The sequence below is a fragment of the Aythya ferina genome (assembly GCF_964211825.1).
Source record: "Aythya ferina genome assembly, chromosome: 1".
Classification (NCBI taxonomy): domain Eukaryota; kingdom Metazoa; phylum Chordata; class Aves; order Anseriformes; family Anatidae; genus Aythya; species Aythya ferina.
The window spans coordinates 54,476,609-54,580,088 of NC_140296.1; the positions used below are offsets into that span (position 1 = coordinate 54,476,609).

The window sequence follows — 103,480 nt, forward strand, 5'->3', positions numbered from 1 at the left end:
GTTGGCTCAGTTTTTCATAATGGGAAGTCAAAAGCAGCAGAACGTCTCCCAGGTGGTTCTTGGCTGTGCAAGAACGAAGCCGCATTTCCTCCCCAGGAAGCAACGTGCTATTAATTGGTGCTTTGAATGCAACTCGCTTCAGAAGTGGTGGTGAGGGACAGCTTTATGGGACCTTACGAGAGGTGGGCAGATGGCCATTTCATGATGTTAGCAGCACGCTTGTTCCTGTGCTCCTCCCTCTCATCAAAATGTGAATGAATCACCACGTCCAGAAAACTCTCGCAGTCGTTTTACAATTATAATGCAGCTGAGACAGACGAATCCTCAAGAGTAGCAGATCATTCTCCTTGAAATACAAGGTGCGCTGTTATAAAGGAAATATAATTTTCCACGTAACATCCAAAACTCTTCAACGCAACACGCAGACAGCTGAGGCATGTGAAAGACAAATAAATTAAAAAAAAAAAAAAATGAAAAGAAAAAGTAGATGAGGAAAAGTTGAACAAGTCACTACAGAGGAAATGAGTGATCTTGGCCAAGGGCTGTGAAATGTGAAAAATAAATACACAAGAAAAAAAAAGGTGACAGCAAAGACTTGGTAAAAAGGCCCACTCACACGGCAGCATTTGCAGCAGCAGATCTTACTTGGGGAAAGCAGTATTTTTAAGACAAAACCATTCATGCTGGAGCTTCCCTGCCATCCCACTGAATGCCAAAGAACAGAAAAACTAGGCAGACATTTCCTTGCTTTGCACAGGATAGATTTGTCTCGAAACCTCTGACAAACTCCTCCCACTCCACACCAAAACATGGAGCAGTGTTAACAAATGGCGAGAAGGGGTCCAAACCTACTCCCAGTAGGTTTGGCACCGTAAGGGAATCTGCAAATCAGCCCCAATTCTGCAAGCACTGAGTGGAAATGGCCTCCTCCACCTCCTCCCTCTCCACTTATGGAGCACCAGGAGAAGGCAGAGCACCAGAGCCCCGAGCAGCAGCACCTGTCAGGTTTTCCTCCCAAAGGCAGCAGGTGACTGGCTGAACAAGATCTGCACCAGCAGCTATCTGAGCAGACGGCAGCAATTCAGCTGAAGGCAGTAAGAGGAAATGCCAAGGTAAACACATTCCACATGACTTGCAACACAGTGTGAAATTTCACCCTATCATAAATAACGCCATAAATGCAAATGTTGGATTTCCCAAGGGACCGGTCGGACACAACCTTTTCCCGAAGGAGCAGATGGGGAGCTAACGTCGTATCGCTGCTCTTCGCCCTGGCAGGCGTATCTGAGGGGTTTCTTCTGCGAGGATGGCCGTGTTGCCCACTGCTCCCACCTGCTGCCTGCCTGGGTAAAGAAGGATGCTTCACGAGCTGCGTGCTTGGGCATACAGAGCCAGCAAATTAGATAAATGCCAGCAGCTCCTGGGAAGACAATGAACAAAGGTTAATTCCTTCCCCTTTCCCAGCGTGACATTTTCACTGCGTTCAAGTGCAGTATGATACCTAGTTTCTGCCATAATTTGAGGCCATGCCCTTCCACGTGCATAAAAGCCAACCCACTTCTTGTCCTGAAAGTGGATTTTTTTTGGTTGTATCTAGTTTTAACACTCAAAAACCAGGCTCATCCAACTACAGCTTCAGCAGATACCGTCTAGGAGGAGAGAAATCCTTCCAAAGTGTGACTGTCCACAGGCAGGAGACGACACAGACTGGAGCCATGTCCAGTTTATCACTGGCCTGGAAAGTTGCTCTTCCAGAGGAGCACAGACAGTCCCTGATTTCAACAGCCCCACCTCTGGAGTGAAGTAGTGCCGAGGAGATGGGACTGGCCCCACTCATTTTAGCAGTCCAAAAGGTGTGTCTGAGGCGACTGCTCCTGCAAGAAGTGAAGACAGACACATCTCCAGAAGGCAATCCATATGAGATTGATGGGATAGACCATCTTTTGGAAGTATCTGTCCTTCTCTAGTGACTAGATGGGGTGCTTAGAGTCAGTGCCTTAGGCTAGTTTCTTAAACCTCAGACAGCCAAGTTAGGAGAGGCAAATCCCATGTGAAATGAGTAGGCAGCTCAGACATGCTGCTCAGAGGGATACCATGGCTCATGTATTAGGGACTCCTCAAGGATCCCTCCATGTACAAAGCCCTATCACATGGAGAGGAAGTCTTGCTTACAAAATGACCACACGTCTCATTTTGCTGCATCCCCCTAGCACTGTACTGAGATGTAAGTGCTGAGAGGGTCTTCCTCAGGGCTTGCTCCTGCTTATCATGCCTGTGTTTCCTCTGCCTACCTCCAGCATATTCCAATGTGCCACACACTTCCTTGTCTTCTGGGGTTACATAAGTATTTCTTCTGCTTTCTCTTTTTTTTTTTTTTTTTTTCACCATCCACTCTTATGATAGCCTCTCTGATTGATAGCTGAAATTACCGTTCTCCCAAGATCCAACCATTTCTTTTGCTTGCATTATCCATCTGCCACATTTCAGCTTGTTCAGGGAGATGAGTTTTGTGATGTAGCCCTGAAAAGTGACATTTCTTCTTACAAATTAAATAATAGCTTCTGTTTGCTTTTCTGTGGCTGCATATAGGATCTGATCATGCACTCAGAGCTGCATAAATCTTAATCCCAGTGATGCTAACTGAGTGATGCTGCTGCAAAACTGCCATAGCGGAGATCATATCCTGATTTGTCAGGTCATTTTTTTCTCCAAATTTTCCAGGTGAACAGATACCAATGGACTATTTTATATATATTTATCTTTGCCTTCACTGTGCTTCAGCAGATTCACTTCAAAGTCATACTTGAGAGAGATCACAGTTCGATTATTAACCTCATCAGCAGATAAATTCACAATTCAGTAGCCATCTGTTCCAGGACTTGTAAGTGATCTGAAGTCAAGGAGCAGTCAATTTCTAACAAGTTGTTCAATGTGCCAGGTCTGTCCTAGGAAAATGAAAAGAGGACTTCATTGTATAGAGGTCTTTTTTTTTTTTTTTTTTTTTTTTTAAAAAAACTATGTCAATTTGCCAAGCATTTTCTCCAGAAGAGGGCGCAAAATTCGTATCGACCAATACAAAAGAAATACGTTTGCTGGCCAGCCAATCTTTATGCATATCAAAAGCTTTTCAGGCTCTTTCTATCCGCATTTGTAAATATGGGATTCGAAATTCAACATAGTAATAACTCCCACCCCGTGACATTTATAATATAGATGACTATGCATGAATTAGTCGGTCTTGGTTCCCTTTACAGTCTGTAAAAAGGAGCAGGCACTTCATGCACACAGCTCATCCAGCTCACCTTATAGTTAGGTATTCATCCAAGTAGCTCTCCAGCCTCCTTGGACTATATTGCCTGGAGCTTCATTCACCTGTGTGGGGCCTGGACATCTATCTAATGTGTAGGCAAGTTCGAGAGAATCCCACCTCTTGTGTTGGCCAGGTAATGCTCTGCAGTGGCAGCCTGGGAGAGGATTACCCTTACTGTCCTTATTGCCAAACGCCAATTATCGTATTACATCATATTCTTTGTGAATTTAATTGAACTTATGGAAAGCTCTGATTACTTCATTTGTGGGGCTGTTATCATTGCCGCAATAAGTGACCAAGATTCAAGGGTGCCTTGCAGAGGTGCGAGGGAAGTTTTGATGAAATCGTCTGGCAGAGGAAGAGAAGCGTCACTGTGGTTAGACCGCAGCGTTACTTAAGCCTTCTATCACACAGATCAATAGCTGCATTTATTTATGTAATATCAATCCCTGTTACCACTTCGCTTGGCCTTTGCCAGTGCTCTTTAAACTCCACAGCCCAGCAGATCTTGAGGAGGGGTTGAAAAGCTTGAAGTAAGCCCTTACTGTCAAGCCTTCCTCGTAACAGCTCACACAAAAAAACGAACAAGCATGGGTCGTCATTCAAAATAATGACTCATTTCGGAGATGTATACGCTGTGTAGATTGTATCACTACAACTGGAGATGATACAATCATCAAACACGGCAGTTCTGTGATTTATGTATTCGCAAAGAGTTGCTTTCAGCTGGAAGATGTAACCCTACCCCTTAAGCATATACACAGCAGTCATCACACAAAAACATTTCTGTGAAGGTGTCTGCACACTCAGGTGCAAAACAAGCGTCATGTTTCGAGCCATGGTCCAGCCAAATGGGGAGGTTACACAGTGTGCCCTCCTTCTGTCCCAGCCTACAAAGGTGAGGAATATTTTGCATTTCTCTGGGATTTCCCATCTGAAGCTTGTTTCCCGGACGCAAGCTCATTTTAACGTCACCACTGCTCTGAGCAAACAGGGATAGCTAATAATTATTTAGTGGTATTGTCTTAGTTTAAGAAACAACAAAAGAAAGTCTAAGAGAAATTCATGAGCATGCTAGTACATAAGACAAGGTCAACCCTTACTATCACAATTTAGAGATTTTTACTGAAATGGGTGTCAGAAAAAGGGTTTGGGAGCCGAAGAAACAGCATTCACAGTTGCTTTGCACCTACATTAACATACATAAAATATGTTGATATTAATATGTTAAACTAAATCTCTCACTGACATACTTCTTATGGTGTTCATCCTTCAATACTTCAAAAATAGTAATAAAACCCATCAGGATTCAGAGTCGTAATGGAGGAAGAATCATTGGCAACTGGTTTTGGGAGTGAACTGTTTTGTGAGTTGGTCATGAGCAGAAATCGTTCAAATGAAACCTAAATCAATGGATGCACAGTGCAGAAATAATTGTGCAAACCAACAGCTGCCTCTCCTGAAGGAAGACTCTGGGCAGTGAAGGACTATAGCAAATTTACATAAATTAGCAACTTCATCCTTTTAATACAAAATCTGGCAAGCTGTACTGATGAGTAAACATTATCCCCAATTCATGCATGATGGACATGAGATTATACAGAACTACAATCAAATCCCTGGGTACCCCCAAGCTTACAAACATATTGAGGCAGTAGAGCTAAGGTCATTGAAAGTGACGGGACTGTAAGTGAAAAATACTGCATTGCAACGCTACAGAACATGCCCACAGAAATGCTGAACACTATCCTTATTGCTTATTGCCCATCTGAATATCAGGAAGGGCTTGAGATATCTTATCTAGCCAGGCGTGACTGCTGCCATAAAAAAAAGAAGGAAAAAAAAAAAAAAAAAAAAAAAAAAAGTGAAATCGGCATCAAATGCTGGAAACCAAACAGAAAAGAACCTCAGAAACACCTCCTCAGTTCAAGGCTACTACAGCATTATTGAAAATAAATAGAGATTACTCAAGAAGCTTACTTCCCCGTTAAAAAAAATCCCATCTGTTACACAAACAAATCAAGTCAGAATGTCAAACCTCTCTATAACCTAGTGTTTGAGTGGAGCTGCTGAAAGACAACGACCCACGATTCACAAATTTGGGAAATCTCTGCTAAAACATTAAACACAGTATAGTGAGTTCTTGCTAACAAGAACACCAGTAGTGTAGAAGAAAAAGCATTTTTAGTTCAGTGTATTTTAAGGTGAAACTAAGAAGGAAATACCTCTCTGGCTTGACAGTAAATCTAGATAATTCCTGATAAGGCTAATTAATTGCTGTAATTATTGCATGCCCATCCTACTTGGCCATGTAATAAAAAAATCCTAGGGACATACAGGTGGTAGATAGAGGTATGTAGGAATGTCTAATGCAGAAAAAAATTCTGTGGATAAGGGGAAGCCCTATAATTGGATGCCATTTGTGGTCCCCAGTTGTGGATTTCTGTAAGGAGAAGGAAAATATTTTTTATTTTTACCAAGGGTGAGGCTGTATTATTCTTATCTCCAATACCTGTCCTAAATTCTTCCTTTTCTCTCTCTCTCTTGCTATTTTATGAGTTGCCCTTAAGAGTCTGTAGTGCTAATACTTACTTATTGAACTGTATATGCATACAACATTGTTAAGAAAAGTTGAAACAGTAATTGGTGGGGTTGTTGGTTAATAATTTTGATCCTATATCAAGGAAATTGCAGTTTTGATAAGTCCCCAATCTCTCTTTATGATTCTGAGGTATTTGATATAGGTCAAGGATGTAAAAAGGTGTATCACACTTTCAATATATACAAAAACACATATATATGTGCATGCGTTTTGTTTTATGATGTGACAGACTTTATTTGGTAAAGATCAGTGATTTGTATTTCAGTCTGCTTGGTAATCTGCAGGGCAAATTCTGCTCTCAGGGACACGCATCCTAGTCTAATGACTTTATTATATTTACTCATATATATTAATACATACTGCAGTTGGACTAGATGATCTTTGAAGGTCCCTTCCAACTAAAATATTCTATTCTATTCTACTTTATTCTAATATATTCAATGATGCGTGTGCCACACAAAGGACTAACGACTTGACGTCGTTAGCATGTGGCACGAATTGTTGCTCAAAGCAACGCTACAGGTTTTGATCTACTTGAGAGGGCTTCCTCCAGTAAGTTTAAAGTTCAGAAGTTCAAAGGCATGTCTCATTAGAAATTAACCATGGCACTTCAAAAATGAGAAGGGAATGACTTACTCCACGCCTGAAAAACTTGGCAGAGGCCTCCTCACAAGCCAACAGACAATGGCATGCAGAGACGCCTATTGGAGAAGAGGGCTTGACTTGAGGGACAGCACAAACAGCAGAGACCTCTTGCAGAGCCTCTCGGAAAACGTGGCCGATTGGCTTCTCCAAGCTCTGTTTGGAGGGCAAGGTCTGCAGCATGAGCTGTAATGTGCTTTATTTTACAGCTGCCCACCTTGTACTGACCACTGGGTAGATAACTAGCTGAATATCCAAATGGGGGTCTATTCATACACAACTGAGGGCTGCCCGTGCAGCAGCAACTAGTCATATACCTCTGGCCTTTCCTCACACTCGTACAGATGACTGATACTGTCCTGTTGTGGCTTTCAAATGACCCAAAACCCCAGAGCTGGCAGCTGTGGAGAGAAGTCCCTCCAGCTTTTTCTCCCAACCTTTCCCTTCCAGTTGCTGCAACGCCCAACCCCAGGGCGTGAGCACCCTTGGGGCATCATACAGCCCCATAGAGTCTAAGCAAATTGTTAAATGAGAAAAGCGACTGTCAGCCGCAAGGAGCAAGTCCAAAGATGCCACTGGTCCTTGCAAAAATCCATGAAACACACCAGCACCCATGCATCCCACCAGGCAAATAGGTTTCTGCCTGCACGAGGCCTGGTGTGGCCGTGGGCCATGGATCCCATGGCTGGAGGGGGGCAGAGGGTGAGGGCTCATAGTGCCTGCAGGCTGAGCTGCTGCTGCTATAACTCGACATGTGCAGTTAGGGGGGAGGCCTGGAAGGGCCATCCGAGCCCAGGACAAAATTTGGCTGGTGGCAGGGGTGAGCAGAGACCGCTAAGTCAGCACCCTGGTGCAGCCCCAGGAGTGAGGCCTGGGAAGGATTGCACTTTCCCTTTCTTTTAAGCACGGCTTTTTCTTGCTATATGTCAAACTCGATCCTCAGAAGGCTTTTTTTCTTTCATTTCTCAGGCCCCTGTGTGTAGATCTGGGGCATAATGTCCATGGCAGGTGGCTTTGGCCAGTGTCCCCCAGAAGCTTCAGCCAGAGCCGCTGCCTGGCTGTGCGAGGGAGCAGGAGGGTGCCTTGGGCTGTGGTTGCAAAACCTCAGCCTGGGGAGGTGTTTGCAGCCCTGCCAGGGCTGGAAAACAGCTGTGACAGGCATGAGTAAAAACCTCTGCAAAACACAGGCAGCAAAAGGGCTTGGAGCAACATCCACGGCACTACAGCAGTTTGACAGTGATCCCAGCCTCAGGTTGGATCCTATTCTTGACGGGAAGAAACCTGAAACAGGTTCAGGAAAGAGATCCCAAAATCAATATTGTCACAGCCCGGGACACGTGATTTGTCACTTGGGGCACAATGGCTGGCACAGGGCGGCAGCTTAATGAGGCTTCAGTGCATGCTGCCGCTCTCCAGCCTGCACGCAGACACCCGTACGCTGATGCCTATGCCTAAACCAGTCACTGTAGGTTTTACTTATGGTCAAGAAAGTGCATTAACTGTATATCAAGCAAAAACAAACAAACAAACAAACAAACACGTTATGCATTTTAATTGTAACATTTATGTCAGGTTCTTTAATGGGTCCAGCAAACCTGTAGCTTCTGTGTGCCAGGTTATATCCTACCCTTCTTTTACAGAATCAGGTTTTTCCCGTACTTCCCAGAATACCGCGTGAAAAATGCTCTGGGCCATCTTTCCAAATAAACTCTTAATCCTCAGACATCGCTGAAAGTAACTTTTGACAATAGTGCACTATCCTGCTGGAGAAAAAAAAAAAAAGTCACTGCAATAAGCATTGATGTCTCCATTCTCACTGTCTGACAACTGCTAGCATTTTTATTTCACTGACATTTTTCAAACTATTTACAACCAAAATCAACCTGAGACTTCCGAAATCTATTAATTTGTTGTTGGAAGGTTTTCTGATTCATACTTGGCCATAACACACAAAATAACCACACCAGACAATGGGAAACATACAAACAAACAAAAAAAAATCCCTAATTTTTCACAGAGCTGACACAAAGTAAACAGACTGCTTCATTGCCCTATTTTCTCCCATTGTATATCCTTGCTTACTGAAAATAAAAAAGAAAAAAAAAAGAAAAGAAAAGAAAAAAGAGTGCAGTGCAATATTTAAATTCAAATAGAAGAGCACCAAAATCAGAAAGAATGACCATATATATGAGGCATCATACAGTGCTGTAAACATCATTTACAAGCTGGACATAAGTCAAAACTATTGAAAAAAAATCTCCTTTTCTAAATGTTGAACTTAATTTTTGACATGAAAAAAAAGACTAATTAATTGTAATGCTAAATCTCTCAAAAGTGATTCTGCCCTAGTTCAGCTGGTTTGAAGTTAAAATGAATGAAAAAGCTGAAACAAGCAACTAAATGATCCATTCAAAGAAAGAGTCAGCTGTTAAGAGACACCTGAAGAAAGCAAAAAACAGAGAAACACAGCGCATATCTTTTATCATATACCCTATCAGTAGAAAAAGGTTTATTTCTTTACAAGCGCAATGGCAAGGTAGGACTACGGCAGTATAATAAAAGTAAAATATCTTCGCCGTGGGAGCATGAAAGCATTAACAGAACAGGCAGGGTACATTGTGTGCTGTCCTTGGCAAATGTGTGGTTGGCTACTCTGGACCATGATCCAGAGAAAATAAGAAATCCAAGTGAACTCTCTCCTAAATAACAGAGCTGCTTCGTTTGCTACGTGTGGTAGGCTCTGGCAGACCGTCTCCCAAGAGTCATCAGGAGGGCACCACGTGGAGGAATAGGGAGACCCCTTGCTGCAAACAACCTGTGCACGTGCTCCCTACCCAGTGAGTCTCCATTTATTTTGCAGGCAGTCTTCACTGAGGACCTAAGCAATACCTCCAGCTTTAGAAAAACACGGTGCTATGATAGAAGTCGTGTGACTTCACTAAGCATAACAAGTTAAAATGATCAAGAGCACAAGGATTTTATAACCTTCTGGGTTCTCAGAAAAACAACAGGCAGAGCTGATAAGCACGTGCTTCAGCTCAAGGGGGATGGTAGCAACCGGAGGCAGCGGTGGAGGCGATGACAGCACGTGATGTGAGAGCAGGGCATGGCAAAGGCCATGGGAGGAGGTAAAAAAAAGAGCCACCGGGGAGCAGAGGCAAGGGGTGACAAGTGACACCGTGGTCTTTGTACCCAGCCCTGCTGAGCCTCAGCCCAAATTTGCCCTGGTTTCCAGTTGGCAGGAAGGGGAGACATGAAGGTGAGGGGTTGCTTCCCACCTTCCCACCATAATCTCTATGTGAAAGGAAACTCATCCCATACCCTCTCCAGCTCCTCGCCCCGATTCCCACAGTGGCCCCGTATTTACTCAGAAACGGGCTGTGTCACAAGGAGGGAGTTGTGGTTTACTTTCTCTGGCCCCACTGTTTATTAGACACCAGTCCTCCCTGCCAGTGGCCGCAAGTGGTTTCATTTAACCGAGAGCTCAAAAACCACAACCTGGAAGGAAAGCAGCTTCTGTAGCGTGACTTAATCTGAGAGCAAACTGGCCGGGATCAAAAAAGGTCATGGTGACAAAGCGGAGTTAAAAGTTGACTTAAATCAACATGCTCAAGCAGCTCTGAAACAAAGGGAATAAGGAAATAATGTGACTTTTTGCGATCAATACAGACTTTAAAAAATTGATAAACTGAGGCTCAAATTAATGCGTATTTGACCTATCAGCGATACTGCTTCCTTTGATCCCACTGGTTCGACTTCATTGCTGAACTGGTGTGTGCATGTGAAATATAAACGCTGGACAGGCTTCACTCGACTGAAGCAGGTAAAATCCTCTGGTGAGAAGGGGGCTGACCTTCCAGAACCACAAGTAAAGCTGACAGCACTGAGATCTGAGATATAAAAAAGAAACAGGGGAAACCAGGCTTTAAAATACAGATGGAAATGAGAGCATGTGTGCCAGACAGTGCCTCCTCTCACTTTGTGTGCAAGGGGTCTTCGTGTTCATCTGCACTTTGTGGTGCCCCCAAGTCTTGAGACCTGGGAGGCATACGACGAAGGCACAGCTAAGGTTTTTGGTACCATGCTCCCCGCTTTGGGTTTCCTTCAGCCTGTCCAACACACCTTCAAAAGCAGTGACCACTGCAAAAAATTTCACCGTGTAAACAGCTGGGAAAGTAGTCCGATGTACCGCCGTTGTGAACTGAGATGCATATACCCGTGAAAAGAAATTTCAGCACGTGGGCTAAATAACAGGGCGGCAGGGTCCAGAAGCAATCACGTTCTGTGCACAACATGCAATGTGTAATCACTAGTGCACCGCTGCCCCACTCACAACAGCTACAGTAAGCCCAATTAGGGCTCCCCGTGCTACCCTATTTGCTTGTTACGACACAGTCGTAGGGTAACAGAGTAATTGGGGTTGGAAGGGACCTCCGGAGGTCACCTGGTCCAACCCCCAGCTCCAAACACAAGCACGTTCTTGTTCTGTAGTCATCTGTACTCGAAGCTTTCCGCGTGGGTGCCTGTGAAAGACGAGGGACTGCTCGTGCCCAGGTCTGCCAAGCATTAGGAAAAGGGCAGAGACCAGCCCCGCTGTACGAGGGCAGGGCACGGGCCGGGTGGCAAAGTGTTCCCACTGCGGGAACACCAAGGGCTCCAGCCTGGGCTGCAGCTCAGCCCCACTGGTCAGGACTCGGCCCCTGCGTCTTTGTGGCTCACTGCAGGGATCGCTTCTGAAAACGGGCTGCTTTGGAAAGGCGTTGATTTACCCCCCTCCCTGATTAAACCCTTGTGAATTGCATTAGACGCAGCAGCCCTTCATTTCACAAATCCTTTCTAAATCCCATTGCACGGGACCACGCTCCAAAAATCAGTCGGGAAGTTGGGAAGTTTCCCCCCTTTTATGATCAGCCCCCATTTAGCAAAACCTTATTTGACGTGGAGGCGGCTTCTGCACTACCGAGCACTGCAGCCTGTGCTGCTTGCCAGGAGGAATGCACCTCAAGTGAAGTAGGAGATGCATTTCTTCAAATTTCCTGCTCAGTTTGTTAAACAGGTTATATCTATTTTTAAAAGCATTGTATTACAAACTTTCAGGGAACAACGCAAGGTGTTTCTTTTTTTTTTTCTTTTCCCAACAAAATTAAGAAAAGGTGAAAAAAAAAAAAAAAAAGAAATGCTGCATTAATCTTGGTGTCAAGAAACAAAGTCTCTAATGTCCAAACACACTGCACAGAATGGGAGAGGGGAAAGTTTATTGGCTCTTGGAATGCAATTTTTCACTCCTTTAAAATGCTCTGGCTTGTCACTTCCTATTAATTTTTACTTTTACTTACATAAGAGACGAACCGCGGAACTTACAGTCCCTCTTGCCCTGACGGTTTACAAACCTGGGCGGTAATTTCATTTAATTTCTCATAGCTCAACAAAAGCGACGGTGGTGATCCAACATGAGCGAGGGCTGGTGCTTATTACCCGATGTTCCTGCCCTGATGGGCTTTGTAGGGTGACACCGAAGAGGAAACCAAGAAGCGTTCCTTTGTTTATTCTCCTCCGGAGCAGAGGAGCTATCTGCTCTTTGTTTGAGGCGGCGCTTTTGTTCTGTGCCACACAGAGCACTGCCAGTCTCCTCATTTCACAGTCACCTTCACCTCCTCGAACACGTATGCCAATGTGAGGTGCATTCCCCAAATCCACCACCGCCAGCAGGGCTGACCTTGCCAAGGTGTGACTCTCACGCAAGCCTGGCTGTGCTCCCTGCGAGGCTGCCTTGCCTTTTTGATATTCAAATCCCCAGGAAAATCCTAGCAAACAAGGAAGTTGTCCTTCAGCCTTAGAAAAATAAAGTGGGTTGATTTTCTTTCTTCTATTTTTTTTTTCCTCCTGCACAAGTGCTCTAGGCACCTTGAAAGCCATAACACAGCAGAGCCAGGAAACGGTCTCAAGTTGCCCAACCTGTGCGTGGTAAAATTACAAGAAAAATTACTCCAGGACAAAGGCATGACGACCCTAGTCTGCTTATCCTGGCTAGAGAACAAATGGCGTTGTCATCTGGTGTTTGACTTATGAGGCAATCATGACTGCTTGTGATTTTGATCCTGCAAAAGCTAAAATAATATCCTGTAGTTCAGCCCTACCGTTTCGGACAGACCCTTCTGCGCATAGCAAAACAACTTCTGTGCACTGTAGAAATCCAAGCGTTGACTTCTGATTGTAAAAAGATGTAGTTTGCACTTAGTAATAATGATTAAAAATAGCAACACCAACAACACGTTTTTATGCCTGAGATGCAGCGAGACAAAACCTGAACCCCAAGGGATGGTTTTCTTAGGAAAAGTTGTGAGCACCTTTCTTCCCAAGTCCGAAGGGATAAATATACACTCAGGCAAATGAATGAGCATGAAACTGTGTTAGTGCAATGCTCTGCTCAATTTAATGCAGAAAAGAAGAGGAATCAGTCATGGGGTGCCCTGCAGAGCTTATCCCACAGTCAGGGCTTGTCCCAAAGCACGGGTGGAAGAAACAAGGCAAAGGCTGAGTCTGTCACCCTACCACACAAGTTGAAAGTCAGAAAGCCAGAACTAGGTGGCAAAAAAACAGAGGCAGAGGTTGAGGGGTCTGACAGGCATATGTGTACCTGCCTACCATGTTCTTGGCCAGCAGTGAGGAGAAAAGGGGACGTGGTTGCTGGAAAACCCCAAGCTGAAGGTGTTTGAGCTACGAGCGTGACCGAGGAGCTTGCTGCTGCACAGGGGAGAGGAGCTGATGTAAGAAGGGCACAAACGCAACCCCGGAGAGGAAAGTTTTCCACCTCCTAATCCCCGCAGGTAGCAGCCAACGCCAGGAAAATGCCACGGGGGAAGAGTGGTTGTGGCTCCTGCTCACCCTCAGCCCAGAGCGAGCGCCCAGCCCCGCCTGATGTCAGCTGGGGTTTGCACCACCGCAGATGGGATCAGGAGCCCGAGATCTTGCGTTGATTTTGGAGGAGAGAGACGGTCAGGGCCGGATTAGTAACACAAATAGCCCCGGAGACGTTTCGGGAGCAGCCGTGGCAGGATAGCCAGGAGAAAGCCCCGGGGCCAAACCGGGCGCTCAGGTACACTGAGGGCACTTCATGCTTCTTAGGGTAAAAAGGGGTCTGCAGGGGCATGAAGGTCCAAAACCGGGTCTGAAAGGGCAAATTAGCCCTGCTCAAAGGGTCCCTGCTCACAGGGAAGAGGGTTTGCAGTGGGATTAATGCATTTAACCCTTCAGGGGATGCAGCTAACCCTACAGGGGTGCACCTGACCCTACAAGGGGTGCACCTGACCCTTCAGAGTGTGCACCTGACCCTACAGGGGTGCTCCTAACCCTTCAGTGGGTGCCCTTAAACTTTCAGTGGGTGCCCCTAACCCTACACGGGTGCACCTAACCCTGCAGGGGGTGCACCTAATGCTTCAGGGAGTGCACATAACCCTTCAGTGGGTGCACCTAACCCTACAAGGGGGTGCCCCTGACCCTATGTGGGTTCACCTGACCCTACAGGGCTGCACCTAACCCTGCAGGGGGTGCACCTAATGCTTCAGGGGTTGCACCTAATGCTTCAGGGGGTGCACATAACCCTTCAGTGGGTGTACCTAAACTTTCAGTGGGTGCCCCTAACCCTACACGGGTGCCCCTAACCCTACAGGGGGTGCACCTAACCCTACAGGGGGTGCCCTTAAACTTTCAGTGGGTGCCCCTAAACCCACAGGGGTGCACCTAACCCTACAGGGGTTGCCCTTAAACTTTCAGTGGGTGCCCCTAAACCCACAGGGGTGCCCCTAACCCTATAGGGGGTGCACCTAACCCTACAGGGGGTGCCCTTAAACTTTCAGTGGGTGCCCCTAAACCCACAGGGGTGCCCCTAACCCTATAGGGGGTGCACCTAACCCTACAGGGGGTGCCCTTAAACTTTCAGTGGGTGCCCCTAAACCCACAGGGGTGCACCTAACCCTACAGGGGCGGCACCTAACCCTATGGGAGTACACCTAACCCTACAGAGGTGCACGTAAGCCCACAGGGCACACCTGACCTTACAAAGGGTGCACCTAACCCTTCAGGGGGTGCCCCTAACCCTACAACGGGGTGCCCCTAACCCTACATGGGTGCACCTGACCCTTCAGTGGGTGCCCCTAACCCTACAGGGGGCACATCAGCCCCTACAGGAGGTGCACATAACCCCACATGGGTACCCCCAACCCTACAAACAGGGAGATGCGGAGCCCCCCCCATGCCTCCCCCTCCACCTCCCCTGACACAAGCCCCGCCCCTCCCTCCGAGGAGGCGTGTCCAGGGCTCAGGGCGGGCCGGCGGCTGCCCAATCAGCGCCTCCCTCGGCCGCCCCGCCCCGCCCCGCCCGGCGCGCCCCCGCCGCGGCTCCGCGCCCCCCCGCCCCCGCCGGCGGGTGTGCGCCCCGGCGGGCCCGATGGCGAGCACGGCGGCGGAGATCGTCGCCTTCCTGCTGACCGTGTGCGGCTGGGTGCTGGTCTCCTCCACGCTGCCCACCGACTACTGGAAGGTGTCCACCATCGACGGCACGGTCATCACCACCGCCACCTTCTGGGCCAACCTCTGGAAGACCTGCGTGACCGACTCCACCGGCGTCTCCAACTGCAAGGACTTCCCCTCCATGCTGGCGCTGGACGGTCAGGGCCGCCCGAGCACCCCCCCAAAAAAAAAAAGAAAAACCCCCCAAAATTAAAAATCGACCCCTGGCAGAGCGGGGAGGGGGGAGCCGGGCCGGGAGGGACCCCCCCGGGGCCGCCCCACATTATGGGAGCAGCCCCGGGGGGTGGGGGGCTCGGTGCTGCGCGACCCCATAGCATCCAGGGGAAATTTTGGGGTCCTGTGCAGGTTTCTGTGCGGGTGTCACCACCTGGCACCCTCACCCGCACTGCTTGCGGCTCCTCTAAGAGAGCTGCGGGGTGCAGCAGGGCTCACCTGGCTGTAAGTAAGGGTTTTGGGAGTAAATGGTTTTTTTTTGGGGTGATAAATGAATAAACAGCGCGGTGCGGGTCGAAACGCAAGTCGGACCTACAGCACTGTCCGGGCACGGGAGGCTGAGGGCGGATTTGGGAGTGAAAGGTCTGCTTGGAAGAGGAAAGTGCGAAGCCAATCAGTGGCAGAGATTAATGTTATCGCCGCGGGGATAAATGTTATCGGTAAGCAAATTAATGCCATTAAGCCTTTAAGCCGCCGGCAGGATGCAGGAGAGGTCCGCACTCCGAGGGCAGGCGTTGCCGTGTGGCAGCGCTGACCCCAGGAGCATCTTTCTCCCCAGCCCCTTGGTGGCAGGGGGTGTGGGGGCTCTGCCGGTGTCCCCGAGGGGTGGCAGGGCTGTCCCGGCACTGCTGGGGTCCCTCGGAGGCACCGAGCCTCTTGTTCGGCTGCTGCTCTACTGGAGGGTGAAGTCCCCAAGACTCAGATCTGGAATAAAGCCCCCCAGACTCGGATCTGGAAGATCTGTGGGGTTGTGCTGCCCCAGGAGGTGAGTTGCTGCTGCGGAAGGAAGCACCTGGAGGCTCCTGAACCCTGAAGACACAACTGGAGAGGACCTCGTCCCGCCCTCCCGGCTGGGCTGTGTGACAGCAGAGGGAGGAAGCCTGGCATCAGCCTTCCTCAGCGGTGTCTCCGAGTGCTGCGGGGCCAAATCCTGGCCCCCAGGCACGGTGCAGGCAGGGGGGCGAATGATGCACCCCCAAACCCTCCCCAGCACAGTCCGGCCAGCCCCCATTAAGGGCTCGCCCCTGTGATCTGTATGCGAGCAAAAATGATGCTGCAGTCCGTGGGACTTGAAACCATTTGGGGTTTACCTTTGTGCGCTCCTGGCCATGGATGGGAACTTGGTGATGGAAACGCCTCCCCAGGGCAGGACGTGCACGTGACCGTATTTCCAGCAGTGGATCCAGTGACCTTGCGACAGAGCTCAGCTGAACACAAATTTACTTAGGGGATGGAAGAGGGTGTTAGAGCTTAGAAAAACATACAACAGCAATGGGCGTGTGCTTTCGGAAGGAATCCGTGCTCTATCTGTAAGGTAACCTTTTACACTTGGTGCAGACTGCAGGATGCCACTGCAGGTATTTGTTGTGAAAGTGATGATCCCCATAACAGCATGCAGGTGTCTTTTTTCTGAGTGTTGTATATACTGTATAAATACACACGTTCCCCAGAGCTCTTTGAGAGCGTGAGAGGTGAGCATGAGAGGCAAGCGTGAGAGCAGTGAGGCAGGCAAGATGATAGCAAGATGAATTTGAATGCAGGACAAAACACATTTGTTTTAAAAAAAATACTTGAGATAGGTTTCTCGTGGAATGCTGCTAAACATGACTTCATGCGTAATACATGTTTGTCTACCTGTCTGTTTAAAACATGGCTTTTTGTTGCTTTGGAGCTTCCTTTGGGTGGTCGGCGGCTACACGACGAGGTACGAGCTTCTTACAGACCCTGATGCAAACACACATAATGCATTTTTGGGTCTTCAGTGGAAGAGGGGGAAGAAGTTGGCAGCCTCCCCATACACTTCCCTGCACTGTGAGTCTCAGTCAGCAAGATAACGTCCTTGCTTTCCAGGAAGCAAAGCAAAGGTTTGATTAATGTTGCAGCCAAACGCTCTCCAGGTCAGTCCTAACCTAGGTTCAAGTGACTGGGGGTTTGGTGCTAAGGCTGATTTCACCCTTTTATGTTTCCTGGTGCTCCAGTCAGCCTGGTAGAGCTGAGTCTTCTGCTCTCCCACCTTATGAGTGCAGGTTGTGGTTATTTTTTTTCAGATATCTGTGTTAAAAGTGGGTGCCTGTTGGGTAATGGCTGTGGTGAGCTGCAACGAGTCCCGCCTTGGCTGGCCTGCAGAATTTGGTGAAATATTGAGCGGGGAAGGTTACTTATTCAGCAGAGCTGAGCAGTGCTCCAGCTCGTGCTATTATAAAGGAAAATGATTTCTGGGTGAGGGAGTTAATCATTTCTTGCTGTCTCACTACCCTCAGCCTATTTTGAAGCTGCGCATTGACCTTCAGCAACAATTGCATTTCAGCCACGTCGTACCTAGCATCTACGGCTTGTGTTGGTTGGGGTGAATATTTACTGTTTCTCCTGGGAGGTTCAGGCATAAAGAAAAGTTTAGAGGACCTCTGGGTAAATATGTTCATGGTTCAGCACCTTAATGTGCCAATTAACTCCTAACAGCGTCGATAAATTGGGCCTGTCAAAAATAACAGCTTCCTCGCCAGTTTGCATCTCCTGCCTTACCTGGCTGCTATGGGAAATACATTATGTGGAAAAGTAGTAAGAGAAAACTTTTCCAGGCCTACTAGCAAAAAATAATGAGAGAGAACAAGGCTGCTGTCTTCAGATTTGTGTCTTGTGAGCTAAAAGCCACGTTTTGAAATCTTACTGAACGCCGCTTCCTACTGACGTACTTTGGGTCTCGCCTGAGGGCATTAGGGGGGGACAGAGTGAAAATACAGGATTTTACTCGAAAGCAGAAGTTTTAGCTATTGCTGGAATTTCAGCCGAGCTGTTGGGGAGTATAGTTTTATTTCGCCGTTGAGGAAATTGTGCCCTGGCCGGTTTGGCTAGAAGGGTGGTCGCCTCACCTGATCTGAGGTAACCACAATATGGCCGTCTGGTGTGAGCTCCCCAGGCTCACTTCATAACCCCTGCAGAAGATAAATAACTAACTAAATAAGAGAGGTGCAATTAATGTGATCTATTGTAAGTTCCTCTGTTGGGATAGGGTGAATGATGCCTTAGAAATGCCAGGTTTTCTCAGCTGATGGTACAGTCCAGTGAACACCAGAGGTGAAGAAGCTTCTTACAATGTATGACTGCGTGCTCTGCAGAGTGGTTCACTCTTTAGGGTGTCCATACCTTTTGTTTTCTTGCAGGTCCCCCCAAAAAGGTTTTTTACAGGACCTAGGAGAGCTTAGGCAGATGGTGGTCTTCGGTTTGGCTCTGTAAATCTTCAGTCTGTAGTTCTTCTGCTGGGTTTGTCTCATATCTGGTCCGAGTTAGCCCCTGTAGCATGGACGTGGTGCTGCTTCTCCATTCTGTCGAGCCGTGTTTCAGGTGAAGGCATCTCCTCTGGGGTGCCATGGGATGATGTGTGGGATGCTGCTCGTGTGTTTAGGGGTCTGAGAGGGACCTACCTGGAGCTGCTTTTCGTGGCTGCTGGCTCAGGGCTGGAGGCTCTTCGGTGTTGAGTGGAGAAGACCACAGACAGCAGCCTTTCCTATCTAAACTGTGCTCCTGGGAGAGCAGGAGAGAAGGGTTGGCTGTCTCCTTTTTGCTACAACATTGGGAAGCATTGCTTTTTACGTGGATTCAAAAGGTTTTGAGGTACAGCAGCCTGCCACTAAACATTTCCACAAGAGGCGTTACATCCTAGGTTATCTGACCATTGCTGAAGACAAATATCAGCCATGCCTATCAAAATATTCTGCATTAAAGTCACAGTAGATACTCTCAGCACAGCAGAAATTCAAAGATAAAAGATAAAAAAATGTATCCAAAGAGCTGGCTAATTTTTGAGCTCAAACAAGATTTAAACATGGCAATAATGCTGAAGTAACACTTCAAGGGAACATGTCTGAGGCATGTGTCTGTAAGAACTGAAGGGTTCCTCATGATCCTCTTTCAAAAATAGAAAAATACACAAATTTATGTGTATTATATAAATTTGTATAAAAAATACAAACTGTGACATATTATTGGATATAGAAGATAAGTAAAATTGTAAATTGTAATTATAACATTGTGATTGTAAGTACCTAAAAATCAGAAGTCTAGACTTAGGTGTAATGAGACCCGATTCTGAACTTGCCAGCCTGTGCTTCATTTATCATCCATGGCAAAGGGAGGTGTCTCCAGTGGGCAGCTCATCCAGCTACCATAGGAGTTCAACTTATTATAATAATTTAAATTATAGTGTTAGACACGTCAGCAGACCCAAATGATGCTTATATTCCAACATGAGAGTCCTATGGCTATTGCAGTTATGTCATTGTGTATTCTTCCTTCAGCAGGGGGACTACAGGAGCATGTTGTACATGAAACATGTCCATGGGGTGTTAAGTCCTACAAATTGCTTCTTGTGTGCTGTGTATTACACAAAGCTGTGAATCAGTTATTTTGTTTGTGTATTTTTTTTAAGTGTTCTTAAACACAGATTGCTCATCCTGGAGCTGGTATTCCTCCAGCAGCGGCCAAAGTGGGTGCCAAAAAAGAGTGCAGAAGAAGGCCAAACGTCTGCGATGGCCATCTGCAGCTCAGGGGCCTGCCAGCCAGGCAGAGATTTCTCTTCAATGGTTTTATCCCATTTTTGCACCTGTGCAAGAACTTTTGCATCCACGTAGCCTGTGGAAAGCAGCTCCACAACTTTATTGTGTGAAAAAAAAAAAAAAACACAATTTTTGTTTTGAATCTATTGCTTGCTTTTTTTCCATTAGATATCCCCTAGTTCCTGTTTTAATAAATTAATTTTCCACATTTTAAGGGCTTTTATGCAGGGCTTTTTTGTTTATTTGGTATTCTGGAAAAGCGGGTGTAATAAGCAATGGAAACCTGGGTTAGCTCTCGACATTTCCACCCACCAGAGATCACAGAGAAAAGACTGCAGGCACGAATAATGGAAATGCATTTCCATTTTAAATGAGATGTAATTGGTTATGGAGAGAAACTTCTTGCTATAAAACGGTTATTTGGCTGTGTGAGATGGCACTGTTCCGCCCTGTGAACGGTGCCACGTGGTTATCACTGTGTTTTAATCCCAGGAGGAAAGGAGAAGAGGCCAAGCAGTCGGGTATCCTGTGGAAAGGCCCTGCATCGGGTGCCTCGGTTCAGAGCAGCCTGGCAAAACCGCGTGTGGCCAAATTCAGCTGTGAGGCACTGGTCCGGCGTGGCAGCAGCTCGCTTTATCTCCAAGGGTTTCTGCTCTCTGTGAAGCTGAGCATGTATTTGGCTTCCTTGCAGAGCGAGGGCCTGCTGGGCTGATCCACAAGAGATGAGGCCTTGCCAACCTGCTGCCATTGCGGCATCTGCACAGCGAGATGTTGTGTGCCTCTGCAGCCTGTGGCAGATGCTGCATGTCCCACACAGAGCTGCTCTTCAAAACCCATGGGTGCAGCCTCCTGGGGACACTGTGCCCAATGCCACAATTGTTTTTGCAGCCCCAAGTGACACAGAGAGTTTTGTAGGGACTAGGTTCACACGGCATCATCACGCCATCACCTGGAAGTATATACTCTGGGATAAGTTGGCATTACACAAGCCAAGGTCTAATTTGGTTTGCAATAATTAATTCATGCCAGATGCTTTTAAGGTTAGGGGAGCTACAGTGAAACCCGTTGTGTTCCCTGCCCTCACGTTAGCCTTGCCCTTTCTCGTTGCAGGTTACATCCAAGCCTGCAGAGGACTGATGATCTCCGCCGTCTGCCTGGGGTTCTTCGGTTCCGTGTTTGGGCTGATTGGGATGAAGTGTACAAAAGTCGGCGGTTCTGATCAGACCAAAGCGAAAATAGCTTGTTTAGCTGGACTGATTTTCATACTGTCTGGTAAATATACCTTATTTCTCTAAGTTTGTGTATTCAGGAGTCATGCCAGAGCTGCTGCTTTGCGGCAGAAATCCACACGTGACTGCGTCAGGGTCAGGCCCAAAGCTCCTCTGCTGCTTCCACTGAACGGTTTGTCTTCTGCTTTTCAGGGCTGTGCTCTATGACTGGTTGTTCCCTGTATGCAAACAGGATTACGTCTGAGTTCTTTGATCCTTCTTATATTGCACAAAAGTAAGTACTTTCCTATAGCCCTTCATCTTTCAAGAGTAGACCTTAAGTTTCATGCTGCGTGCCAGAACTCATGTATCCAGAAAGCAGATGCTTCTCCTGTTGGGTAGAAATGGAAAGTGGGCTTTATTTATTCATATTTCATCATGTTTTCCATCTGTAGTAATTGTGTGCTGAGTTTTCATGAGTAAGACCTCCCTGTAGAGTGATGGGTCTGTGGTCTCTGTGCCCAGGCTTATCGCGGCTTGGCAGGACTCTACAGCACTCGTCCCAGGGTAGGCTGGGTTGATCAGGAGTTATGTTTATGTCAAAGATGCAGAGGAGGCATTTCACAAGACAGGTGCTCATTAGGCACATAATTCAATAGGAAGAAAATTATTCCTCTAAGCTATCGATAGCCAGTGGTTTCCATAAAGGTGTTGAACACTGTGCAGTCTTTAGTCCATTTGAAGAGACATTTCTGCAGATTCTGTGGACTGTTTTTGCTGACAGATTTTGTAATCTTGATGACTATAATTTGGATCATAAATATTTTTCATAACCCACAATCATAAAGCACTAATGTCAATGCTTCAGCTGTACGTGCAATTAAATACAAGGGAGTGTGTGTTCATAGAATTGCAGGACCAAACCAGAAATAATGAGCATCCCTAAAGACTCCCCTGAAAGCTGTGTGAGTGCTCAGGACCTTCCAAGGCAGCAATTCATGAACCCATCCTCGGATTCTAGATTTGCATTGTGGCCACCAAGTTTGAAAACACTGGCTGTAATGTAAGCTTTCTTTGTGGTGATCCCCGAAGACGTCAAGCACTGGGTATATATAAAACTGTCAGCCTGAATAAATAACACCAGTTGGATCCACATTTGCGGTAGGACTGACACAGTTTCTCTTTTCTTGAAAACAAGTTCATATGAGTTTCCTTTGTAAGGAGGAGAGGACAGGATCCAAAGGCCACCAAAAGCAACAAGGATGTGAGCTACTGTGGAGAAAATGGGGACTGGCTATACAGCCAGAAGTTAATTATTCATCAGGCTTAATGTTCCCAATGAAAAATAGCTTCATCATTGCCAAAATTCCCTTTCCTTCGTTGTGTTCCTACACTTGTTTTGTTGCAAAAAGGGCAGGCAGACCTCACGGCAGAATTTTACCGCAAGCAAATGAGAAAACCAGTTTAAAAAATGAAAGGTCTAATATTAAAACATTTCGTCTGCGGAAATTACCTTTTTCCTGAACAACCAGAATAGCACAACTGCTGGCACGAGAAATATTTGCTGCAAAGATAAAGGTGGAGAGCAATACTAGAAGTTGTGATTGGAGTTTCACATGGTGGACATGTGATGCAGCTCATGCAGTGATCTTGTGTCAGGTTAAGATAAAGGTGTTATTTGACTACTTTCTCTCTGAAACAATATAAAATACATTGGAGCAATTAATTTTGTTGCCTTCTGGGAACTCTTACTTTGATATACATTGCAGAAGCAGTTAATGAGCCTTGCTGGTATGCTATAGAAATTTGGCACTGGCTCAACTGAGAGAGGACGCTGCTTTGGTTCCTCAACTGTTTGCAGTTTGGTGCATGTTTTCTCCTGAAGTTATCTGGGTGGTGTCAAAGAGAGGTTTGAGATACTGTTAGTGGAAAATTAATGACACGGGATGTTTGGCATCCCTTTGGCTATCAGAATTTCCCTCTGGTCTTCTGCATGGGGAAGAGGTGCCTTGAATTTATACAGATGCAGGGGGAGTCAGAGATCTGCCTGAGGCTGGTGCCCGAGAGACTTCTGCTTTTCAATTTACATGTAGCTTAGCGAGGAATGATAGTCACCTCTGGGACACTCTAAAGCCAGCCTTGCTTAGAAATCTTAGGCTGGATGTTATGTTCCCACACAAGAGGTTGCATTAGGGGTTTAAAACAGCTCCATGAGTGCTGGTCCACCTCACGGAGCAACACGCGCAGAGGCTCGGTGACAGCATGGGATGCCCCGGTACTCACAGCCAAGCTGACTGCATTTTTCTTCAGACACTTCTAAGGGAAGAAAATCCGTGCTTCTCTCTGTTCTGCTGTCTTGCCAGCTTCTCTTAGGAAACTATTTTGTCCCTTTACTACTTCTAATAAAAGCTTTTATAGTTTTCATCCTTTTTGTCCCTTGCCGCAGTCTGAACTCAATAATCATCATTCTTCCTGATGAATGGAGCTAGTTTATCCAAATTACCTGACTAACTTCCATTTTTATAGAGAATTGTTTCCCCTCAGCCTTTCTTTCCCAGAATCTGTTGTGCCCGGTTCATCCACACAGGCCCTCTTTGCGCTGTCCTGCTGTCACGTGGCTTTGAACCCAGTTCTCATTTTCCCTCACTCTTAAGAATTAGATGTTCAAAATACAGATTTCCACTGGGGAGGTGTATTGATTCGCTGAGAAGTTAGGTATGATCATTACCAGTGTCCTGGAGTTCATCTAGCTGGCTAACGAAATTTCAGCTAGTTTGCATGAAAATTTGCTTCGTGGTCCTGACCTGTGTAACAGCCGGGATATTTTCCTTCTATACTGATGTTACACCTTCTGTCTCCCTGAATTCTGCCTCCTGGGATTGTTTAGAGTGAAATACCTGCTCTTAGCCTCGGTGCTTGTTCCCCTGACCTCCTGGAGATTTCCCAGTGATCCTGCAGCAGCAGACTGGGTGCACTGGTGGGAGTCCAGGGGTGTGCAGCCCCACGCCCGGAGAGTCGCTGCTCTCCTTCTTACAAGCAAGGATGATAAGAACAGGAGACTGCATTTCCTGTAAGGGTTTTAATGATAAAAAATGAAAGGGAAAAACAGCAAATAGAGAAATTTCTTCTAAAAAAGCCTATCTCCATTTATTAGTCTTTTTTTTTTTCAAGAGTCGTCAAGGTGCAGGATGTTTTTAATATGGCATATCGTGGATTTTGGATGGTGGGGTAGGCTTGGCTTCTTAACTGCAAAAAAAACCCTGGATTGGATAAAATCCAGGGAGCCATACACAGGTTGATACGCGACTGAAAATTGCTGATAAGCACCAGTGTAAATCACAAAGGCTTTTGTGTGTGTGTAGGTGGGGAGGAAAGACCAATTAGGCCAGCCCTGCAGCTCCTTAGGGTAGCAGGATGGCAGGCACCAGGAAGGGTCCTCACGCCCCTTCATTTTGGAGTTCAGTGCTTTGGTTCGCCTCTGCAGCTTGCTAAAAGGTCACCTTAGGGCTGTAATTCAGCATGAGTGTTTTATAAATCCCAGGTCTCGAACAGACAGAAATCTGCTCAGTCTTGTGAAACTTGTAGCACCTGGACGGAAACGTTAGCATCATTAGAAATAAAACTACCTGTGGTAGGTTTTGAAGTCAGACAAGGGGCTGGAGGCAGGGTTTTCTGGGTGAAAGGCAGTTGAGCTGTGGCTTCCAGCATCTTAATTTGCAGGTTGGGTCCCTAAATCCCACATCAGGTGAGGAGGATATCTGGGGGAATCTGATCCTTTTTTTTTAGCAAGGGATGGCAAATAAAACCTCTGCTTAGGATGGTGTGAATGGGACAGGAGAAGGAGGTCTCGATGTTAGAGCACTCGCAGGGCTGTTATGACTCAGGTGCAAGCCCCCACCAAGTAGCTTATCTCTGAGCTCTGAAGTCCCCATCTCTTTTTGGAGGTCCCTGAGTCAGAAATAACTTGAACTGGGGGTGTTATCAGCTTCTAGAGACTGATATTCTTTCTACATGTGGCTTTTTCTTGCAGTATGTCTCTTTTAAAAAAACTCCGTGCTTTACCTCTGGGCAAAAACATGGAAAAGTGACTTTTTGTTCTCCAGCCAGTGTTCACCCTACAATTCCCTATATCATTTTCTGGGTGTCTGGACCCCCCCTCAGGGAATTTTTCCATTTCCACAGCATCACCTTCATAAAGACAGAGGTTTTGCAGAACAGCTTACTGGTATTCAGGTTGTGTATTCCAACTGATGTCAAAACAGGAGCTGTTCGTGGTCAGAATTAGCTCCAAAGTACGCAGCTGCAAGCTCCTTCTGAGGCACAGGAAGGCTGTCGAGCCGAGGATTTTGTTAGACTGACCTCAGCAGAGCTCACAATAAACTTATTAACAAAAGTTGGAACTAATATAGAGTACATCCACTTGAATGAGAACTGGGGCTGCACAGATGATCTTGGAGGGCTTTTCCAGCCTTAATGATTTTAGTCTGTGGTTCCGTGTGGATGCATATCTTGACGTTTATATATTGCATATTATATATATATATATGTATAATAACCTCATGTTGTGCTCAGGCTGAGAGCCAGAGGGGAGAACTAAGGACAAGGAGAGCTGTAGGCAGCAGCTCAGGTCCCCAGCCTCAGTAGCCTCGGAGGAGGACTCACAGCGAGCCACGGAGCAGCTCGGGAGACAATGGGAACAAATCTGAAATGGTCTGGGGGGACGGGAGCCATGTGGGGTAGAAGGGCCGAGGAATCGCAGATTTCTTCAGCCCTCCGACTGGGAAGAGACGTGGAGAAGCTGCAGAAGTGTGCCTCGGGGACAGGGCTGCCTCTCGCGTGCCAGGGGAATAATGAAAAGAGCCTGGGAGAACAACTGAGCTGCTGGCTTTGCAATGCAAAATGTGTGTGTCAATGGAAAAAAAAAAAAAAAAAAAAAGAGGAACAAAAAATGTAGTGCTTCTGTTCTGAAAACAAAATGTTAAATTCGTTCTGTCTTTGTTAAACGCATTTATTGACTTCCTGTAGGTATGAATTAGGAGCAGCTTTATTCATTGGATGGGCTGGAGCTTCACTCTGCATAATTGGTGGCAGTATATTCTGCTTCTCAATAGCTGAAAACAGTAAATCTCCAAGGTAAAACCCGAGTTGCACTTCCTGACAGAAATCAATCCTAGGGCATTGGTACCTGCTATGTTCTGCAGCTTGATTGCTTTTCCGAAACACTTTGCAGTGAGGTCAGAAAAGGGTTGTGTGCATGACAGAAATTAATGGGGTTTTAGGGTAATTCTCTTCCCACCTTTAGTAATTAAGAAAAGCCAATGTGTTGGTAACAATACTTGTGTTATAAATACTTTATAAACTTGCTACAGCGGGAAAAAATGCATTCACAGATGGAGGAAGAGCAGTCAGGTCACCTTAGAGTTGTGAATAGGCGGTGGTTTAATCCCAAATCTCCAGATGAAAAGTGAGAGAGCTGCCGGACGGTGGCGGTGGCAGCGGGACCTCCAGCAGCAGAGGAGGGGTGAAAAGGAGCAGGCAGAACTGGAGGGGGCAGCTGTTCATCTAGGGCCTGCCCCAGCCCAAATATTTCACCTGATCGGGCACCGATTCACTTGGCTGTGAACGAGGGGTACAAGGTTATGTAGAGGGGAATGGCAAAGAGAGATGCTGGAGGGAAAAGGGAAACCTCAAACCTGAATAAGGCTCCAGAGAGAAGGGAGGTGTCCCCCTGCACCCAGCAGGAGCTCGAGGTTCCCACAGGTTTCTCCTCCCTCGGTGAGGTTGCAGTGCTTGGGTGCAGAGATGTTCCCTGTCCGTGGGATGGGCTTAAACAGTTGTTCCTCTTCTCTTTTCAGGAGGGGGTACGCGTATAACGGAGCCGCATCTGTGATGTCTTCTCGCACAAAGGTTCACAGCAGCGTCCCAGACAAAACCCCACCAAAGCACTTTGACAAGAACGCCTACGTGTAATTGCCCCGTTCCAAGATCCCAAAAGCCAGTTTGGAAAATGAGTTTGTGTGTTTCATTCCGGGTGATTTCTCCCCCAACAAAACACAATGGAATAACCACTAAGAGGATGAATTTTTAAGATACTAACTCGCAGCTTTTTACGTATTGATGTAAATTTTATTATTCAATATTTTAAAGATTGCTGTTGGTGTTGTAAAGTTTATACCTGCAAATCATGCATCGATGCTGCTTTCTAAAAAATAAAAAAAAATAAAAAATGAATAGGGTATTTGCGGGCGCAGTCTGTCAGTTGCTTTGGGAACGGCACCGCGCACGTTATAGGTACCGTAGCGCATCACTGCAAGCGCTTCTCCAAGGGGTTCGGCACCGCTCAGGAGGGTCACGCTGTGCAGGTTAATATGTAAAATGTCTCCCCACCGATCAGCAGTGACGTTGGACTCTCAGAGCACACTGCCAGGTGCTGGCAGTCAATGGGAATCAGCAGGCTCTTATCTGTTTTGACATTACCAGGGGCGAGGCTCTTATCTCCTTTTGACATTGCCAGGGATGTAAGAAAATACATTCGTCAAGTCAGTGCCACAGGTATAAGCTCAGGAGCCTGGGTAAAGCGAAAACAAGCCTGTAGTTTGGGGAGCCAGCAGCAGCACGGGCTAATCGGGTACAAAGGAGAGTCAGGGCCAGTTGTTACGAAAGCAGCTGTTAAGAGACAGCCTCACGGCGTACGGAGAGGGCACGTGCGATGATGAGCACCTGGCAAAGGACTAACCAAGTAAATGCTTGCAGTACTTCACAGCACCAGTCCGGATAATCTTGAATTAGTTAGAGCAGTTCACAAAATCAGCTAGTGCTGTTTATTTGCCTGGCTCTAGAAATGCAATGGGTTTCGAGGGAACACTTATACAGTAAGTCAATAAATAAAATCAGGGACTATGAATAACCACAGAGTAGTTTCTAGGCTAAGACCCTAAACTTAGACACAAACTCAGGCCTGCCTTGAGGTTTGAACAGATGCACCCTTGGAGTTTCAGTGCATTGACAATTTTGGGACAATGGGACAAAGGTGTAAGTACAAACAGTACCTGGTCCTGTTTATTAATGGCACAGTACAATAGAAAAAGACAGGTTTGTGCCTGACGTCATCTAAAATGCATCAGAGTGAGAAAGTCATTCACAATTACTTTTATTTTACCTTATTTTTGTATTCATTTAAGTCAAAATAAGATTGTGGCTTTACAAGCAGGCAGGCAATACGGACAAAACAGAAACATGAAAGTACTTGCCCAATTAAAGTAAGGAAAGTATTGACCCTCGGGCTGATGTGTTTGTTGGTTTTTGTTTGTTTGTTTTCCAATTTTTGTGCTTTTATGTTAACTAAGACTCAACTCCAGTAGGAAAAAAAGTAACCACAAACTAGGAGGCATTTAGTCGTAATGTATTTATACGTGAGGCCGTTTTTTTTTTCCTTTGGTGTTTATTGTAAACCATGTAAGAAACTTAACATTTTAATACATGGAAATACTGTATTTACACTGTTCACAATTTTTATAAAGTTTATGATAAAATACAAGAAAATATGCATTTAAAATATTAAAAATAATATTCTGCAGTAAATGCTGTTCACAAGTGAACAGGCTTTCTTACAAGACCAGGCTCAGTCTTTAAAGTAAACATCAGAGGCAAAGTCTTCACCTCAGTGAAATCAAGAAGATTTTTCACCACTGACTTCACAAGAAAGAAGAATTAATCCTCTGTTTCCAAGTAGTGGTGCAAGTGACGTGTGTATGAAAGTTTTTGTTCAAATTCAGGACTGAAAGACCCAAGAGCTCTGTATACAGTATTCCTTGTTGTTACACGAACCATATGAGAAATAAATAGAAAACACAATGCTTTCAACTACATTTTCAACCCCAGCAGAACCCAAAAGCAGTGCCTCCCATCAGGAATACAGCAATTAAATATCTGAAGAATCACTCCAATCTGTAACAGTGACTAAGCTGCTTTTTAATGTGCTTGTATTATCAGCTTCATGAAGGCCTGTTAAAATAACAACAACAAGAAAAATTAGTAAGATTTTAGGGGTATTTTGATTTTTATCTATGAGAGATAATCATATGTTACGTGAGCAAACATCTTTTCCTGAAGTCCAAGGCTTCACCAGTGAGGAAATTACAAATGCTGATAATACAAAGACTGTGTCACAGAATATGATGTATGGACAAACAGTGTCAATATTACATTTACTTTCTCTTTAAAAATGATATGAAGTATTCAGTTTTAACCTTTAAGCACATTGAAATGCTAGAGCTTGAAGCTACTCTGTGAGATGGATGCTGTTTCCTTACCAGTGGTTCAAGTAATTATCACAGCCTGGCAGGACACTTGGATAGGTATCTGGAACAAACCTAGGAGCTGATTATTATTCTCAAGACAGAGTAAAAAAATTCCTCATTGCCTCAAATTTGAGAAAGGCCAAAAATAAAAAAATTAAAAAGTCTTAGATGATCAATTTTTAAGACCATGTTTGAAGCCTGATAGTAAAATTTCAGATTAAGGCTTCTTGACATCTCTATGTATTCACATGTGTGTTTACATACACATATCATATGTATGTGTATGTAAAAACACATCCATTTTTTCTTCTTATTCAATATATGGTATTTTACAACATGTAATACACTATACTAAAGTTCTCTAGGCGTGTCAGGCACTTAAGACTTGTAACTTAGAAGTATGAATGCATTACCTTCCTCTTTTGGCTCTTTTGGCACACTCTTCTTCGGAAGACCCCACGCATGTACAACGGATGCAGCATTTGCCTCGTTTTTCTGAGCTGTCAATGCCTTCTGACCGCTATCATTTTTCATCAATAAAAAGTCTTCTTCTATAGATGATATATCCCAGTCATCTTCATCTACTTCTGTGCGCTAATATAGAGAAAAAAAAAATAAAAAATGAGTGCATTTTTTCCTCTGTCGTATCAAGTTCTGCTGAGATCAGGTTCTCCTGTAAGCCCAGCAATGTGAAACTGTTGCAGAAAAATGCACTGGTGTACGGCCTTCGTGACATCTGTCACCAGTTTTAACATCCACATATTTCAATTATATATGTAAATACATTAAATACATGTATGAATTTGTTACTTTAGTTCCAAGGCTAAAAAGATTGTTGCTTTTTTTTTTTTTATTAGTAAAGTCAGGAAGTGCAAAAAGTTAAAGGGCCAGATCTACAACTGGCAGAAACCCATGTTTTCTGGCATAATATGTTCCAACTCTTAAAAAAGGGTTTTCTTTTCTGGAATATTAGTTGTTGCAGTGAGTTGGAAAATCCTTTTTACTTTAGAAGGTACATTACTTACATTAAAATAGAAAAAATACCTGTTACCATGCAAGGTGGCAGTCTAGTTTGCTATATAAGTATTGTGTATTCACACTAAAATTTTAATATTGCATTTTCGATCTAAAATTCATTTATCTCACGGGAAAATTAAATAATAAAAGTTAAAAACCTGCTGCTCAAAGCTAAAATATATATTCCTCCAAAGACTCACCGTCACTATGCACAAGTATGACCACTTTTAATTAAGTGGTGGATTTGCCTGAGTTCCCGAGATGATTATCGAATCAAACCGATAACCTGAAGGCAGCAAGTCCATGGCCAATCTTATCACATCAGCCTGAGAACTAAATATATTCATTCATCTTCTGAAAGAAGAGCTGCAGCATTTCCCAACTTGCCAATCGGTTGTGGTTCAAAGGAATCCAGCCATTACTCCAGAGCTTACCCGTGGAAAGATAAAGATGGTTTCTCACAAAGCTAAAAGCCTTATTTCACCAGAGCCTCTGAATGTTACAATAACACACAGAATGTGCTTCCACTGCACGGAAGAAACATTCTGATGCAACTGGAAAACGATGTAAGTTATGTACATACTAGAGAAAAATCCACACACAGGACCAGGTAGTGCATCTCGAAAGAAGAGACCAGAGTGAAAGTTATTTTGCAACATAATTCAATGTTTAACATTCATAACTGTTGCAAACTGCTTTTCAAAATCTGACAGATCTGCTTGCTGTGCTGTATTATTAACATACCAGGATTCAACATCTTGCCGTCTTAAATTATTTGCATTTTAAGGGTGTGTCAGTGAGAAAGTCAGTCTCATACACTCAGAAATGCTGGAGGAGGTTTCCTCAAACTTTCACTCAGCCTCAACTGAATTTTAAAGCATAAAATACTGAAAAAAAAATAGCAACTTCATACAGAACTCAGTTTTGATCAAGTGTAAAATATATGGCTCCAATTAGAACTGCTAGGCAGGGTTCATAAACTCATTTCCAACTCATCATGCCCATACTGCAACACGTCACTGTGTATTCTCTATATTTCAAACGAATTACAACAAAAATGTATTCCACATCTTTAAAACACAGATTTTAAGTCTTGTTTTGTGACAGCTCTTTGCTCTTGAAGCCCAAAAATGTCTTAATGCAGTAGCCAACCACCTATAGATAGTTACTGAACGTAACATCCCCTAAATGTAACTGTGACTATTTGACAGTCTCAAGTCATCTGCCTTTGCAGAGAATTCGAAAGTGACATCAGGCCCCAGATGACATTTTAATAGTCACGTCTGACTTGATAGTTTTGACTTCAGTGTGATTTGCAGTTCTCACACAATCAATGGACAGTTTAGGTGTCTCCAGTGGCAACTAAAAGCACCCCACCATTACAGCTCAAATGCAGACTACCACCCTTTTCTGGAAACTAAAATAGATGTGTCCCTATACCTAGGAGGACTGATAACTTTCCCATTTAATTGTTAGTCAGGAAGCCCTAACACATCAGTTTTGTTATGGGTAACTGGATTTTCAACAATTATTATTTGTTTATTTAATAAAATAGATTTTCTTGAATGTCAGAACAAGTATCTGGCTATCTACTTCAATCTACTAGCATACTGAAATGAACAGCACCTACCTGCTCTTGACTTCTGACTTCGATTAACTTTTGTTCTTACTAAAAAATTGTTCAGGTAAAGATCAATATGCACTAAAATGGCTTACCAATTATAAAACTCGACACTGAGGGGAAGACTGGGGCTTTAGTAAAGCCTGAGGGGTAGAGAATAAGCTGTGTTAGTATTCTGACTGTGAACACATGCTATACTCAAAGGACAGTTAGCAGTGATAGATTGGATGTAGTCTGAGAACAGCATATGATAACTAGATGCAGCAGAACAAATTTCCACACTCAGAAGTGGAATTTGTTCCCTCATTAAAACGCATTCAAGAGTTCCATACCAGACAGAGCTCAAGAATTAAAAATACTCCAAAATATTTTATTAGCAAATTCATGTTTTCCTCCATCAAAATTACATACTAGGAAAGTAAAAAAAGCGTCTCACTCTATTGCTGAAACAGGAGATAAAGTGTTATCAGTTATTCCCAAACGTTTGGATCACCATAGGTAGCCAGAATAATCATGGTATAATATAGAAAGGGGTATGGATGATGAGGTCACATGCCACACAGCTCACTCTCTAGCACTCCTATATATAACAGTGCAGATGCCCCCAAAAGACTATTTAGATCCTTTAGATCCAACACCAAAACTGTCTTTGAGACCTAAGTTTGCATCAAAATGGCTTCAGCATGAAATAAAAGGCAACAGATCTCATTCAAGTACTAGGTATCTAGTTCAATTACTTAATAATGGCTATTAAAAGTAATACCTTTGGTTCTTGCACCTCTTCTTTCTTAATAAATGCTTGTGCGACATTAATCCCTCCAGCTGGTTTGCTCTTGTTTCCATGGTTAGAAAGACTCTTTTCAACTTGTTCAGTCAGTTTTTGAATAACAGTTCCTAGAAGTTCAAAAATAACAATATATATATATATATATATATATATAGATGATTTTCATTCATGAAGCAAGCATAACAATTGTTCTTGAGGCTTTATTGTAAACTCCCTAAATATATTCCACAAAATAGAAGGCTGAGAAAGGCACTTTCAGACAGAAGCCTCTCTAAGGGAGAGATTGTCTCTTTTTCTGCATGCAGCCATATAACTTGATACTTACCTGATTTTAACTGACGTCCTTAAGTATTATAATAATATAAATACACTATCAAAATAATAAACTGCATACAAACACACATACACAAGACTAGATAGCCTGCTTTTGTTATATTTCTAACACAGAAATATCAGCAAATGCAGAATGATGCACAGCCTGTTAAAACATGCGTATACAAAAGTAGTGCAAAAACCTTTTGAGGTTTTGGTAGGTGTTTCAATTTCTTCAATTTCACTTTCCTCTGCCCCATCCATATCACTTTTGTCAGAAGCCATCTGAGAAGCGTTGCCTTTGCTGGTTGATGTTTTTGACTGCTTTTCCAATAATTCTGATGATATGTACAACTGTTTAATATCATCATCTTCTTCTTCCTCTGAACTGAATGGTGGAGTTCTACACAAAAAGACACACAGCCTGAGGACTTACTGGGTTTCAATGCCTGCACTGACATGTGGATATATTTAAGCTTTCTTGTATTTTCCTTTCCTGTGCATTTTTCTTGTGAAGGAAAAACAAAAACAACACAAAAACAACAGGAACTGCCATAAACTCTATCAATAAAACCATTCAGAAAGAAATTCTGCTAAGTAAACTCAAGAAGTTATCACAATAGATCTCTCAATCTAAGAGAGCTCTTAGACATGATTATTTCCGCCTATGAACTATCTTTGCAAAACCAACACACCAACACATAAAAAATCTTGCCAAGCAAACACCAATAGACTTTCATGGGAGAGCAAAGTTCAGGGCCATGGAATTTGCACCACAGAAAGTCTGTCTGGGTATTCTGCTTGATGAAAATAATTTAGGAATTTTCCATAACACGCACTCAAGTTACAATAACTGTTGAGTTGTTAATTAGATGTTAACAGCCAGACCCAACCTACTTCTGTCTTGATGAGTTTAGAATTATATCTCAAATGGTACCCAGATAAAAACAAAAGCAGAAAATTAAAAGTAATGTGCCTGATGAGACCTGGAATAATGTGTTTAATTTTGATCGTAGTAAGAAAATATCAACAAACTGAAAAGGTGAGGTCACCAAAATATTTAAATGCTTCCACCTGGCTTGGAACGCAGTGATTTTTGATTTTATTGACTGTCTCTGGTTCCCAATAAAGAACATATCTGTTGAAATGAGAATATGCTGTCTTTCAGGGATTATAACAACAGACTCAAATGGAATAATGAGGAGAGAGGGAGGTAAGAAGAAGTAAAGCCCAGAAGAGTATTTATAATTCGAACTTATCAATAGCTCTTGTGTCACAAGTACCAAAAATGTTTTCTTCAAAAATACAACAGTACAAAACATACGTGATACTAGACGTCTTTCTGGAAGATCCATTTCCAAAAAGCTTCCCGGACCTAAAAAACAACAAGACGAGTTATTTCAACGCTGACAGTCAACTGAAGAAGTATGAGGTCTATGTAGAAAAAAATATGAATTGTTTCCACAATTTTTACACTGTATTGGCATGAAACAGTCACATCAGTCCAAAAAAACAAACCCACAGGGGACTGTTAACCTGAGGTATGAGGACTATGAGAACAGCATCTCTTACTTTGGTGTCGATGTGTTCTCAGTGATGGCTGTTCTTTGTTCAGCTGGGCGGACAGCTGTTGAAGACCTTCTCACTGGCTTTTGTGGTACGGTGAATGAGGAAATTGCCGATTGACTGAACTTCTGTTTACCTATAAGAGAAGTTCTCTCTCATTATCAGAAGCAGTGATTGGCATTTTTATATTAATATCTGATTTCTTTCTAAAATTAAAGATGTTTCTGCTGTAGATTATGGTTTTATAGAATAAAGGAAAAAAGTATTTTTTTCGTAGTTAGCATATTTTTTTTCATAGTTACCACATATCTTTCCAATGCAGGAGTTAAAATGTCTGCAATTAAGCACGTTTATTAGTATTAATTATTAGTAACTCTTTAAAGGAAACTGTTTAGTTGGCCTTAACTACACAGAATAGTTATGTGAAAAATTATGAAGGCAGCTACACCCAAATGTTTCTAGATAAAACCTTAAGTACCACAGTAATAAAACTAAAATAAATTAATTAACCTTCTGGAGGAAGATGGGGACTGGAAACAGTTCTATTACATGACGATTTCTCTTCAATCCTAAAGCTGACTTGGCGTTCAAGATATTCTCGAATTTGTTGCATGTCAGGCTCTTGCTTCCGTTTGTGTTCTCTGGCAGATTCAATAGCACGCAAGATTTTATTTAAACGATCACTTGGGATACCACGAACACCCTAAAGAAATAAATAAGATTGTAAACACTGGCTACTGTTTCTGGGACTTATAACCTACAATCATATACATCCTTTTAAACTTCAAATATTACAAAACCCATAGAAAAAAAACAAACAAAACAAAAAAACACAGTGAAAACATTGCTCATAGCTGTAGGCAAATCATCCACACCTGTAATTTGATGGAAATTCCCTCAGGTTAATGAATTACACTGATTTATAACAGTTAGAAATCTAGCACTTGATTTTCTAGGTTGAGGGCTGTGATACAGAAGTGAAAGATAGCAAAGGAGCGGGACAAACGTTACCCCTCTTCTAAAGAACTGAAAATAATCTCACTGCTTTAATTCCTAAGGACTCCAGCTTCTCCTCCAGGGCTTGCTCCAAAACAACTCTTAATTCTTTAGTTAAAGAAGGATCCGTCTTCAAAGCGTTTATTAGCTGTTGGTTACTTCTACCTGTTTTACGATCACCTTTCTCATTTTCTGAAATAAGAATGGAAAAAATGCATTTAAGAGACGTTTGAAAAATCCACAATACCAAAAACAGTTAAAACTGCATTTATATACATATGTATATATAATATATATAAATATATATATATTTTACAAACGCCACAGACATACAAATGCACTTTTTGTTTACATGGAGTTTGCATTCTCCTTAAAATAGGGGGCTACCTTATAAAAGTCAGCTCACTTGGAAACTATAACTCAGCATCTAGTACTCGCCGTTGTGTCTTGTTTTTACTTGTTCCAGAAGCACTGTAAAGATACGCTTGAATATTTAACAACAAAGATCTTAACTTTTAGAACTGTTCTTTGGAACCTCTGATAAAGAAAGACTGTCTTCTGATAACCAAGTCCTCTAAAAGTGGTGTCTCAAATCAGAGCTAAGCTCTAGCAGGAGTTAGAACAGGAAAATGGCAAACTTGTTCTCAAGAAGAGTTTCAAGCAACGTGCTAAACTCTGATAAAAAAAAAATGCCTACTGAGCTCAAATCTCTGGAAAGTTGTAATGCTTTCAGAAATCCTGGTAAAAACAAAACCGTAGCCTGAGGCAGACAGTTTCACAGAATACAAAACTGATACTACTTATCTTTAAAACTCTTTCAAGGACAAAGTTCAGTTTTCTTCTACGCAGATCTACAACATCACAGACGCTAAAGAGCGGGTGAAGAACTTTCTACTTCTTTCCTGTACGTAAGTGCCAGTAATGACACGAACTCTTACCCAAGACAAAAAGGATCATCGAGACAGATTCTTATCCAAATTAAAGACTGGTGTTAAAGTTAAGCTGAAGCATTATAGAGTCATCCAGGAGAGCAAAGCAAAGCTCGCCCACTTGGAACCTGCCTGTAAAACGTCTCTGGCAAGAGGGAAATTTGACTGAATGACACTTATCAGTGGGGCCACGGTACCTCTTTCTGTCTGGCAGTGGTCAACAGACTCAGAAAACCCCTCAACGTACACAAAGAACGGATCTAGGTTGTTTTGAGGAAGATGCTTCTGAGGGGTTCTGGAAAGAACTCTAGGAAGCTAAAACTGGCCGAGTCCAGCTACCATGCTGAGAGACCTGTATTGCAGGGGACAGTATCTGGCTGAAACCTCATCTGGCCTTGGGAACAATACGGACAACTCGTTACCTGACAGAGGTGGGATTAAAAGCCATTTGGCTGAAGGGCTGAGTCCTGGGAGAGGTAAAGTACCGGCCAGTGCAGAAAGGTAGGGCTGCCAGACGACTGCTGATCAGGAGACGGTGATGTCCTGACCCATGAAATCCTCCCAAAAGCCTGGCAGGAGACATCTCACCTTTTAAGGGGAAGACTCCCAAGGAGCTTACATCTTGTCCCTTTCTGATGTTAATCCTTCCAATAATGCAGATCTATCTAAAATCATTTTTTATTTCATAATCACTTCATACTAATATGAGTAACGAGACTATCCAGCATTATCCTAATTAATGACAGTATTAATCCTTGCTAATTAACTTAAGCCAAATCCTCTTTGCAGGAGCCAAGAGCTCTGTTTAAGGAACTGCTTCCTTACTGATTTTGGTTTAAAACCACCAACCAGCACTACCAGATGTGACAACTTTGGAGCCAAGGGTCCTTAGGTGTGGCCTGCTGCCTCAGCTACCCAATGAAGCAATCTGCCGAGTCAAGACTTTTCACACTCTCCCTTATAACCGGCTGTCACTGAAAGCAAAACAGAAAAATCTGGGTCCATCCTTCCAGACTGCATTCTTGCTTTCTTTCGCACTGCAGGCCATGCCTTGAGGCGCAGCAGAGGAATCAAAGACAATCCATCACGAGGGAAGGTGGCGAGCGAGAGAAATAGCAGAAGGAACGGCAAAAATGTAAGCAGTCCTTACTTCAGGCAGTCAGTGGGTTTTCCCTGGGGAAACTTCTCACTTAAAGCATAGATGTATTCAAATTCCTTCAGAATTTAAATTCACTGGCTGTAAGGTTCAAGACTGATACGTATTTTTATGCACAGCACAGATTATGCTCTTCAGCTATTAGGTTTTCCAAGTACTGTGAGCTTCCTCCAGCAGATGACCATGCACGATGAGCCCACACCTTTTGTTCTGTCCCTGTAAGTGTGTCCTTGCCCAAGTTTTCCTCCGACGAAGCAGAGGACCAGCTGCCAAGGCTGGGTTGGTAGCTATCAGCATGGAGCTGCAGTTACCAGCACCAGGCACAACCTTGGCAGGAGCTGTGGCTGCTCAGAGGCAGGCATAACTTAGATTACTTGCAGAAGTATCTTTGGTCCACCTCTAAAAGTTGGCAGCTTCAGCCTCCACTTCACCACAAACTTCCTTCCTGCAGCTGAGCTGTTTACCTGCTTATGCCAAGTATGAAAAAGCAGTGAGCGTACATTACAGGAGCACCAGATTGTACCAAAAGAACTTCCTAGCAAGGGGGTATTCCTCATCAATCACTTGTGCTCTGCTTATCTCAGGTGCCTCAGGACATATGGAATAAGCCTGCGTTAAAGAGTTAAGTCAGATCTCCACAAAAAGGTATCAAACTTGGATAAGGAAATCATAATATTTACAAGCACCAATGGCAAAAGGAAATTGACACATGCAAGGAATGTTCCCACCCAAGCCAGATAAGCATATTCAAGTACAACGAAAAATACGGAACAGATCAAATAATATTCACATTTTTATTGTCAAGAAAAACATGTAGCTACGTTTGGTTCTGTATCAACCATTACCTTTTTCCTCTTCTGAAAGCTCCTCTATGGGCTCCAGCATATGTACCAAGGGGGCCTGCTCTAACAACAAGAACAGGAACACCAGACAAACAGGACAGAAGAAAGTCAAGGTCCAGAGAGGGGAAAGTAAGGCAAAAAACACACCGATGTCAATTTTCCTGACTGCGGACAACCTGCTGGACAATCACAAGCCCAATGCACCATGACTCTACGTAGTTGCAAGTGCTGTCTTGATGGAAAACATTTGTAGAGGTGATCCTACTACCAAAATTGCTTTGGGATTGACTCAGTTGCCTAAATGTCTTGCTTTACCTCAGGTATATCAGCTTTACGCCACCTGCACAGGGCTGGCTGATATGTCACAGAGCTATTGAAACCCCCAGGCCCTCCTGGAATGGGGTCCAGAGGCCAGGCGGGGTGGTTTTAAGCATCTACAAAGACAAGGCCACCTAGGATTAAGTAAATTAATAATCACTCATTTGTCATAAGAAGCATTTTCATTTTTAAACGTATTTTTAAATACTGTTTATGTGCAATTTGATATTAAAAGTTTACAATGGGCAAGTGAAATGGATGGATCTAGAAATCCTCAAAAAATACACACCAAAAAACGCATTAACTCATTAATCCAGAGAATTAGCAGTGAGTCCATATGTGCAAGACAGAGAAAGTTTACCTATGTATATACGATAAAATTTCCAGCAGAATCTATTAAATAATTCAGTGACTTCAACATAGTGCAATTCAGTATTATCATGAGCTTTAAAGCTATCTTGAAACATCCTCTGCTAAAGAAATCTTCTTAAACACATTGAAATTATTATTCTGTAGGCCATCAGAAATAACTGTTTTTATACAAGTGAGGCCAGAGTACACTTTTTTTTTCACAATTTTACAGACTTCAGATGAGAGATGCATAAAAATGCTTCTGTGTAGATTAATAAAAAATAAGGTTTTTAAAATGTTAATATTCATCTTCTGTAGATAAGTTTATTTTGATAAAAACTAGAACTAAAAACTAGAACTTGAGCTTTTTCTAGGGTTTATATAAAACAGAGAAATGTGTGAACTATACTTTCAACATTCAACTACTGCCAGGATAGGAGAAAACAATTCATTGGCCAATATTTAGGGCCAACATATATTTGCCCCAGCCTTCACAAGGATCCTTTGGCGCTCTCAGTGGCTGCTCTGCTGTATTGGTGGAATGGGAAGAAGTGGCATTACCGTAAAGGTGTCCGCTCTTCAGCACTTCTTCTACTACAAGGTGTAAGTGTGAATGCAGTGGGATGGGTTATGACAGCGAAATGAGCACGTGGAGCTAAAAGACACAACGTCACATCTCCAATAATTCCCACCTGAAGAGGGAATACGAAGTGTGGTGTAAAACCTTCGCTATGGTAGCTGCTCTCTCCATGCTTTCTGTACTTGCAGTTATATTCTTAGAAAAGTCTCTCAAGATGTTTTTCCAAGCTGGTTACAAGGCTGAAGATTTGCTCCCATACAATTTGCACTGAATAAGTTCTAAAAGATGCTGCTTTTACCTGTCACATGATGCTAACAAGGTGCTCTTGTCAGTATATTTTATGGAAACACTTAAAAGCAAAACCCTGACAGATGGACTGACAAACAGGTTTCCAGTCTTTCAGTCTGTAAGGCCCTGATTTTAATGTGCCAGAGCATCACTAATGCCTTGGAAAATGATCATATGATCCTCCATGCTACTGAACTAGAGCTGTTCCTGATGCACTGCTGCCCTGCACCAAGTAGCAACGTCCAAAGCAATGCTCGGGAATGGTTTGGGAACATTGCAAAATGTCTGCAATGTCCCTGTTTTGGAGGAAAGAGCTTGAAGGGATGCTCTGGTGGGATTTAATTCAGTTGCATGGGCACAAGCCTCAGAGTTTGTTGGCTGGACCTAACACACATCCAGTTGGTATGTAATTGGATTTAATCTATACTCATTTTCTCTGTCCTTTACTCAAATTCAGTATGCTTAAAGGAGGTGACTCACCTCACCACAAGCCCTTGTCAGGTAAGAAGGAGAAGCCCAGTCCCCAGAACTCAGAGCTGAAAATAATCTGCTAAACTGGAATAAAGGTGTATCTTCCTCAGTATACTGCAAACATAGGAAGGTAAAAACAACAAAAGAAGAGTCTCAAGAACAAAACCAAAAGTGTATTCCTGCTACGTATAATACTGTTGTGGACTGCATGATGGCAGAGGAGATCAAGGCCTAAGACATTGGGGAGTGGACATCTGGAAATGCCAAGTTTTCCAGTGAAACCAGGCCTTTCTTTTTTACTGTATACATATTCTGTGAGATGTTTATTAAACATCAAAAAGCAGCATGACTCACCACTCCCCGGGCTTACAGACAGGTGTAGAGATGCCCCCCTAAGGAGCCACACTCAGGAGGTTTACCAGAGACGTGCTTCTTCTAGCAGCCTGATCACAGCGATCTGATCTCAGCTCTTACCTTAGCACTCATCCTTGAAATCAGCAGCAGCTACGTATTAGCCAGCTCATCGTTAGGAATCATTTAAGTCAGACAATCCACCTAAACCTCACGTTAGCAGTTTGCTAACTTCCAATCTAAAAATATCCCACGGATGCAAACCCAAATCCTAACTACCCTGAGGTATGGTAACCTCCTCCAGTTCATCAGACCTTTCTGCTCAGAACCTCACCAGGCCGCAGTCCAACAGTAGCCTTAAATAAGTAACCATTGCAACTTCTGACTTAGGCAGAGCCAGTTACTTTCCTGTCAGTTATCAGTCCTAAATCTAGTTCAGCTGATGCTAGCAGACATTGTTCTACGACAACACATTTGGCATCCAGCCTTGCTGGCCAGGACCTCACTCCTAGCTTAATCCCAGCCTGAGCATTGAGCTTAGACTACCACCTTCCCTTCTGGGCTCGTAGCCACTTCTCAGTTCCCCTCTCCACATGAACACAGCTAATGAAGGCCCAGACTGTGTCTGGGCCTCACTGGAAATAGGTGCCAGGAGGCTGAGGCGAGGAAGGAGGCACGTTGTGCCCCTGCTCTGGACTAGCAAGGTGCTGGTAGAACTGGAGGTTACATCAGGCCTGCAGCTCAGATGCAACCTCAATTACACTTTGTTCACTGACACCTTTTGAACCCTGACTCCCAGATCCACGCCTTTCTCAACTATAAAATAGATAAATATCAACTTCATACTTCAGCCTATTGAGACAGGCTCTGCTGTTGCTGCGTTGCTTAATTGATCCTGCTTAACTCAACCATAACTCTTCAATGCCTGCCCTTCAATGCCGGCCAACGTCTGCCCAAGCCTAATTCTAACCCACGCCCAGTGATCCTTGTAAAACACTTGCTCAGCAATAACCAGATGCCTCCGGGTGATAACAGCCCTTTGCAGACCCTGCCATAAACCAGCTTCTGCTGGCCTGAACCGCTTTCACTACAAACCTAATTTGGTCCTCCCCAACATCCAACCCTAACCAAATAAAGATACGCTGCTAAATCCTCTACCTAGCTTTCCTACTTTAACCTAGCTAAATGGCAGCTGCCAACCCCAGCCTTAATGCAAGCTGGCTGTAGTTATATATCACATCCTCCAGACTATCTCTTCTGAAAAAATCTTTAAATTTCTGTTTTAAATAATATTTGAAGACATTTTCCATGCAGGTGGCATAGGAAAACACATCCCACAATAATAATTCTGACTCTGTGTGTTTCCATCATACCATGTATTACTTGTCTGTTCTTATCTAGTAGTTTAAAACAAGTAAAGATTAAAAAAACAAACAATATTCTACTAGTACTATTGGAATCTGGTCCACTAGTCAGTATCTGAAGAAAAATCCTGTCTATTTACTCAGAGCTATGAAATGCTAAAGTACTTCTAGCCCAAGCAGCAGTGTTAAAATTGTCTATAGTGGAGTAATGCCCACAGTAAGCACTCTGGCAAGTGTACTATGAAGACCAAAGACAAAATATGAAACTTGTTTGCTGTAAATTGCTGTATTTCTTAAAGAAATAAAGAATGTAAGCCACAGTTACAGTCTCCTTTAATTTTCTAATTTATGCTTAATATTTCACAACCAAGGGGCTGCCAGACTTAATCTGATTCCTGTCATTTCAACCATCACTTTTAAATAATGTGTTTTCCTCCTAACTAATCAATGGGAAACCTCCTAACTAATCAATGGGAAGCAGCATAAATATCACTCTTAAACCTTCTTAAATTTATTCATAAATAAATTTATATTATTAATTATTCTTAAATTTATCCTTAAATATAAATGGTAAATTTTAGACACTTACCTGAGGCCTCTAAGTTAGGAACCTAGTCATCTCAGACTCCTTTTACAGTCAATGAAGAGACACAGGCAACTTCAAAGAGCAGTTCAGAACTTATTTCGGCTGAACCAAACTCTGAAGGTGCCCCTTTTCTCTGTTAACTATCTAAGAAGACAGCTTTGTACATTAAAACCTATGACTCGGTCCTAACATAACTGAAGCAACTTAGGAAAATTTAGTCAATCTAATTAATATCTTTGCTTTTTAGCTACTGTCTTTAATTCCACCTAGTATTACTGACCTACCAACGATTAAACATTGAATAAGTATTAACATTTCAAGAGCAATATAGGAGCCAAAGTCCATTTAAAAAATATGTATTGTAATTCATTTGTTGCTTTTTCTTGAGACTGAAGTAATCTTTGGAAAGACTGAAGTTGTATCTGCACAACACTGCAGCTAGCTCAGAACTCAAAGAAGAGTGGTCAGCCAGGATGGCATTCTAGGCAGATTACTAGCTCTTCAGGACATTTGCAACATTAACGCAAAAGCACCAGGCTAAGTATTCCACTTTACATTTAAGATAACTCATTTGTAATTTGTAACTCTTTTTACAGCACAGATTTGAGATGTACAGAAGCAATCTTAGGACAGAAAAGCTTCTAAGCAACTTTGAAAAGTGTACTTAAGCTCACATAAAAGAGCCTTTCCCAGAAGTAATTTTCTTTCAGACAAGGAAAAAAGAAAAAGAAAGCTACTAGATATGCAGGTATTGTTTGGTAGGAAAACTACAGCTCTTCTGATTTCAGAGATGCTCTATGCTAAATAAATTTGTGTAAAGAAGTTACCAGCAAGCACTTCCATTTCCATAAGAGCGTGAGATGCAGTCATGATATCTTAATTCAGAATGTAACTCAATCCCTTGAAGAGTCCTGAAAGTTTCGGGAAGGTCACTATAATTTCTGCTAACCTTTATATCCAGAAATTAGGTAGGGTAAGTTTTAAAAAAAATCCAGAAGGGAAGAAAAGGGACAGACAGAGAGACCTGCAGAGATAAATAAAATAATCATCAGCACAAGAATCTGAAGGAAACACCTTCTTTGAGGTTTCGTAATAAAGTGATAGTGAATCTTTTCTGTATCAATGGCAGGAACAGCCTTTTCTATCCTGGGAAGTTTCATAAGGTGTCAAGAAATTCACATCCGAAGAAGTAAGAATACAGGAAAAAAATCTAAATAAGCAGATTTAAATTTCCAGAGTACAGAATATATGAATATTCACAGAATGGTTTTTCTCCATAGTACAAATGAAAGTGAATGCACTAAAAAAAAGCAAAGCTTGAAAAGCTTAGTGTGTAAGCCCTTAGAAGCAAGATTATTCATAAAACTCAGTTCTTAAATTCAGCCAAAGTATATGCTTTGAGATTTCTTAACTAGAACCAGCACTATTGTGTTGGTGAAATGAAAGCTGGTTTGAATGAAAAAAATACTGGACTATTTAAAATACTATTATCTATACTGTGTCAATAATATATTATGATTGTTCACCACACATTTCATCTACGTGAAGTTATACTAACTAAGCTTCTAGCAATGAACAGTAACCTAACACAGATAGGAAACACCTGTATTATTCAAATAACTTCACTATACAAAAAAATCTCTTCTGTAGTTTAATAATTATTGTCACAACAAATACTTTGAAATCAACACTTCATTTTTTATCAGTTGTTCATTTTTGATCAGGCTATGTAAAGCTTTCCTTGCACTCTGCTCCTTCTTCCCATATGCCTCTTCAGAACCTTCTAAATTTACTTTAAAAATAAGTATTTTGTATGTTTTTCTTAGACATATTACATTTTTTCTCCCTTTGACAGATTTTAAACTAGAAGTAATAATAATAAATTTATATTTAATTAGTATGTCAATAATTCAAATATTTAAACTACTGTTTGTAAGGTTTAAGATTTGTTTTTTAAGGTTTGTGTTTGTAAGGTTTAAGGTTTACTTGCTCAAAGTTCATTTTTCATATTACTTTCCAACTTGAAATGCAAGTAAAGAATTGATCACAGAATACTGGTATGGTAACAACACTGTCCAATAATTTGCATAATGACAAAAAAATTAAAACTGTTTTGACTTTGTCAAAACAATGTAAATAAATGATTCTCTTTTTTCCCCGCTATCAAATAGTATCACAACGTACATGTGATCTGACATATACTGACTCTGGATGAACTGTCTAGATGGGATGAATGTCTATTTTGATCATTTCTGCCATATTTTTCCTCCTTGACATTATAAGTCACAATGAAAATACGATACTTCAAGGTTTGTAAAACAAATGTCTCCACATATTTTCCTTATATAAATTCTACTGTATGCACATATCTAGAAAATAAGCATCCTTTCTAAAAGAAAACAATTTTGTTTCCCTCTTCATAATTACTTTCAGTGACCTTAAAATGCTCTGATTCTATAAATGTGCTAGGAAATATTATACAATTATTATTTCTTTTTTCATTTTTTCTTTGCAGTATCCCTTCACTATTACTTCATAGGAATTCTCAACGTGGATATGTGCAAAGTGATTCAAATTACTTTCCTTTAGTTTAACTAGTCTTATAACTATGATTTGACAAATAACAAATTCGAGAAGACAGAGTTAGATTTGCAAGAACTGAATCTGGACCTACTGCAAAAACTTACCATGCATCACTGGTAGACTTGACTTAGATTCTTCAAGACGCTCAACAGTAGTGGTGTTTGCTAAAACAGCATAAAATTAAAAAAATAACGTGAATGTATTATAGTAAACAGTAACAGATACTTACAGATTCATAAATGTAACAACATTTAATCATACTTAGGAATTACAGAATTTTTTGATTTAATGGGGAAAAATTAAACAAATAGTTTACAAGTAAAAAACAGTCCTTCCCAACACAAATGTACAAACTCCAGATACGCTTCATATTTTTAATACTTCTATAAGCAGGATAAAAATTTAGTAACCAAATCACTGAACTGGAATAGGAATCTTCACTAGTCATCTCATCTTTTTGGTCATGTATGTACGTTGTCTTTGTATCGCAGGCAAGAAGCTTTGGCCCAAAGCCAAGTCAAGTCTACCCTGATCAAGGCTTTTATCTCTACTTCTTCCACACCTCCTATCAATTAACGTGAACCCTATCTATACAATGTATAGAGTGCCTTGGAGTGAATTATCACATCAGTTCTACATTCCTCAGATCAGTTTGGGGCCTAGGAACAAGTTTACTTTTGTGAAATTCCTATACTTACCTTTGCTTCAGCACGGTAGAGTATGACCACCTCCAACTGAGAAGTCATACAGCCATACTAATACTGTTTTCTTCTCAAACTAACCTATTCCCTGCTGTTAAGATTGAGTTCAAGCCAATGCTTTACTAATAAAGCAGGATGGTTTCCAAACTGGGCTAAGACTTAATCTAGCTGTCATCAGCTATTGTAGTAAATCTATTTCAAGTCACCGCAACTGCTGCATCAACTATAGGGATGTTTGTGGTGCAGGACTGCATCACCAAATATTATTAACAGGTTTAGCTATATGTAACAAACTTCAAATGTTAAGACATTACACAAACAAAAAAATATCATTAGAGTTCTTACATTTCTTTAAACAACTGTATCTTAACTGATCAATTAATCAATTTTGTCTATCCTTTCAGTAATTTTGTGGGTTCTTCAGCCTAATAACGATGAAGCACAAAAAAAATTACAGTACACTTCATAAAGCAAAGTCAAAAGTTCTTTATATAATACAAAACAGAGATGCTGTATTTCACACCTCTTCACTACTCAAGCCATCAGCTTTGTACATTACATGCTCTTACAGCTGCAAAACGTGAACTTTGGAAAATAAGAGAGGCATGGAAACAGTATTACAGGTAAGGTACCCTGCGACAGAAATAAATTGCAAGTAGTTATTTGATTTCAATAAGTAAATAGAAAAGCTGATGTCTGCAGTTTTTAATGAATTGTAACATTTGTTTCAGCAAAGCTGCTCAAATCAAAAACAAAATCTGTTTTTACCTTTTGTACTTACCATCACACGGCTTGAAGCTTGCAACTGATTTTGTGGACAATTCTTTTATCTAAATAAAATAAAATATAAAATAGATATTTGAATAGTTAAAAAACTCTATTCTACTTAATACTTATCACATTCACGCCTAACTAACATTCAAGACTTATTTCTATTTTCTTATGTGTTCATGTTGCACTCCTGCTTTGTGCACAATACAAGCTTTAGAGTGAAAGGAGAGCAGTTTATGGGCCACCTCTGCACTTACAATCGTTTCTGCATTCACATTCCGTTTCTTTGGAGTTTAGCTCCACTCCAAAGAAACACTTAGTACACAACTGATTTTTAATTGTACAAACAACTCTCCTGTCTACTCTAGTTTTGTCTATTTGTCTACAAGTCATGTATTTTCAGATTTCAGACACTATAACTCATTATGATCATCTTGTAGCAGATAAAATCCTGTTCACAATCAGATTTATTTTTTTTTTAATCTGTGGAGGTCTTTGGTGATTGCAACTTAGTAATCTTTTAACTTTTTGTAGAACTTATTAAAAACATTTGGTTTGTTAAATCTTTTATTCTAAATCATATTTTAATTCCTGGTTTTCATTGCTGTGTCTCTTTTCAAGATCTATTCTTATTTACTAATGTTATTTCCAAAGTGTAGCCAAAAATACTCCAGCAATACTCTTACCAACTAGTAATATTAACTATGCAACCAGAGATATATAGGAAAACATTTCTGTTTCCTACGCTCTCTGAAAAGGACTGCTTCACAAAACAGACCTGCTTCTTCTGAGTAATTATCAGATCATTCTGCTCCTGAAGCCTCTGCCCCAATTCTTCTATCCTCCTCTTGTAAAAGGTGTTATTTTTATTCAGGTCTTCTCTCACTGATGATTTAAGCTTCTCAATCTGTGACAGTAGCTAGAAAGCAAGCAAAAGGAAAAATACATTGACACTAATATTATACAAAATACTTTAATGCTCTAAGATTTAAACAAACAAGTATCATATTTAAATATTTTTAACACTTTTTTTTCAGCAAAAATGTAATGTCCCCTGTGATTTCATTGAAATTTGCATGTATTACAAAACAGTTGCGTACGTCACTTTTTCTTTGTACGAGGAATGCTACCTAAATCTCAATACAAAGAAGGGGGCATGCAAACACGTTGCTGAGATTGTCTAAAAACATGATTGCAGGAAAAAGCATTTGACTATATAAAATGTTTTCGTTATAGTGTCAAATAATGATATTTTAAGGAGACAAGATGTGAACTTGTATGATAAACCTAACATATTAGCTTTGATTGTAGAAGAAATGAAACAACATTTTAGGTGTGCCATCTCAAAAGTAATACTTACGTTGCTCCTCCCTTATTCTATTCTTGCATGTATGTGGGTTATCATTAACTACATCCTTTTGGGGGAATGTTCCATGGTTCCTCCCCACTGCTTTCTTGCCAAAGGAGGAGAAGTTTTGGCCAGACCACTATGATCTGCTCAGTTCTTACATGGTCGCGCAGATGAAAGGAAAATGAAAGGAAAGGAGGCAAGAGAAACAAAGCAGGAAAGAGATTAAAAAGAAACACAGACACACACACACAAAAAAAAAAAAAAAAAAAGAAAAAAAAAAGAAAAGAAAACCGAGGAATAAAGCTTTGTATAGTAAAATACGTAAGCCAATGCAAAACAAAATGCCATGGTGTTCTTCCGTCAAAAAGCCGAACAGATTCTGATTTTGAAAGCTACAACAGAAAAAGAAGCAAGGAAGTGAAAGAAAAAAGAAAAAACAGACTGAGACATGCTGTAGGTCTATGGCAGTTGAATGTGCAGGGCAGATGAAAGCTACATGTTGGCAAATTGTACCTCAACTATCTAGCATATCCCCATAACACACTGCATAATACACTGTTCACAGAGTTAGTTGTGAGCCCTTCAAAAGAGAGATACAGTTTCAGGTGTGTCTGTCAGATTCTTAAAAGATAAATTCCTTTTCAACTTTGGCCTTAAGAAAAACTTCAAGATCATAACGTAACTGAAACACAGAGATAAATGTATCTAAGGGGAAACACTTGCACAAACTCTTGAGATCTAGGCTTTCTAATCCCAAAAAATTGTATTACAGCATATCAAGAACTACTGCAAGGGTAAGAAAACTATCTCCTTATAATATAGGTGGTTTGCTGTGCCACTTACCAGGGATTTCTCTGTTTCATGGTCCTGACGAAGGGCTTGTATTCTGGACGTCCATTTACTTTCCTGTATGAAGGAAAACAATATTAATTTTTGTTAATAACACATTAACATCTACTTCAATATATGCAGGTTTATTTTTATAAAGTACAAGTACTAAAAAAAGATTATTGATGATACAAAACTTGAGTAGCCCCAGACACAGATCATTCATCAGCATGTTTTATACACCTGAGTGTGGTTTTATTACCAATCATTCTGGAAACTATGTTTTGGCTCCTAGATTTGTATACAGTGACTGTGATTGAGAAATACACAAGTATTTTAACACACCTGTTTACTACTAGTAAGAGTAATAGTAACGAGCAGGGCTTTTTCCCCAAATACTGTCATTTCAAACACTCATTGACAATGTATTTTGCATAACAATGATAAAAAACCAGCCTTAATAAATGAGTTTTAAAGTGAATTTTCTTTGATGAAATAAAAAATGTAAAACTAACTAATTTTCCACACCTTTGAACAGAAACAACCAAAGTTCTGGATGAAACCAGCAGCATACAAAGACCTTTACGTCCCTAAAACCGTGAAATATATTATGCATGTTACAAAGTGTCAAAAAAGAGTAAAAAGGTTTGTGAGGCCTTTGGGAATACCCACAACTCTATTTATTTATTTATTTTTTTAAATGAATGACATGGACATGCAGGTGAGCCTCAGAGCAATGCAGCCATCTCAGCCTGAGTGGCCCTTCTTGGCTTGGTCTTTCCTATAGATGGGACTTGGGGTTGCCCAACTAGCCCAGCAGTTGTGCTGATCAGATGATAGAGTCCTGAGTGTAGGATACAAAAGCTGCACATGACAGGTTCGAGAGTTTTGTGTGGCTCAAAAGCCACCAATTGGCAAATCTGGTCAGAAATTTCTTAATGTATTTTTTTCCATCTTGGAAAATGGAAAATTCACATTTTTCCATGATTTCCTGTAAGCGGCCTCACAAATGAGCAGACAGAAATGGCTTATTAGAGCCTTCTGGAACCAAACTTTAACCAAACCATATTTGGTAAAGCTAGATATTCCCTTACTCTTTTTTTTTTTTTTATCAAATATATCAATACATAACTATAAATTACAAAGGGTAAGAGAAATAATTCCTTGATTATTTTCCTTCTTAATTCCTTCTGTAATTTCCATTACAGAAATTGTTTTTTGAATCTACTACTGTTTACTAAAGCTACTTCAGAAATTGATAAGGATGAGAACTTTACTTATGAATTTAAAATCCAGCTCAGAGATGTTCAAAAGTAAAAAGGACATAGTCAGTCAAAAGCAACACATTAAGATATAGTGTTACCTGTTTTTCAAGAAGTTTGACCACTTTGTAATAATCCTGAGGACTCTGAGACTTCTCTTCTGCAAATTCTTGGCTGTCTTTCAGTGTCCCTAAATTGGACTTCTGCTGCATATTGGATGTTTGTAACGCTAACAGTTGCTAAAAGGAGGAGAAAACATTTGAGGCCCAAATATATCTAAAGTTTTTGTTTTACGAACCTGTCACTTAATACAAAATTTACTTTAAATACAACTATACAGAGATCATATCAAGTTCTTCTAACGTTTCTCATGAGTTCAGCATTTATCAAATGTCATGTAATTATTAATATATACACCTTATATAAACATACATTGCAAATATACTCGGAAACTAACACCTACAAAATACCAGCGCTCTGGTAATGCAATGTGTATTTGATTTCTGACCTACCTTTTATAATTCTCTTTCTAGCCAGAACTCTGGGAAGCATTTCTTTTGACTATACTGAAAACATATTCAGTTCCAGGGTCAGGACTATAATGCAGAGATTAGTCCCCTCCCTCTGTGTCAATTCTGAGAATATTAGTACAAAGCATGCCCAACAGACAGCATAACTCATCTGTGAAAAGGCACTCATAGAGTAGGAGTAGGAAAAAAATGGTCTGGTTACTGAAGGGATAACTAATTGAAAAACTGAAGTTGCATAGATAAAACCAGTAGACAAGGATACAGTTACAGTTATCTATTACTCCTAAAGTTTCGTAAGAAAACCTTTCAGGTGACTACATCACATTTCAAATACATTTCAAATATCCAAAGTTTATCTGCCTGGATGCATTCCTGTGTGATGCAATTTAGGAGTTTATGCTCTGGCAGAGGGCTTGGACTAGATTATCTTTCAAGATCCCTTCCAATCCCTAACGTTCTGTGAAGTTCACCATCTACTATAAAGGATTTGTGCCTTAAAATGTTAGAAAACTTAAAACACTTACGTTTTCTAGTGTTGAATTTCTTGAAGATAACTCCTTAAGCTCTTTCATAAACATCTCCTTTACTTTTTCTATTTCATCAGCTAGTTTTGCTTTTTCTTCTTCTTTCCATTTATGAAATGACTGGAGAATTTCTTCTTCTTTTGATTTTTGCTGTTCACATTCCTGAAAATATTTTTAAAATGATAGCTGTTATTCTTCCCACAAGCATAACACTAATTCAAGCACCCAAACTGTGTGTAAAAGCAGTCACTTCCAATGGGCAATAACGTGACATCAAAAAAACATGAAAAAACACAAGTTTCTGAAGAATTCTGGGTGATGATATATTTTGCTAGCAAAACATGTAAGCTTCAACAAATTTTGAATTACCTTATTTGGTCATGTCAAAGATCCACCTAGTTCACCATCACGGTTCTTAAAGAAGCCCTGAGCGTATAAGGTAGGAAAGGAAAAGAGCAGAGCAAGCAAACACGCGTATTCTCCTTCATGGTTTCCAAGCTGCCAACTCCGCCTGACACAGCTTTATAAACTTGGTAACCTTCAACAGATTTCTCATATACGCTTGCAGTTGCTAAAAGCTGACACAGACACAAGGGAAGACTGCAAAGTCTTTTGCTAATGAGCTGGTCTACTACACGTTGCATGAAGAATCAAGCATTTCTGTTTCAAATTTGTCTCCTGACAATTTCATTTGACAGATGCTAGGTCTTGAACTAGGAGAGAGTGAATGATTGATACCTATTCACTCGATATAACTCATGACTTTACAGGCATCAATCTCTCCCCCCACCAAGCTGTCATCTCTTTTGGCCTGACAACTCTTGGAATGATAAGTCATTCTAAATACAGAGGCTGTTCCAGACTTCAATCATCCTTGTCACCCTTTGCTGTAACTTTTATAACTCTGTCCTACAAACTTGAGCCCTTCTTGAGATGAAGGGCTCAGACCTCCACACAGGATTTAAGCTGTGGCTACACCACAGAATTGAACATTGATTTTTCATAACAATTTGCAATATTTAATTCTGTTTTGTTGTTGCTACTCATCACTGGGCTGAATTTCACTGGAACTATCTATCACAGTCTTAAGAGCTTGCACTTCAGCAACAACGCTCTAGCTCAGGACTCACCTTTTCATAAACGAAGTTAGATTTTTTTTCCCCATATGTATTTACTGCACTTCATCTGTTAAATTTCATTTACCATCTCATTAACTAAGCAATCATTTTTGTACAATCCTTAATTTCTGCAGCTTGTTGCCCAAAATATACATACTTTTTGGCAAAACTGATCACTGTACACTTAAGAACAGGATCTTCTGTATCCTTTCAGCTCAGACCTTCTCCATTATCCACTGGACACAATGATACATGAATTGTTAAGTCATAGCAGACGATTTGCAACCAGTCACACTTCATATTTTTATCCTCCTCAACACCACAGAAAAATACAGAAGTTTCAAAAGCCTTGTGTAACACTTAAGTTTGTAGCTCCAGGATATTCCAGTCAGTCTCCTTGTAACTAGGAGGCTCAGTTAATAAGTGACTTCAAAATAGGCCCCTAAGGTACTAAAAAATCTGCGCAGCTATGAACACTCTACGCCCCACATCATATGAGTGATGCTTTAGGTGCAGGAAAAATATACTTATAGAGGTACCTCTGAAAAGCAAGGTACAGAGTGAATGAGCAGAATACCTAGAAGATGTCCACACTGGGCCAAGACTCATTATTCTAACACTGCTTGCACTCCCAGGTGAGACTCTATCCACACTCTTTGTTTAAATACTGAAGCACTTTTAAAAATGGAAAAAAAAAAAAAAAAAGGCTAAAAAAAACAACAAAACAAAAAAAGGAAGCTACATGGTTCCAAGAGAAGGACTGAAGAAAGGAGAGCCTGCGTTCAGGAAAGGAAACACTGAATATTTTACAGAAGATTGGCTTCTCTGAAATCAAGGAAGAAAATAATTAATAATAGCAGCGTTTTGTTTATTCCCTTTACATTCAAAATGTTGTGCTTCTTTTCAAACTGCACGATTGGTTTTATGTTTAAAGGCCCTTGAACTCTGCAAGGAAAGCCATTTAAGTTTGGAATATTGGGTGATCTATTAAGAGAAGGTTCCCACGAGTTACATTAACAACCACAAAACGCTGCTTTTGAGTGTGATATAGGGCAAACTAATACCAGGATTAGTGTTTAACTTGATCATTAGAAGTATCTTGTCTTGCGTGTCAAAAATTCCCCCCTCAAAGTGAATCACAAAGCCCTTCCCCCTCCCTTAAAAAAAAGCCAATCCCCATTTTGATAGGGAATTGTCCTATTTTATTTACCAGAACTGAAATGAAAACTGTGAGATGATTTGAACTTATCAAGCTGAAAAGAACAAACAGATAACTTAGAGATTCTTTGTTTCTTTTCACAAGCCAGGAAGTACAGCCACACGATTCAGTATCATTCTAAATAAAGCCTTGCCTGTAATTAGAAACAGATAATTACTGCTTTAAAATCATTCTGGTTTAAGATTTGTTTTGTTTTGTTTTTAATTCACACAGCCATAGCTAAGACTATGTTTGCTTTGACTCTCTGGTTCCACAAAGATAAGCAGAAATATACAGTTTTCTTTGTTTCTTCTCAATCTCTCTTCCTTAAATTGTTTTATCCCATGTTACTAAAGCTCTTCACAGCAAAGAAGAAATGGTACTTAGCTTACTAAATCATATATAAAACCAGTCATATCTAAGAAACGTTTAATCATCATAAAATATCATGTCAAAAATAGCTTCTATTTCACCACAGCGAGACCAATTCTATCTGCTTCAATAACAGGCCACGCTTAACCTTATGAACTGGCAAGTGCTAACAGAAGTATTCTCTTAAGTATTCATTTAAAATATGACTACAACAAAACGTAAGGGGAAAGGGAATGTTCTAAAATCACAGGGGTGTGCAGAGGGGTTGCTATGCTCTAATGCCCAAGCAGCACTGCTGCCAGGCAGACAAGCTGTAGACACATTTTTGTTCTGTTCTAGTTACTAAACGAGCAAGCAGGGTCCAAAGTACTACTTCTTTTGAGAGGTTCACATTAAATAGTACCCATTACCTTAGAAAACCTGACCATATTAGCTTGCTGTTCAGCCTCTAACTGGGACTTGGTGAGCTGCAACTGCTCCTTCAGTTTATCAATCTCATCCTGCAGTTTGTCTGTCTTAGCTTTCCTCTTTTGTTCTGCTAGGGAAAAAAAAAATAAATAAATATTTAAAAACATTGCTTGTAATTTCTGGAAATACGATGCTTACTGTAAATGTTTTTCTACAGTGTTTCAGTAACATCTTCATGAACTGTGGTTCTTACACCACTTCCCTTCCCACTACCATGATTCTCCATAGATATTTTTAAATACGTATGTTCTCTGGACTGCTAACATTGTCCTCAAAGACTGTAAAATACCAGTTTTACTGCCATGTGAAGTAGTTTATATAGTAATTTCTCTTGTAAACATCCCATAATCTAATCGCAAAGTATACCACAGGAATCTAAGCAACACAGGCTCAGAAAAGGATGCATGAAGGACTAATAACCTCAATTGATCAATTCTGTTAAGTATAATTTATTCTGCATAAATGGAAGACTCATTACAGAAGTTATCTGGAATGACTAATTCTTTATGTGATATTTAGCTCAACTGGTTCTGCAGATCCTTCCATTATCTATTTTTAATCAAGCGTAATGTGCGTAAGAGCTTCTTTCTTCTTCCAATATATTAACACTCCCTGGGATGCTTAAATACACTCCTTTCACTGCTCCACTGTTTTATTTGCCTTACAAACTGCAGTGCATAGCTTGCTAGATTCTTCCCTCTCTTCCTCCTCCCAGATGATCTTCTTCTTCCTCTTTTCCAATCATTGCCCTTTGTCAATACCTGTTAAGCCTTGGCAATAAATCGGAGGCACGCAGCCTAACAGGAAGGAGAGAATTTAGGGATGAATGAAGCAAACTTTGAGAGAAATGTTTTTGAAACTTTTTTTTTCCAATGAAGAGAGACAAAAAAATATGTATTAAGTGGCACAGCAACCAAAATGAACATAGATACACGAACCTGGATCGGTCTTGACAGTTTCTTTTTCTTACTATATTTTACAGTCAGTTTAGTCCAGGAGCATCTGATTCCATTCAAACAGATGTCAGGTTAAGCTGGATTATTTCTACTCTAGTAATTCACATATATTCACAAAATCTATTTTCTTTACTGTACCTTAATCATTCTTACCCACACCTTTATGGCATATATACCTAAAGAACTCTGCTACTGATTGAAGTATTCAGCGGGAATTCTAGTTTGACAAGGTAGTGTAAACGTGGAATATGTTTTAAGTATTTTCCAGACTGAGACATATTTCACTGAATACATTTTGTCAGTCAGCGTTGCTTGTATTCACACAAACTGGCATCTGCCATATAGAAATGCAACGTGCAAAAAAATCCTGGACCACAAACCCTCAATATATTTATATGTTTCTTAACGATGCCTCTTAATTTCCGTGATTATACTGAAGTACATACCAATCTGAGATTCTTCCGGATGACGCCTTTGCATGTGACTTTGTAAAAAGGAATAGTTCATAAAAGCCTTTTCACAGAGTTGACACTGTAGAAATAGATAACATTTCAGTTATTGGTAGTAACACCTATTTGGTAAGTATAGCAGTTCAGGCTTTTAACAGATTATATTATTTTGCCCAGATACCAAAAGTAGGCACCTTTAATAAATTCCATTTCACAAGAATAATGGCTAAAATTCTCACTGTGCCACGCTTCTGTAAAGTTATTAATATATTTATGCTAGCTATCCATAAAATAGCTTCTGTTGGAAGGGACCTCAAGGACCACCCAGTTCCAGCCCCGCTGCCATGGGCAGGGACACCTCCCACCAGACCAGGCTGCCCAGGGCCTTGTCCATCCCTGAGCACCTCCAGGGATGGGGCACCCACAGCTTCTCTGGGCAACCTGTGCCAGGGCCTCACCACACTCACAGTGAATTTCCTCTAACCTCTGATCAAAATCTCCCCTCTTTTAGTTTAAAACCATACCCCTTGTCCTGCCATTATCTGCCTGAGCAGAGTCGCTCTGCATCTTGTTTAGAAGCCCTCTGCAAGTACTGAAAAGCTGCACTGAGGTCTCCCAAGAGCCTTCTCTTATTTAGGCTGAACAGCTCCAGCTCTCTGGTTTTCTTCTCAGGAGATGTGCTCCAGTCCTCTGATCAACTTCACAGCCTGCTGGATCTGCTCTAACAGCCCCACGTCCTTCTTGTACTTGGGGCCCCAGACCTGTAAGCAGGGCTCCAATTTTGGTCTCACAAGGGGACAGCAGAAGGGAACAATCCCCTCTCTCGACCTGTTGGCCACTCTCCATGAGTTCTCCATCCAGCCTGTGCTCGTGTCTGGGATTGCCCTTACCTGGGTACGGGCACTCACCTTGCCCTCAGCCTTGTTGAACCTCATGAGGTTCAACACGGGCCCACTTCCCAAGCTTGTCCAGGTCCCTTTGGATGGCATCCCTTCTTTCCTCTTTACTCAAATGCCCCTAAATGCCTCCTACACGCCTTCTTCCTTTTTATACTGAAAATCTCAATGCAGACTGTTCTTAGTTTTGTCTTCTTGTCTCATCATTACTCTCCCAGACAGGCAAAAAGGAATTGAGTTTAAAAATAATAATAATAACCATGTGGAAGACATATGCGAAGAAATCAAACACTTCTAAGCATTATTAGAACCCCAAACCTAACAAGGTGTAATAAAAGCCAAGGATCTCTCAGGAAAACGCTTCATCAGCTTCATATCCAACTGTACTAAGTTAATTGATTGCAAAATTCATCTGAAAAAAACTTTATATGCAAGTTGATTATAACTTGTCCTGTGTTGCAATGGTACACATGACAGTTTCTGCTTTGCAACTCCATTTTAAGTCAAATTTAGATCCCAGCTGTTGTAAAAGATGTTTGTTCACTGCCAATGTATATCCCACTAATGTTCAGAATACTAGAAATAAATGGACAGTGAAGAACAGGAGCCACATCTATAGATTTTGGAATGTACTGGTAATACTACGAATGAAAACCCGTAAATGCTTTAGGTAGGGTTGCTTGCTCTCTCCCAGACTTTTATTTTCCCCCTCCTCTGAATAAATATATTTTAACAGCCCACAAATCCTCAGCTGAGCCCTTTTTCCTCCTCACTGTGACATGAATGTAAGCAAACAGTTAAAAACTGACTTAACAGATTGAAGATCTTGCCATCATAACCAAATTCCCAGATGTCATCTAATATTTAAAATACTGCCACTGATAGTTAGATAGGCTTTTAAATATCTGTGTCCTCCAGCAAACACTAGAGTCATGAATTATGAAGACAAATTTTGTCAGACAAACGCAAGGATAAAACCCAAGCAAATCAGTGCTAGCATAAAGCCAAAGCAAAGACAGAGCACGGCAGCAAAGCACTGCTGCCAACCAAGAGGGAGCTTCCAGTGTAACAGATTGCACAACACTTATGGAATTAAATTGGCTGTGAAATAATGTTAGCCATTCAAGCACAAACTTCACGTCAGTTTGACTTGCTAGTAGGGAAAGAAAGCTCTTACTGCAGGAAACAGGGCTAACACAGGGGATATCCAGGGTTTGGATTACGTGACCTTATTCCTGCAGCTACTTAGAGTGTTAGACACCATGTACACTCTCTGGGGACACTGTGCGTGAGCACATCACATTTCTGTACAAAGCATCAAGAAGTGAAAACATGTAATGCTATGAAATTAAATAAAGACAAAGGTGTTGGCAAGGCAGTCATAAATTTATGACATTTAGGTAGCGCTCATTGTAGGGTAGTATTTTATGGTTGAACTTACATTGTTGGTGGATAACAGCCATTACCTTTGAATTCCAAAACATAGTTACATCAGATACAGCATGCCACCACTTAAAGATAAATAAATAAATTAAATAAATAAATGTGTGAATAAATATGTTAACGGGCTTATTTGCAAAAACAGCCAAGACTTTATGGAGATGAAACCTGAACCACCCTCATGTGATCAGCTTTCTTTTGCAACACGGGACAATTCACCCTCTAAGCTGTATAAAGGCTTTTTAAAATGGTACATCAGCAGCTTCTCCTTAAGACTAACAATCAAACGCATGCATTGAGACAAGGTTCCTATGAAGTCTACGTGTCTTTACTCCTGTCACATAAGGTATGTATTTCTTTGCAGAAACACTTGAGCCAACTTAGCTGCTGAAAGCGGAAAGTTGAAAAAAAAAATAAAATAAAAAGCTCATTTTAAAAAGTTCTAATTCTCACAGTTAATGTGCTATACTACATTTGGAATTAGCTAAGTCTAGAACTAAATAAGTCTTGTAACTTATTCTTTAACATGTATCCTTGTTGCAGGAAAAGGAGGAACTGTTTTCTTAGGAGCAGTAAAGTGGTTTGGGGAGGTGTCATTGCTCAAAAAGTCAAGAAATAAAACTTTGCTAGTTTGATGACATTGATACTATAGAATCATAGACTGGCTTGGGTTGGAAGGGACCTTAAACATCACCCAGTCCCACCCCCTGCCATGGGCAGGGACACCTCCCACCAGCCCAGGCTGCCCACAGCCCCATCCAGCCTGGCCTTGAGCACCTCCAGGGATGGGGCACCCACAGCTTCTCTGGGCAACCTGTGCCCCTCCAAAAACGATTGTGTCATGATACAGAGTAAAAATGGCAATATACTAAGGTTCTTGGGAAAGCTCCTACAGTAACAGATTGTTTTGGAGTTAGGGATGAGCTAACCCACTGGTATTCTTTACCATCATGCCTGAGTCACTTCTGAGTCACAAACACAGGCAGAAACTTTGTGCCTGGAGAACATTACTGCAGGGAAGTGACAACTGGCAAGCAGGCTACTTCTTCGTGCTGATGCTGATGTACTTGCCCTGTGTGTTTTCTGACTGGAGGTGTTCAAGAAAAGGCTGGATGGGGCTTTGGGCAACCTGGTCTGGTAGGAGGTGTCCCTGCCCGTGGCAGAGTGTTGAACAAGGTGATGTTTAAGGTCTCTTCCAACCCAAACCACTCTGTAATTCTATAGTATCAATGTCAAACTAACAAAGTTTTATTTTTGATTTTTTGAGCAAAGACACTTCCCACAACCACTTTTGGGCCCCGTAATAAAACAGTTGCTCCCTTCCCTGCAAAAAGGCTGTATTTTAAGGAATAAATCACTGGACTTATTTTGTTCTAGACTCAGGGACGTCTACACAGCTACTTCCAAATGTAGTATAGCAGCATTTACTGTGAGGATTAGACCTTTTTAAAGTGAGCTCTTGTCTTGCAACTTCCCACTTTGATGACTGCAAGGAAGATGTGGGTGTTCAGTACCAGACACCCATTTCTCCCTGCCAAAGGTCCATATTTTTGGTGCACAAGCCCACGTTTCTTATAGGAGGAATGGGCCTGTGCAGCCCTGCTTGTCCCCTGACATGGAGTCAGGATACAGCCAGAGTGTGTGTAGGGACAGCTCATGGTGTGTACCCCACAGCAACTCTGTCCTGTGACCATCAGGTGGATATATGGAGGCAATGGACACCAGCCACACGTGCTTTCCTCACGGGTTTTGTGGGTGGTTGGGTGCACGTGTATCTGACATTTGACGTGTGCCAAGCGAGGCCACGACCAGGGGACACGGCACGTGGCCGCTCCGCCGGGCTGGCAGCCAGCAAGCCGCAGCTCCTCTCACCTGGTGGTAGCTGGCCCGGGCCTCCAGCATCATCTGCTGGGTGCCGATCATCTTCTTCCTCCGGCGGCACTCCTCCTTCAGCCCCTTCACCTCCTGCGCCCGGCGGGCCGCCTCTTCGCCCAGCCGGTCCCTCTGGGCGAGGGCGTCCCGCAGGGCGTCCTCCAGCCCCCGCAGCTGGGCGCTGAGGTACTCCTGCGAGTGCAGCAGGTACTCGGTGCACAGCTGGGCCAGGCGCAGCAGCTTGAGCAGCAGCGGGTCGGCGGGCGCCTGGCAGTGCGGGCAGCGCTCCCGCTCGGCGCTGCAGAAGGTGACGTGCTCCAGGTGCTCCTGCAGGGCGGCCACGTCGCCCTCCCGGCACACCCGCCCCACGTCCACGGCGCTCAGGCGACGCCAGTCCGGGCCCTCCAGGCGCCCGCGGAACTGGAAGGCGGCGAACGGCGGCGGCTCGGCTCCCCCCACCGCCGCCGCCGGGCAGTAGCCGCGCTCCGTGAAGGGCTGCGGGGCGGAGAGAGGCGCTGAGATGGCGGCGGGACGGCCGCTTCCACCCCCCCCCCCCTCCTCCCCGTCCCTCCCTCCCTCCACACACCGCCCCGCTGCTCACCATGGCCGGGCTCCGGCCCACAGGCCCCGGCCCTACGGGCTCCGGCGTCCTCCGCGTTGCTACGGCAGCCGCGGCCCGGGCCTGCGCGGAGCGGGAGAGGGGGGAAAAAAGGGGAGGGAAGGGAAGAAAATGGAGCGAGGCGCGGCCCCGCCCGCCGCCATGGCCCCCCGCCCGCCACAGCGCCGCCCCCGCCCCGTCCCGCCGCCTCGCTGCCCTCAGGGCGCTGCTCCGCACCCCAAAAACCTCAGATGGTGCCCCCGTGGTGCGGGTGTGTGACCTGAGCCGCAGTGTGTGGTTAGTTGCTTCAAGCACTGTCCCCAAGCAGGAATAGTCTCCTCCGTCACGCGAAATTATCCCATTTCCTTGCTCATCTCTACTACTCTTCTCCAAAAACCCGCTCTTCCTGGTACCATTTCTTCAGTCTTTTCAATCCCTTCTACACGCACTTTGGTCTCTCATCCCCGTTATGTACCTCCCCAGGAATATCCACACAACATCTACGTGATCACACACCCCATCCCATAGGTTTCTCTACATCCTATATATATAATAGACTCACAGCAATGTTGTTCACAAGGGAACTCTGGGGATTTTCTAAAGATTAATACAGTTGTTTGTTGTGCCCACAAGCTTGTTCGCTTTCCCCATATATATGAATCAATCTAATAAAACACACTAGATACTCCTGCAAACCCAGCCTCCCCACATCTTTGCAGGCAAAGGTTGAGTATATACATCCACCTGATGGTCACGGGACAGAGTTGCTGTAGGGTACCCACCACAAGTTGTCTCTACATGCACTCCGGCTGTGTCCTGACTCCACGTCAGGAGGCAAGCAGGGCTGCACAGGCCCATTCCTCCTACGAGAAACGTGGGCAGAGAGCAGGCTCATGCACCAAAAATACGGACCTTTGCTTCCTTCAGCCCTTCAGCTTCAGCTAGCAAAGTCTAACCCCAGCCAACATCAGAGAGACCCAGATCAGTCTCAGGAAGGGTCACACACCCACTTCACGATCACAAGTGTTACCAGACTCTCCAATTCTTCCCTCTACGTCCACTCCTTCACAAAGGGAAAAATGAAGGATGTTCCTTCCTTTTCACACCCAGAGAAACATGAGGACTTCTTTCTTGCTTCCTCTATATAAAGAAATGTTACACCTTTTGTCTTCTCCACTTTTGGAAAAAGGTTGAAAATCATCTTTTCCAAGTATATACCTTGGCCCACCAAAAAGTTTCACAGAGTCTACAAAGTGAATTTCAGTATATTTTTCACCTTAGAACAGTGAAGTTGATAACATGAATGAAGGACAGTGAGCCCTCCTGCTTGTTGGCTCAAGCCACCGTGGAAGGCAATCTTCCAAAACACTTGGCACTACCGCTTGCTTTTTGGACACTTAACCTTAAGCCTGCTGGCCACACTTTACTGCAATACTTAAGGTTCATTGCACCTTCCCTGAGGATCTTCCATCACTCACCATGATGTTTTTTAAATTCAGAAAGACATCTACAGATGGGCTGAAAGAAGATTTTGACAAAATGTAGCGTTAGTCCACAGGAAAGGAGAAGTTCTTTGCTCTGATTTTCAGCAGCAATAGAACTTAACGTATGCATACGGTGGCTCATGCCCACAAAGTGCACTGGAGATCAGTTTTCAAGTCATTTAAGCTTGCATATACCATGTGGTATTTGTAATATTGCAGTCCAACACGGCTGTCTTCTCCTGCAGGGAAGGAATTTTTGCCACCTTGTTTTCCATGAGTAATTGCTGTCTTCAAAGAAATTCATTAAACATCATTTATTTACATGAATTACAATCTGCCTGGCTTATCACTGAACTTTGCAGTGCTCTGGCTCTCAAAGCAGCAAGAAAATATTCTGCTCATCTTCTTTAGAAGCGTTGGTATGATACTGCAGAGACCGAAAAGGGTAGTCCCAAGGAGGCTGCATTTAGCTAAGACATGCTGTCCTCGATGAGGCTTGCCCACACTGGGGATAAAGCCAGGGACCCTGGCCAGGTCCCCGGGGGAAGGCGGTGTGTCACCCCATGGGCCTGCAGGCCCTGAGGCAAGCTCCATGCCCTGGCCAAAGCAGCCTCCCCACTCCCTCCCAAATTCCCTAAGGATGGGGTGCAACACGAGCCACACCTGCCCATGCCTCAGTATTTAATGTCCTAAGGTTTCCTCAGTGTGCTCCAGTCACTAACGGGCCTTCAGTCCATAGGATCAGGTTAGAGCTGGTCTGACATGAAACCTGAACATGTGTAAAATGTGGAATTCTGGTCCCCATTACTGACTTTTGCTTCAGGAGATCTGCTGTTTGTATTGGGCTGCGCTAATTGCTCATGCAGGTGTTGCCAGAGGAAGATACCAAGGCTTTTGCGTGGTAAATCTTAATACCAATACAGAAGAGAGTGCTTTTTGTTTTCAAAATTTTTATTTGCAAACCTTTGTTTGAGTTTTCCTTCCTCTGTGGCTAGGCAATGTCACAGTCACAGTCTCTGTGGTCCAGGCCTAGCAGCAAAAACGTAATAACATCTTGATGAACATTACGGGAATGGCTGAAGAAAAAATAAAAGAAGCAAAAGAAAGCAAAAAGTGCATTTTTAGTCCCTTCTGTGCCCAAGAAGTTTTATACCCATGCCCTTCTGGAAGTGCTGCAGCAGTAACACAACAGCCTGTTCAGCATGCCTTCTAAGTCTCTCTTGTCAAAACTGTTTTTAACATCACATAAATATTGACTGGGTGAGAAAATGTTTGATATTCATGTCAATTGATTAGGGAGGTGTGCATGAAGTGTGCGGATATACTTGGGTCTTGTTTGCTTATTCTAGTATCTGTTTAATGCAAAATACAAAATCAGCCCTTGCAACAAAAGCTAGAAGGAAGTTTTCTGTTCAGTGAGGGTAGGGACATCACCTTGTCTGCTAGACACTTGGCAAGAGTGAGTAGTCCTTGTGCCCTCATTATCATTCCTTCCTCAACTTGTATCAAACAGCTTGGTGATGAAGGTACTCTCCTAAAATGTGCATGGATTTGCTAGCAGAGGACTGAGAACATCTTAGCCTTTGCCCATCTGTCTGATTCGATGCAAGAAGCTTATGGCAGCCAGCAGTCTGGCTGGAGCAGACAGACAGGTGATTACTGATCATGCACACACAGTGGTGAGCAATTACCATAAATCCAACATGCCTGGAACACGTCAGCTCTGCTGTGGATTTAATCTGTGCTTTGGCCCTCTGTGCAATACTTACATACCAGTACTCTTTATGTTTCATCCATTCGTTACACATATACTGCATGATGCACATAACACCTCTATTCCTGCTAAAGATTTTCTGGAGTAAAATGTTCTGATTTCTCACACTTCAGGGGTTAAGTCACTGTTGTGCTGTCTCTCATGGTTTCCTCTCCGTCAAGAGAGGGGTCAAGAATGCACCTCCATCTGCCACAAAGGTGTCAGCTGATAGCCAGTGGCACAGGTGATGTAGCCTTTGAACTGCTGCCTTGAGAGGTGATGAACTTTCTCCACTGTCCTTCTTCTGAAGTTCAGCCGTCACTGTTAGATTTTTGCTAGGCAAATTAACAGTCACACTGTGAGAACACACATGGGATATGCTCCTCAGGTGAACTAGCTGAGGGATATCCCTGGCTTGTGCATACCATGAAGCACAGAAGAGGACTCCAAGCAGCTCATTTCTTGAAGACAGGATGCTTTGGGCACTTTCAGAAAAAGTGATGTTTTTTTCCTTAGGTGCCTAGGAGATAGTGAAATACTGTTTTCTCTAGTTAGCTTCCAACCTTCTTTTAAGAGTTATAGATGATAGCTGAATCAGGTTTGGGGACAGCTAAAATTTGGGCTAAGCCATTTAAGACTTTCTTAAAACCAGCTGGTGACTCATAAGGAGTGGTGCTTCCCAGGGTTCAGTTTTGGGGCTCATCCTCTTCAGTATTTTTATTGAGGACTTGGATGAGGGAATTGAGTGCACCCTCAGTAAGTTTGCAGATGACACCAAGTTGGTGAAAGTGTCAGTCTGATGGAGAGTAGGAAGGCCCTGCAGGGGGACCTGGACAGGATGGGTCGATGGGCAGAGGCCAATGGGATGAGGTTCAACATGGATAAGTGTGGCCACTTTGGCCACAACAACCCCATGCAGCACTACAGGCTTGGGCAGAGTGGCTGGAAAGCTGTGCAGAGGTAAAGGATCTGTGGGTGCTGATGCTCACCTGAACATGAGCTGGCAGTGTGCCCAGGTGGCCAAGGCAGCCAACGGCACCCTGGCTTGTGTCAGCCAGCAGGAACAGGGAGGTGATCGTCCCCCTGTGCTCAGCTCTGTTGAGGCTGCACCTCGAGTGCTGTGTTCAGCTTTGGGCCCCTCACTACCAGAAGGACACTGAGGCCCTGGAGCGTGTCCAGAGCAGGGCTACGAAGCTGGTGAAGGGCCTGGAGCACAAGTCCTGTGAGGAGCGGCTGAGGGAACTGGGGTTATTTAGTCTGGAGAAGAGGAGGCTCAGGGGAGACCTCATTGCTCTCTGCAGCTGCCTGAAAGGAAGCTGTGGGGAGCTGGGGGTTGGCCTTATCTGCCAGATAACAAGTGATAGGACTAGAGGGAATGGCCTCAAGTTGCACCAGGAGAGGTTCAGGTTGGAAATGAGGAGACATTTCTTCTCAGAAGGAGCGGTCAGGCATTGGGATGGGTTGCCCAGGGAGGTGGTGGAGTCACCATCCCTGGAGGTGTTTAAGGAAAGGGTAGATGTGGTGCTTAGGGACATGATTTAGTGGTCAATGTTGGTGGTAGTTGGACGGTTGGACTAGCTGATCTTGGAGGTCTTTTCCAACCTTAATGATTCTATGATTCAATGATTCTGGAGTCCTTACTCAAAACCTTTTCTTCCCCTTGCAGTTTTTATATTCACAGTTTCTTTTACCCAGTGCTTTCACACTTCAAATTTTACACGCTTTCCTTATTCTAGACAGTATCTCATTGTTGCTCACTACCATACACCAGTCTTCTACGGGCAACTGGAACTGGTAAACAGCTGTTAACTGGGACTGTTTAACTAAAGATCATGCCCAGTTAGTGGTTTGACTTTATCAAATAATGTAGACTTAACGTCTACATTGATGTAGTTAAGTCTACATTACTTCTGTCGCCATCTACTTAATGTAGAGGACTGGCACTTAACAGAACCCTCTAAAGGTAGTTTGTGTGCATGAGGGTTTTATGAAACTATTTTGTATTATCCACTGTTCTAGGAGGGTTTTTCATGTTTTGTTGACATAGTGCAATGCTGACTATGCTATTTCTTAGTACAGTTCAGGAAAAAGGAAAACTTCAGGAAAAGGGAAGAACTGAACTTTCTAGGAAGCAGAAAAAAAAAATATATATATATATTTTTTTTCTAATGGGGTAGCTGGTGAGGACAGCTAAGAATTGAAGGATTAAAATGGGATCAGCAAAGTGATTTAAAGTGCAAGAAGTAAATCTCGTATGCTGTGATTGGAGCAAGGTGTTTGTGAGGCAGGCTTGCAGAGCCTTGCTATCTGCAACTGGAGAACACAGAGAGGGGAGGTTATTCTGATTGTGAGGGGGGAAACGATGGCATCTACTCGGGAGATGTGCTGGCTAGCAGGGCAGTTTGTCAGGGCTCAGCTCTGCCTCCTGCTCCCCAGGGTGTCCAAAAAGGCAGGGCCCAGCAGCCAGGGCCAGTCCCACAACCCCACCAAGAGCTGGGCAGCTGGGGACACCCAGCCCAGGGCCCCGTGAACCTCTCTGGGGATTGGGATGGGCTGAGATTGGGCTGGGATGTAGGCCCACAGCTGGGCCCAGCTCAGAGGGGCCATATCTAGGCAGGGCTGTGCAATGTGGAGCTGGAGACCAGCCCTGCTGCAGCCTCGCTGGGGCTGGGACCGACGAGCTGGCGAGGGTGACGTGGGGTCCTGGGCTCTGTGCAGAGGAGGCTGGGCAGGGACAGAGAGGCCTTGTGGTGCCCCCGGGGCCCTGAGGCAACGTGTCGAGTGAAAAAAATTGTCCGCATGTTTTGTGGGATGGAGAAGGACACCGTACGTGTTCTGCAAGATGTTTTAATTTGAGAGGACAGTGGAAAAATTGTCTTGTGAACTGCGAAACAGACTCTTCAGTAATTTTTCTCTTACAGTGATCTTGGAGTGACGCATGCCAGTAATCATTAACTTTGGCAAAAGTTGACTCGAGTAGCATGATACAGGTATAATAATGAATCTGGCCACATTCTTAGTTTATTTAATCTTTTCCTTCCTGCCAACTCCCTCTACTGCACATTTTCCAACATTAGTGGCTATAGTATTTCCATTCTTTCAGTCTTAAACACATACTCTCATCACTGGAAAACAAAGCATATAAAAGAAAAGAAAGGTAGGATGAGCCACTCTCCCAAGTCTCCTCTGTCAGAAAGAGTCCTGTGCCTCCTCCACAGTCCCAAAACACAACACCCGCTATGATCAAGTAGCTCAAAGAGACACTACCCCATGTAGTTTAACAAATTTCATTTTCAGGTTTGTGTACTTCTCTCTGACTAAATCTTCTTCTCCTCAAATAAAACAGCTTCTCTTAAAGGTTTGTCTTCATCTAACAAGTCTAGCTGGATTTTACCGAAACAACTATACAATTCATTTATCTTCCTTTCTGCGAGACATGGAGGGAATTCAAGTTAACTCTAACGAAACGTCTGCAAACACACTGATTGTGAGTTTTATCTACTTTAAACATAGATATTACTGGAATAGTTTCCTGACTTTTGTATTTGCAGTAACACCTAAGTCATATGCCAAGAACAGCGTTTTGAAGTTCCTTCTTTGCTGAAATTACTGTTTCCTTTCTGATGACTTTTTGCCCTCCCATTAACTTTTTTCTCAGTATGTGTACAATAAGGTAATTACAGGTATTTAAAAGAGAAAGTGCATCACGGTTTTATCACACGGATACTTTCTTGACCTGTCATAATTTTCATATGGCCGAGAGTTTCAGGGCACATGCCGCATGCCTCTGTGAGGTAAGGAGTGATGAGAACTTCAGCCTGGCTCACTACATGCTGTTGCTATGCTGTCAGCATACCCTGTAGCCCTGTTGGTCATCCTGGGACACTACACTGAATTGTGTTTGCTGTGCTTCCAGGTTGTCTGCAGCACAAAGCAAGGTAGGTGTCCTTGTTCCAACACATGGGGTTCACTCAGTGAGCTCCGGTAAGTCCAGCTCAGATTTGCACTCAGAAAAACATCCGCTGTCTATCATATGACTTCTGTGGTATTTAACTTGTTTGTACCTAGAAATCGGATATAATAGGAGCAATAGAAAGGTCAATAAACACTGAAACCGAATGAAGGACTTACGACACCTAGCAACTGCTGGGTGAATTTTTAATGGCATGCATTAGCATTCGTTCTTTTCTTAGTAACCAGGTTACAGTTTTCTGTGACTGGGACTCTTCATCATTTTTGTGAGTAAGAAATAAACTGTACGAAAAAGGAAAATGAACCACCACCTTAGAACCTCAGCCAAAAAGCATGAAAGGGCAATCTGTTTCCCCTTTCTTTTTTTCCAAATGTTTTCACTCATGATATTCGCAATCTAAGGGCATGCCCAGTTTGCTCCTTTAGGACTTTTCAGAAACCTGAGTTCAGCAAAATTCTGATTTCTGAAAGCAAGAAAGTGAAGAGTGAACAGATATTCTCAGCTTGTATATATCCTCTTTTTTTTTTTTTTTTATTTACCTATTGTGTTGCACTTACCTATTGCTATATTGAATGGCAAAAAAGGTAAGTAGGACCAAGGTTACGAGTGTGAGGAGGGGCAGTATATGTAGATGATCTCCTCTGCATGACCTCTGGTCAGAGGAGAGATACTGTGTGCCTCATTTCCTCAGGCCATCATTGAATGCCATGTATCAATTCTGTAGCCATTTGGGTTATTACCAGTTAGAAAATAAATGAAGTTTGCTAACGCAAAGATGGGCGAGTAAAAGGTGATGCTATATGGCATCACACCTCTGTGGCTTACATGCTTGTAAGAATTTGCAAAGCGGTGTTCTTCTGCAGAACGGGTTCAATAATTGCCTAAGTGACCCAGGAAACTCTCACTTCATAGGATCTAAGAGTATGCATATCCTGGGAGTATGGGGGTGTCTGTGGAGCAGGCAGAGGTAAGGTTGCACATTTACACACTTTAACATTGTAGTAAAAATTCTCAGAAGTGTGAGCTCTGCAGACCTTGGTGTTTTGGCAGGACGTAAGTTAGGAATTAACACCTCAACTGACAGCACCGTACTTTGTCACTGGTATTTTCTACATTTGTTAAAATCGAGGAGATGTTCAAGAGAAACGCTTAAAATAGTTTGGAGCTATCATGTAGATTTGAAACTGGGAGTTGAGCTTGAAAAAATATTTGTAATAAATGACAGGTAAACCAAAAACTGTTTCAAGGAAATCAAAACTAGTTATGAAAATAGGATGAATTTCCTAAGTCGTTTCAATAAAATAAAATAAAATAAAAAGAGAGAGAGTTCATTAATGTTAAAATATTCCATATATATTCAAAATGTTGTTTTATTTCAGAAATACCGCATTTCTGAAATATAGCTAGGATCAAATATAGTGTAGAAGTATCAATATACTTTAACGTTCAAAGCGAAATTTCTTCACTTTTAATTTCAGAGTAGCCTTTTTATTTTAAAGTGTTCTATGCCTTAAGATATGAAAATAAAAAATGCTTTAAAAGGGGTTGTAATATGTCGTATAGTTTGCCTTCTGTTAATCCTTCGCCCTCTCAAAATCAACAAAAGTGAGTTTTTTCTTTGAAATGAAAACACCTGAAAAATACTGCTTAAGTTTAATTGTTTCAATTTTAAATTAAGTTTGAATTTGAATTGTTTCTGGAATATTTCTTGTTCAAAATAAAGCCCACAAAAATATCTGTTATTCTTCTAACTCTGAGTGGGAAACAAAGACGTCAAGGTAAAGTGTAATATGGGGTTACTAATGTCCCCTTTGCTGTTTAACACTTACGGGAAGGTTAAGTTAGGCAGGAGACAGTGACTACGTTAGGAGATGTTTGGAATTTGTTGTTGCTACCATAGCTAATAAGAAAAATTACAGACATACTATAATTCCCCTGATTAAAATGCATTTAAAATAAATTTAATTGTAAGGAAGCACTGATGTCTAATTCCCCTTTTTCAACTTCTGTCCTACACCCCTGTTGATAATTAACCATAGCAATATAGCTTAGTGAATAAAGCAGACTCAAGGCCTACATAATGCATATTTATAGCAGCAGGTAGTAACTAGTACGTTTACAGAGCTTCTAACACAAGGTTGTAGCTCAGCCTTGGAACAAGCAGTTCTAATGGTTCTCCCATCACAGATGGGACAAAGACATATTTGTGGAATTTTGTTAGGGCAGCATGGAGGGGAAATCATTTACAGAGGCTATCCTTACCCTAATGGTCCCTCGCGTCCCCTTTCAAGTCTATGGATGAAGATAAGTTTTTTCCAAGAACAATTTTAGAGAACTTAAATTAAGTGCTCATCCTGAACCACAGTCTGTAGGAGCCCTTCTGCTTCCTTTTACTGCAAAAGGAGCCCATAAATAATGCATTTCCCTAAAGCCACCTCTTTTAAATACTAATCCAAATGTAAAAAGAGCTGCTCAAATAGATGTACACTGCTATTCTATTTAGCTCCAATACAGCTAAGTTGTTGATGGGGATATACAAAGATGAGACAAAAAACAAGGTGTAAGGTCTGAGAGGTTTCTCTTACAAGAAGCCCTGAAAATAGCATCTCTGTTACCATCCCCTCTCACCTCCTCCTATATTTGCATGCCGGACCGTGCACATAGCATAACAGTCTGCTGTACTGCTTCTTTGCCTACATCAGGGAATGTTTTGATTTGATTGAGTGTTTCTGGAAACAAGATCATTAATTAAAACCTATCGCCAAACATATTGATAATGAGCAGGGTCCCTCCTGTACCTTGTATGCTGTTGTGTCTAATCCAGACTTCCCATTGTATTGTCTTTCCTGTATATATATATATATACACAATATATACATATATATACACATACATAGGGTATTTTATATATATATTTATATATATATGCAGGTTTCTCAGTTAATAAAGCCTTAACAATATCCACCATATATATGTCAGTCCCCACGTTCAGTTCACCGATCCCTTAAAAAGCGATGAGGAGCTTAAAAAGTCGTTCCTTGCTAATGGACGCCCTCTGCTGTTACCACATATATTACCAGCAGTAACTCCAGGAAAATTCCTTGGCTTTCTGTCTGAACGTGGTGTAATCTTCTCCATCCACTCATTCCTTCCAAAACTCAGGACTGAGGAAGAAACATGTTTCTGTTGCACGAGTCTAATTCTGATTAATCCTTTCGAAGTGCTTATTGCATTACAACCGTGTTGCTTTTCTATTTTTGAAATTCCAAAAAATAATGTTGGCATGTCATACACATTTGTGATTTCAAAGTCTTTCTCCTTCTCTGCATCTTGTCTGCTTCTGAAATTGCTCACCAGGATATGTGTAGAACTTTTTTCTTCCAAGCTTATACTTAATATTGAAATTATATATGTTTTGGGGTGGATGATCATCAAGAATGTACCTTCATGGCTTGCAGTCTCTTTCAAGAATTACTGTGGTGGCATCTGTGTACCTGACAACATCTCTATCACAGAAGGACAATGAAAAATGCTTTCCCTTTTAGCATGTTACTTTGTAGTGTTACACACCGTTCTTTACATTACTATGTCAGCCTGAAATATTGACCTTCAAATATATACTTGTCAAGCATCTACTTAAAATCACATTTGATGCATTCATCATCATACTTTCAGATGAAAAGCAAGTCCCTTAAAGCAAGACTTGATGCTTGAACCTTCATGCCTGGAATCACAGTATTAAGTACAGTTTTCTCCGGATTTCTTTTTTTTCCTTATCTCGTTTAACATTAAGGCCCTGCTGAGTAGGCATTCACCCTTGATATTATTTGTTGTTATCTTAGGGGGCTGGAGGTATAAATTGCCCTGTCATATTCATTTTATCTGTCTTTGACCTATTTTTTTTTCCCCTCTCAGGTAAAATAATATAACAGTGATTATATTCTTCTTGGTCCAGTTTCAGCCTTTTTATTTTGTCTTACCCATGGTGCTAGGGTTGTCATGTTCCTCCTCATGCTGACATCTTCAGAACGTCATGTTGCAGAATTAGATTTTACACAACTCTGATGTTGCAGCAGTTAAGGATTTATTATATATCTCTACAGCAAATAACAAGATTAGATCATAAGATTTTAACAGCACTTAATCAGCATCTAAGTATCAGTCAATTAACATGGTGATCTAAAGAAACTTGCTACAATAGCAACAGTGACTTAAAGATTCCTGAATGGCAAGGGTCACCCGAGGCTTAGCGTAGGGTCCAGGGGGGAGCTCTAAATCCAGTCGCATGCTTCCGAAACTCCCCCTTAGAGTGAATTACTCACCCTACTTCCATGTCAGCATTGGTCCACAGATGAGATTGTTCCTCAGGGAGTCAGCTCTGAGATGCACATCCCTTCAGGGGTACCCTGAGAAGTGTCCCAGTTCAGGGGGAGATCGAGTGCAGCCTGCTGTGGTCCCTGGAGTGCTCAAAGAGTTCTTGTGTGGGATCCCTATTTATAGGATTATAAGGCTTTTGGTCAGTAATTTTCCAGGATTCAGGTCTTCTGCCAATCTGTTTAGGAATCCGGTTGTGCAATCCTCCCTCTCAACCCTCAACAGAAGAGTGAGACAGTATCAGACTTCACAGCGTTCTCTGGATAGCAATGATGCCGTGATGGCTTTTCCTTTCATATTTATTAGATATTTATCATAGTCATACTGTAGTCATGATGGACTCGTAGTCATATTGTAGTCCTGATTGACTCGTAGTCAAGCTCAGATGCCTTATCGGGTTGTTTCCTGAAGTGAGCTCTTCCTGAGGCTCCATTGTTAATGAGCTGGTTCAAGGAGTGATTACATTGACGCCTATAGAGGCTTATAAGTCTGAACAAGTCGTATGCCCAGTAAGGAGCGGGGTGTACCTACCATGCTGTACAGAAGTAGGGCGTACCTGACACACAAGCATTCATTTCACATCTATCACTTCTATTACTGCGAGTTCTTATTTCTGAATACTTTCTGCAGGTCAAATTTCAAGGTGACGCTTTTGAAGCATCATCTTCTGAACGAAATGTTGAAGAGGGCTAACTGACTTTTCATTTTTCATTCTGATCTTCCAAGATCAGATCTTCCTTCTTGCGAATTTTATCACGCAGGGTGAAAAGGGTAATGTGAACGTACCTGCAGAAAGAAAAAAGAAATTTCTGTGATTGCTGAATCAGACTCTGAACTTCAACGTTGTTACTTCCTTGGCAGACTTCTAATGGGAACACAATGATTATTTTTTTTAACATTGATGGCATATAACATTATCTAATATGTCCCTAATATGAAGTGTTTATTCAACAATACACACCGGATAACTTAAAACAACAAATGTCTAGGCACATACACTATTAGCTTTTCTGTGGTAAATAAGAATGTATGTATTTTAGTTATTAAAAAAAAATATTTAAAGATGTCTCCAAACACATGCTGGTTAGATGGCAACCTGTCTTACAAAGGCTTTGCTTTCAGTGTGCGGCTGTTGTGGTTTAGCCCCAGCAGGAAGCTCAGCACCACAGAGTCGCTCACTCACCCTTCTCAAAGAGGATGAGACAATTGGAAAGGTAAAAGTGTGAGAACTCATGGGTTGAGAAAAAGACATTTTAACAGGTAAAGCAAAAGTCACGTGCACAAGCAGAGCCAAATGAGTCCATTTGCTGCCTCCCATCGGCAGGCAGGTGCTCAGCCACTTCCATGAAGGCAGTGCTGATCAAGTTTCTTGGCAAGACAAAGGCCATCGCTCTGAATCTCTGCCTTCCTCCTTCTGTACCCTAACTTTTACTGCTGAGCATGGCACCACACGGTGTGGGACATCCCTCTGGCCAGCTGTCCTGGCTGCCCTGGTGCACCCGCAGCCTCCTTGCTGGCAGGGCAGTGTGAGAAGCTGGCTCCACCCAAGCACTGCTCTGCAACAACCAAAAATATGTGCTATCGCTGCTATTTTAATCAAAAATCCAGAACACAGCATCACACAAGCCTCTATGAAAAAAATAAACTCTTATCTCTGCTAAGACCACGACAAGTTTACAGGTCACGTATGAACTTTTAGTGTGAGAATGCTGTGCTCTGGTAGGTCACATCACCGGTTTGGGGGCAGTTTGGTGAATCCCCTGAATAATTTCGGCATGCCTGGCGGTTTGGGCAAAAGCTGGTGGTTTTGGCTGTGCTCCACGTCAGTGAAAAATAAAATAATGTAAGATTGTGACACAGGGACGGCAGAATGGGTAGGTCGAACTCTAGAATTCAAGAGGAGAGGCGCTGCCTCCCTGTTTATGGCTGGGTAGGGGCACGAAGCCCCCGCCCCATGAGGGAGCGGTGAGGGGGCGGCAAGGAGAGGGGCTGGGGAACTGAAGGACTTTATTGAACTCCTGGCGGCGGCCATTTCAGGTCAGGGAACCCTCCGCCCGCAGCGGCGTCGCGCCGCCTCACCGCGCATGCGCCGCCGCCGTTAGGGCAGCAGGGGGGCGTGCGGCCGCCGGCAGCCCAGCCGCCCAACCTGCAGCGCGCACGCGCGCCGCCACCACCGGCCTCACCTCCCCACGCCACCCCGGCGCCGCTTCCGCCTCGCGGGCCAATCGGCGGCGGCGCTGCCCCGCGGCGGGCCAATCAGCGGCGCCCACGACCCTCCCCGCCGCAGCAGGAGCCGCGCGGCCGGGGCTCGGCCGGCAGTGTCGCGGCGGGCGTGGGGCGGCCATGGTGTGCGCCGCCGCCTCCGCCGGGCGGCTGGGCCCCGCGCTGCCCTTCCTCATCGTGCTCCTCGACCTGCGGCACCACGGTGAGCCTCCGTCATTCCCCGGGACATTGACGGCCCTCCGGGCCTTCTCCGGCGCTGTCTGAGGGCTTCAGGGCGGTTTGGCTGCGCCTCCCGGCGCCGGCTGTGCGCCCCGGCAGCTCCCAGGCCCGGTTATGCAACCGCTGGGGCCGAGTGGTGCGTTCAGAGAGCGCCCGCCTCACGGCATCGGATGGCAGCGCGGTCACAGTGTGGCAGCACCCCGGTGTGGCCCTGTGGGGCTGAGTCGCCTCGTTGGATGGCTGCTCTGGCACAGTCAGGGGAGAAGCAGCAGCTGTGACGGGCTGAGGGCTCTGCGTGTGGCGGTGCCAGCCTGGTCAATGCCTCTGTGGAATTACTAAAGTCACGTCGCTAATTGGGGGTGTGTCTTCTTAATGTCAGCTTAATAGAGGTGTTTTGGAGTGAAATACTAAGTTAAGGCCCAGAACCATCACCCGTCACTTGCTGAATTTACTTATATTTTACTAATCTTTTAATTCCTGAGTTCATTTTCCAGAAAATGTTCTGAAGGGGTTTAGGGATTTCGTGCTACTTCAAACATGTTTTTTCCCCAAAATACTACTGTTCTCTGAACTTAATATTAAATTAATATTCGTGTTTCCATTTGCATCTCGCTGTCTTGATTGTAAAAGTCTGCCTTGTGCCACCTGGTTCATGGATCAGTGACAGCCTGCATGACCTTTGTACCTTACAGTCAATATCTGTGGATGTGAGTTATATCAGGCCAGTAAACGTGTTCAGTCAGAAATGTTTTGGGATACGTGGTGTCGTGGGAAGTTGCAGTTCATCCCTTCCTGTCCTGTTTCCTGAACCCTTTCCCCTTGAACTCCCTGACTCCTGCCAAAGAGCTCCCGTCTGGCACAGGCTGCCTCTTGGGAACACTTCCCCTTCGTGGCTGCTCACCCACACAAACAGGCAAAAAGAGGCAACTGGGGAGGATAGGGAAATATTGTTCCTCTTTCCCTTCTCCACTTTGAGGAAAAGGTAATAAGGAGAACAAGAAGAAATGAGTTTTAAGTATATGGTGCTCAATTCATTACTGTCAGCCCAGTAACCTCCTCGCCCCTATCCCATATGTTTCTGCCCTGAGTTTGGGAAGGTTTTTTCATCTTTCCACAAGTTCTGTGAGGAAGAAATGAGCTTTCTCTTGGCTTTTTGGTTTGCTAAGCTTTGTTTTATTTATGAACTTTGCTTGCAAACTGAGGGAGTAAAACTGCGTGGATGGAAATTGGACATATGTCAACTGGATGTGGGGAGGGGAAGGTTTTGCTGTGCCCTGAGGCCGCTTGTGAGCTTTTTTGGATCAGCCCTGAAGCTGCAATTGCATGTCCACTTCTTCCTTTGCTCATTCTTATCGCTGCAAAACGTGTTGACACGCTTACAGAAGGGCCATACTAATCAGAACCATCCCAAAAGCAGGACTGCCCCTTCACGTGACAAAACAACCACTGAACTCTGTTTAAAAATAAAAGTTCAGCTCCCTTTTTGATTAACTTTAGTGGCGTGCATGTTTCTGCTTGGAAGAACGTGACAGTGAAAATTGTGTTCCTGGTGCACTGTCTTATTTTCATAGTCCCGTGACCCGGCTTGGGCATGAAATTAAAAAAAGCTGAAAATTCTTCAGGGAAAAAAAGGAAGGTATAGATAAGTGTAAAACTGTGAAGCAGTTCTGGAGTTAGAGGGCCAGAAACCCTACCAGGAAGCTCTCAGTTACTTGTAGTGCGTGTATTTAACTGGAAGGACAGGTCGGCTACACCTGTTTGTCTTCCTGTAGGGTGTCAGCACCCGGAGCAGGAAAGCAGGAGCACCTGGTTGCTCTCCGGAGCAGGTCTGTGGACTCTCTGCTCGTGGGTCAGGGAGTAGGTACCCAAAAATGTTGTGCAGAACTCCTGTGTTTGTGCTGGCAGCCCTTGGCTGTCTGCCGTGGGGTGGTTGCTTTGGAGCTGCTGTCTGCTGCCAAAATGTTAAGTGCTGTGTTTGTGAGCGAGCAGCCCGGCCATCAGGTCTGTGCACTCCTCGGTAGCTCACGGTGACACTGGCTGCTCCTGGAGATCCCTCACTGATTTGTGGTGTTCAGAAACAGGTAGGGTCAAGTTTTTCCTGCTCAGTAACCCCTAACAGTCACTTCACTCGTTTCCTTTATTTGCTGGTGCTGTCTTCAATATTTTCAAGGAAAAACCTCTCTCCTGCCTGATGTGTTGTGTGGCTGCTGTGCCTTACGAGCGTAACGCACAAGCAGGGCGCTGAGCGCTGTAGGCACGTCCTGTAGTGGAAGCTATTCTTAGAGCAGTGCTGATGTGACTGAATGTGAAACGTGGATGCTCCGCGAGGAACTGGAGACGCTGTGAAACTTGAATGCTGTGTTTTGGGGAGCAGAAAGTGCCTCAGAGTAACCTACAGCCCCCTTACAGCATCCAACCCCACATCTCACAACTTTTCAGAGACTTCAGGTATTCCTAAGTGGGGAAAGGCAGGGGGCATGAAGCTCATGGGTCTTCTGTTGTCTCATTTTTGGGGGTAAATGTTGTTATTTCCCGTTAAATATTTCAGCCTGCTTGTGGTTGACGTCTGATTTGTTGCTACCACGCTCCCAAAGCCGGGGGAACTGGACTTCTTCCAAGGGCGTGTGTTTTTTTGTTTGTGCCTTACTGTTTGTTTTGGCCTTTTAAAGGACATTGGATGACTCAGTGATCAAAACTTTAAGCTAGGAAAAAAGGCAAGTGTCCATTTTTTTCCTGTAAAACAGAAATTCACGTGCAAGCTACCAAATACTGCATGTGAGAAACTTGTCAAGAAATACTTCTGTGATATTGTCAGTGAAGCTATTTATATTTATTCAGTGTTGTGCACACCCAGTATGGGTTTTAAAATGCATTTTTAATAAGTTCCCCAAATGGACTGTATGAGAAATAATATTATTGTTTTAATTCCCTCTAGTTAAACAACAAAATTTGGGGGTTATTTTATAATTATTTCCATTAATTTAAAAAAGGAAATTTGTGTGGCAGATATAATGCAAACCATTGAATTGAAGCCTTTGGATCCAATTGCTTGATTTATCACCAATATTTTTTTTTTCAAGAGGTAGAACTTTTTCCGGTGGATACAGAGGACATTTTTGTCATTTTTAGCATAGACAGCTCAATGATTTTCTTACAATATGGAACTGAAAGTTATGAACTGTACTGAGGCGTGGAAAGGGAAAATAACAAGGTCTTGGATGCTAAAAACTCCTAAAACGTTGATGACTTGGTGATCAGGAGTTATTGTTCCTTCATTACAAATACTGCTTTGTTGTTTTATCACCTTTCAGTGTGAGAAGTTTTGGTATGCTTTCCTTTAATGTGCCTGTGTAGCGTAACATTTTCATTCAGGCTAAGAATCAACTTCAAAGTGCTACTGAGTTTTTGTATTGAATTTATAGGATCGTAGTCCCACCCCCTGCCATGGGCAGGGACACCTCCCCCCAGCCCAGGCTGCCCACAGCCCCATCCAGCCTGGCCTTGAGCACCTCCAGGGATGGGGCACCCACAGCTGCTCTGGGCAGCCTGTGCCAGCGCCTCACCACCCTCACAGTGAAGAATTTCTTCCTTATATCTGATCTAAACCTGCCTTCTATGCTCAAAAACATTATTCCATGTCTTATAGCTATACTCCCTGATGAAGAATCCCTCTCAAGTTCATTTCTGATGATTTCAGTACAAAACCTGAGTAAAAGAAATTGCTTCCTCGTATTTGTAGCTCATTGTTTTCTGAGGGTAGTGTATTTAAGGTTTTAATGTATTGACCTTGCTTAAATTTGTGCATAATGGATGCTGTCAGAAAGCTGTTTATCATGTGCATGTTTTAAGTCACAAATTGAGAAGTCATAGTGAAATTGTTGTGATTTAAAGAAGGCTGGAAGCAGTACAAATAAAAAAAAAAAAAAACCACCATTGCTGACTTCATATATGTACAGCAAGGACTTAAAATCAGCAGTTCTGGCAGTCTTCTTTCCCTGGAGGTTGACCAGCAGCAGTTCGTCAGTTTTGAGCTAAAACCCATCCCTTCTGAAACACACCACTCAAATACAAATTTCATACTACTTCTTAAATGGAAAGAGAATTATAGTTGTTTATATCAAAACTTGCTCTCTGGAAACATTTTGCCTTGGAAATGATAAAGATGAGAGACAAATGTGGTAGATAAGCAGTCCCTGAAGTGGCCAAGAGCTCTTAGCAGAGTCCTCAAGTATCAGTAGGGTGAGAGTTTCACTCTGACATCCTTTTGGGGAGGGGAGGGCGTGCTGAGAGTTCCTTAGGCTGCAGGTTGTTGTCATATGGAAAAACATCACCCCTGCTTCTGTATCAGTACCAATGTTTATATGTTGTACTATTATTGTATTTATTTGTTATAATAAGCTGCCCATTCAGAACATCACTCTTGTTTTCCTTCAAGGAGCTGAATGTGGAATAAATGCTGACGTAGAAAAGCAACTTGAAATGGGAAAGAAGTTACTGGCTGCTGGACAGCTAGCAGATGCTTTGTCTCACTTCCATGCGGCTATAGGTATGTAATTGAAGAAAGTGACATCTGCAATAAATGTTTCTGCCTTATTTATGTATTTATGCTAGCATTTGCTTCATTACTTAGCCTTTCTTGCAAGTCCGTGAGTCACCAAAGTTGGGGCACCTTCATGCAGCTGCTTGGACTTTAGCAGGAGCCAGGAGAGCTGCTGTGGAATATTTATGCTTTGGTTTTAATAAAAGAAGCTGTTAAATGGACTGCACGATACGTGAACGTGCTGTCACTGCTGTTCTGCGAGCTAGTTACATGGCAGCAGGTACATGTGGCTGCAGCACCGTTTGATGAGGTGCTCCCTGTACCTAATCCCGTCGAGATCAGAATTTATCTTTGGCTCTGAAAGGCTGGGTTTATCCCCTCGTTCTTCTTCAACACCTTAAAAAAGTAAAAATAGTCTCACTTTCTTTTTTCAGTCTTGCAGTGGGCAATACTGCAATGGAAATGATGCTGTAAATTGGATACATTGAAAGGGTAGTGAAGGGTACATTCACTGTCTCCCACTCTTACACTCAGCAAACGAGTTCCTATTTTGGTGTTCTGCATTTGCACTAGCCTGAGAAGTTAAATGCTGCTTGTGTGAATGTTAAAGGAAGGTTGGTGGCTCAAGTCCCTGAACTGAAACACAGAGGCAGACTGCAGCAGTGAAGAGCAGCGTCCATTAACACTGCAGTTCTTCAATTACACGTTTTTGTTCTTTTTTGTTATAACGTGTGTGTGTATGCAAGTGCAGTATTTTCCCCGTGAGAGTAGTAACACTGAGTTGTTACGCAGTAATGAGTTGCACTGCTGAGACACTTCTATTTATGCCCTGGCCTAAAAATAAAATGTAATTGAAATACGGCTGGTTCCGGGCTATTAGTGTTTTCTCCTCCTTTTATAAGATCAGCTCCTCTTGGGGTGGAGGGAGCCTCTTGCTGTGCCCTGGAAGAACCTCCTCCTGTGGGGATGGTCTCTTCGTCCTTTTGCCTCTTGTGTTGCTGCACAAGTGCTCCCGTGGGATCTGAGCAGAGCTGACGTTAGCAGCGTGGCTTATTCCTTTATTATTGGTTGGGTATAAAGATCCCGTCCATTTTTCTTCTCTGTTTTATTTTTAACTCCTCAGTTCTGTCTATTTGGTGGCACTTCTGCGAGGTTTACCTCTCTGGGTAAATGCTGACTGACGTTGCTTGCTGTTACTTCTGGCAGTCAGGATGATTATCTGATGCTGAAAGACGCTTTCTGGGTTAGCTGTTTCCTATCTTCTTTTTTCCTCTGTTTAGAAATAACATTCCTTAACTTCATCTTCTGATTTGTGGTACTATACGCATTGAGTTATGTGCAGTAAGACTTAACACTAGGTTGTTTCCTTCTCTTAAAGGTAGTAATACTTGAATTTACTTGATGTCCATAATGCTTGTGTACAAGGTGCATACAGCATGGAGGTTGATTTTCAATAATATCATAACCCAGTGCTAGACATCAATGATTCAACAGCCAAGAGATTGTGGAAAAAGAGTGCAGATACCTTTTTCCAGAGAGATTTGGTGTTGGGGGTGGCCAGCTGTGAAGCTGCTGACCTGCCTTAAGATTTTGGGCAATACTTTGTTGTTTCATTTATTTTCAAGTTGAACTTCAGCCTCCGATGAGGCGTGGAAGAGACGTCCTTGTGTTGTTCCTCAGATGTGGGTGTTCTTGTCTACAAATTTTGGATTTTCACACATATAATTAATTGGACAGTAAATAGTCTGTCTTACACTGTGTATGGCTGTGTGGGAGCTCTAAATTACCTTTTCCTAAGAACCTCAAGAGTAACCAAGGAGAATATGAAGGAGAAAACCTGTTTTCAGAAGCTTATGTTTGCCTCGTGTAGGGGTATCCGTATACGCGGTAGGCTTAGGGTGTTAAAATTGGAGGATCGTGGAAGTGTGAGCAGCAGACACCATGAAATGTGGTGGCCTTGAAGTTAGGCTACAGGTTTTGGTGTAGCACCTGGTTTTGTCCCCCCTTAGGAGGGGGTGTTGGTGCCCACTTAAATATTAGAAAGAAGTTGCTGCTGTCTAAATGGATGATAGGAAGGGTTTATGCATCTGTAATGACGTTGGACTAACATATTGCTCGTTTGGGGATTATTTGTTTGCATTCTGGGTGATGGACAGGGGCTGGGAAGGAGAATAATGAATTAACGTGCTCTCAAATGCAGGCCTGCAGTTTGAGATAAAGGGTAAGTACGCAGGGACTGCTTTTTTCCTGCACAAGGCTAAAAAGATGTACATATTTCTTCTTCCAGAGTCTTAATTATTAGCAATGTACTGTGCTTCTGTAATCTCCATTGTTAAATAATTAAACCGCATTACAAATTACTCGGAACAAATGTTTTATTGATAAATGCAAATTTGTCTTTTCCAGTAGCTTAAAACTCAGGTAATATATTTTTAGTCATTAGAGTTGAGCTGCACCCAGAGGTTCAGTTGCTCGGAGATAGTTCTGATTCCTGTTCATTCGCTTGCAGAGGGAGACTCTGATAACTACATTGCTTATTACAGAAGAGCCACAGTGTACTTAGCCATGGGGAAATCTAAAGCAGCAATTCGTGACTTAAGTAAAGTGGTGGAATTAAAGCAGGACTTCACATCCGTAAGTATTGCTGGGGTTGGAAACTGTTTGAGTGGATACAAAAAATACTTCAAAGGAGGCTGGTTTTCAGGTTTTGCTAAACAGAAATAGAAAATACGTTATCACATTAAACTTTAAATAGGATAAAATAATAGCAGAGGGGTATGTGCTAGAATTTGCAGGTACTCTGAGCACAGTCTGGATAGTTCCTCTGGTAGCTAATGGTTTTATTCAGAGCACGTTCCTCATGGGCTTGTACCAAGTGGTTTTCTTCTCTGTCATGGTTGTTCCCCTCTCACCAAGGCCGTGAGAGAGCAGATGATGCTTCTGCCCTCCTGACCAGCAGCTGAGCTGAGGCTTCTCTTCTTCACAAATTTGTAAGATTTTTTAATCAAAATCTTACAAATCACTCGTTTGTCATCTTACATAGCTTCTATTGCTCTAAAAGTTTAATGAGAGAACCCAATATTAGAATTTTAAAAATCATTTATTTCTAATGTTTTTTTTTAAATCTGTGACCACGTATAATCAGGACAATGGAGTAAGGTAAACATTCACTTCATTTTGTGCAACTTCTCAAATGTGTTCTTTTCAAATATGTTTAGGACTACAGTTGTTTATAAAAATATATATATATATATATGTCTATACTTTGGTCCTCAATTATGGTGTGAAGTCATTCTTCACTGTCAGAGCCCTCTTAAGAACATTAGGAAGACAAAGAGCAGGTGGTGGTATTTCTTATTCAGCTTGTTAGCTTGTAGCAAAAAGTTTCTTTTCTGCTAAAGGAAACAAGTTCACTTTCATAATTTCCTGAAGACCCATGTATAAACTGAAATAAACTGTCTTCTCTTTAATTTCAGGCAAGATTACAGCGAGGACAATTACTGCTCAAGCAAGGGAAGTTTGATGAAGCAGAGGATGACTTTAAAAACGTGGTAAGTTCTCCAACTTACCTGAATTGAAGAACGGTTTCTGGCTTCAAGTTGGCTTCTGCGCCCGGGTCTCATCTCAGCTCAGATGCTCTAGAGAATGCGTGTGGATACCAAAGTTCAAATCTTCCCTTTTCTTTAAAGGTGTTGTAGTGAGGCTGCTTTGTATGAACAAATGATAAAGTTGGGCTGGAGAAGTGAAGTTGAAATAAAAAGGCATTGCGTGAAGTAGCACAGCACTCTAAAGTTTTGTTTGTGTGTGTGCCTAACAGTCTGTGATCTCTCCCTGATGACACCTGTACTAGAGAGCAGTCTTGGTTCAGAAAGGTGGCGTGGGACTCAGTACATAGTTGAACACTGATTTCCATCACCATTTTCAGGTGACAATTGGAAATGACTGCAGGCCGCATGGATCAGGCTCTCTTTCTACCAACTGGATTGCCTGGCCTCTTAGTTCAGTCACTGTGATGCTAAAATCACTTAATTCAGTGGCATACATCTGCATCTCTGTATCTGTGAAGGAATTCTCCAGCCTTTGTGAAAGTGTTAAAAATACTTTCTCTCTGTTATCAAAAAGTGCTTTGAGTTACCACGCAGCTATAGTTGGCTATTACTCACCTAAAACTCACGTGGGTCGTTTTTTATTTCAGTTATTTCAGTCTCATGCTGCGAAAATAAACTCTAGAACAAAATCCACTTCATCCTCAGATAACATGTGGAACTCATTTTCCTTGGTTTCACAAATTTTCTATGAGCAGGAGGATAAATAAGATTAATTCTTGTATTTGTTTTCTCTTCAATATTTGCTAGTTTGAACAGCTTGCCTGTCCTTTATACCAAAACAAATAGAATTTGCAAGTGTAACTGGTGCTGTCGTGTGTGCTGGAGAAAGCAGCTCTGTGTTGCAGCTTAGAGATGCTTAAAGGAAATGTTACTCGTGAGTACGTGAGACAAAACCAGAGGAGTGACTGCTGCAGTTACAAATGCAGCAGGCAGTGCTGTGTTTGCAGCAAAACAGCAGGGGTTTATCCTGGCCTCTTGCTGCTGCTTCCTCAGGAAGTTTCTCGGGGTGAGCCTGCGGTCTGCAGCTGCATGTCTGGCTGCAGTGCTGCCCTGCTTCTTGCTCTGTGGGAGAACGTCGTGCAGCTCTGGTTAACAGGACAGCTGCTGCAGTAGCAGCTATGGGATGGCAGCGTTGGTTCTGAGCTTGTGTCCGCATCTCTCCACAGTTACTGGCTCCCTGAGTATTGCTCAATACTGCATACGGAAATGCCTCTCCATTCAACTGTTAAATAACTTGGCTTTTTTTCTAAACCAGCTGAAATTCTGAAAAAAATAAAGATTGCTGCCTTTGTTCAGCCCAACTGTTTCAGTCTTCAGTTGAGCTTTAAATCTGGAGTAGGACAGAAGAAACTGAGAGTTTATTCTCAGTGGTTAACTTAGATACCATATTGGTCATAAATTTTAGTGCCACTTCCCTTGGTTCTGTGAACAACATTGCTTATGCACTTCCTGAGTGATTGCAGCAAGTAGTTACAGTGTATTTGAGCAAGGTAAGAAGATACTAAAGCAATCCTCTGTAATAGATTAATTTATTCATATGGTGGATAAATTTTTATGTACACATGAGAGGATGGGAGAAAAGGAGGAAGGCTGTTAGAAATTAAGTGGCTTCTAAATTATTTTAAGGCTTGAACGTTTTAAACTCTGTATCTTAGCTACCAAAAGCAACACAGGAAAGGTAAACAGTAGTCACTAAGAAACTGACTCATATCATAAATCAGCTGTCAAGAACCTCAAAGGAGTAAGTTGTAGGCTGCAATGAAAAGCCCTTCTACTTCTAGGACAGACCCAAAGAAGTGCTAGTGGGGTCTCAGTAGCTTTTAGGCAAGGACTCGGTTTTGGTCTTGAATACCTAAAATTGCATGTTTTACCTGTGAGCTGAGTATATAATCTCAAATTCTGCTCCTTGGCTGTGAATGTAGATGAGGACCTGATAGCTGTCCAGCATTTTAATCTGTTGGCTGGGTAGCTACCAACCAGGCTGCTGTCAGTCAGGGTAAGCACACAGCAGAGCAGCAAATGAAGGTGTCCAAACCCGGATTTAATTTACGGTGCAACTTTGGCTATCTGACATTTGTTGTACACATTCTTGAAGTCTGCAAGCAGTCACAGTAGCTGTGTCCTGGTCTGATCATGCATTTCTGCAAGCAGAAGTTAAATATCACGTAAAGATGTTGAAATACAGCACCTTCTCACCATTTATCCCTCTTTTTCACTGCAAGGGAAGTCTTAATGTGGAGAAAAACACCTGCTTTTTTACTGTGCAGATTTGCAGAGCATTAATGTAGATGGTTGAGGTCATCTATACACTTATAAAAATGATCCAGAGGGAGGTTAATTTGCTAGGTTTTTACCTTAGGTGTTATTTTTTTCCTGAGGAAACAGTTTTCTGGATGAGATAGGCTGGCTTCACCAGAAGAAAGCCTTCTTTGAAGTAGATTGTGTTCCCTTGGATGACAATAGATGTTATCTCGTGTTTTCACTGATGGGGATTTGTTCTTGCTTGGTCAGCTGTTGGTTTTAAGGCAGGGGATCAGATTTTTAAAATGCTCTCTACTTCTGAGCTGGAGAAACCAGATCAAGGTATAGAAACTAAGGAGAGTGGTTTTAGATGAACTCCTCAAAGACAGGCTTGTAGGAGGAAGGCAGTTTGCATTTCCCTGTATGATGTTTGCATTAACAGTCAGTGTTGCTTTCCCTGCCTACCAGAAGCTGCAAGCTGTAACGAGCTGCCTGCAAATGCTGTGTTCTCACAGCATATTTCAGAAGTTTGTCAAATCCCAGTTGAAGTGCTGAAATGCCTGTTTTCTTCCTGTCATCCCTCCATTCTTGCTTGGAGTTGTGCTCCTTGAAAGAGATGTCTGGACAGTAAGATGGAGGGAGGAAGAAAAATCTCAGGAACGGAGTAGGCTGACAGGTAAACTTCCCAGCCTGTAGCAGCAACAGTTCTCTGTACATCTTAAAAGAATCACTGAAAACTTTCTGCCAGTAAAATAGTAAACCTATACTTTAATCTGTACTTGTGGAAAGAAAAAAAAAAAAAGCCTTAAAATTATTTCTACGCAGTTTTAAAGTATGTGGGGAAGTTTCCTGAGGACCCTAAACCTCTTTAAAGTTACCTGGTTGCTGAGCAGAGCGGTTCTTCTCTTTGGATATCTCCCTTCTATCTGTCTAGCTCTTGTCAGAGTGCCCAGGATGAAACAGGGATAAAGCAGAAGTCCTTGGGTGAAAAAATTGAAAACAAAGTTATTGCTCACGGTGTTTAATAGCATTAATTTCTCCATTCCAATTTTAGTTAAATGGTTGTATGCATTAATGTCAAGTCCCTTCTGTTCTGGTGAGCAGTTCCCAAGCAATAGCAGTAAGCAGGGTGGGTTTGTGGCACATCAACACTCAAATCTAAGGCCTCAGTCCATGAAAACCCTGCAATATTTATCTTTAAGCATGTGGTTTTCAGTGAAAGTAAAGGGATAACGCTATCCTTTGGTTTATGAAGGCCTTCTGAAAAGGATACAAAAGTGATTGAAGCTTTGGCTGCCCTTTGGATGTGCCTTGTAATATCGTTTATGGCCCTGCTGATGTCCTAGAGAATGACAAGCATCCGAGTTACTGTGTAGGAGATGCAAAAACTGCAAGGATTTTTAGGACAGAACTTCTGCCACTTCTGCCTAGCCTGTTGGAAAGTGTGAAAGGGAAAAAGTTGTCAAATATATTACAGTCAGGAAAAAAAAATGGGATTTGAAATGTTCACAGTTGCATTTTGTGGCAATAAATACCTCCAAACTGAGGTGCCCTCAATGTGCTTCTGAGGGAGACAGAATTGCACAGGCACTTAAAACCTGGAAACTGAAGTTTCCACTTGCAGTTCCACTAGATGTCAGCCAAAACTAAGTGACTGAGCGCTGCATTTTTGCAGATCCTTTTTTTTTCCAATCTAGTGAAGCCTGTGGTTGTTGCAAAATATATAGAACAATACTTTTCCGTGGCTGGTTGGCCAGCATTTTGGGTGGAGGTGAAGGAGACCATCTCCTGGCACAAGTTAACCTGATCAAAGTCGCTCAGCAAACTTGCGTTGGGTGTTTTGAATTTCTCTTAACCAGATTACATTAGCAGTGGATTGTTTCCACATATGTTGCTCTGTGGTAACACGATCATCTGCAGCTTCCTGAGTAAAAGGTATTTAAACACTTACTGCCTTTTTCCATCTAACATCATAGCTGTTACCTCATATGTTGCTCTGCCAGCACAGAACTTTCCTGTCTCTTCTGCAGTGCATGGATGCCTTGATCTTTGATAAAACAAACAAAAGAGGTCCCGGCCTTCCCCCAAAAAAGCTTTTCACAAGCCTACTCAATTTGCTGTTGTTGTTGTTATAGTCAGAAGCACAGAAAAACAGGGAAAACACTGGGGTTGAGGAACTGAATTCCTGATAGGTTTTTCCCTATTGCCCTGAGCGCAGGAAGGTAATGTGGAAGTTTTGAGTCGAGTCCTTGAGGTGAAGTTCAGTGGAAGCCAGCCTCCTCACTGACAGTGAAGAAGAGAGAGAGGCACACATGCAAATGCTTTTTAAGTCTTGCTTACTGACAACAACAAAGCCATTCCCATATGCTGGCTTCTCCTTTTCTCTAAAGGAATTAGTTGCAAGTTGATTTTTTTTTTTTTTTGATAGTGAGCAAAAGCTGCTGTAACAGATGGCTGATGCTTGTTGCTGCAACTGGAACTGCAACCCATCTAGCATTGCCATCTGAATGCAGTAAACCTCCAGGACTGCCAAGGATGCTGTGCTGGAGAGCAGTGGCTGCGTTCTGGAGCATCTTCACCACTAGCAGCGTGCTCATCCAGCTGCCCTGTGCAGAGCAGAGCTTCGAGTTGGTGCAGGGTGATGAAGGGTGCAGAGGAGTAATCGAAAAGTGATTTGTTATCAGTAGCGGTGTAACAGGCTTCTGATCACTGGGCAAAAGGACAGGAAAAACTTCAAGTAAAGCAAAATGAGTGTCAAACAACTGTGTTACATTTCCAGCTTTTTCTCCTGGAGCTTAATGAAGAGGCCTTTTTTTAACCTGTAAATAACATTACTGATTACAACATGAGTATAATACACTATACACTCAAACTCTTAATAATTAACTATTGATACATGATACCTGGAACACAATAACTTAACAGCTTGATTTGGAATGATAGCTTGAGGTTTCCCTTTGCTTTGACATGCCAGCTCGTACTGCCTAAAATTATCTCAGATGTTTCACTCAAATGGTCTTTATTACAATCTGATTTGTCTACATGATTGTAAAATTGCTTCTCATATTCCACTGATGCTGTGCTCCAAATAAATTACAAGAAACATCGTGCGTCTAAGGAGTGCAGTTATCGTGAGGTAAGTTGAAATGCGAAAAGCTCATCTGTAGAAAAAAGCTCTTAATTTTTGAAATAAGATGACGCTGAGAAATCAAGGGAGAAAAGAAAGTTAAGCCAGTCAGCTGGAACTAAAGAGGTCAGGACCTGGGAGAGGTTTGTGTTCTTGGAACTTCTTAAATTGCAGATGCAGAAATTTGCCTTTGTTGCAAGCTCCAGATTTGAGGGAGAATGAGGATGCAAAACAGCAAGGGTTTGTAGGCAGAATCTCTGTGCTAACCAGAAGAAAAGCTTTTTGAAACATATAGTAAGAGTCAATTTACCAGGAACAAAACTCTTTGATAGCATCCCTCTCTCTTGCTGGGATAGAGTGTGGAGGGGGATAAAGGAGAATTTTCGGGTCTAAGTACAACTTGATTTCTGCCAGTAAAATGAAACAACTTCATAAAGGGTCAGGGAGACTTCAAATGAAGAATCGAAGACAGAGGTGTGGGACCTGGTCGTGCTTTTCATGTTGCGTTAAGGCTTTTCTCTTTCATATGCTTAGATATGAGAATTGGGAAATTTTGTTCTTTAAAGGAGTTCTGAGGGCTGATGCTGAATTACGTTAGAGACTTAAGCACAAAGTGTGAGCGTTTGAAGAGCTCGCTGATTAGAAGAAGGGAAAGGGTGACTGCAAGGGTAAAGGAGGAGAGAAAAAGTATTGGATGACTTTGAGGGCTTGGTAATTTTAATTGACGGTCTGTGTATAAAATACAAGGTAGTGCAAGTTTTGATTAAAATAAAAATCCTGGTCCAGGAGAGGAATTGCTGCGTACGATGCGTCCAATGGTGAGTGATCAAGCAGGGTGAGGGGAGGAATTAGGAGCTCTCGAACTTCTGACATCTCGTATGAAAGCTAAAAATGTCTCCGGAATTCAGAGTTGGAAACACTTCTGGAATTATAAAACTCATTTTACTTTATTTGCAGCTTTAGTCAGTTCTCCGTGGTATGATTACCAAAAAGAGATTCTGGAACAGGCAGTTCAGCCTCTCTTCTTGTTAATGTTTGCAGCTCAAATCCAATCCCAGCAATAATGAGGAAAAAGAAGCTCAGACTCAGCTGACAAAATCTGATGAGCTACAGCGCCTGCATTCCCAAGCATTATCTGCCTACCAGCAAGAGGATTATGAAGCTGCGATCTCTCTTCTTGATGAAATCTTGGCAGTAAGTGTGAAGTAAAACGATGCAGGGAAAGGGAAGAGCTCCTGTCCGATGTATTTTGGTTCAATAACTTCTTCGTTAATGTGCAAACACACGGTGTAATTGGCGTGGTTTTGCTGAGCACCACGAATCCATGCTGAGGCTGGAGAGCGCAGAGTGCTGAGTGAGCACTAGCTGCAACAAAACAAATAATAAAATAAATCATTGTTATGGTTAAAGATAAGTCTTCAACCAAGCTTTTGCTGTGGGGCAACTTTCAGATCATCTGCTTTTTCCACAGCTCAGTATTCCTGAGGGGGAGGGGGGAGTTGTTCTCCAACCCAAATACAGGAGGGATAGGTGGTTTACATCTAGATTTTTTTCTTTGCTAATACGTAGGCACTTTGTGCGTGCTAAATAGGAAGTTACATAAAGGGTGGATCATCACTGTGAAGCAGGTACCTTCTTGTCTTGAGAAAACGAAGTAACAAATTATTAAGAACATCACCAAGTAAAAAATGTGTAGAGCTATGTTCTCTAAAACCATGGTTTAAAAACAAAGGATAAGACCCAGAAGAAATTCTGTAAAATGAATTATGATAGGCAGTTCCTTTTGAGTAATTATTCTTGCCATACTGTGACACTGCTACCTCTGTATAAATCTTCAAAATCCAGATATTGAGGTCAAATCTTACTTTGCTGAAACTTACTCACATGCTTCTTCCTGGAGGACAGCTGACAGCTCAGTCCTTGCTGTTCATTTACTCCTGTTCTTTTGGGAAGATACAATAATTTATGGTTCTGGTACCCTTCCCTGGAGGCTTAGCAGACTGTCTGTGTTTAAGCAGTGCCAGGAGATTTAATTCATCTTCCTGCATGAGCTCACTGAATCACTTACAAATTCTTCAGGCCTTTGTTTTCCGTTTGGGCAGGTGCATCGCAGCATCCAGCAGGAAGCAGAGATGCTAATTTCGTGCGCCCTGCATGCAGCTCGAACCTTATGCTACTGCAGTTGGCAAAATGAAACTTAATGGGGTTTGTGTTTTGTGTTGGGGAGGGACAGAAGTGAGGTGTTATGGACCAAAGTCAAGCTTTAATTTTGATTTCTCAAGGTTTGTGTTTGGGATGCAGAGCTGCGGGAACTTCGAGCTGAGTGTTATATAAAGGAAGGGGAGCCAAGCAAAGCCATTAGTGACTTGAAAGCCGCTGCCAAATTAAAGAACGATAACACTGAAGCCTTCTATAAAATAAGCAGGATATATTATCAGCTTGGGGACCATGAATTATCACTCAGGTAATTTCACTGTTTGCTGTAATTATAAGAATTGAGACAAAATGTGCTGATGTAGGGCATGATAAACCATGAAATATCTGTTGTCTTTCTGTTTTTGGATGAAGTAGCAACTCTGGGCTGGACCTGATAAGGGAAACTCCTTTCCAGAAGCTAAGAACTGTGAAGACATCATGTTTATTCTTGGCAGAGCAGCCATCAATGCTGCCTGAGCAATTTTTATTCTTGTTTAGATGCCATAGTGTAGAAAAAAGAAGTTGCTTACATTTGCTGCTGTTGTTATATTTCTCTGTCCTGGAAGAAAGTGCTTCTCTAAACTTGGAGACTTGTATTTTTAAACTTTGAACTTCCTTTCAAGTTAAGTTCACAGTGAAAACAAAAAAAATGTTTGAGTTGAGCCCTGGGGTTGCCCAGTCCAAACTGCTAACTTCATATTCCTTGTGCTCAGATGGACAAATGATATAATTAATTTCCACATACAAGTGGTTTCTGTGACTTCAGATGCATTTGTTGCATCTTCAGACTCCTTCCAACACCATTCTGGACCAGAATCCTTTCAGTAAGACATGAGGCTGAAAAAGACATGGTCTGTTTTCAGCCTCAGTTTGTTTCTGTTCTTGGCAGCATTTGACAAAGGATGGAAATGTCATGTGTGAATATAGTAACACAAATAGGTTTTACATCTGGCAAACAATTATTTCTGTACGTTCAATGTGGTGAACACCAAATAGCTGACGTGTTTGCCTTAGACATCCCTCTTCCAGAATATGAGCTCTCTGGAGCTCACAGCATATTTTCATGGTGACTTTTGGTAGCTGACCATCACTTAGCCTAGTGATTTCAAGAAGTGCACTCGAGAGCTGTCTGAGGAACAGAATAGTACCAGAATGAAAGAATAAGGTTCTTTATTCTTCCCTAATTTTTTGAGTCAAAAGATGTACTAGTTCTGTAGCTCTTAGATTTGCTGGGTGATTAATCTTGTCTTCCATTTTTTTTCTCTTCCCATAACAAGCTTAATGATTTTCAAAAAAATGGTTTTGTCTGTGCTTAGGAACAAAACAAGGTTTTTTGATCGTGTTCCGAAAATAACACTATGGTTGTGCTGTGCTGACTCCTTTTTAACGTATAGTTATGTGTATGTATTAGTTATACATCAATTTTATTCATTTGTGACTGGATTCTGGAGGTTTTTGCTTGTTTAAGACCTTTTCCTAGTTTAAAAGGTATGGGTCTTAATCAGAGTCTCATTAAATGGTCCTCACAGTGAGAAGTCTGGCTCAGGTTTGGCAGATAACTCTATCAACTGGAGCTTTGGGCCTTACCTGAGTTTTGTCTGTTCCAGGCAGCATAAAATATGCTTACACCTTATATATATTTTTTAATATACCTAAGTTAAAGGAAAACTACAATTGTCTAACTGCTGAATGCAATGAAATTTCCAGAGTGTGTTTTTCTTTTACTGTTTCACTCAGATACTAACGTAATGCTTTTCAATTTTAGCATATTTAGCAATAAAAAATAATGAAAAACAAACAAATATCCCTGTATCTTTAGGAAGACATTTTTTCACTCACTTTAATTTTTAAATAAAGGGAGAAATTGTGTAAAGAAGTCAACTGTTGCTTTGGACAGATTATAGATGCTGTGTTATGTCTCTAGATGAGATTCCATAACGTGTGGTGTTTTTTCTCTTATTTCCTTCTCCCCGTGAAAAGTGAAGTCCGGGAGTGCCTGAAACTTGACCAAGACCATAAGCAATGTTTCTCTCTCTATAAACAAGTAAAGAAACTCAACAAGCAGATTGAGTCAGCAGAAGAATTCATCAGAGAAGGCAGGTAAGTGTTCATTGTCATACGTTCAAATCACTACCAAGGCACCAACTAATTATTGACTGAGGAGCTGATTAAGTAATGCTTTTTGCATCTGTCAGTTGAAGTGGATAACTGAGCACAGCTCTCAAATTACAATTAAAATAAATATTGACTCGTAGTCAATTCTGAATCCTTCTTGATACCACTGTCTTCTTTTTGCATACTTTATGGAGCAGGTATTAAGACCAAGGTAGGGATAATATTTGTTAACTCTCAGGTATTGGAGGATGTAATCTTCAGACTGAAGACACCAAGCGCTCCTGCGGTGCCTTGAAAGCTGATGTGGATCTGGCTGCTAGGTCTTTTTTATGTACCTTGTGTAATGCTTCTCTATTCTGTTACTTCTTGCTTCATTTCAGTTTTACACCTTCCCAAGTGTGCAACATCCAACTGTAAGAAGCCCTAGCAAGTGATTAAACACTGTCAGGGTGGCTCTTTAAAAGGAAGTGCATCAGGAGAAGTGAATCAGCACAACTGAAGGCTGTTTTCTTAAGTCAGCAGTCCACTCGGGCTCTTCTCACTTTAGTTTTCTCTTTAATTCAGTATCAGCACATTTTCAGGGACTCTTCCGAGAGCTTGAATTTCTTCTAGCTTGTAGCAGCCCCTGAGTTCAATCACACACTTGCATACCTAGGTGAGCGTTCAAGTCTGTTTCTTATTAACTGTAGAACTTGAGTGTCTTTGAACCTTCACAGCAAAAATACATTTTGCTACGTGGCTTGCTGAAAATAGTATAGGGAGAAAACAGCTTCCTGGTTCAAACTGGCATAAGATTTTTTTTTTGGCACCACAAAAGGCAAGTAGTACAGTGCTCATGCCAGGACAGACTTAGTCCATCTTGAATGTCAAAACTAGAGAAGCTTTTTTTTTTTTTTTTTTTGGAAGTGCTGAATGGGACATTGGGCAGGAAGCAAATCTAGACACCTTTGTCGGTATGCTCTCTGGGAATGCAGTCATGGTGTTCTGCAAAAGCCTGCTAGGCACAGTGCCTGCTCTTCTGTTTTGAAGCACAGGAGAGGGAGCGGGAATATAATTCTTAAAGTGGTTGAAAGGTTTCTCATAGTGTTGCCTCCCATCATGCCTTTGAGACCTTTACAGCCAAGGTACATTGTTTGGAGGATGGGAAAATCTGGATTTTAAGATTTCAACATCTGCAAATAAATTGCAGCAGCCCTAAGTAGTTATTACATTTCGTAATAGTGTGCTCTGTAATTAAAACAGGTATGAAGATGCTATCAACAAATATGACTCTGTTATGAAAACTGAGCGAGATGTCCCAATTTATGCTACTCGTGCCAAAGAAAGGATCTGTCACTGTTTGTCCAAGGTAATTCTTGCTTCCACTTGCCTCTCCAAATTTCTGTAAAAGCAAAACAAAGAGCTCCACCCATGAACTTGATTTTACTGTCTCCTCTTTAGAATCAGCAGGCTACAGAAGCCATAAAAGTTTGTACAGAAGTTCTGCAACTGGAACCAACCAACGTGAACGCCCTGAAAGACAGAGCAGAAGCTTATTTGCTGGAAGACCTGTACGAAGAAGGTAGGGTTGTATGCATCTTGTCCCTGCCTTTTGGTGGGCACTTAAAATGCAGTTAGTGTTTCAGAAATTTTTAACATGCACTTTTGATTCCACACTACGCTGTTATCCCTAATCAGCACTGGTAGTAGCACATTTACAAAAATATCTGCTGTTAATTTTGTCTTGATTAGTATAAGTGGTGTGCACTTGTTTTAGCTAGAGTGTTCTTTACAACAGTGGGCTGTGTTCAGGATCCTTTATGAGAGCATTCAGCTTATTCAGGCTTAAACACGTTTTATATAAACAGTAGTGCCAGAGCAGCATTTATAGACAAAAGGTAATTATGGTTAGGTCATGTAAGCCCATTTTAGGAGCTTCCTTTTAATGTCCTTAGATGACAGAATGAAGCAAGGCTGTCCTGTACCATAGTGTGTGCTCAGAGTAGAGGAGGGGAGGCCACTGTTGCACCTCCCTGGGTCTCTGTAACGCTGCCAAGAGCAGTAAACTGATTCTGTTCTTGACGCTGCATTTCTTGTGCTGTAGAGCAGGGAAGCAACAAAAGGGATGAATCTTCAAGTGCTGCCTCCCCAGAACACACCCGTGTGCCATCACCCCACATCTTCCAGCCAGGGATGTTTTTGGAGTTGTGCTGGACCCGCTGGCCATTCCTCCTCTCCCAGAAGACCGAGAACCACGGGGCTGGTGCTCGGTGCATATGCAGCCTTGGAAAACAGGGACTGAGTAATTGGTCTCTGAGTACACCACTATGTTGTTTTGTAGCTTTCTTAAGAGTACAAAGCGCTCGTGCACTATAAAAATCTTCAAAATTTAATTTAGCGAATCTCATTTCCACGAGGAACCAGGCTTAAGAAAGAGACTTGAGCAATCTGTCTGTTCCTGTGCTCACTCACGCAGCAGTTTAGGAAGCCTTGGGCTGCTTCAGTGAAATGCGATAAAGGAGGGGACTCGCAGGCTTTAAATCCGCTGGAAAACCAGCTCCATTAATTTTAATGCTCCTAGAACAACTTCCCTTTTCTGTGCTCTGGTACTGGGGCTTCAGCTTCACGACTGAACCAAAAACCACTCAGTTTAAACACAGAGACAGCAGCTCTCACAATGGCATGCTTGCATTTTTTTTGTCTGTTGAGGAAACGAATCAGATGATACTGCTCACCTCTTGAAGTAAACGTCACAAGTGAGATCTATTTTATTTTTTCTTGCTCTTCTTGACTCAAATGCTTGAAAACAAGGTGTAAGGAGGACTGGAATGGCTTCAGGCAGCCCTTTTTAGCAGCCTTGTGGGCTTTGTGCTCCAGAAGTGACCTAGTCCTGGGCCTTCGCTGCTGAGGCTGGCAAATCCCCTTCCTTGTAAGAAAGGGTGGAAGACAGCAGCGTTTCTGAGAACATCTAAGGACCTTTATACAAAGCTTCTCCCACCCTTCAGCTTCAGCTGCTGTGAAGTGAGGGCTGACTTCTCCCTGCTGCAGGGAGCAGTCGAGTAATTAAAATCCCAGCCTCATATTTAAAGTGGGAAATTGATTCTCCCCTGAATGAAACCCCAAGCGGGAGGCACCTACGTCCTGTTTAAGGACAGGAAATCTCCAAGTGCTTATCATTGAAAACTTTGAAGGAGATCATTGTCAAATGCTCAAGATGCACTTGAGGATGTATAGCTGAGCCCTGATTCCCATTAAATGCCTTTAATTACTTCATAATCACACGGGATCCAGGGCTTGTCTGTGAAGACAGATGTGTAATGAATCCCTTCATGGCACCACCCTGTAAGTACAGGAGTCTGTTAGTCTATTGAGTATCCAGCACAAGTTCTTTCAGAGAGGAAGGAGAAGCATTTGCTGCTGCAGAATTGCTCAGGACATGTTTCATCTCCCCACCCTGCTATGGTGCAGGAGGCAGGCCCTGTTCCTGTGAGCGTTACAGCTTCAGTTACTGCTCTGACAGAGTCGCTCTGAAGCAGCAGGCCAGTCAGAAGAAAGGACAATTCTTGTGTAAGCTCGGGAGGCATCAGTGCTTTTAGAAACCGTGGCTGAAAGCAGCTGATTAAATACCTCACTCAGCATACCTGGAATTCGTAGCAAGTCTCCTGCTCTCCTAACGATATTTTTGTCATCAGGAAGCTGTCACCCTGCTCCAAAAGCGCCTGGTTCCACCCCTCACGTGTGGACAGAGCTCAGCTCTGAAATATTTGCCCCTTAAGCGGCATCGTTGCCAGCTGTGGGGTGTGCTGTGGAGAGAGAGAAAGTCTTGGGATGATAAAACAGCATAACGAAATTGCTCCACTTTCATTTCTACCAGTTCCAGCAGTATCTATTAGGCACGTGCATTAGTGTAATTGTTAAAAGTCTCACCCAGAAGCAGGATGTTTTGTTCCAGCAGCAAGTAACAGCATCCGGTGATGTGAAAATGAACAGAAATTCAGTTTTGCTTGTAACAGTACGTGAAATTGTTGGGGCACTGGAAATGCTGCTTGGATTATTTCTTTTTTTTTTTCTTCTTTTAACTTCAATAATCTAAACAAGATTGCGGTGGAATCAGATGTCTGAATAGCACGGATTCATTAGCACTTCCTGCTGTCTTGCTCAGAAACAGTGGAAAACAAATGTAACACCTGCTGAGAAATAGCATCTGCTTGGAAATAATCTGCTGCGAGTGCTTTGTCTAACTCGAGAAACCTGGGAGACTTGGACCTGCAGATGAGACTTGGAGGATTACGGCAGTGAAAGAAGAGTAGGCTCATTAAGGGCTTCAACAGTTGCCTCCCTTGATAAATCTTGGTATCAAAGAATACCTAAAATTGGTGTCTTAGGCATTGGGGTACCACTTCCAGTAATAATATGGTGTACATCAAAAAAGGTCTAGAAATGAGAGCTCCTCAACATTCATGAGTGCAGCACGGCACCTCCCTTGCTCTCCCGCTTTTATTTCAAGAGTTGCATTTGCCAGGGATGAAAGCGTGCCTTTAGGGTAGTGGGGGGACACAACGACAGAACACCCAAAGCTTAAAATGAAGCTGTCTGCAGAATATATTGATATTGAGGCATCGAAAGAGAGTATTTGTCTTTCACTAAGTGTCATAATTGTGGTGTTGCATACATGTATTTACTTGGTAATGTGAAATCTTTCTTCTTTGTTGTTAAAGAGACTTTCTGCTTTCTGTCGGGTTGAGTGCACGTGCTGGGAGAAGGAACCTTAATGTAAAGCTTGTGTACAATGGCAACTGCATGGCAATGTATGGGACTAACGCTGTGCAGCTGGCTCTTCAGTTACTGCACACTGAAACTTCTCCATTCCTCTTCTGTCCCGGTCTGGCTGCTCGTTATGTTTGTCCCTAGCATTCTGACTGACAGCTAACAACCTCTCCTCTCCTCCCTTTCCAAAAAGTGCGGTTGAATCTAAAGAAAGAAAAGTACCTCATTTATATGTGAACGAGAACCTCCTCTGCCCGAGCGTTTTCTAATTTGCAAAAAGCACATTTGGCAAGTTCAAGTTCCTCTGTTTATAAGTGGTAACAGCAAAACTTCAGTTTTGCAGAGCGTTTGAGTTCTTGTTGAAGTTTGTGAGGAGTTATGTCATGCTTTTTCCATTTTCTTCTTTCACAAAGCTATTAAAGACTACGAAACTGCTCAAGCCAACAGTGAAAATGACCAGCAGATTCGGGAGGGGCTCGAACGAGCCCAGCGGATGTTGAAGCAATCACAGAAGAGAGATTACTATAAAATCTTAGGAGTAAAAAGGTGAGGCATTAATATCTGAGACGATGACGTGGATGTTGGCTATAAACTATCACATGTTAGCAAGTCGATCACTTGCATTTGTTCTGCTGCTTATTTTTTGTTCATGTCTTACTACCTTCACTTTTCTACTGCACTAGGTGAGCAGTGTTCAGCTTTTAAGTAGCATTTGTTTAAAATTTGTTTAGAAAGAATAGGTAGAAACTACTGTTGGGAGGGAAGGAAGGAAATGCCTTGGCAAGAAATCTTTAGTATAGATGATTGAAAGTGAGGTGAATGACCAGGGGAAGAAATGAGGACTGGGAGGAATTACTTAAAGCAAGAAACATAAAATTGTGGCAGATACGATGATGGATCAGGAGAGTTTGAAAGGACTGAATGAAAGAGGTATCTGAAATGCTTCTGCCTAGAAAAACTGACAGCTTCTCTTTGTAAAGAGAACCAAACAAATGTTCAGTTCTGAACCAGTATCGGTCATCTTCCTAACTGAGAACTAATTCAATCCCTGCTCTGTGCTTTTTGTCTCACCTTACTGTAAATCCTTCAGACTGGGAACTGTACTGCTGTAGTAGCACCTTTCCAAAGAGAGTAAATGGATAGCAAAGCAAAGAGGCATCTTTAAAGCTACAGCCTCTTTCCTCTGTATCTGTATGAATGTCCAATATCACCTTAAGGAGGTTAAATAGGATCTCATAATTTTCTTGATGCCCTGAATTCTTTTCCAGTGTTTAAAATAAGCAAGTAGATTGAGGAGTGTGGCACATGCACAATTAGAAGGCTTATAAGTGACCTATACATTTATCCATCCAGAAATGCCAGAAAGCAGGAGATCATAAAGGCGTACAGAAAGTTGGCATCCCAGTGGCACCCTGACAACTTCCAGAGTGAGGAAGAAAAGAAGAAAGCAGAGAAAAAATTCATTGATATAGCAGCTGCTAAGGAAGTTCTTACTGACCCGGGTAAGGCTTGCTCTTATGAAGTTACTTTACTTTATAACCTTTTTTGGGGCCTTAAAAATGCAGCAGGTGTAAGACACAACAAACATACCAGGTTCCCTTTTTCTGCTCTCCCCTTAACCATTTTGAGAAATGGTGGGACTCAGCTGCTCCAAGTGTGACTGTCCTGGCCCTTTTGAAATTCCAGCATGTTCTGTTGGACAGACGGGTACTGGCTTGCCTTGTGTTAAATTAAATGATTTATTTGAAGGCCTTAGTACAGGGCTCTCACAGGGCTGGAGGCTTTTTTCCTCTGCCAGTGTCCTGGAGAGCTTTGAGAAACTCGGAAGGAATTAGTCAGGTTCCTACAAATGCTGCCAATATATGTGATAACAGCAGTTCTCTGTTGTAGGGGTGGTTCCAAACCACTTTTTTGGTCTTCAAAGTCACTTTGTGTTGCTGTCCTGCCTGCAGTGCCATCGTTCCACCTTCTTTTTTTCTTCTTTCAGAAATGAGGCGGAAATTTGACGCAGGAGAGGACCCACTGGACGCGGAGAGTCAGCAGGGTGGGGGCAACCCTTTCCACAGGAACTGGAACACGTGGCAAGGATTCAACCCCTTCGGCTCGGGAGGAGGACCATTTACATTTAAATTTCACTTCAGTTAGAGCCAAGACTGTTTTCGGGTGGCTGCTGCTGTTTTTTACTTAATTCGTTCAAAGAAAATAAAAACTCTCTCAGTACAAGACCCCAAAATCTTAATTTCTAATGTTGTCCTTATCCCAGAGTCTTATGGCACTAGAAGAAAGCTCCTTCTCTCTTTTAGTGCTCAAAGGGTTTGCTTTGTGGCGAGCTTGACGAGCTTATGCTGGTGGGGGGGAGGTTGAGCAAGGGTTTTGTTACAGCCCCTGTGTTTGTTGTGGATGCGCAGGAGACGTTTGTTCATTCCTTTGGGTGGAGAAAACAGTAAGAGGCTATTCAGGGCAACACTTAAACGCATCTTTAGGACTCGATTATATGCTTAAAGGTTAAAATGCATGTAAATATCGCTCTGAATCCAGGCCTAATAAACGTGGAGCGGGTAGTTGCGGTAGTCTGTACGTTAACACATGGTTAGGACGATCCCTTTCTCAGTGTTGTTCAAAGGAAACCCCAGCGACCACCTGTTGTATTATATTACTGATGGCGGTGCCATAGGCAGAGCGAGGAGGCTGAGTGTGAGCCTGAACAATCTTTTAAAGAAGATCACTTGTAAGTAACGATGTCTGAAAATGTCTGTTCACTTTACTCGTTAACCTGAAATTGAGACGATTTCCTTGGCAGCAATTGTCAAACGTGGAAGTTGGAAAAAAAAAAAAAAAAGCAACACACAATACACCTGTTTGGTGGTTATTTTTTTTTTTTTTCTGAAGACTGTTTCTGTGATTTGGAATGTTTTAGGTATCATTTCTGAGTAGTTTGCACTTTAACAAAATATCTGCTTGAGATCTGAGCAAAGCAGTGTGATGTGACATTCCCCCAGCTGCGCAGCAGTTTGGTTCTTCTCTGTACTTGTAAAACTCGGTCGACCCAGGTTGTGAGGCGAGTGTGAGAACTGCAGGAATAAAATACGAACTGGAGTCTTCCCCCATTTAATGCAACTTCATTTCGGGTTTATTCTTCCCATATGCACGTGGCTCAAGCTGGGCTCGTGTGCTGATGGAGCTGTGTGAGCTGAGGGGCATTGCCAGGGCTGGAGCTGCTACAAGAGATGAAGTCTCCTCGTTCTGTAGCTGAATACACCGAAGCTACTGGCAAGTTTCACCAGCACCCATTTTATTCGAATGCAGCCACAGGCAGAGCAAATAAAGCCTTCCATCTGCAAGGGATGTTGAAGTATAACTTCGTCTCCTGCCTCAAGTACTTTACAAACACCATTTTTACCAAGCCACGAGGCCTCGCAGATTTTTCAGCAGCGATTTAGAGGTCAGTGTTTGGTCAGCAGAGATTTGTCTTCAAGCTGAGGAGCGCGTGTGGTGGTTCCTGACAGCTTTTGGTACAAACACGCCCCAGCAGCCTGTGAAACCCCAGCGTCAGGTATTTTCCAAGCCCAATGACTCCTGGAAGTTTGGCTTCTGCTTTTGACCTGTCTGAAATGTTCTTTAAACCCTGCAGAAGATGCTGCAGACACTGCCCGTGCCCTTCTAAGGTCAGTGTGGTTCCCCTTGGACCCCCGGGGCTCCAGCCCTGCTGGTTGCTGCCAGCGCTCTCCTGTGGTCCATGGTCACTTGTCCTGTGCAGGCAGGGCTCTGTGGAAACATTTTGGCATCGCCTTGCTCGCTACAGGAGGGGCTGGTTCTGAAATGCTGTTGAACGACCACTGTGAGCAAAATACTGTAATTTTGGACATTCAGGGGTGGTGGTCAGCTTCAACAAGTCACAGTAAATTCCAGTCAGCTAAGTTTGTGTGCCAGAGAAGTGCTAAAAATGCTGCGTTTTAAAGGACTGCCCTTCTGCAGCTTTTTGTCCTTATCTCTTCCCATCCTCTGTTTTAAAAACTATGGCTGAGAGAAGCATGCGGTTTCCCTTTAGGGAAGGAGTCAGATGGCCCCTCATAAGTGAATTATTCACACAAGGCATTGATGTTAGAGCTGTGCATATTCACTGCTTTCTGAGGCAGTGGACAAATGGATACACGAGAAGCAGTCAGGAACAAAAAGGATTATGTTTAATTCTGATGATGAATGGGAAGGGGAAGATCATGTGTCTGGAGGGGAGGGGAAAACAGCTTGAATCTAGGCAGTGGAAGATGATGATTCATGCTTGAATGCTGTTCAGAGATCCCTTCTGTGGAAGAGTGCCTTGAAAATAAAGGGAAAAAAACTTGATGGAGAGTAAGGCTTTCTGATACTAAGCAGGATCACATAAACGTTACCACTTCTTAAAGGAGCAGATGCTGGCTTTAAGGTACTTCTGAAAACACACAAAAAATGAAGTTGTGTTTTTGTTTTCTTAAATAAAACACTTATGTTTCAAGGATTTCCAGACACAGTGATGCAGTTCCTGATACAACTTCAGAAAAACCAAGTGCTGGTGACACACTGTCAGTGGTGCAAGCTATGTACAAGGAAACTGAACTTGCCTTTTTTATTTATAATGGGTGTCTGTAGTGCAATAATGTTCAGCAACTGAACATTGAAGTAAATGTCTTGGTAGTTCGTGAAGCCCGAGGTGTGCATGAAGCAGCATTACGGCGATTGGCCTACGTGTAGATGCAGACTTTCCATGCTGAATCCTGTCTTGCAGTTTTTATGAACTAGTTTCTGACTTGTTTTAAACTAAAAGGGGGGATGCATTTTACTTGAGGTGTGCTTAATACTGATGTGTTCATGGATCAGTATTCAAACAGATTCCGAGTGAATTATAAACTTAAGAGCTCAAACTTGTGACATGCGCGGAAAATCTGTTAGCTTAAAAATAATTTTCAACATAAGAGCTTGTTGTTACTTCAGTTTCCAGACCAGTGTTTGGAATAAGAATTATTCTTCTGTTTAGGGCTGTGATTTGTAGGAGCTTTGCTGGACGTCAGCCAGTACAGCATAGCGGGTTAGTTGTATTTAAAAGTGCCTTATCGTAAGGTATTGTTTGTTTGCTCTGTAATGCATAATTTTATCCATGAAGTTAAAAATGGGAGAATCTTTTCCTTTTGCCCACTGCAAAATTCAAAGTAGCAGTTCTGTGTTGTAAGAAGGATAAGTCAAGTTAGCCAGAGATTTATCAAATGTCTCAAGTGATTAAAATGTCTTTATATAAATCATAAGTCTAAAAAGCAAGAACTGTTTTTTCTAGAACTGCGGGAATTATTTTATGGTATTTTTCACAATAAAGATATTTATGATGACAAGAAAGCACCGTGGTGTGTGTGTGGTTCTTTCTGAGAAGCCCTCTATGAGAAGGGGGATGTTCTGCAATCTGTTTTGAGATGCCTCCCCAAAGGTCACCTCCACATTAATGCCATACAGAGAGGCTGAAACAGCCCCTGCTCCTGGCAGAGTCTGGGTTAGGGCAGAGATGCTCCTGCAGGGAGGGTGGGATTTGTACAACTCGTGGCTGGAGCACGTGGATCTGCAGCAAGTGGCTGGGGAGCAGAAACCAGAAGTAGAAGGATGCATCCTGAATGCATAACCATGATAACTCACACAATAAGTTATCCAAAGTTAACCAAAAAATTGGCTTATATGGAGTCCCTCCTTTACAACCAAAACTTTTTAGAATTTGCAGTGGTTCTGCCAGGAGAATCTTGGATGCAGCTGTGATTTACAACAAGACTGGGTTGAGATGATGATTGTTTTAATTACTGTAGCAATGCCAATTCTCAAGCTTCTGGAGTGCAAATAAGCAAGAGAGCTCCTATCAGTCACCAAAATGTACTTTTTATTTCTGTAGTTGGAACCAACTTCATGTACGCTGTCTTATGTATTTATGCAGTGGTGAAAAGCATGGACAGGTACCTAGCTGTGAGAGCTAAGGTGGTGAAGTTGAAAATGACGTGGCATGCAACAGCCAGATCTGTGAAAGTGAGTGCAGGTTACGGAATGGGAGAAAAGGTTTTTGGG

The 103,480-nt window shown here is 42.5% G+C and overlaps 3 protein-coding genes and 2 long non-coding RNA genes across 7 annotated transcripts; 2 read left to right on the top strand and 3 right to left on the bottom strand.

Annotated features, from left to right (window-relative positions):
- Positions 1-8,091: 8,091 nt before the first annotated feature.
- Positions 8,092-16,611, bottom strand: LOC311428348. The gene is made up of 3 exons (XR_014687654.1): positions 16,388-16,611; positions 15,042-15,213; positions 8,092-8,314 (listed from the first exon to the last, which is right to left on the bottom strand). It is a non-coding gene; the product is annotated as an uncharacterized lncRNA (long non-coding RNA).
- Positions 14,955-27,288, top strand: CLDN10 (claudin 10). Its single transcript, XM_084505566.1, has 5 exons — positions 14,955-15,220; positions 20,960-21,121; positions 21,271-21,352; positions 26,083-26,190; positions 26,913-27,288. Exons 1-5 carry the CDS (start codon positions 15,001-15,003, stop codon positions 27,025-27,027), a joined length of 687 nt encoding a protein of 228 aa, XP_084361692.1. The 5' UTR covers positions 14,955-15,000; the 3' UTR covers positions 27,028-27,288.
- A 1,159-nt stretch (positions 27,289-28,447) lies between these two features.
- DZIP1 (DAZ interacting zinc finger protein 1) lies at positions 28,448-60,932 on the bottom strand. 3 transcript variants are annotated; one of them, XM_084505563.1, is made up of 19 exons: positions 60,813-60,932; positions 60,212-60,706; positions 56,001-56,085; positions 54,541-54,668; positions 51,443-51,604; positions 50,490-50,627; positions 49,142-49,204; positions 47,726-47,866; positions 46,958-47,006; positions 45,580-45,639; positions 38,587-38,646; positions 35,703-35,848; positions 35,171-35,363; positions 34,667-34,796; positions 34,419-34,469; positions 33,298-33,497; positions 32,759-32,889; positions 29,771-29,951; positions 28,448-29,061 (listed from the first exon to the last, which is right to left on the bottom strand). In XM_084505563.1, exons 1-19 carry the CDS (start codon positions 60,813-60,815, stop codon positions 28,979-28,981), a joined length of 2,499 nt encoding a protein of 832 aa, XP_084361689.1. In that variant the 5' UTR covers positions 60,816-60,932; the 3' UTR covers positions 28,448-28,978. The 3 variants fall into 3 exon arrangements, with proteins under 3 accessions (XP_084361689.1, XP_084361691.1, XP_084361690.1); XM_084505565.1 differs by lacking the exon at positions 38,587-38,646 and having other exon boundaries at positions 54,541-54,665; XM_084505564.1 differs by lacking the exon at positions 38,587-38,646.
- An 11,154-nt stretch (positions 60,933-72,086) lies between these two features.
- On the bottom strand, positions 72,087-74,411 carry LOC311430323. Its single transcript, XR_014688696.1, has 3 exons — positions 74,127-74,411; positions 73,577-73,949; positions 72,087-73,179 (listed from the first exon to the last, which is right to left on the bottom strand). It is a non-coding gene; the product is annotated as an uncharacterized lncRNA (long non-coding RNA).
- Positions 74,412-74,661: 250 nt separating this feature from the next.
- DNAJC3 (DnaJ heat shock protein family (Hsp40) member C3) lies at positions 74,662-99,641 on the top strand. Its single transcript, XM_084506877.1, has 12 exons — positions 74,662-74,818; positions 79,271-79,381; positions 81,885-82,009; positions 82,852-82,926; positions 89,393-89,545; positions 90,634-90,815; positions 92,528-92,647; positions 93,905-94,010; positions 94,103-94,223; positions 97,822-97,954; positions 98,762-98,910; positions 99,396-99,641. Exons 1-12 carry the CDS (start codon positions 74,737-74,739, stop codon positions 99,551-99,553), a joined length of 1,515 nt encoding a protein of 504 aa, XP_084363003.1. The 5' UTR covers positions 74,662-74,736; the 3' UTR covers positions 99,554-99,641.
- The last annotated feature ends 3,839 nt before the right edge of the window (positions 99,642-103,480 follow it).

Excerpts from the sequence above, each read along its gene's own strand:
- DNAJC3 (XM_084506877.1), top strand. The coding sequence starts at position 74,737 with ATGGTGTGCGCCGCCGCCTCCGCCGGGCGGCTGGGCCCCGCGCTGCCC. Across the intron at positions 89,546-90,633 it reads TTCTTGATGAAATCTTGGCA|GTTTGTGTTTGGGATGCAGA; the intron begins GTAAGTGTGAAG and ends TGATTTCTCAAG. Across the intron at positions 98,911-99,395 it reads GGAAGTTCTTACTGACCCGG|AAATGAGGCGGAAATTTGAC; the intron begins GTAAGGCTTGCT and ends TTCTTCTTTCAG.
- CLDN10 (XM_084505566.1), top strand. The coding sequence starts at position 15,001 with ATGGCGAGCACGGCGGCGGAGATCGTCGCCTTCCTGCTGACCGTGTGC. Across the intron at positions 15,221-20,959 it reads CTCCATGCTGGCGCTGGACG|GTTACATCCAAGCCTGCAGA; the intron begins GTCAGGGCCGCC and ends TTCTCGTTGCAG. Across the intron at positions 21,122-21,270 it reads ACTGATTTTCATACTGTCTG|GGCTGTGCTCTATGACTGGT; the intron begins GTAAATATACCT and ends TCTGCTTTTCAG.
- DZIP1 (XM_084505563.1), bottom strand. Across the intron at positions 47,867-49,141 it reads ATGAAACAGAGAAATCCCTG|CTACTGTCACAGATTGAGAA; the intron begins GTAAGTGGCACA and ends CTTGCTTTCTAG. Across the intron at positions 45,640-46,957 it reads AAGCTTCAAGCCGTGTGATG|CAAACACCACTACTGTTGAG; the intron begins GTAAGTACAAAA and ends ATGCTGTTTTAG.